This window comes from Macaca mulatta, chromosome 7, assembly GCF_049350105.2.
Source record: "Macaca mulatta isolate MMU2019108-1 chromosome 7, T2T-MMU8v2.0, whole genome shotgun sequence".
Lineage (NCBI taxonomy): Eukaryota > Metazoa > Chordata > Mammalia > Primates > Cercopithecidae > Macaca > Macaca mulatta.
In genome coordinates, this window is record NC_133412.1 from 125,168,746 (window position 1) to 125,312,924 (window position 144,179).

At 41.5% G+C, this 144,179-nt stretch overlaps 2 protein-coding genes across 5 annotated transcripts; one reads left to right on the forward strand and one right to left on the reverse strand.

Moving 5' to 3' along the window:
• The first annotated feature begins 16,361 nt into the window (after nt 1-16,361).
• Nucleotides 16,362-31,324, forward strand: RTRAF (RNA transcription, translation and transport factor). The gene is given in 8 exon segments (NM_001266427.1): nt 16,362-16,504; nt 18,122-18,246; nt 20,375-20,474; nt 25,142-25,228; nt 26,344-26,432; nt 28,451-28,519; nt 30,845-30,893; nt 31,009-31,324. Coding segments are annotated over 8 exon segments (735 nt in total). The 5' UTR covers nt 16,362-16,443; the 3' UTR covers nt 31,164-31,324.
• Nucleotides 31,325-31,449: 125 nt separating this feature from the next.
• On the reverse strand, nt 31,450-95,197 carry NID2 (nidogen 2). 4 transcript variants are annotated; one of them, XM_015143693.3, is made up of 22 exons: nt 94,224-95,197; nt 93,305-93,610; nt 86,169-86,401; nt 80,044-80,348; nt 79,603-79,962; nt 69,263-69,412; nt 68,587-68,832; nt 67,167-67,367; nt 65,305-65,535; nt 56,239-56,382; nt 55,418-55,546; nt 53,777-53,920; nt 46,564-46,683; nt 45,573-45,806; nt 41,592-41,813; nt 40,815-40,984; nt 38,148-38,277; nt 37,486-37,657; nt 34,506-34,663; nt 33,171-33,294; nt 32,358-32,470; nt 31,450-32,114 (listed from the first exon to the last, which is right to left on the reverse strand). In XM_015143693.3, the coding sequence occupies exons 1-22, from the start codon at nt 94,449-94,451 to the stop codon at nt 32,104-32,106; spliced, it is 4,131 nt and encodes a 1,376-aa protein (XP_014999179.3). In that variant the 5' UTR covers nt 94,452-95,197; the 3' UTR covers nt 31,450-32,103. The 4 variants fall into 4 exon arrangements, with proteins under 4 accessions (XP_014999179.3, XP_014999178.3, XP_014999177.3 ...); XM_015143692.3 differs by having other exon boundaries at nt 56,239-56,385; XM_015143691.3 differs by having other exon boundaries at nt 79,603-80,348.
• Between the last annotated feature and the right edge of the window lie 48,982 nt (nt 95,198-144,179).

Here is a 144,179-nt window from a genome sequence, read left to right on the forward strand (position 1 = left end):
CCCTGTGTGTGCATTTGGCTATTTGCATTTGGATATAAATTAACTAGAACTTTCAATAAAATTAAAAATTCAGTTCCTCAGCTGAACTAGCCATGTTTTAAGTGCCCAATAGCCACATGCAGCTAGTGGCTATTGTCTTGGACAGCACAGATATAGAACAGTTCCATCACTGTGGAAGGTTCTATTGGACAGTGCTGCTCTAGGATAATAGCAACCTTTTTTCCATTACAAACAACTAACAGAATATGTCTTCTCCTTGAGCCCAAATTTTGACAAAACATCAAAAAGAGGGTGAGAAAGTAAAAGTAGTGTAACGACCCCTAATAATCACAACGATTGGCCACTGGTCATGGTAAATCATTGGTCATGGTAAATCATACAGGCTGTGGCATAGAAGAGATAAACTGAGGACTATATGTCATTCTTGGAACCCTCTAAGTCATATATTCACCTGTCAGTCTCACTCATGAACATACAATGATAATAATCATAATGATCACAACAGCAGCCGCAACAATCAAATGAACGCTTACTTAGTACTTACCTTTGAGCAAGGCACAATGCTAGACATTTTATAGACAGCACTTCATCTAATTTTCACAATAGCTCTAGGACACGGGTATTATTTATCTCCTGTAGCAGATAGCTTTGTGCCTCATGACACATCCATGATCCACTGCTGATTTCAGCCACAGCTGCAGTGGAGAGTTCTCTGCAAGCTCATTCTTCCCAGTGAAAATTGGCGCCCCTGGGGCAATCCCCAGCCAATGAGAGATGAGTCTGGAGAAATGCCTCAGGCTCCCACCCTTTCAGAGGGGCATCTCTGGATGCATTTTATATGATTTCTCTGAGCATCCATAAGACAATGCTCAATCCTCAATCAGCCACAACAGTAACCAGCCCAATAATAGGCCATATTGCTTTTTCTCACTTAAATCTGCCTCATTTTCTCTCTTCCTACATTTCTTCTTTCTGGGATCACCCTCAACACTACCTTTCATAAACTACCTGCATCCAGGTCCTTGACTCAGGCTCTGCTTTGGGAGGATCTCAAAATAACTTCACCCCTACTTTACAGATGAGGAATTTAGCGTTTAGAATGGTTGACATTTCTCTAAATTCCCATTACTGTGAAGTGGCAGACCAAAGATATAAACCTAGGTTTGTCCTGATTCCAAAGATTTAACTCTTAACTAGGATCTTATAGTGTAAACTGGAATGTAAGTACATAAGAGGGAGGTGATAATAAAAGCTCTGAGTCAGTTCTTATTTATAGAATAAGTGGATTATTTATAAACTTCAAACCTCTGAGTTACTTCTCTAAAATGAAGAAGTCAGTGAGCTCATGTCAATATTTACCGTTTCTTCACGGTGGTCATTTGGTACCTAGAAAGTATCGGCAGTAGCTTCCAGGTTCATCTTGCACTGAAAATATTTCCTGGTATCAAGGAGCCTGTGCAAGGAAGAACAAGAAGAGTGATTCTAACAAGGAAGGCACATAGAGTGTTTATGTTTTTCTTCAGGACTTTCAGGAAGGAAAACTCTCTTCCTTTACAGACTGCTCTTCCAATACCTGCTTCTGTGTCATCTCAGAGCCCAGTGACCCTCCAAGGGTCAGAAGCAGGATCATCTGAGTAAGAGTGAAAGCTTCCAGAGGCTTCACTCTCCAAGCCATGATTTGAGTAAAGGATCAAGAAAGAATTTTAGGACAAAGGCCATTGCAAATGCAGTTTCAAGGACTCACTCAGAGCTTCTTTGGGAAAAAAGAATGGAGCTTATCTCCTTCCCCCACCATCGCTCCATTTCCTGTCCCTACTCCAGAGACATGTTATGTCCCACTCAAGCTTGTAACACAGAATCCCAGCACAGATCAACAGATGCTGCTACACATGCACACACTTGCATATGTGCATGCACAAGGAAAGGCTGTTCCAGAATGCTTGGGAAAGCCAACTGTCACTCTCAGAAGGGACCAGCATGATATGCTGGCATGCCCATCATCAAAAAATCACTACTCCCACCGCTAGGTAATCTGGGTTTACTTTATAACAGCAGTTCTCAAAGAGCATTCCAATAACTCTTGAGGGGCCTTGAGCCCTTTTCAGGGAATCTACAAGGTCAAAACTATTTTCATAATGTTATTATGATGTTATTTGCCTTTTTTACTTGCCTTCTTTCATGAACATAATTGGATATTTTAGAGGCTACATATTGACGTCACAACAGATTGAATGCAAACGCACATACAAGAGTCTGTCTTCTATTAAGCCAGACAATAAAGAAATTTACAGAAATGTAAAACAATGCCACTGTTCCCACTGTATATTTTCTTGTTTTGAAAAATATAGTTATTCGTCACAAGAATATGTTATTTATATTACCATGTAATGGGCTTGTTATTGTTATTTTCAATGAATTAATAAATACTTTTTTTTTTTTGAGACGGAGTCTTGCTCTGTTGGCCAGGCTGGAGTGCAGTGGCACGATCTCAGCTCACTGCAACCTCTGCCTCCCAGGTTCAAGCAATTCTGCCTCAGCCTCCTGAGTAACTGGGATTACAGGCGCGGGCTACCATGCCCAGCTTATTTTGTATTTTTTTAGTAGAGACAGGGTTTCACCATATTGGCCAACTTGGTCTCAAACTTCCGACCTTGTGATCCACCCACTCCAGCCTCCCAAAGTGCTGGGATTATAGGCGTGAGCCACCACGCCCAGCCTCATAAATACATATTTAAAAAAATTTTCTCACTTTTAATTTCTAATATGGCAAATAACAAGAGCTATAACCCACATAAGCCAAAGCCCTAATAATTTTAGGAGGTCCTCAATAATTTTCAAAAGTGTAGAAGTTCCTAGACCATAAAGTTTGAGAACTGCTGTCTTGTAGAATGCCTTTTAGTTCCACTCCCTATTTTGCAGATGGGAAAGTTGAAGTGCCATTCAAAATTATATGAAATGTAGTGGTAGAGTCATGAGCAGAACATAAATGGAAAGAGGAGATGATTCAAAAGGGCAACATAGAAGTGTTTTAGGTCATTCCCTAGGATCGTGTTGGAATGTTTTCTAGGAAAACATTCCTGAATTCAATTTCATAATTAAACAACATATTGAAAGACAATTTTCCACAAAAGCAAAAGTCAAATCATGACTCTCACATAGGTGTTAAATGAACACATGTCAAAGATTTTACCTAACTCATTATTAATAAGGAAACAAGGCAGATGTTACAATTGGCCAAAGCAAAACTAAATAAAAGAGATTTAAAGATCAGGAATACTGAAATGAATTTGCAAATGGGTGCAAAATTGGCCTCTTTCACCAAGGAGCAGACAAGTCAGGCCTCCACTAGACATGATTCAGTTGGGTGTGTAAAACAAGGATTCTTTTGCATTGCTATCGGTTATCTACAATTTACAGTTACAAAATAGCTCAAAGGCAAGGAAAGGCACTGAGCTCCCACAGAATCAGAATTAGATAACTTCGAGCCAAGTGCTGAGGCTCATGCCTGTAGTCCCAACTACTCAGGAGGCTGAGGCAGGAAGATCAGGCTGAGGCGGGAGGATCGGGAGGATGGTTTGAGTCCAGTCCAGCCCAGGAAACATAGCAAGACCCTGTTTTTAAAACCAAAAAACAGAGAAAGAAAAAAAAGAATTAGATAACTTGGAAGAGTAATACTGTAAACAATGCATTGTTTTCTACTGAAGTACAGGTTTTTCCTTACAATTGAGACCCCTTCAGGTGCCAGACACTGAGTTAAGCTAAGTAACTCAGAAAAAAGAAGAATTTAGTTTGGATCCTGTTCTCTAAGATCTTACAATCCATTCCTATTACGTCCCATCACTAACACTGAAGAGCACCTCTTTTCTCACAGAAAGACGTGGCATTTCTTAGGGTTTGTCTCTATCTGTCGGGTAATAAAAGCTAACATCAATTTAGTGCCTCCTGTGTTTTGGCTCTTAACACCCTCCCAAAAGCCCTATCAGATAATGATATCCTCTCATATTACAGAAGAAGAAACAGAAGCTAGAGAGTTAAGTCACATGTCCAAAATCTCAACCGGTAAGGTTCTTTTGGGGACCCAAACCTCAGTAGATCCAGTTCCACCTTCACGCTCTCCCTTAATCTGGTGCCAGTTCAACAAAGAGACTCCTCCTTGGCAAGAAATGCATGATGCAGTTAGTATTCACATTTCACACCAGAAAGAGCAGTCGTTTTGACCCTTGAGAATCATGTGTTTTTATTAACCCCCTTAACTCAGTCAGAATTTTTAACAGCACTTTGCTTAGTAATAGACATGGTAGAACCTGAAGGATGTTTTGGTTCCTTCATCTTTCTTGGTGGACAACTATTTCTAGATGGTCTAGGAAGAAGAATTTGTAAAGATATTCTCTCTGAGAGACATGGGCATTACAGACGGAGTTGAGAAGTTGGGCTGAGGGTTGGCTCAGAGCAGGAACTGGCAAACCACAGCCTATGGGCCAAATCTGGCTGGTTTTTAGATGGCCTATGAGCTAACAATGGTTTTACTGTTTTAATCATGGAAGAATGTTCTAAAATAATTTGTGACATGAAAATTATATGAAATTCAAATTTCAGTGTCTATAAATTTTCATTAGAATACAGTCACACCCATTAATTTCATGTTTTCTGTGCCTGCTTTTAAGCTACAAGGTTCATGCCCTAAGATAGCTTTCTCGGCCGGGCGCGGTGGCTCAAGCCTGTAATCCCAGCACTTTGGGAGGCCGAGACGGGCGGATCACGAGGTCAGGAGATCGAGACCATCCTGGCTAACACGGTGAAACCCTGTCTCTACTAAAAAATACAAAAAACTAGCTGGGTGAGGTGGCGGGCGCCTGTAGTCCAAGCTACTCGGGAGGCTGAGGCAGGAGAATGGTGTAAACCCGGGAGGTGGAGCTTGCAGTGAGCTGAGATCCGGCCACTGCACTCCAGCCTGGGCGACAGAGCGAGACTCCGTCTCAAAAAAAAAAAAAATAGCTTTCTAAAACAGATTTGGAAACCAGGGTGATGTTACAATTGGTCAAAGCAAAAATTTAAAAAGAGACATTTAAAGATCAGGAATACTGAAATGAATTTGCAAATGGATGCAAAATTGGTTTCTTTACCAAAGGGCAGACAAGTCAGTTGAGCTTCCACTAGACAGAAGTCAGTTGCATGTCTAAAACAAGAATTCTGTTGCATTGCTATCAGTTATCTACAATTTACAGTTACAAAATAGCTCAAAGGCAAGGAAAGTCACTGAGCTCCCACAGAATCAGAATATGATAACTCTGAACCAAGTGCAATGGCACATGCCTGTAGTTCCAGCTACTCAGCCAAATAGTTCTTCTATTTGCAAGATTGTCATAGATACCGTATGGCCTACAAAAGTGAAAATATCTATTATCTGGCCCTCTACAGAAAAAGTTTGCCAATTCTGGCTTAGAGTGACCTTCTGTGTCAAAATAATTTCTCAGAAACCCCAGAGTGAGTAGTTCAGAAGGACTTCAAGATGGCGTGTCCTAAATGCCACAGGGCTCAGAATTACTGGGGGAATTTCTGTTATTTCAGGAGACTTGGTAAAAAGGCCAAACCCCACCAGAGGCTTGAAATCCTAGCCTGAATACCACTTTGGGAAGGTTCTCCGCTGGGTTTCCCGCAGTTGGCACCGCTATCACTCCATGGCTGTTCTGGTTCATGTCCTGTGGAAGTCCACTTGCCTTTACCATTCATTACAATAATTACAGCTAAGTGGTGCCTCCCGTGTGGGAATTTGCCATCCCTGACAGGAGCAATCTTGCACATCGTTCTTCTTTCTCAAGAGCGCCCTCTGCTGGTCAGTTCTCAGAAGGCGCCACATCATCGCGTCTTTCGTCTGCAGATGCTCTTGGCAGCCAGAAGCCGAAGGTTATTTTGATCTAGAGACGAAAGCATTTTGGCTATTGTCTCCATGGCTGTTCGAGTTTTCGAGTACATAGGCATTACTACCTCAAGGTGTAGAACTTCTTCACTGTAGAAGACGCTGATAGAACAAAACTCCCTTTGAATGCAAACCTTTGAATGCAAAGTAATAATTCCCTAGGTAAGCTGGAAAGGCCTAGGTAAGCAATGCCCTGTTGCATGCTGGCTCCCCAAATTACTTGATAATAAGGCAAAGCTGAGTGCATAGTTGCCACCATAGGGAAGTCTCAATACACGAAGAACAAGGTCTTATTTATGAAGACTGACGTCTGGTTTAAGGGAGATCTTGTAATATTGGAGAGGGAGGCCTGATTAGAATTGGGTAAGGATTGTGACATAATAGTTTAGGATTGGTGGACACAGCAAGGGAATGTGAATCTAGGAATGTAAACTGTCTGTTGATGACTTGAGACTTTCCAGAAAGTTCTCCCATGAAGCATAAAGATTTGCAACTTGGATCTTCCAGGGCAAGAGTCTCTGGGCTAGTAAAGTTATGGTCCTGAAGGTGATGAAATTGTAAATAGCTGGTTAGGGTTCTCAGCCTCATAAGAAAGTGAATACCATCTAGGAGGCCCAGTGTGAATACCATGTGAATGTAGCCATTGCCCTGGTGACTTAGTACAAAATGTTGGGCCCACTCTGGGCTTCCAGCTTTGTTAGGGGTGACTGGAAGTGTGTTTCTACCTCTTTCAGTGTATTTGGACATGGCAACTCTGCAGCTATAAGGTAGCCCACTAGGAAAAGAGATGATCTTTCTAGGCTGCTATGATACTGGTTTGACATGAGCATCTGTGTTAGGCTGGAAGGTGCCAAGGTTAATGAGAGACAGACTCTTGGGATCCTGCCCCTACTGGAGAGGCCCACATTAAAAAGCTACAGAAGGTGCACAGTGGACAGTGCCTAGGCTTGGTTGGATGTGGGGAAAAGTCAGGGAAACCTGCACATGGTTGATGTCAAAACTGAGTTTTGAAGGGTGATGGGAACTCACTAGGCTGGGAAAGGATCAAGGGAAATGCAAACTGTCTCTTGATGACTTGAGACTTTCCAGAAATTTCTCCCATGAAGCATAAAGATTTGCAACTTGGATCTTCCAGGGCAAGAGTCTCTGGACCAGTAAAGTTATGGTCCTGAAGGTGATGAAATGGTAAATAGCTGGTTAGGGTTCTCAGCCTCATAAGAAAGTGAATGTCATCTAGGAGGCCCAGTGTGAATACAATGTGAGCATAGCCATTGCCCTGGTGAGTTAGTACAAAATGTTGGGCCCACTCTTGGCTTCCAGCTTTGTTGTTGTGGAGGGTAAAATATTGAGTTTTAATTGGGGAGCTTCTCTGAGAGGTGGAGATTGAACAAGTGGGTGTACGCTTATGTTTAGGCAGACAGAAAGAGGAAGGCATGGAAAATCCCTGGAAAAGCTAAAATCACCAAAGGAAAGAGCATAAATCAAGAGTAGAGATAGACACCCCCTGGGGAAAACTATGATACTTATGCTGCAGCATCAGTGGTTGGTGAAAGCTGGCCAGCTTCAGTGTTCCTATGCTTCTCCCTCCAGGGCCAGAGGTTGTCAGAGGAGCCAGAAATCTATCTAGGGACATGAGCCTGCCCCAACATCTCGGGGCCACCTGCCCAGTGGAGAGGGCCACAGACAACACAGAGGAATGTGCTTGGGAAAGGAAGGAAAAGAACTCCCCCACCTCACAGGGTAGGACCGAGGAGGACAGAGAAGGTAATTAGTTTTTGTGGAACAGAGGATTTGGCCTATTTCTTACTCCAAATTTAGTTAACTCAATGCCTGAAAGGTTGGGAAACAGGAGTGGGAAAGAAGTTGTTCCAAATGAAGGCTGCCGCTCGGGGGATCCTGCTGTGCAGGCTGCAGGAGAAGCACGGGTGTGCCTGGGCTGCTGCTAAGGTCTCAGGGGTTGAGCAGAAACAAATGAACAGTCCTGAAGGGAGGCAAGGCAGAGCAGTGGCCCAGGAACGGGCCCAAGTTAGAAATTCATGTGTAGAAGAAGTCAGCAAAAGGAAACCCACAACGTTCTCTGTGACAGCTGTTCTTATCTTGAGCACATCAGAGTTACCTGTAGGGCTTGTTAAAACACAGATTGCTGGCCCAACCCTAGGGTTTCAGATTCAGTAAGCCTGGGCTAGGGCTGGAGAATGTGCGGTTCTAACAAGTTCCCAGGTGATGCTGTTGCTGCCAATCCGGGGACCAGCATTGAGGACCATTGGTCTATGAGATCCCCCAAAAGGAGCTGCTATGGTTTGAACATCCTCCAGAAGTTCATGCGTTGAAAATGGTCTCCAATGCTGCAGTGCACAGAGGTGTGTCCATGTTTGCCATCTTTTAGGTAAGCAGATGAGGCTGAGCTGCCTAGCTTCACAGGCCACACTGTGGCAGAGGATCAGTGTCCCCCGGGCTTCTGAGGCCATGGAGCTCTTGTCACTTGGATGGTATGGGAGCAGTGGGACTTTCCTGTATGACTAAGAGCAGCACAGCCCTGACACAGAGCACCTGTAAACCTGTGCACCAAGAACCAAAGAGTGGATAGAGATGAGAATGGTCCAGGGGACACCAGTATGGGTCTACAAGGACATGGAAGTGATCTGCTAACTACCACTCATTCCTTGGCATGTCAGAAGTACCCCCAAATTTAGGTGCAACCCCTGAAAAAGGAGATCATAATGGATTCATCACAAATTGACAGTGATTTAACTTCTAAATTGCATGGAAAAGAAGTCCAAAGCAGAAATGAGGTTCACATGTGTCGTCTGTTTTGCATCACTTCCTTTAGCAACGCCTGGAATGAATGAACAGCCTAGGACAGACTTGACTTCCCAGGGCGCTATCAAAGACTGCCCATCTCCAGGAGATCCATACTTTTTAAAAAATAAACAAATTCCAACTATTTACCAACTGTGAGGAAAGGGTGTGAAAATGGCAGCAGCTTTAGAAACATACTCCACTGAGGTCTAAAGTCTAAGGCTGCCAGAAAGTTGGGCTCATTGGGGAAATAGCTCAAACCCTCATTAACAATCTAAATTATTTATTCCTACCTAGTCATTAGTGGGACCAATGAGGTCAGGTCTCAGGTTCCACCAATGCCACTAGGGAAACTCTACATGATTACAGCTGGAAAGGGAAGGATGACAGAGATTTTTTTTCCCTAGCATTTGCTAACACCCACACCCAGCACTGAATATTAGATACTGAGCACTAAATTCCCACGAGGCTGCTGCTCTTACTCACCAATGCTAAAGTAGGAACGACCCAGCAAACATGAGAAATAAAGAGAAACAAAGGGTTCAATTAGAAACGAGTATAAAGAGCAAACATTTTCTCTTTATTATCAAACCTCAATATAGTAGCATATTTACAATATTTTCCAGGGAGCTTTTTAAAAGAAAAGACATATAAAGAAACTATTATGCTTTTTCTGAGCCTAGGGCAGGAATTGAGACCAGAATCTCACTGGAAAATTGAAAAATCTCTTTGAATTAGAAGAGTCACAGTGATGGAGCTGGGAAGTATATGTCTTGTCTGCTAGCAGCTATATTCCTCCCTTTCTTTCTCATGCTCTCTTTCTCTCAGGCTTAGAATTTATTTTTCTATAATTGAAAAATGATCCAAGTGGCTGTTCAGCTCTTCCAGCAATGCTGAGTTGTAAAGGGGAGGTATGAAGGTGAATAGTTCATACGGGTGAGTCTCAATCACCCACGTTAATGGCTGAAAAGAAAGTAAAGTGTAATTTGCAACAGATAATCCCACCATCCATTATGCTACACCAGACAATGCAGCAGCTTCTGACATTCACCGTTCCCACTCACTTCACCACTGCAAGGGCTTCCTAAACTGGTCTCCCAGCTTCTCACTCTCCACCAGCTCCCATTCTATTCTCCACATAGTAGCCAAAAGGATCCTACAACCCAAGCCACAGCTTGTCACTCCTGCTTAAAACCTTCAGTGGCTTTCTGGTGCACGTGAAATAACGTCCATACTCCACACCATGGCCTCCCTCCTCACTTAACACCAGTACACCCAACCCCTGGCTTACCGCCCTCCTACTGCCCTGATCTTCATTCAGTTTCACAGAAGCAAACCATTCCCCACAAGGGGGACTTTTTGTTCATGCTTTTGTTCATGCTCTGCCGTTTCCCCCATTGGGAAATCCAGTAATAGTTCATATTTGATAGCTGGCTTAGACGTCACCTCCTCGATGAGACTTCCTCTGACCACCCTATCTAATGTAGGTCCCTTTCTGTTGACCTTCATCTCCTTTGTCTTGCTGTTTCCTGCCTTCCTTTTGGGCTGTAACCTCCATGAAGGGGAGGATCATGTCTGTCTTCATCATTATATTACAAGTGTCCATCATGCTGAAAGAATGAATGAATGTTCTCCACCCTCGCTCTTTACCCAGCTCTGACATCCTCCTTAACTAACTCATTGTGAGCTACCTAGGCCTTTAGATGTTGATATAGTTTGGGTGTTGTCACTGCCCAAGTTTCACATTGAATTGTAATCCTCAATGTTGGAGGTGGGGTCTGATGGGAGGCCACTGAATCATGGGGGCAAATTTATCATGGGTGGTTTAGCACCATCCCCTTGGTACCGTCCTCATGATAGTGGAGTGAGTTCTCATGAGATCGGGTCATTTAAAAGTGTGTGTCACCTCCCCGCTCGCTCTCTCTCTCTCTCTCTCTCTCTTCTATACTGGCCATATGACATGCCTGCTCCCACTTCCCCTTCTGCCATGATTATAAGTTTCCTGAGGCCTTTCCAATAGCCTAGCAGATGCCAGCATCATAATTCCTGTACCTGCAGAACCATGAGCTAATTAAACCTTCTTTCTTCATAAATTACCCAATCTCAACTATTTTTTATAGCTATGTGAGAGTGGCCTAATACATATGTCATGAACACACAATAGTTGTGTCAGACTTTGAAGTAGAAGGTAGAATATCTTGTATTCTCCATCAAAAGAGACTTTTACTTAAAATGTTCACAGGTGTGAGAGCTATGGCATGATCAGGGCAAATCTGTAGGAGTTCTTCAGCTGGCAGGCTGAACTCAGCGCTGTGGTTTTGGAACCCTGGCAAGTCTGAACCTAAAGTAAAGCTTACTGTTTGGCACTCAGCTGTCAAGACAATGCCTTCTACAAGTTGGTCAAAGGATTTTTGAGGAACGAGATTTCCCAGCCCTCTAAGGTCCCTGCAACAGCAGCCCCTGTCTAATTCCTAGTATCTTGGAGAAAGACCAGTTCTCAAGAATTCGAAACAAAGGGAAAGGTCAGGCCTTTGCGGACATCTCAGCAACTATGCCTGGCAAGAGGTTGGGGGGGTGGTAGGGGGTCACTGAGGTACTAGGGAAAGGGAAGAGAGAACAGGAATATGCATGGGAGATCTGTAAAGCAGATGATCTAAATTTGACTGTATGCTGGTCAATATCATATGATACCATAACCTTTGCCTTATTCATTACCTGCTTTCAAGCATTCAGAGGTGGCTTTTCTGTAACTTTTGGGGGAAGAATCCACATAATCCTATCACCCAAATGTTGATCCCTGTTACTCTGCCCCCAACCCTGCCTCTTTAAACCCCTTCCTCTCCACGTTTTAGGACACTGCATATTCCTTGTTCTCTTAGTCCTTCCAACCACTTTTCCTGTATTCCAAGACTCTTCCTCCTACTCCTTCTTGAATATGAATACTAGGTTTTCCTAGGATGAAGTCTTCCGTCCTCTTTTCTTTCCCTGTCTTCTCATGAAGTTCACTGTAACAGTTTCCAACTACAACTTTATGCTGACGACTCCTCAATGGACATCTCATCCACTCACTCACATCCATTCCTGACATTTCAGCAGTGATTATGGGCTATATCTACAGGACTTCGAATTCAACAGGTGCAAAACTTAATTCTTCAGCTTCCCCAGACTGGTTCCCTTCTACCGGTGCTCCTGTTTCTGTGCAAGAATTCACTGCTCATCACATCTCTGATACGTGACCTTCCAGAAATCTCCTTTAAGCCATCCACCTCCTTCTCATCCTATGTTAAGTCCCATCAAGTCCTTGGATCTTTCGTTCTTTTCTCTCTGGGATCTGTTCTTATGTTAGAATATTCAGTTGTAAGTTACAAAACCCCAACCAAATCTGGCTCAAGTATAAAATAGAATTTATTGGATCACATCTCAGAAAAGTTGCATCTAGCTCCCTACCAGACATTTTCGGGAATGGCCTGTCTGTGCTTCTTGGCTGTATTTTCCTCTATGTTGTTTTCACTGTTCAGCAAGCATTTCCTCTGCAGTATTAGATGTGGAAGGTGAATGCTTTATGCTGTTTGTATGACTACATAAATTCCTATTCATTCCTATTCCTTTTCTACCAATAAAATTGAGTTCTACTGCCCTGCCATTTTGCTTTTAATGCTAAATCATGAAATTCCAGAGCCTGACCTTAAAAAGAAGCAAGTTTTCATATTTACCATAAAGAGTCTTAGAAAGAGATGAAGGAGATGTTCTCTCATCGGGAGGCTCCCCCAGGGAGAGAGCCCTTTCTGCATTATACAACTTGTTTCAAAAATTCTGATTTCATGGGGTGTTCAACTGATAACATTCATTAGAATATAAAACCTGTTTTTCTGTGCACTGTAGAGACTTTTGTGGCTATTCCTGATTATTACCAACTTGTTCTGTTCACTGTTTTTGGAAGACCAATTTGAACAAAGGCTTCTAGTAAAACTGCTAAGACTTTAAAAGATGTTACAAGTTGTGAAACTGTCCTTCAAAGAGCAACTTGTACCTCTGACTGGTTGCCTTTCTTGATAATGTGTTGCCCTGGCAATACCATTGAAATGGCCACCTCTATATTTCTGAAACCATATATTTCCTTGCAAATATTTTAGGTTTTCTGAGTCATGTGGTCTATGTTGCATTTATTTAACTCTGCCCTGTAGCACCAAAGCAGTCAGTTAGCAAATGGGCATAGCTGTGTTCCAGTACAACTTTATTTATGGACACTGAAATTTGAATTTTATGTAGCTTTCACATGTCATAAAATGTTATTCTTCTTTTGATGTTTCAACCATTTAAAAATATAAAAACCATTCTTATCTTGCTTTTTTTTTTGAGTACTCTATCTAGAAATCTCTTTCCCCATATATTTGTGTGGCTAATTTCCTTACCTCCTTTTAGCACTTCCTTACACTTTGCTGTCTCAATGAGGCCCAACCTGACCATCTTGTCTAAAACTGCAACACCTATTATATCCTACTTTCTCCACTATCCCTACCCCTATTTCTTACCCCCCTTACCTTGTTGTAATTTTCCTACAGTACTTTGAACCTTCTGAATAGTAAATAATGTATTTATTTATTATTGTACTGTTTGTCTTCCCTTGCCCAATGATAAGCTCCCTGAGGTCAGGGATTGGTGTGTTTAAGTTCTCAGATGCCTCCAAAATGCCTACAAGATTGCCTGGCATATAACTGACACTCTAAACACTTTATTGAACAATTCAACAGATGAATTAATGGCCTGTCAAACCTATGATCAACCATTAGATTGGAGTTCAGGTCATTTGATAATAAAAGTTGGTTTCCAAATCCTTCTACCAAAAAGACACGTGCATTCTCATGTTCATCGAGACATGGAGTCAACCTACATGCCCATCAAAGGCTGACTGGATAAAGAAAATATGGTACCTATACCCCATGGAATACTATGCAGCCATAAAAAGAACAAATATTATGTCCAAATTTGCAGCAATATGGATGCAGCTGGAGGCCATTATCCTAAGCAAGTTAACACAGGAACAGACTACCAAATACCACAAGTTCTCACTTATAAGTAGGAGCTAAACACTGGGTACTCATGAAAACACACACACACAAAAGTTGCTTTCCTTTTCTTGAAGTATACAGAGGGCTTGGTCTTCAGAAATGGAATTATGTAAGATTCACTTACTGTTGGACACTCCATTCAGCATAGGCCAAAGAACTCCTTCAAATTCAGGGGGAAAAAAAGATAACTGGGTTTTAACATAAAAAATGGATTAATATTTGTAATATGTTATACTTCTTTTCCAAAATTTGCTTTATTCCCTGTTCAAGTCTGATGGGTCCCTTTGGCATTCTGCATTGTCAGAATCTTCCTCTGACCTCCCCATTCCTTGTGGTGGCCAGGGCTGATGACCAGGGACAGTCTTAAGTTGCTGACAATGGGGACCCTGAAGTAGAAAGACTAGGCCAGGAGTAAACAACTTCATTTTTTGCATTGAAAGGTCAATTTCAGAAAACAAATGGTAAGAGACTTTTTCCTTATTTTTTTTTAAAGAAATTCATTGTCTGCAATTGTGTTTCTCCCCCTTTTTAATTTATTATTTGTATGTAAGTACTTACTATTTTCCCTTCCTTGATTGGTTCATTTTTTTGATTTTTTGGTTAGTATTTCATTAATTATACAATTAGCATGCACCACAATATGAGACCTGCATCGTTGATCAAATTTTGTTGGAACTGAGACACCCTTGAACTGGTTTTCTTGATTCACTCTATAAGCATCTTAATTGAAAAATATAGATTATCTTACAATGCCCCCTTAAAACTAAAGCTGTATTCTGGCCTCTGTACTTCTTTTTATTACTATTATTTTTGAGATGGGGTCTTGCATGTTGCCCAGGTTGGCACGATCATGTCTCACTGCTGCCTCAACCTTGCAGGCTCAAGTGATCCTCCCACCTCAGCCTCCCGAGTAGCCGGGTCCACAGCATGCACTAGCATGCCCAGCTAATTTTTCCTTTTTTATTTCTTTCTTTCTTTTTTTTTTTTTTAAGTTTTAGTTTTAGTAGAGACAAAGTCTCACTATGTTGCCTAGGCTGGTCTCAAACTCCTGGGCTTGAACTATCCTCCCACCTCAGCCTCCCAAAGTGCTGGGACTACAGGCATGAGCCTCTGCACCCGGCCTGCACTTCTTTGTAGTACATTTTATACTTCTTGTAATTCACTTACCCTTTCTAACTCTAGATTATAAGTATTTATTTACACATCTATGTTTGTCATTATACTTAAATTTCCTGAAAATAGAGACTGTAGTTTACTCATTTGTATACTCCACAGATCCTAAGTGTTTAATTAAAATCTGTTGAAATGAAATGAAACATACATAGTTGGCTTACCCTCAAGAATTTCAATAGCTTCCCTTAGCTTGCCATGAGAGGCTTGTCCTAATCAGACCCCTGCCTTTGTCTATAGTCTTATCAGCTGTCATTCCCTCTCACCCTCAGCCGCTACAAGCTCTAGTCCCTCTGGGCCATGCTGTTGCTCATTTCCTGCTTTATACAGCCTCTTCCCTCAAACTAGGTTACCCTTTTGACTGCACGGTGAATGCCTCACCATCCTCAAGCCTTAGTTTATACTTATCTATTTATTGTTTCCCTCATTAGCCTTTTAAACTCCATGAAAGTAGGGGCCTGGTCTGTCTTGTTCACTGCTCTCTCTCCACTGTCTGAAAAGCAAGTAGAGACTGGATCAGGAAAGATCTTAAATACAATATAGAGTTTTGATTATTTCTAGGAGGTAACCAGGAATCACTAAAACATAAGCAGAGAAAGTTATGGACAGTTTTTTGCTTTAGAAAAATCTCTCTCATTGCTGTGTGGGGGAATGGTGTGGAGAAAGCAGGACTGGCCCTAAGAAATCAGTCAGATAATTAGAGTAAGCAAAAGTGATGAGGGTCTGATTTGTGGCTGTATCAGTGGGGTCCAGAAGGAGGTGAGGGATTTGAGAGTTAGGGGAGAATGGCAGGAATTGGTGACCTACTGGATGCTGTGACCGAGGGTGAAGGGGAGTGAGGGACGGGAGTGAGGGACGGGAGTGAGGGACGGGAGTGAGGGACGGGAGTGAGGGACGATCTCGGCTTCAGATTTCACTCTGGCTGAGGATATCTGGAACGATCGCATCGTATTAACAGTTGTATGTGTACCTGTGGATCACTCCCAACTAGTCTGAAAGCATCTTACTACAGGGACTTTGCTTTGTCGTCTTTGTATTAGAAGAGCACCTATTATGTAGGAGGAGTAATAAATGAACGAATAAATGAATGAATGCACTCAAAACACTAAACAGTAATTCTGTAATCCAACGGGAGGTACAGCGAATACTAAAAGCCTACATATACTATTCTCTGCATGTCATAGCAAGAAAGAAAGGAAAGTAGCTTCCCATTGGTTTTCTGCCTAGTGTACAACCAGGAAGCTGACAATAAAGTTTATTTGAGCGACGTCGTGCGCCGACGTGGCCCCGCCTCCCCAGTCGGAGCCTCGATTGGTGGGCATTTGCCGGCGGCCACCGCTTAAGCTACGATTGGCGGAGGCCGCCGTCATTTCGGAGCGTCCAAGCGCCAACCCGCCCTCTCGCCGCGTCGCCGGTGCCTGCGCCGCCCGCTCCACCTCGCTTCTCTCCCGGCCGAGGCCCGGGGGACCAGAGCGAGAAGCGGGGACCATGTTCCGACGCAAGTTGACGGCTCTCGACTACCACAACCCCGCCGGCTTCAACTGCAAAGGTGAGGCGACGGCCTTGGGCCGGCCGGGTGTCCCTGACCTGGGCGGCGGTCCCAGCCTCAGTGCCCCCACCCCACCTCCCCGTCGGGACCCTCGGCGGCCTGGTTTCCGCCGCCGGCCTTCGGGCCCCTCTCCTCTGGGTCGCCACGCACCTCGGCTCTTCGCCGCCCCTTCCCGGCTTCAAAGTCCTCTCACCTACTCCTGTCTCAGCATGTTACTTTCTGCACTTGCTTAACTCCAAACACCATGTAACTAGCTTCTCAGCACATAAAAGGAAGAGCATTCGTCTTTCTCACTCACTATTCAACTCCACGGTTCCCTGGGTAATTAGGCGATACCTTGAGCACCTGCTAATTATGGGCCAGCGCGGTGCTGGATGCTGAGGAAGGTGCTAACTTGAAGACTAGCTCACTGCCTGCCAGGAGCTAAAGGGTCGAGGGGTGCGAGGGGTGGAAGCAGTCAGAACCCACTGAGCGGTTTGAGACAGTACACAATGAAGTCAGGACCGATCACAGTGGGAGGGTAAGCGCGTGTAGTAACGGGCTAGTTGTGTTGTGTGGTCTTGCAAAAAAAAGTTAATAGCAGATGAATGGGAAGGTTGAATTGTAAATACAAAGGTATTTGGGATTTTACAGCATTAGAATTTTAAAAAGTAATAACGTTGCTACTCACTGTAACAAAACTACTGCCCACTACTACTCATTTCTTTTGTATAGTTCTGGCCTGTGATAGACTGGTAAGTTTGAAAGTGATCAAGTATAACTTGTGATACTCAGACCATTGTATAATTCTCAAGACCTTATAATGGAAGCTTGAATTTGACTCACAAATTGAAAATAATATCTAAGCAGGATGTCAGTGTTTTGTTGATCTCTTGTAGAAGCATATCAAATTATAATCTGTTGTTTTTCTGCTTTAACAAAGTAACGATGAAAATAGAGCCTTGTTCTGAATTGGAATCTTTGAGTCTCAATGTTCTTTTCTGTAAAACGGGATATTACCTACCTCAAAAGAGGTATGGGGAGGATTAAACAAAACAGTGTATGCATTTAATGTGCAGTTAACATTACATGACAACAGTAGTCACAGTTTTTTGTCATTTAATTTCTTTTACTTTTGTTATTTATTTTACTTTATTACTTTGCTATAAATTTAACTTTGCCCTGTCTCCCCTTTCTGTCTGCAAAGGAACTGGAATATTAATATTTAACACTTAAATAGCAAAACTATGTGCCAGGCACTGTTTTTATCCGTATTTATTTTATTTAAGAAACTTCTTAAATAAAACAACTTCTTTTAATCTTCATAATTCTATAGGTAAGTTCTGTTAGCAGCCTCATTTTGTAGCTGAAGAATCTGAGGCACAGAAAATGTGGGTGATTATCCCAAGTTCACACAACCAGTAAGTATCTGGACCCAGAATTTGAATTCAGGCCAGGATTTGAACAGATCATTGTTAATCTGTACTTTCAACTCCAGAGTCTGTACTTTCAACTCCCTCTTTTGGTTTAATTAATTTAGTATTTTGAAGTTAAGAAAATTCCACAAGAACATATACCTGAGAAGGAGGTATTTTATATAGTGCTTCTAGTTATTTTATGTGATGTTTTTTATTGCAGATGAAACAGAATTTAGAAACTTCATTGTTTGGCTTGAAGACCAGAAAATCAGACACTACAAGATTGAAGACAGAGGTAATTTAAGAAACATTCACAGCAGTGACTGGCCCAAGTTCTTTGAAAAGGTAATGAATTAGGAAGTAAAGTAAAAGTACAGAGACCTTGTCTGAAAATCATGTGAAGATGAGTGTAAAATTAATTTCTTCTTTTAAGATAAAACTGATAATGATCAGTGTTAGGAAAGCTGGATGTCAGGGATTTCGTTTTTTTGTTAGATGCATCTTTTGCTTTTAGAGCAAATCATTTTATGTCTTCCTACCAGGCTTTCATTATTAGATAGAAATAGTTTTCTCTAGAAACATGAAGTTTCTTAAATAAATAATGATGTAAATATTTCACTTTCCCTTTATGGCCCAAATCAGAATTTTTGTCAAACTGAAAACGTAGCAATAATACAGTGCTATTTCTTATATTAAAAGAAGACATTGGCCAGGTGTGGTGGCTAACACCTATAATTCCAGCACTTTGGGAGGCTGAGGTGGCAGATCATTGGAGCCCAGGAGTTCTGACACCAGCCTGGGCAACCTGACGAAACCCTGTCTCTACAGGAAAATAGAAAGTTAACTGGGTGTGCTGGCACACACTTTGTAATGTTAGATAATCGGGAGGCCGAGGCGCTCCACCACTGTGCTCCAGCCTGGGTGACAGAGTGACACCTTGTCTCAAAAAAAGATATCATTGACATGCTTGAAAACTAAGACTGTCATGTTTATGCTTATATTTAATGTAAACAGATATCCCTTGTTGTATACTAGAGAAATAGTCCTTAAAAGATCTCTGGTATATCATATTTTTGTTCCTAAATCATTTTCCCATTGATTTCGTTTTAGTAACACTTTTGCATAAAAAAGAATTCTCAGAATAAAAATCCGTTTACAGTGTCATTACTTACATTAAACATTTTTATCAGTTATATTTGATGAGTGAGATATTTTTCTTGAAAAAGGCTGTTTTTCATTTGTTAGAGCAGTGTGATTAGGTACTTTCTTCGTGGAATCAGTGATTTTATAAATTAGGGATTGTATAAATTACATCAGTGTTGTTAACCTTTCCGTGTCTCAATTTTCTCACCAATAAGTGAGGGTAACAATGGTACCTCCCTCACAAATGTGGCTTTGTTTTTAATGAGTAACTGTTCACAGAAGTCCCTGGCGCATAGCAAGTGTCATAAGCTTATTACTACCAAGCCTCTATACTGCTACTATTAATACTACTGTATTCCTTTGCTCTTAGGAAATATTTTTAAAATTTTCAGTAAACTTCTTAAAACTTCGAAATATATTTTTAGGATTTTATGTTTGTTTATATTACATTTTATGGTCTATTCATGTGTACAAGACAATACAGAATTCTACATGTAGAAAAGTATTTAGAGAATATAAAAAATTTTCCAGGCTGGGCATGGTGGCTCATGCCTATAATCCCAGCAGTTTGGGAAGCCAAGACGGGTGGATCACCTGAGGTCAGAAGTTCGAGACCAGCCTGGCCAACATGGCGAAACCCCGTCTCTACTAAAAACACAAAATTACCCAGGCGTGGTGGCGCATGTGTGTAATCCCAGCTGCTCAGGAGGCTGAGCCAGGAGAATCATTTGAACCCGCGAGGCAGAGGTTGCAGTGAGCCAAGATTGTGCCATTGCAATGTTGTATTACATATAATTAATGTTGCCTATAATACTATTATATGCAACATTTATTTGAATATACAGCTTCTGACATTTATTTAAATTACTTGGTTACACCCTACATGTATGTTACATGGCTACTCTTTTGAGTGGCATTTCCATAATATGAAAGTTAAGATTTAGATAATGATTTATTGCATATCCTTTTTAAAGTTATCTTTTTTAGTTAATTGCTGTATGTATATTGAGACTAGGAATCAGAAAGCTTTGATTCTAGTCCAGGGTGTAAGTTCTGTAACCCTTGGCAAGTGTCAATCTCTAGGCCTCAGCTTTCTCATCTATAAAATGAGGAAGTTCTCGTATTCTATTTTTTTTCTTTTTAAGATGGTACACTTAAATGTTCCCTTCTGTTGGGTTATATAATTGCATCAAAATGTAGTAATATAAATGTTATTTAAAAATTGTTAGGGATCCAAACTAAAGGTCTCTTTCAACTCTCCCATTCTTTTTTCTATGACTTTATGGTAATAATGAAACTGGTGATTTTTTTTTTTTCTTCTCCCTCACAGTATCTCAGAGATGTTAACTGTCCTTTCAAGATTCAAGATCGACAAGAAGCTATTGACTGGCTTCTTGGTTTAGCTGTTAGACTTGAATATGGAGATAATGGTACGTTTTGTGGGGAATGTGTCTTTTAAAGAGAGAGGAAGGATGGGAAAGGGAGTGTGAAAATGTAGGGAACTTAGCAGTTTGTTTTGTCTAATACTATTTTACCTTTGGATCATTCTTGTCACAAGTTAAAAGCACTTTTATTGTCTTTCATTGGTGTTTATATATTTCTTTTAGAATCTGGAAATTGTGCCCTCTGGAGAAGGCTAATTGTCTTCTCACAGAGTAACACTACTTTGATAATATGGTCTGCACCTTAGCCTTTCAAATTAAATTGTTGTTAGTGTCCCAGAATTGATGGGACTTTGAAGCATTGTTGCAGCAGGTAATTTCTCAAAAGTCTGAAACATGTCTAATGCCAATATACGTTAATACTCTATAGGCCAGAATATGTTACTTATGTTTACTGTCTTATCATAGATACTTCTATGGTTGGAAGCTTCTGAATATTAGTACCTGTAGTAAAAACAATTTTTCTTTACACTTGCCTTTTCTCTTATTAGACCATTTCATTTTGAAAGGCCTGCCAGCATCTGAATGCAAGATTTGATTATCTTATCTGCATCCTCTGCATTTTGTGTTTTTTGGTTAGTTATAGTCCTCTTAATTATTTACTTTGGAAGCCTTTTTATATCTTGGCTTATCCCTTTCCTTTCATCCCGCCTACACTGACCTTTTCTTATGTTTGTTGTATCTTCATTTCCATTGGCATAATCCTAATTCTGGCTCTTGTCACTTTCTGCCAGGAGTATTGTAATATCTCCCATTAGTGTCACCTTCTGTTCTTAACTGCATAGCCAACCAAGCTAACTTTCTGAAACGTAAATCTATTTTAGGATGCCACTTGCTCCTTGTTTCCAAAGAACAGTTCTAGTTACTTATTCATATTAATAAACATCATACATATTCATAAACACTAATTTCCCATTTTCTATAAAAAGAATTTTAAGCTCCTTAGCCTGGTAGTTATTGATGACTGATACCCAGCCAGTATTCACATCTTGATATCCCAGCTAAATTAGAATACTGTTTCCTGTTTATATCCCTTTTCCCCTTCCGTTTCTTTGTTCAAACTTATCACTTGGCTAATATACCGTTTCATTCTCTCTCTACACATCTAAATCCTACCCATCTTTTTAAGATCCCTCTCATATGCTGTTGTATGTCTTAGCAGCAGTATAATTTCCCTCTGAACTTCCATAGCTTTTAACTCTATACCTTTTAAGTCATTAACCACTTTCCATTTTGCTTCTATGTCTTATTCGTCCCAGTAATTTGTAAGCTGATATTCAGCTTTGATTCCTGCATGGTACCTCTGTTAGCTTCCAATTGATGCTATAGCAAATTACTACAAACTCAGTGACTAAAAACACAATTTATTTTAGAATGAGAAGGCTAACATTAGTCCCACTTGGTTCATGTCAAGTTGTCAGCAAGGTGGGTTCCTTTTGGAGGCTCTTGGGGGAATCTGTTTCTTTGCTTTTTTACCTTCTAGAGGCTGCCCGAATTCCTTGACTCTGGCCTCTTCTTCCATCTTCAAGTCTAGCAGCATAGCATTTTCCAGTCTCTATCTGACTCTGCTTCCATTTTCATAACTTTGTCTCTGACTCTGATCCTCCTGAGCCTACCTGGATAATCCAGGATGATCCCCCATCTCAAGATTCTTAATTTTATCATATTTGCAAATCTTGCCATGTAAGGTAACACATACACAGGTTCTGGATAGGGACATGGACATCTTGGGGGGTACAGGTCAATATTGTGTCTGTCACAGTACCTGACATAGTTTCTTGCACACAACAAGTGCTTATCAATTTCAGTAATTATGTGGCAAATGCAATATATGTGAGTGTTTACATACACTGATTTGGAGCGTCAGCCAGTTTTTTGCTGGTGCCTCATACTTAAATTTCAGAAGCCTTATGGCAAAAATCTTAAGGAAAGCTCAATTTGAGACTTCATTTACTTTTCCATTTAGTAACAAGTTTTCCATTAAAAAAAACTTGTTTTTCTTATTTTGGAAAATACATGTATTCATAAGCCTTGTGGCTTTAGTGTAGTATACATTTTAGGGCGTTTAACAAGGTCTTTTTATCTACCCTGCTCTGGATTGGTAGGAACTGTATATGAGCCAATTTGTAGCTTATCAAAAGTGTTTTTCAGTTATTCCCAAGTTCTTACATCTGAGATTATGTTTTAGTCTATTTGTTCCATTTTTATAACCTGTTAACCTTCAATGGTAGATGCATATGGTCATGTATACCTACAGTTGACTTAAGTACATGTATTTCTCAGTAATAGCATGTTCTTTTAGTGAATAAAAGAAGCTTGTGTGTGAAATGTAAATTTTTCAATATTGAAAAAGTCAACATATAGTTGAAGGTGAATGGTATCAAAAGTGTATTAAAAGTCTAAGCTAGAAAACAAGTTTCATTTATTAAAATTCAGAATTGCAAAAACAGACATGAAAATTGGTCATATAATACTGTCTCCAATCAGTAGGAGGCACTGATGTTCTTTTGTGGTTTTACATTGATATGTTGCCTCCTTGACTTTCAAGTTACTTATTTTAAAATTTGCTGAAACCATTGTGAGTTTTTATTGTTTGTGCTCTACTACTTTTTGAAGCCTTCTGGTAGCTTGTCAACATGATTAATAACTGAAATTTTTTAAATATATAATTTCAGATGTGTAGAAAAATTACAAAATAGTACAAAGATTTTCATATACCTCAAGTCCACAAATGTAACATTTACCTCATTTGCTTCATCCTTCTGTCTACACAAATACACACACATCATTTTTTTCTAAACGATTTGATAGTAAGTTGTAGATGATTCCTTTTTACTCTTAAACACTTTAAAACACATTTCCTAAAAACAACTTTGTCTTATATAACCACAGTACAGTGATCAAAATCAGGAAGCTATACTACTATTATTTATTCACGTTTTATCAAACCCCCAATTCTCTCAACAGAAAAAAACAACCCAGAACAATCCTGGATTATGCACTGCATTTAGTTTTTACATCTCTCTTAGTATATTAAAATCTGGAACAGTTCCTGTCTTTATTTGTGCTTCATGACCCTGACATTTATTTTGTAGAGTGTCCCTCATTTGGATTTATATGATGTTTCCTCATTAGATCTGGGGTTTATACTTTTGTTAGGAATAATACAGAAGTGATGTGTTCTTTTTAGTGCATCATATTAGGAGATATGTGGTAGTGATATGTGCCTTTACTAGTTATGTTGCTTTGATCTCTGGGTTACGGTTTCTCCAGTGTAAAGTTACTGTTTTCCTCTTTGTAATAAATACATCTTGTGGGGAGGTACTTTGAGACTATATCAATTATGTTTTTGCTCCTCAAATTTCCCCCACTAGTTTTAGCAACCATATGATGATTCTTGCCTGCATCATTTATTATGTTGATCATCGACAAAGAGGTGTTTTTCTAATTTCATCATTTTTTTCTACATTTATTTGTTGGCTTTCTCTTGTAAGTTTTCCCATCTCTAATTTACTTGTTTGTTTAAATCAGTGTAGATACATAGATTCTTATTTTACTCAATGGATTATAATCCTTTCTGTCATCATGTACTTTGCTGTTTATATACTGCTCCAGATTTGGCCAGTGGAAGCCTTTTTAACTCTCACTTAAATTTTATGCTTTTATTTTTTCCTCGTTTCATTAACAGATCATGTAAGCACTCTATAGCCTAAGATGCCATTTTGAACATTAAGTTTAGTGAATTATTAATAAGTGTTATTTTTGAATTCCTTTTAAGTATTTTTTCAAATGAAAATAATAAAATCTACCTTTGGAATTCTGAATATCAAGTTTCCATGAAATAAGTTGGAGGAATAAGTTTGTATATGATGGTGTATTTGATGTATTTGTTTTTGGAAAGCAAGGTTTTTGGATTTTATATACAGCATTCAAAAGAAGATGGGGGGAAGCGTACTTTTTAATGAGTTTGTATTTAATCTTACATAACCTATACTTAACCCTTCTCCCATTCTTCTACCCCAGATTTCAGAGGAAGCTGTAAAAGCAGATTTTTACCTTCCTAAAATTTACATGTTTGAAATGATTGCCTTTAGGAATGTTAATGAAAAGATATTTGTGTCACATAGTCCAGTAATTGCTTTAGCTTAATCACAAAGATAGTTACATTGTCTTTTTACATTTTCTATAGCAAAAATTAAGTTTGATTGAATGAGTTGTTTTATACTTATACAGGTTAAGCATCCCTAATCCGAAAATCTGAAATCCTAAATGCTCCAAAATCTAAAACTTTTTGAGCACCGACATGAGGACACAAGTAGAAATTTCCACACATAAGCACTTAACACAAACTTTGTTTCATGCACAAAATTATTAAAAATATTGTATGAAATTACCTTCAGGCTATGTGTATAGGTTGCACATTGAACATAAAAATGAATTTTGTGTTTAGACTTTGGTCCTATCCCCAGGATAACCCACTTTATGTATGCAGATAATCCAAAGTCTGAAAAAATTAAAAATTGGAAATTATTGGCATTTCCAATAAGGGATACTCAACCTGTAATCAGTTTGGCTCAGTTAAATTTGGTAAATAGCAGTAGTCATTTTACCTTGAGTTGCAGTTCTACAAGTTATATTTTTGCCTATTTTTATAGCTGAAAAATACAAGGATTTAGTACCTGATAATTCAAAAACTGCTGACAATGCAACTAAAAATGCAGAACCATTGATCAATTTGGATGGTGAGTATATAAATGCATAACATTGAACATCAACATTTTTGGTTTCTTAAATGTCTTTTACTTTGAAGAATGAAGTCCACGTTTACCTGGTTTTAGTAAATTAAGAAGGATCCATGCAGACAGCATTTATGTTGACATTTTATTCTCTATAATGTTTTTATAATGTGCTTTCTCCTTCCCCTTGCATTTGAATATCTGAATGTTAATTTGATTTGCTTCTAGTAATTTGGAGTTTTGATTTGTATAATCATGGGGGTCATTGTTTGCCTTTTTGAATGTATAAATTTCTTTTAATCCAATGACTATGAGACAAGTGGTAAAATTTTCCATTGTTTTAAGTCCCGGATGTCTTAGTAATTTCCCTTTTTAAAAGTATGAAGAATCTAATTACCTAAATTAGGATATGTAAAATATTCGTTCACTGCCTTATTCATTGTGACCTATAATTTAAGAGGTAACCCTTTTGAATGAGTGAGCCTCTTGGACACTCCAGAGCCGCTGCTTAGAGAGAAGGTTTTGGGAAAACTATCCATTGAGGGGATCTATGTACTAAAATTAATGGCCTTGGGAATAAATGTTAATTAAAAATGCTGCATAATTTAGCCTTGCAGAAAAAGTTACAGGACAAATATAATGTGAGTTAAATTACTCATTTATTGGATTATTCAGTTTGGCTGATGAAATACAGATACTTCTTGACTTAGGATGAGATCATGTTGTAAAGTCGAAAATACCGTAAGTCAAAAATGCATTTAATACCCCAAAAGACCCATTGTAAAGTTGAAAAATTGTAGCTGGAACCACTGTAAGTTCAGATTTTCCTCATCTTGCACTAGGGTTACATCCCACTGAACTCATTGTAAGGTCAAAAATTACAAGTCTAACCATCCTAAGTTGGGGACCGTCTCATATGGTAATAGGAAAACCGTTTTATCCTACCAATTTAATTGTTGATAGTCTACAGGGCTTTGTTTTTTCTCTTGTGAGTAGCAGTTTTAAAAACTAAGAGATTTGTTGTTACCAAAAAGTTAAAACTGTTTTTGTATGTTCACAAATACATCTTAATTATACGTTTGCTGAGTTGTAAGTTTTTGTTTGTTTTTAATCTTTTATAGTAAATAATCCTGATTTTAAGGCTGGTGTGATGGCTTTGGCTAACCTGCTTCAGATTCAGCGTCATGATGATTACCTGGTAATGCTTAAGGTCAGCTTCATGTTCTTGATTCTTGATAGAAACTGTGCACATAGAAAAATGTATTTTCTAAATATTAATTCTTGTTATTAAAATTATGGTTGAATGACTAAAATACACAGAAGAATATGAGACATAAAGCAGATTTCATGGTTTTATCTGATTTGGATTGTCTGTTTTCTGCCTGCACTATGCTAAATCCTTTGCAAAGATGTTCTCATTCAATCCTGCCAGCAATCCTAGAGACAGCTGCTAATATCTTTTTAAAAATGTATATCATATGAAGAAACTGAGACTCAATGTCTAAGATGACACAAAAAATGACAGAGCCAGGATTTTAAGCACTGTAACCCTGTGTTCCATTGTTTTTCCCACAGTATCCTACTTCTGTTTAGTCTTTTTAATGATTCATGGTCCACATTTGTTAAGATGGTAGAAAATGCCAAATGAGTAATGGTGAATTTGGTCAAAAATATATAACCCCCAAATCTCTTTGAGAAATGAATCTTTCTGTCCCCAGTGCTAGATAGGCCACTCAGTTCATAACTATACTTCAGGGATCCCAGTAATCTGAAAGAGGTCTCTTGTTTCTGAGAGAAATCATAAACTTCAGAAGATTTATTCCTAGTAATCGTGAAAGTACAGTGGTGTGGATCAAGGGAGTGGTACTTAAGATACCAGACTTGGAAATTATTTTAGAAATTATTACTGATTTTACAAGAGATTAAAAGCTTTTAACTAGACCTTGTGCATGTAAACTACTTTGTGATAAGTTGAATAATTACATTTCACTCTACCCAAGAGATTAAGCCATAACTTACCATGCTTTTTAGATTTTTAGGTATTAAATGTCAGTTTTAACAAGACTATTGTATTCCTAAGTTATTACAATTTTCTATACTGAATCTGAATGTTAACTTGGATTTTCTCAATCCAGATTGCATGCCAAAAGACAAAAATGTTTTTAGTGAAATTTAGCTATTTCAAAGGCTTGTTCTTTATTCTGACAATTATGTAAATTGCCTTGGAACTGTTCTATAGTGATCATGTCAGTTTTAATCGTAAAGTGAGAGGAGAGTCAGACAATGCATAGCTTATTTGGGGTGCTTTTGTTAGACTTCAAAACCCAAGGGGATAAAGTATAAATCAACTACAATAAAGTGCTATAAAATTCTAGTCCTAGCTGCACATTTGTCCCTTTTGAGTTATTTTAAGAGGCACTGAAACAGTAACATAATATAGAAAACATCTTAGTACATTTGCCAAGTACAAGAATCAGTATATTAACTGGCCTCAAACTATTTAATAACGTCTGCAATCACTGTTAAACATTGTTTGAATTCTCTTTTTCAAAGATAACATTTGGTTTTTTATTTAAAAATTATAGTTTAAGTTTTCACACTGATTTTTGAGTTGTAATTGTCATCTCCCTAATTAAAATTCCATTTTTTTAAAATTTGATTTTTAAGTGTGTATGGATGCTTGCATGCATGCCTACCATAATGAAGTGCCTTGGTGATGAAAACCACCAATGGTGTCCTTTGAAAGGTATGAAAATATTTTACTAGAGTGAAGTGATGAAAGCAAAGTGTAAGACAGTACGTATGATTTGCTACCCTTTGTGCCAAAAATGTGTATTCATGCTAAGCATACTTGTCATTTCACACTTTTAGTGAGGGTAAGGAATCTGTAGGGGATCGCAAGGCTCAGGGGTAGGAAGGAGACCTACTTTTTACCATGTTTCTTGCTGTATTTAAAGTTGTTTTTTACCAGGCACGTGAATTACCTATTCAAAAAATGGTTTTAATTGTTGCAGGCACCACTCGACATTATTAAAATACTAGAAGCGTGAAAGGTTACATTATATTAGTGGTTTTTTTTTTTAATTTTTAATTTATTGGAGAGTTTATTAATAAACTTAGGTAATTCTAACTTCATGAAACTTAGCATCCTTATTCTCTGGGCTCATAGAAATAAAGGATGACAGGCACACAGCCTATAAAAAGTAAAAATATTTTTGGGTTTCTTAGGCAATTCGAATTTTGGTTCAGGAGCGCCTGACACAGGATGCAGTTGCTAAGGCAAATCAAACAAAAGAGGTATGTTTCTATAAATCCTAAATAAGTTGTTAATGAACATTTCTTCTGGTATTGTCATGATTTAAACTTTGCATGTATCTGTTTAAGATATCCATTCTACATTGGAACAACTTAAAGGATAGCTTACTTCAGTGCTTCCTAAAGCAAATTGAATGTATTCAGTGCCTAGGGGGTCCTTTTTGAGTGAAAAATCAAACTTCACTGAAGTTCCTCTCACTTTGTAACTTAAAAAAGCTACAAGTAGCTCATTCACAGTCCACAAATTATGTCTGTGGCCTGTTGAAGTTTAATTAAAAGGATTTACCCTTACAAAACTTACTGGATTATTTTGACTCATGCTGGAGAAGAAGGAACACACCTCACCACAAATTACTTTTCTTTTTCCATATAAATTCTATCCTTGCTTTTATTTCTTCAGAGTAAATTGTTTTATTCAATTTCCTGGCATAAAACATGAGAAAGTAATTTGGCTAAGGTCATCTAGTTGGTAAGTGATTGAGCTCAGGCAGTCTGATGTGAGAGCCTGTGCTCTTATGATAGGTGGGGAGAAGGGTCCATGTGTGGATGTCTGCATGAGCTTGTCAATCTGCCCAAGTGAAGGGACAGGGGGTTCTGTTGGAGTGTAAGGTTCAAGGTACAGGAGACTGAAATTGTATCTTTCAGTCCTACGTTGTAGGCTGAGAAAGCTATATCCCATGACTACCTTCCCGTTCAAGAGAAAATATGGAATATTTTTATATTATATCAGAAATCCCTATATGCCTAAAGTTTCATTCGCTGTGCAGCGGTAGAGAGACTGTCCTCAGGTCAGCAGCAGCATCTGATAACACCTCCCTCCTGCAGCAATGACTGTAGTTGTAGTGAATGCCTTGGGCACAACTATGTTGTTTGTCCTCCCTGCACCCCTCCCCCATCTCCCAATGTCTTTTGTCCTCCAGCCCCTTTAGGCAGGCCCAGCAGTGTTAAAAGGTAGGGCAGCATCTCTGAAAGACACAATTTTCTTTTAAAAGTTCTTATTAGCTCGTTATATGTGAATCGGGCCACTGGAAGTTGGATTAAAGATCAGCTTATTTCACCACATTATAGAACACACAGTAAATTGTTCTGGCGTAATAAAGTCATTCATTCATTCATTCATTCAACTAAACTATGTCTGATTTGGAAAGCAGCGTAAGGCTTAGCCAAATCTCTTTGCTCTTGTTTGTAAAGTAAAATTTAGTTTTATTTTTAATGCTCCACATTTTAATTTTGGTGTCATCTCAAAAGATACCAACCTATAACAATTTAGTGGAGTTCTTATAGTTTAGTGTACTTGTAACCATTTATAACTAGTATTTGAGGCATCTGGTAGTTTTCAGGGGTAGCTTGGTGGCCTGTTGGCAGACAAAGGAAAAAAAAATGGAGCCTCTGGTACTAGATGAACATATAAAGCCACTCAGTATAATTCTGCTGTTTAATTTTGTTCACTTGTGCTTTCATACCCATTGGTTTCTTCACAGTTAATCTGTTAGCTGTTTTAAAGCAGATAGAGCCTAGGTAGATTTACATTACTAGATAAGGCAAGAATTGAGCAGCAGCTAAAGCATTTGAATAGTAACAGGTTGTAACATTGAAAGAATAGGTAGTGTGTGTTTTTCTTGGCAATGATATTATATAATCAGCAGGAAGTACAGACTGCCTGTCCTCATTTTAGAGATTTGTTTCTGTGAAGTTTGGCACCACAGAATGGCATCATCATAGTCACCATATTTAGTATGTCCACAGGTGCTGAGTGGTTTAGTTTTTCATTTTCCTAGACTGTTTCAAAGTAACTTTCAAGTCAATTCTTGAAAGTTAAATTATACCTAAATCTTGGTAAACACCATGCTGGCTGAAAAAATACATATTTTAGATAGGTTTGTACAATTCATAAAGGCAAATTAATGTGCTCAGAAATGGAATATAAGGTACTATTTTTGCCCTTTATACTGTTGCTTACAGTTACCAAAATAAGACAGTAACAGCCCCGCTCAACTCGCCTTCCACAGCAGTAATGACAAGGCACTGCTGCAATAAGGATATATTGTTTTGTATGCCTGGTCTAAAGGATTGGATGAGCTGTAGAGCTTCCTGATACATTTAAAGCTAACTTTTATCCCCTAACCGGTTGAAATAGGGAAAACTCGCTAATCACAAGGCAAATATAAACAAAATTCTTAGTTCCCTTATCCATGCAGCTAAGAGAGTTAAGACACCAGAATAGCTAGGTGGTTTTCAGTTTCAGATGAGAAAAGGATGCTGTTCTTAACCATAAATACTTTTTGTCTTTTTTTTTTTTTTTTAAAGGGCTTGCCTGTTGCTTTAGACAAACATATTCTTGGTTTTGATACAGGAGGTAAGTGATTTTAAATTCAAACTATATTTTAGAGACTGAATACTTGGGGGGGGAAGTAAATGGCCTTAAATATAAAAATTATGTATTGAAGCAGTGTTCTTTTCTCATAAAACAGATGCAGTTCTTAATGAAGCTGCTCAAATTCTGCGATTGCTGCACATAGAAGAGCTCAGAGAGCTACAGACAAAAATCAATGAAGCCATAGTAGCTGTTCAGGCAATTATTGCTGATCCAAAGACAGACCACAGACTGGGAAAAGTTGGAAGATGAACACTTTAGGACTTTAGCTTCTCACCTGCTTAGTACAATTGGGAACCATACACTTCCGGCATGTTTGGAAATCAAAATGTCACATTCTCGGGGGAGGAAGCCCAGAAAATTGGGTATGTTCTAGAGATTTACCACCATTGCTTTTTTCTTTAATAAAGTTTAGGAAAGTAGAATTTTTATTATGTGCTGTATGTTTGCATAAATCACCTTTCTCCTTTGTGGTTAAGGGCATATATGCCAACCCCCAGCTTTGTCCTAGAGACAATATAGATCCTTAAGTCATAGGAAAACTTAAAACACTTTATTGGAGTAATCTAGAAAATTTTAAAACTGTTACATCTTTGGTATTTATAAATGTGATACTTTCTGTGGGTACTTCTATAGAGGCACTACAGGATCAGAAAATGCAAACTGAATCATTTTAGCACCTTTTGATATAAATAGAAATGCACTGATGCAGAGGTAAAAAAATTTTAGAACTTTTGTTGGGAAACTATAATTGGTCCTTTCCCATCAGTTCTGCATTGGCTTCTCCAACTGTCAAGGTTTAGGATTGTATTTTTATATTGATCACATGTGCTTTAATTTCTTGGCCAGAAGGAATCCATAGCAAAAATCACATTTAGAGTCTTAAACTCTTAGTTGAATGAATTTGACCTTTTAAATATTAATGATAAGTGTTTACAAGAAGTTGCTTTAAAGCAACAGTTAAAATTCTATTACCTTTTTAAACTTGCAATAACCTTCATTTTTAAAAATACAGTAGTAAAGATTGAGGTATCAACTTTTCACAAAAGTCTTTTTGCACTAAATAATGTTCATCTTGTATGTTCAGGAACGTCTAATGGCCAATTCCTTTTTTACTTTGCCTTTGCAGTCACTGTTCTTCAGGGTCCAGGTTCTGATTGTAAACTCCAAGTCTTCCTTTACATTACTGTATTTACTTTCTTCCTGTGAGAGAAGAGCAGGGGTGGGAGTGTGGTGGGTGAGTATATTGTAGCCAAGTTGCAACAGCAAGTCTTTGCATTTTGTGTATAAACTAGGTAGATTTAAGGTAGTAAAGACTGGCCCTCAGGGCAGGAAGAAAGCAATGGTGGCAGTGTCACAGGCAGCAGGGGTAATCAAATACCATATATATCTCCCCCCTTCTCTACCCTGCTAATTTAAAGGAGCATCCTAAAGCATATTTTTTACCTGTTGGGCAGTAGGGGTAGACTGCAGTTATCCCGTAGAGGTGAGATCGTTGTTCTGGGAGATACTCATCAGTAAACTGGCCACTATGTTTATTTACTGATACAACACCATCTCTGGTGACAGAAAGGAAGAGTGAATTCAGGGAGAGTCATTTACAAGATTAAGAAGTTAGCTACAAAAAGTGAGTTGCAATAGAGGAAAATTTCTGGCAGCTTTCTCTGTCCAAGGGCTGATGCTAAAGCCACACTAAAGTTTGAGGGACCATTGCTCTAAATCTGTTGGTCATCTCTAGCTGCATGTTACAATCACATGATGAGCTATCAAATCAGATTTGTAGGGCATGGGGTAAAGGGCCTAGACTTTAATGTTCCACAGTTCCTCATTTGAGAGCTCGTCTAAATAGTATTTTTCGCTCTCTCAGACAATATGTCCACAGTGTTAGTCAAAAACCAACTTAAGCTCTATATTCAATATAGTTCATGGTATCAAGGGTAGTCTTACTCTCTAAAGAACATATTTAGATTAATATGCTTCCTTTTGAGATAGTTCATTATCAAATAGCTTTGCTACTTTTTAAGCTATATGTGATCAATACCATTCAATTTCTGGGTGAAGTAAAAGGATGATTTCAAAAACATGAAAGGATGAAAAGAAACATCCTTGAAGGATCTTATCTGCCAATGAGGAGGTGACAAAACAAAAGCCTCAGAGGTCTTACTGAGTAAAGTCACGTACTGACTTTTCGTAAAACAAGTGGCGTGTCCTCTGGAACAGTTGGCCTTTTCAGGCTTGTCCAGAATGTGTGGGGCTCACCTCCTCCAGTCTGTGTGGTAGAAGTGATCTGCATAGCTTACGATGCTGAAGGGGTACTTGAGGTTGTTGTGAATGACACGCCGTCCAGTTCCATCAGGTAGTGTGCACTCCAGTTTTTTGGTTCCTTTTAAAACAAAGGGGGAAAATGAGGTCCTTTTACACCACGGAGTAATAAGTTGCTTTGCCAAAAATGAATGACAGATTCCTTCTCCAAGAAAACAATGGAAGAACGGGGAAATAAGGTATTTTACTTCCATTGCAGTCATAGATTAACAACTGTAATATTACCTGTCCTATTACTCATCTCCAGTTTGTTGGATAGCATTCCAGTTTTTAGTAGAGATTCAAACTTTCAATCCTTTTTTGGAAGACAGGATTGCATTTACTGAAATCTGGTAAGTTTCTGCCTAAGTAGGGCATTAGACGTAATTATTTTTGTAATTTGTGTGATTTCAAGCCTTAGCTTATAAATTATAACATCTGGGTAAATACTTGCCCTTTGTAAGCTATGTGTATAATTACGGAGGCAGCCTTTTAACCAAAATCCTTAGTATTTTAAAAATATTTTCTAGGTAGGAAGGAGGGAAAAAGTGACTAAAATGGTAACATATTTCAGTGTAAAGGAATCAGTCTTAAAAATTTTTATAATAACTAAACCAAGAATTTCCAAGTTTCACATTTCTCATGGAGCCCTGATTTAAATTTCAAATACTTTTAAGAAATGTAACTTGTTTTAAGCAACTGGGTTATAAAAGTGACCTATGTGCATTATAGGCCCTTTTATTAGATTACAAATTCAAGAACAGTCTTTTTCATATTCTTTAGTATAGAGCTAGACACATAGCATTTTTTCAATTGTGCTGATGAAAGCAAACAAATTTGGGTTGCTAATACCCATGCTATTACTGAAGGAAGCCACCCTGCTACAACACTTTTCAAAGAATGTCTTTAGCATTATAACAGATGTTTATAGATAAGTTATAGTGACCCACTCTCCCCGCACCAGAAGAATAACTTCAATTCAGTTTGTCAGTTCAACAGTGGCTAATATTTCTTTTAACCATTAAAAATATGCCAAGCACTCATGGTCAGGCAAGCAGTACAAATTAGCTTGATATAGCCTTCCCTCCACCCAAACCCCAGAAAGTTCATTTTAAGACTCATTTAATAGTATTTAAAAGTTTACAGAACAAAGAAAGGAGATTATGTGCTGTACTGTTAGAAATGTGTTTAAACCAAAAGATCTAAGTGATGGGATTTGATTTTGTAGTACAGTCTATTAGTGCTCACACTCACTATAATGAGGGGTTATCTGCATTCCATCAGTAGTATTACCTGCATCTGCCCAGCAGAGCAGTTTAGAGAAAGGGTCAAAGGTTAAGCCATTGGGCAATCCAATGTCTGTATTGATCAGAATTCTTCTGTTTTCTCCATCTAATGATGATGTTTCAATTTTAGGAGCTTCTCTATTCCAGTCTGTCCAGTACAAGTTGCTGTAAGTTAAAAATCAAGATTGTAAAAGAATAGCTATGTAGCCTGTGGTAGTCAGCATCTAAGCAGCCCGCAGTGATCTCCATCTCCTCATGTATTAATAGTCTTAAGCAATCCCTTTGAGTCTGGGCTGCATTATTTAGTATCTTGCTGCTTCTAGTGAGTAGAGTATAGCAGAAGTGATAGGCCAATATTAGGTCTCAAAAACTGGTTTCTGCCTTAGGTGCTCTCTCTCGCTCCCTTTGAGGGAAGTTGGATGCCATGTTGCAACCTACCCTATAAAGAGGAACATGTGCCAAGGAACTGGTGTTCTTGAGGGCTGTTGGCCAGAGACATTAGTCCTGCCTACAACCCATGTGAGCATGCTTGGACTGTGTCTTCCCCAAGCTGAGCCTTGAGATCACTGCAATTTGGCCATTACCTGATTGCAGCCTTGTGAGAGACTCCATCCCTGAGGAGCTCAGTGAAGACTCCTGACTCACAGAAACTGTGAGACTAAATGTTGTCTTAAACTGCTGAGGGTTTGGGCCATTTGTTACACAGCTCTAGAGGTAACACAGCCATATTCCACTTTTACCTGTGTCACACGGTTTTCTGATTATTGTAACTATGCGGAAGAAGTCATTACTAAACTACTATCAGAATCCCTGCCTCCAAGATACCCCCCTTGACTCAACTGCCCCAAAACCCTCTGTTGAAATCTTGAATTGAATCTTGGGTTTAGAATAGAAGCAAAGACAGCTGTTAGGAATGGCTTCAATATAAACTGTGGAACTTGAAGAGACGTGGACCAGGGATTTTTAGAGGGAAACTTCTTTTTCTGCCAAAAATACGATTTGGTACTTGAAGGGGAATCTCGGTTATCCTGTACCTGGCACCCAGGGATGGAAGCCTTTTAAGTTAAGCACTTTACCTTTTAAATGCCACGTTAAAAATGAAAGATATTCATAACAGATACTAACTAGGAAATAATATGGTCCTATTAAGTGGAAATAGATTATTATAAGGAAACAGGTTTATAGAGCAGAAATAATGTTGAAAGCACTTTTTATAAAATACTGTTTTATAAAAGCTATAGAAGCTTTGAATAAAGCAGTTGAGCTATAGAGAACCTCAGAGAGAGAAGAAACCATAGGTTACACCCCTGTTGTGAATTTCATCCCTTATGCCCAATAGATGAAGCAGAGAGAAGCTGAGAGCAAAAGCCAGAAAGCAGTTTCCACTTTGTGCTAAGGTAGAAGTGGCCAGAAGGTAAAGCATGCATTATCATTCCTTCATCCCTTCTGATCAGTCTCCTCCCCAAAATGATTTAATATCATCAAAAACGTCTGAAATAAGCTCACACAGGTATTTGGTATAGATTATTTGGGGGATTGCCAGAGGAAGAAAGTTGTCAAGGTGAAATCTGTAGAAAGCAAATGAGAAATATGCAGGAAGGCTTGACAACCATTCTGTTAAGCAGTTCAGGGAGATGTAATACATGTGTTTTATTGAAACCTGGTTCAAGGTGGGTTTTCTTTTCATTAAAAATTAAGTCCTTTAGCATTTCTATTTGCATTCTGGATAAGAAAATTCTACTTTCATCTTGGCTGTGTTGTGGATTTCAGCTTAAAAGTATGCTTTTTACCCAGACTCCAGAGACATGGCCAAGGTATCATTGCTTACAAGATGGCAGCTCTCCCCAGTTTTCAGGTCAAGTACCAAGAAGGAATGAGGGGCCAGACACAGTGTCTCATGCCTGTAATCCCAGCCACTTTGGGAACCCAAGGCGGGTGGATCACCCAGGGTCAGGAGTTGGAGACCAAAATGGCAAAACCCTGTCTCGACTAAAAATACAAAAATTAGCTGGACATGGTGGCACATGCCTGTAATCCCAGTTACTCAGGAGGCAGAGTTTGCAGTTAGCCGAGATTGTGCCACTGCACTCCAGCCTCCGCAACAAAGCAAGACCTTGTTTAAAAAAAAAAAAAAAAAACTTCCAAATGTCAGAAAGGCAAGCCTATGGAAAGAGTTTTTAAGAGGGCTATTAATTCATGTTGTTAAGTCAACTGGAATAGAGATACACCTTTTCCTTTGTGTAGAACCCAAAGTTTGAAACCACCTTTGAGGCTCTGCACTAAGTATTTCATAGTCAAAAAGCACTTACCTGAAAATTAAAGCTGAAGGTTTTCTTTACTGATTTGAAGGGCATCAGGGAATTTCATTTCACAGAAACTCCACTTAAACATGGCAAGAGTTTCTCAAGATATAAAAATTCACCCTGGTTCTAACAAGTACTGAGACACTGAACAAATCCTGTATGTCACATTTGATGACCTTAGCAATTATCACAGACAGGGAAAATGTTTATCTTGATTTCTGCTACAGCAACACTGAGGCCAGAGGTGCTGCCTGAGCTTTGGTTAATGTCACTTGATGTAGGTCAGCCCTACCGTGGGCTTCAACCCTGGTTTCTAAATGTGCTGCTGGAGGAGTCCCACTTCACTTCCAGTTTAAGTGTCATCTGAGACCTTGCCTGATCATTTGATTCAGAGTAGCCCTAATTCTCACAACACGATCTGAATTTTCTACATATCACATCACAGACTAATACTGTTTATACAGTCTTGTTTCCTACTAATAGAATATAAGGCCATGAAAGAACAGACCTTGTCTTTTCCTAGAGCAAGTCCTGACGCCTAGTAGATCCTCAGTAAATCTTTGTTACAGGAATGCATTTGAGCTTTCACACACTCTTGTTCTGACCTTCCTCACACTATTTAAAACCCAAGGGCTTCACATCAGGATCTACAGGTAAGAGGAGAATTAGGGAAGCCCAGCTGACCCTCGGATTGGATCCACAGCGATGGCGCGGGGATTCACCAGATCTGTGTGGAAGAGGACCTTGCGCTCAGAGCCATCCAGCAGGGCGCTCTCTATCTTATCCATGACACTGTCCGTCCAGTACATTGTTCTGCGGATGTGGTCGATGGCAAGTCCTTCAGGGCTTATCAGACCTGGAAATAAAGCAAAGTCAGGACTGGAAATGGAGGGCAAACCTGAAGCCCTCCAGGAGTGGGGTGGGGCAGGGGGTCAGCAGGGGAAAACAAAGCCCAAGTGGCTCTAAGTCCCCAAGAACCAGGTTAATAGAGAAACGAGTACTTTTGTTACATATTCTACTACCTCTAGCTTCTAGACCAGACCTACCAGTTTGATGACAGCCGGCATCCACAGTGCCAGAGCCAGACTGAATAAGGCCTCATCCCGAATTCTTACCATGAGTTCTTTTCTTTTGAGAATCGCTCACAGTAGGAATCACCTATTTCATTCCTTATGTATGAAGGTGTTTGCTTACAGAGGGGCTAGTCTTATACAGCTCAATAAAATTACTTGCCTAAAACTTAACCTCCCCTAGGAGAGAAAAATCGACGGGAGACTTCAGCATATAGTAGACAAGTGACTGTAGAATCAAATGAAATGCAGACTCTGCTGAGTGAAGCTGCTGACCTGAATTCACGATCGTCTCAGGCTCTGCTCCCAGTTCCAGACTGGCACGGCTGATTGTCCGTCCAGCGACATCTGTCCAGTACACCATCCTCTCCCGGCAGTCGTAATCAATCCCCACGATTATGGAGCCCTTTGTGCACCAAATCATAGAAGAATTAGGTTACATTTCCCCTTTGTTCACACTCAGCTGCCTTGCTCATGCACAGCTGCACTGAGCAACACTGCACTGTGATCCTGCAGGCAGCAGAGCAGAGTAGCTGGACATGTGGGCACTCTGGGGTGATATCCAGGCTCAGCCACTTACTAGCCTTGCGGCTTTGGGCATTTAACCTCTCTATGCCTTTGTCTCATTTGCAAAATGAGGCCAATAGTGTACCTGCTTCATATGGTTTCTATAAAAATACTGTAAATGCTTGTAAAGTCTCCTAATTAGTAATTGTTATACAGTAAGCCCTTCAATAAGTGCTATTATGACTGATTTAAAAAAAGAAAACCAGCTCCTTCAGTAATTAGAGGACATGGCCTTAAGCGAAATAAGTTTTTAATATTTTACTGGGTAAAAACTGAATTCCGATGTCATCAGCACTTTTCCAAGAGCCTTAATAAAATTTGCCACTATATGCCAACAAAATCTACTCTCCCCTCCTCTGTGAATATGAGATCTTTCCTCTACCTGAAGTGCAATCACCTATACTCTTGCCCCAGACTCTTAGAAGGAGACAAGACATTGGTTATATCCTGTATTGAAGTATAGCCAGGCACAGTGACACGCCTGTAATTCCTGTCCGTTGGGAGGCCAAAGCAGGAGGATTGCTTGAGCCCAGGAGTTTGAGACAACAACATAGTGAGACCCCGTCTAAAAAAAAAAAAAATTGACTGGGCATGGTGGCACGCACCTGTAGTCCCAGCTACTCAGGAGGCTGAGGTGGGAGGATCGCTTGAGCCCAGGAGGGTCAAGGCTGCAGCAAGCTGAGATGGTGCCACTGAACTCCAGCCTGGGCAACAGAGCTACATCCTGTCTCAAAAGAAGGAAAAAGTCTATAATTTGTTGGGTTAAGGAACTAGGGAGTAGTGGTCATCCAACCTCTGGCTAGTGAGGTCTCTCCTCATTGCTAAATAAATGAGTCTTTAAAAAATGCTGAGTCTGACATTTTTCTACAACTCCATGCAGAACTTGCTTTGTTCAATGTTCAATCCAGGCTCCTGCTCTGAGAAGCCAACACTCAGGGATTATCTGGCTGTCCCTGAGGTCATACAAGTTCCTGCCTTGCCTAACAGCCTCCTGGGGCTTGGCTTCACTTACGCCCCCTGGGAGCATAGCACAAGAAAGATTGTACAAAACGGGATTTGGCTCCAGTGGGGGGGTGGGAGGGGAGGGCTAAGGTCAACTACACTTTTATTTGAAAATTAAAAGGTCATTTGTCCCAGGCAAGAGTACACGTTGAAATGAGCTTCCATTAACCCAGGGAATCATGGGATTCATAAACCCATGTCATAACCTCAGGTTAGAGAAAACGTCCCAGTTTTTTCCTTTAAGTAAATTTCCCTAAAATGTGCAAATAACCCATGTCCCATTTCTTTCAGTTCCACTACCACTACCATCACCACCCTGTCCCGGTCAGGGGCATGTTCAGAAAGGCAATCAAGCTCTATGACTTGACTAGAATAAAAGAAGGTTAGCTTAAAGTGATGTCAACTTCTTAGTCTCTGCCTCTTCCAGAGAAAGTTTTACAAAACAATGTGAGAGTTTTCTTGGGGGAGGGGATAGGACCCAAAAACTCGAATCTTAAAAAGAACACATCTCTTCCTAAAACACTGGCTGTTTCTAAGCTTTTCTGGAACCAAATAAGTCGTTCATTTACAGAAGTAAATGTAAACATGAATGCCATACTATTCTTTCTTATGGATGAGCAAGTGCCTGGAGTGTGAAGTTCAACAATGGAATTAGATTATTTTCCACTGTGTCGATGCTGTTTTAGAGAGCTACCCTTGTTTTTCCCCCATTTTAGAGAAAACCCTCTCCCCAGAATGGGGTGCCTTGCATTAGGGAGGCTGCTGGCTCAGGAAGCATCAAGCATCCCCTGGGGAAGGCGCCATCCACTCCTCTCCCAGCGTCACACACACACCTCAAGTTTTCATCTAGAGTCAGGGAAGCTTAGGAAAGAAGTGGGTCAAAGGGACAGAACCAAAGTGAAAGGGAAGGGGCTGCAGCGGTGAGACAGTCATTGACTGACTTCCAACTTGGGAGTCCCCAACAAATCGCAGACACCACACCTTGTGGCTAGTCCTCCTGTCACTGATTTCCAGGATTTCTATGGAGATGTTATGACATACAGAGAACCCTGAGGACTTAGGGTAAGAGTCTGTCCATTTTCCCTTGGATCACCCTACAGCCTCCATATGCTGACAAGTCTACAGTTCCCTTTCCATATATCTGAAACCCCATGAACAAACCAGAGCACAGCCTTAGTCAGTGACAGGTGACCCCCAGCAACGGAGAGCCCTGGTTCTGTGGTGGTGGCATCGGGCCCATGCCAATGGGCTGCAGCTCAGAAACCCTCCAGGACTTCCCTGCCCCAGTCCACTGCACCGCAACAGGGCCTGTGAGGTGGTTCCCACTGGGAAAGCCACGCAGCCCCCGCCCCCCACAGCAGAAATCCACTTTACATGCAGAGACAGCAGGGTCTTGGCTGCATCCTTCTGAAGCCTGGTGCCATTGAGGGGCAAGTAGCCAATCTGCTGGCCCTGGGTATAGAGCAGGAAGGTGCCCACAGATGGAGGGGTCACATCTGGCCGGGGCGTGGGCCGGACCATGGGTGGAGCGACGGTGGGTATACCTGTGGGAGAGAGGGTGGGAGAGGAGGAAGGGGAACAAGGGCAGGCAGGGAGATGGGAAGAAAAGTTACTTTACCACATACCAGAGCCTCCAAAAATATCAAAAGTTCTTTGCCCAATGCAGATGTGCTCCAGATGTTCTTCAAAAGAAATTTTAATTTCTAGGGTTTTTTTAAGGATCAATTATGTAAATCTGCCATTTACTAGGGAAGAAGGCAGCAAAACACTTCCCTCAGAACAAAGCAGAACAGGTTTTTTGTTTTTCAAGAAAGAAAGAAAAAAAACATAGAGCCAGCACTGTGTCAGCTTCCTTTTAGGACTCCAGAGTGACACGTGTCCCCTGTCGCCCTGGGCTTGGGAGGGGGAGTAACTGCCTGCTGAACCGAGTTGCAGATGTTCCAATTATGGAAACTGTTAATGACAAAAACCAGACACCAAACACAAATTGGGATCTTGCGTGGACCAGATTATAAATCAACATAGCACGTAGTGACTTCTTTCATTAGACCTGGTGACCCCAACACGTCCCCCTACTTCACCACAGCAGATAGCATCCCTAGCAAAGGCCTTAAGTTCAGCTGAGGGGAGCGGGGGCGGCCCGGTGCTTACACGCAGGGGTGGTGCCTGGCTGGGAGCGGGTGCCCTGCACCTCTCTGCCATCTTTGTCCACACACCAGCAGAAGTCGCTCTTTCCATGGCACTGCAGGGGCGTGAAGTGGCCCAGGTCATCGCACTGGGGCACGTACTGGTCATCCCGGGGGGTGCCGCCGTAGTGCTCCAGTAGGTTTTCCCTCCAGCGCTCACAGATGGTCGGGGGCCTCTGGGTGGGCTCTGAGCAGATGGGGAAGAGGGAAGAAGAAAAGCCTTTGATTGTGAGCCAAGGACAGAATGCAAAATGTAGCTTGAGACCCCATGCCTGGCCTCCTGGCCTTCCTTCTCCTACTGTCCAGGTCTCAGCCAAGCCCGTGGACACCAAACTTGGGAAGCAAATGTGTTCTAAGTACTCTACCATGGGAATCAGAAAGAGATCGTCTGATGCTGCTTTCTTGCCAGGAGGGTCTGTCATCAAGGCCCAGCCACATCAAGAAAGAATAAGAGGAGGTAAGGTCAGCAGTGCAGCTCACTCAGCCTGGGAAGGGGCATGATCTCCCTCTGGCCAGGAGAGGCCCACAAGGCCCATCCTGCCTGCACCTCGGGCACCTCTGCTGACGGAGCATTTGTGCAGGTGATCCTTGGGGACTCAGTGGCCGAGGTGATGCTTAAAGCCAATTTGTATTCATTCCCCACTTGTTTCAAGCTTCAAGCTCCAGGACCTGCTGAGGAGAGGGCCATCTTGCGCCTGGCCAGTGTGCGTCTTAGAAAGTATTACCAAAAGCCCAACTATGCCACGGCGCCCTCTGTCTACCCACTGGAAAACTACATGGAATAAAGGTAAAACTGAGTGGAATTAGTAGTGAAGTATCGCAGAGGTGGTGGCAAACAGCTTAAAAATGGTTCTTACAGAGCCCAGTTTCCAGAAGTGCTTTACCCACCCTGCGCCTGGGATTATCTCAAAGCTGAATCTTTTCCTGCAGGCTCTAGCTTCCTGCCATGTTGCCCTTTCCCCCCCTTTCTCCAGCATCCTCCTCTCATCCCCTCCCTCACAGCTCTCTCTGTGGTTAAAGTCCTTCTGGCTTCGGTTGCGAAGCAGTTTCCTCCCAGGCTGCTTCCACAGTGCCACTGAGGCTTCGTTCAAAATACAGGTGGTTCTGAGCAGACTCTGCTGCAGCAGGTTATTGAGATAACTTATTCATTTATGTTAGGACTACCCAAAGGAACTTAAACAAGAGGAGGTACTTCTCCTTCCTTTTTAATTCCTGCAACTTAAAGCGTACGGTCTGCAGAATCACATAGCCAATAATCCTACTTGCTACCACCATTTAGATGTATAATAGAACTCAGAAACTGATAGAAACTGAGCCCCCTGCCTTCACCATCAAACCAGATGCTCCCCTAGTCTTTCCCATAGGAGTAAATGGCACCTCCATTTTTCCACTGCTCAGACCTGATTATCCTTGACCCTCCTTTCTTCCACCATCCACATCTGATTCGTCAAAAACTCTTTTTAGCGGTACCTTCAGAATCCACTTAGAATATCTTTACTTCTCGCTACTGTACCCCCTTCACCCTGGTCCAAAAGCCTCATCCTCTCCCTGGGATTTCTGCAGCAGCCTTCCCACTGGTTTTCCTGCTTCCACCCTTCTATGCCCTCACTCTCTGCAAAACCAGTGTAAACTCAATTAGCAGCAGCCAGAATGGTCCATTTAAAATATAAAGGCATTTCATGGCACTCTGCTCAAAACCCTCCAATGACTCCAAAGAACAAAGTTGGGAACATTATGATCAGGCTCCAGCACCTACAGTTCCTCTTGGAACACAAAAGACTGTGAATGAACTTGTCAGAGCTCAAACCCAACTAGCTCGACTGCACGACTCACCAGAGTTGGGGGAAGCGAATGCCATTTAGTTGTCACTGTAGCTTATGACCCATGGGAGGCAAAGCTCTTTTTGAGACCCCGTGGAGAAGGTTAAGACTCTGACTTCTTCACCCAAATGTGTCTCAATGGAACACAGAGAGGGAAATGCTACTTCCTCAAACACTGCAGGATTCCCTGGAGAAGTTCCCAACTCCACCCCTGCTCCACATTCAGACCTCCAAGGATCCTTTTTTGCTTTAAGGGACCACCCTGTGCTGTGTGTTTGCCTTCCAAAGAGATGCACCTAACTCCTGGGAAATGGGTGTCTCAAATCACTCATACATAGGCATCCCTTTCATTCGTTACTATTTGCTACTTTTCAACCCAACCATGAATGTCTTTCTCTTGTGCTTCTGGTTGGCAGGAGTTTAAGTATTTTGAAATCGGGGGCACAGAGCATCCTTACCCTCCCTGAAGCTGACCCCATCAAAGATGAGACCAGTCAGAGATAGCAGCCGGGTCCAAACCAGTGCCAAGAGAGTGTGTAGGCAGGAGAAAGTCCGCACAAGGGAACACGGCCCTATTTTCATCATTCACTTCTCAGTCTCTTGGTTCCCCCTTTAAAATCATTGTCCTGAACATATGCTTGTCTTAATAAATTTAATCGAATTCTGAACCATTCCCCAAAGGCACCTCCCAACCATCTGATTTCTTCAAATCCCAGATGGAGTTAGAACATTTTCAAAGAGAAGGCACGAGGGAAATAGAATTTCTCTGTACCTTTTTTGGACCTTTAAAATCTTTTCCTAAAAATAGAAACAAAGAGGGACTATGGATGAAGCCATTACCAATTTTTACCTATATGAATCTGGGAACCACCAAGACCTGGCTTTTTAAATTTTTTTTATTTTTAAACAGTCTTACTCTGTTACCAGGCTGGAGTGCAGTGGACGATCTCAGCCTACTGCAACCTCCCGCCTCCTGGGTTCAAGTGATTCTCCTGCCTCAGCCTCTCGAGTAGCTGGGACTATACAGGTGCATGTCACGACGCCCAGCTAATTTTTGTATTTTTAGTAGAGACAGGGTTTCACCATGTTGGCCAGGATGGTCTCAATCTCTTGACCTCGTGATCCATCCACCTCAGCCTCCCAAAGTGCTGGGATTACAGGCATGATCCACCGTACCCGGGCAACCATTAACACCATTAAAAGGGGAAAAAACTATTGGGGTAATGCTCCAGTTCTTTTTACTTTCACACATTAAAAGCCAAGACTAGTATTTATGGAACCCTTCTCGATAGTAAAAATGGATCCTTGGATAGCAAGCTGTATAGGAATCATTTTGGCTAAAACGGTATCAAGCCAATCCTATGCTCTTCATTAAATAAAGTTTTTCTGTAATGATTAAGGAAAAAAGTTTTACCCATCCCTGAATAATTCAGCGAGGAACAGAAAGTTGCCTTATCTGCCTGCTGTTGGAATCGACTGTGAACACTTGATCACCGTGCCCCACAGAGATGCAGAATGCTCAGATGGTAGCAGGCATGTTCTCAGATTGTATATGGGCTAACCGAAACCAGATGCCTGTGCCTCCTCTGAGATGTTGGGCTACGTTACAGAGGGCTGGGATTGTCAGTTTAGAGAAAACTAGCTGGATCCACCAGCAGGTGTCATTTTTCTTATTTTTCCTATTGATATTAACACAGCCTTCATACTGTTTCCTGTCATTCAGAAGGCAGAGGTAAGCGAGATAGTTACATAGGAAGGCAGTTTTCCTTCTTATCAAAATGCCAGTCTGGCCCGATCTTCTAACTATCAGATCTCTCTAAGATGCTGTAACAGGTCTAAGGTAGTGGGTCTCAGTCTGACCTACATACACAATCTCAACTTCCAGTTTGTACTGGACAAGGGTCTAAGAGGCCAATGTATAACAGATCATGTGTCATGTATTGTATATCTCTATGTCCTTATGACACAAACACGAATATATGTACGCACTATTATTCAAGTCTTCTCAGGAGGAAAGAGGCTATGAAGGATGGTGACTGGCCCTGTGCCTGCATGGTCTGGGCAGGAATTATGATCTACCTGCCACCAGTGCCATTCTGCTTCTTTAGCCCCAGGCCTAAGCTCACCTGGTGGTGGTCCACAGTGAGGCGGTGTGGAGCCAGGTGGAGTCTGGGTACCAGGAACTTCATGACCATCAGGGTCTACGCACCAGCAGAAGCCAGTGCTGCCGTGACACTGCAGGGGCAGGAAGTTGCCCTGTTCGTCGCATTGGGGGATGTGGAACCGGGCCCCAGGGTGGGCATACTGGGCCTGGGCATGGCGCTGCTGTTCTTCACAAGGTGTCAGGCTTGAGGTGGAGTCTTCCAGGATCAAGGCAGAGGAAGACACAGAAGACAAATAGAAGGCATTGCAACCCATCCACTTCACCAGCCCACAGCATGGCATGGAAAGGCACTAGGATTTTGGAGCCCTAGATTCTTACGTTATAATACCTTGCCACTATTTTTCTCGTCTCTCCCCGGTTCTTCCAGTTCATCCCATAGGTCCCTAGCTGGCTCTAAGTGTAAAGCAGTCCAGCCCCTCCCTATTATCATCTGGGGAAAATGAGGGGCAGCCATGGCATCTGCCCAACATCCCAAGAGACTCTGGAGAAAACAAGCCAAAGCTCATTCATCCCAAGGCCCAGAGGTTAAGTCTGAGAAGCTGCAGGCCAACGGCAGTCACTAGACTGCACCAAGCTGGCCAAGCTCCTCTAACACGGTCGCCACAGGCTTAACCCTGGCTAGCGGCACATATGGCTCCTGTTTAATAAGCTTGATCTCAACACTTCATCCAAATTGCATTCGTCAAGGTCAAGCGGATCACTAGGGCAGTTAACCAGAGCTGCTATGAGATGGGACAATGGATGGGTCATCTCCTGCAGGCCTCCAGGAATGTCACGAATCAGTGAACTATCAGTAAACTAGGCAGCAGGAGGTAACCGAGGAAAAAGAATCTACAGCCTGGAAAATCCAGCAAGGCTTCAGATCAGGCTAAATCAAGAGCGGGCTGTCATAGAAAAATACCCTTGAAGGAGCTAAGAGATTCATGTGCCTAATCTGGCCCTCTAAAACTTACCAGGTATGCACTGAAATCCATCCCCATAATATCCGGGTTGACAACGGCAGGAGAAGGAACCAGGAGTATTGTAGCAGGTAGCTGCGGGGTGACATCTGTTTTCTGAGCATTCGTCTATATCTGCAGAGGTCAGAAACAGAAGAGAGAAGCAAAGAACACTATGACTTCACTCACACAATCTGTGCGACTGCATAGGCTTTGGACATGTGGATCATCATCCAGTGAGGTATCAGCTTCAGAAGACCTTTGAGCATGAGCAGAAAAATGCTGACACCTAAAGGTAGGCTTAATAGAAAGGAAAAAAAAAATCAAGGAACATATGAGTTAACACATCAGACTAAACATGTTCAGTGTAGAAATCAAATGGGTAGTCACTCAAAGGAAACAAAAAAAAAATACATCCTACAGCATATGTTTCATTGACAGTGAATTCAAGGAAGTTAATTACCTTTGAACTAACCTTTAGACTACAAGTCATTAACTTCCTTTCAGCAATGCTGCAACAAAGACAAATATATCCAACAATGTTTTTTTTTTCTTTGGTTGTTGGCACCATCTCCATGTAACTAACATTCGTCTCTAGATGCAAAGGAGCCAGATGAGGCCCCAAATATTTTTCAGCTAAGAAGCACATTCCATCTTGCCTAATCAGAATCTTACTATCTAGAACCACACCCCCATTAGCCAGGTATTTTCTTTACTTTCCACTTTTAGAAGAAATAAGAAAAGAATATTATCTAGGGTTTTAAAATAATACTTAGAAAATGGAAATCTAATTTTGCTGGGCATATCAGTACAAACAATTCAGGCCCCTACACTCTCCACATGGCACCACGAGGATTAATTTTCACCATCATATTTCTCAAAACTACAAAATCCTGACACTTCAAACAAAAGCCAACTTACATTCCTTTTATTTAATGAAATCCGCATATGCCAACAATGTCGATGTGACAAAGTCACCCCCCCACCCCCCATCCCCAGCAGAAAAAAAGCAGCTCTGAGAATTGAATGGTTAAAGGGATGAGATAAGCTATCTTAAGAGACAGGAAGTCTTTCAGAGTAAAAGGAGGATAAACAAAGGGTGTAGGTCCAATTAAGGCTTGGCTGAAAATAAAACAAAGCAGTGGTTCCATCCATCGTAATAACCAAAAGTTTCTTTAAAATGTGTGAATAGAAAAAAAAAATGTGGGATGGTGTGATCAGGGTAAAACCTAGAAAATGAGCGTGTGTTGCATCAGTATGGTGCAGCCCACGGTAGAGACACATCAGCCTGGGAAGACAGAGATTTGAAGCCCTAGATTTGATGTGAGTGGGTTGGGAACAGGGCTAGCTCCTCACCCAGCCTCCCATGACCCACATGGAACTTCTTCTAGGGTTACCTGCACCACCCTTTGTCCAGACCACGCTGTCACTGGCTTATCCTCTAGTAACTCATGTTCTTTCTCGAGTACCACTAAGTACACACACTGGGCATTAAGCATAAGGTATTCTGTTCACTGGAGAGGAATCTTTTAAGTTATAATTAGAAAGTAAGCATTCTGCCTATCTTCTGTCTCTGGGGAGTTTAGTCAGCATATATCAGTTCCTTGGAGTCCTCCCCCAAAAAGTTCTGAATACTCAATGCAACCCACAGAGTCTTTACCCAGGTGAGTGGTTGGCCTCCCTGGATACCATCATTTCACCTACAAAGGCAAGAAAGCAGATATTAATTCATCTGCAAGGGTAGAAACAAACCAAGTGTTCTGGTTGGCTCCTCAGTTGCCCAAAAATCAACCAATGTTGTCATAATTATCCTTGAGCTTGGCTCTGTCTCTTCAACAGGGCAACTCAAATGCCTAGCTGGGCAAAACCGATGACCTGACCATCCAACACCTTGGACCTGGAAGAGGTTGTAAAACTAAAGCTGTAAAAATTAACATCCAGCCAAATGCAGGAAATTAAAGCTATTCACAATACACATGCTAAAAGGACTTCTAATGGTAACAGGAACCCCAAGAAATGACAGGAAGCAGGAATTCCTGAGACACAGGGCCTATTTCTGGAGCCCATGGAGCAGTTTCTTATTGTTATTTTTGAACTAAAGAGAGAGGGGATTCCCCAGAGCTACCAAATAAATCACTGATGTGCTTAGAACCTTCAGCCTAAGAATTCTGACTAAATCTGAAAAACCAGCCTTCCTCCCCAAAGATACTGTTGGCATCATCAAAGATACTAAAGTTTTAGGTAGATAGAAGCTATTAGAAATGACCAACAAGGAGGAGAAAGTCCCCAAAGAGACTGAAGATATCACAAGTGAGAAATTCCTGCCCCAAAGATCTAGACTCCCTGAATTGCAGTCCTGACTCCTCCTTGGAGGGCCTCTCACACCATGATAGAGACGAGAGTCCAGCTAGTCCCTCCAGGCCCTGAGCATGCATGCACACGACTTCAGATATCAACAGAGAAAACATGGAAAGACTTTCAGCCCCCTGGCAAGGGAGGAACTTTATTGCACCATTGGAGAAGGAGGCCACTGCTTATGCTTAGTCATTACTATCAGAGGTCTGTAGGGACTGCTATAAAGACAAAAATATTCAAGAAGTAGTAGAGCCCCTTTCTCACTCAGGTAATGAAAGGTAGCTTAATCTCAATGCAATCCTCCACTCTATCATCTATTAAGCTGGTAAAGAAACTGTTTGGAAGATGTGTTAAAAATCCTTTGAGTTCATGCTTTTGTGCTTCAACATCCTTCTCACTGCCCCAATACTGAGCAAAACCACTAGGAACTGCTTGATGATAAACCTAACCACTGGCCTCGAGTTCCCCCAGGCTCCCGCCCCTTCACCACCACCCACTTGCCTTTGAGCCCAGTGAAATTTCCTGGCATCAATTAACCTCAAACCCACCCCAGATCCCAATAAAGGCTTCAGCCCACAGGTCCCACTCTCTTTCTACTCCATAATCTGTTCAGTTGGGCACCCTGCTGATTGCACCCCTGCGTGGCATGTGGTGAACCCACTGCAGACCTGTGAGTGTAATAAACTACTTCCTTTCAAGTTTCATCCTTGCCTCCTCCTATAACCACACTGATTTTACCATACCATACCCAACATCTACCTACATTGTTGGAACAGGAAACCTGGCCAGGCACATAATGAAGATAACGCTTTTGTTATCAAAAAAGAGAGAAGCTAGGCCGGGTGTGGTGGCTCACGCCTGCAATCCCAGCACTTTGGGAGGCTGAGGGGAGTAGATCGATTGAGCTCAGGAGTTTGAGACCAGCCTGGGCAACATGATGAAATCCCCTCTCTACAAGAGATACCAAAATTAGCTGGGCATGGTGGTATGCACCTGTAGTCCCAGCTACTTGGAGGGCTGAGGTGAGAGGATCACTTGAGCCTGGAAGGCTGAGGCTGCAGTAAGCTGTAATCACACCATTGCCCTCCAGCCTGGGTGATAAAGTAAGACCCTGCCTCAAAAAAAAAAAAAAAAAAAAAAAAAGAAAGAAAGAAAAGAAAAGAAAAGAAAAGAAAAAGAAAAACACCAGGAAACCCGAGAAAGAATAATGTCAGTATCTACCCTTAGGCCCCTCCTGAGTAATGATGACTCTGGGTAATGGGCCATCTGTAACCCAGCTTCCTCCACTCACACTTGCTCCTCCTGGGAAGGTCCCAACTCAAGACAATTTGCTTTTGCACCTGGCCAAGTCACAACAATCCAAAAGGACAAACATGTCTGAGAAATATCCAGCTCACACCAACACAAGTTTGAAATCACTCCAGATTGAGGGAAGCTGCAGAAGATTTAACTCTACTTGGATAAAAGCCTCCTGGCCAGTGACTCAGACCAGACTTGAGAACCCAAATCCAAGTGCAGCCTCTCCAGGGAGCCGGGTTTTTAACAAACTGTGGCTGGAGAAAAACTCCCACACCCCCTTATTGTTAGTTTGATGGAGTAAAAGAGCACATGTGCTTTAACAATGCATAGCTCCCACAAAATACAGCCTCTATTCTTTGTCACTGAGACACATGTGTACTATGGAATGCCTTTAAATATGCACACATACACCTATATTTCTATATTTATTCTTCAAGTTCCTTTCATGATTAGCCTAGCCTGATTTATGCACGGGTCTTTAGGAAAATGACCATTCATTCTCTACTACTCCACAATCTGGAAGTTTAGAAGGCAGCCACATAGTAAGTGGCTGTGGTAGGCAGCCTCTAAGATGGCCCCCAGCAATCCCTACCTAGTGGGATTCATGGTCTTGTGTAATCCCTGCCCTTTTAGTAACTTGCTTTTAATCAATAAAGCAACATTGAAGGGATGTCATTTTTGTGATTATGACTTCCATCTTGCTAGCAGACTTTCTCTGGCATTAATAAAGTAAGCTGTCATGTTAGAGAGGCCCAAGTGACAAAAAACTGAAGGCAACCAACAACCAGTAAGGAACCAAGGCTTTCAATCCAATGGTCCTTAAAGAACCGAATCCTGCCCATTACCATGAGTGGATCTTTCCCCAGTTAAGCCTGCAGATGAGACCACAGACCCACCAGACACTTTGACTGTGGCCTTGTGAGAGATCCTAAAGCACAGGACCCAGCTGGGCCATTCCCAGGTCCCTGGACAACTGATACTAAATGTCTATTGTTTGAAGCTGCTACACTTTAGGGTAATTTATTACACAGCAATAGATAACCTAAAGCAGAGAGCCTAAATAAAATCCTAAAAGCAGAGAGCCAGAAATAAAATAGGGACAATTGAAAATGGCAAAAATAGAGAGGGCAAATAAAAGACAATACTTAAATTCCCAATATGAAAAAGTAGCCAATTTCAGAGCCCTAACATGACCCCAGAAGGTAACCAAAGTCTTGCAGGACAAATAAAGGAAAAAAGGAGGGAGAGAAGAATCATTTTAGAAGTGATCAAAGCATGCAGCATCTAAATTAATATTCTGATTAACACTCATCATATCTAGGCTGAAATTAATTTCAACTTCTTTGCTTTAAACCAGAACACTAAGGAATTAAATATTTTAAAAGCACCATCTCTGCTGATCTGAGCAGCCAGATGTTTAAATAAGAAATTCTACAGACAAGATTTTTCTCAATGGATTCACATTTCTTAGAGCTGGTACTAGGGTTAAACCAAACCAAATGATGTGTTCCACAAGAAGGAAAAGCATCATTCCCACTGTCAGGCTTTGGCATCTCACCCTGAACTCCATACCTGTAGAGGGTATCTGTAAAGAGTATATCTATTACAGATATACTCAATGTTTTCTCACCAGTATATCTATGACAGATGGAGCTCCTGGCTGGTTAAGTGGGACAAACATCTGTGAATTACAAATCTACCTCATTCTAATTGGGAAATACTCTTTATCTAGAGCTAGGGGTGTTTATTCAAGAGGTCCATAGTCTTCTTACATGACTGGGCCTAATACCAAGACACACAGGAATCCCAACTGAGGGTTACCATCTGCATTAGTCAATTTCCTGTTGTTTATAACAGAATATCTGAAACTGAGTAATTGCTAAAGGAAAGGAATTTATTTCTTATAGTTCTAGAGGCTGAGAAGTCTAAGGTCAAGGGGCGAAATCTGGTGGCAGCCTTCCTGCTGGTGGGGACTCTCAGCAGAGGCCTGAGGTGGTGCAGGACATCACATAGTGAGGGGGCTGAGTGTGCTAACATGTTATTTTAGGCAGGTCTCTCTTCTTATCAAGCCTCTAGTTCCCTTCCCATGATAACTCATTAATCCACTGATAGGGGCAGAGCTCTCATGATCCAACCACCTCTGAAAGGCCCTACCTCTCAATACTGCCACATTGGAATGTAAGTTGCAACATGAGTTTTGGAGAGGCAAATATTCAAGCCATAGCCTCAACTTTCAATACTACCACCAAAAATATCTATTTAGGAAAAAAAAAAAAAAGGGCGGGGGGCTGAACTGAGTCACGGCTTTGGGTTAGTTCAGCATAAATTGCTCAAGAAAACCATGCAGCAGAGCTTCTGTACAGCACAAGTAGAAAGAGTAAGGATGAGGCTCAGAAACCACCATGTGCACCTGCCCCATCCAGGGAGAAGTGGAGAGCTGAGCTGCTGTCACAGTGACCTTTGTTCTGTCAGTGACGCATGCCCTCAGCCTGCTGTCCACTCAGCCCATCCTGCTGAAACCAAAGGGAAAAAGGAATGGCAGAAGGATGAGAATCAAACATCTGGTGAAGAGGAAGGAGGCCCGTGCTATTTGGATCTAGTATAAAGCTCCCAGGAATTGCAAAGCTGTTCTTAGCACATCAGCTCAGTGGGCCTGGGTGGATGGCAGCAGATGCAGACAGCAACACCAGGAGCAGGGGAAAGCCTGCCTTTTAAGGTTCATGTTCCCCAGCAGGCCCGTTCCCATTCCAAACACTTCTCCCACCATTCTCTCATCCCCAGTGTGTTGTTTTACACCCTGTGTGTGTGACTCACATGAAACCGAGTTTCAATCTCATCACATAGCACAGGGTATGTTTGGAAAACCTTTTGTGATTTAAGTAGATTTATTGAATGATTTCTATTTTAAAGTACTCCTAATCCTAGTTTCATGGACATTTTATACTCAGAGAGTTACGTCTAACCTTTAAATAACAACCTCACACGTTCTTTCCAAGTTAAATTGCAATGGCTAGCCTTGCAAATGATTTGGTGCTTTTATAAAATACTGCATTAAGTCTTAAAGATAGATTTCTGGGAGAAAAGTTTCGATATGTGTGTCTTTTTATATGTGTGGAGTTCTCTCTTTTGCAAGAGAAAAATTAGAAATTATATATGTGTTTAGAGATAGATTAAAATATCACTTAAAGCAGGAGAATGGCACAATCATAAGTGTTGAATTAAGCCATTAACCAAAGAGATTGAAAGGTGGAGACTGCCTAACAGGAAGGTATGCAATTTTCCCTAAATTCCTCCAGTCTGCACTGGCTCCAAGGAACCAATGTTAGAAGCTCCTGAGTGCTACAGGAATGTCTCCGCCAAGGAAGCCATATATGCTCGTCCATCTAGTCCACAGGAAATCACCCTTGGCTCCCCTTTCTAATTCAAAGGATGCTTTTTTCCTCGCTATTTTGGCAGCCACAAGGCTGTTAGAATCAAAGGAAGTCCTTTGTCTTTTCTGGGAGATCTCCATCTATGTGGGGATGTGCATCCAAGGCGACTTTCCACTCACTGAAGCTGACCCGCAGTTACTCACCAGTGCACTGGTGCCCGTCGCCAGCATAACCAGGCAGGCAGGCACAGCTGAACGCGCTGCCTCCGTGGTGAACACACCGGGCCTGTCCAGCAGGAGCACAGGTATGACTGCCATCCTCACAGGGGTTGGGAGGTGGGGTGATCACTGAAAAGAGAAGAAGGCAAGGGCGTCCAAGAGTTTAGGCCTGCAAAGGGTGAGCCTTGCTCCTCATGGCATGATCCACAGACCAACAGCAACAGACCAGGGAATGCAGGTTCTCAGACCCTACTCCAGGGGCAGTGATTCAGAATCTGGGATTTTAACAAGATTCCTAGATGGTTCGTATGCTATTAAAGTTCAAGTACTGGTATGAATTTGTGGTTAAAATATTAAGCACAAAAACCCATCACCTAAGCAGTCCTCAATTAAAGTTTATAACACTCCAGAGCAATTGCTACACACACACACACACACACACACACACACACACACACGGTTTCTCTTATCATTTCTACCCCTCCTTATCCCAGTGAATTAAAGTGCATTTTCTTTTCTTTTTGAGATGGAGTCTCACTGTGTCACCCAGACTGGAGTACAGTGGTGCGATCTCGGCTCACTGCAACCTCCAGCTGCAGAGTTCAAGTGATTCTCCTGCCCCAGCCTCGTGAGTAGCTGGGATTACAGGCGCAAGCCACCACGCCCAGCTAATTTTTCTATTTTTAATAGAGATAGGGTTTCACCATGTTGGTCAGGCTGGTCTCGAACTCCTGACCTCATGATCCGCCCACCTCGGCCTCCCAAAGTGCTGGGATTACAGGCGTGAGCCACCATGCCTGGCTAAAGAGTGCATTTTCTTTACTCTCATCCAGCTTTATCAATGGGATGAATTAGGATAGTTCTTTTGATCCATTCTTAGGTCTGTAGTATTTTTTGGAAATATAGAAGGGGTAATTTGGTTACAGAAGGAGCTCTTTAGCCAGTCAAGCAGGACATGCATCAGTGAATGATGAATCCATCTCTTCTAATTTGAAAAATACTTTAGGCTCTATCTAAAGAGCTGGAGGTGTTTACTAGAGAGGTTCATCATCTTATTTCATGATTGGGCCAGAAATCCCAACTGCGGTGGGCATCCTTCAATAACTCAACACCAAAAATATCAATTTAGGGAAAAACAGTGAAAATAAACAGGGCTGAAACTGAGCGATAGCTTCGAGAGATTTTGTTTTGTTTGTTTGTTTGAGACAGTCTCACTCTATTACCTAGGGTGGAGTGTACTGGCATGCTCTCAGTTCACTGCAACCTCTGCCTCCTGCGTTCAAGCAATCCTCCTGTCTCAGCCTCCTGAGTAGCTGGGACTACAGGCTTGTGCCACCACACCTGGCTAATGTTCTGTATTGTTTGTAGAGATGGGGTTCTGCCATGCTGCTCAGGGTGGTCTTGAACTTCTGAACTCAAGCGATCCACCTGCCTCAGCCTTCCAAAGTGCTGGTATTACAGGCGTGAGCCACTACGTCCAGCCAGCTTTGGGTTATTTTAATGTAAACTGTCTTCTAAAGAAAACCATATAGCAGAGCCTCTGAATAGCAGAAGTCAAAACATTGATAAAAGGCAAGATTAAAGAGCACCATTGTGGCCACACAAGAAAATGATTTTGGAACTCACAGATGCAAGTATGCCGGTCATCTGCAAACTCATACCCACTCCGGCACTCACACCTGTAGGTTCCAGGCAAGTTGATACACACGGAGTTGGGGCCACAGCGATGAAAGCCAGTTGCACATTCATTTTCATCTAAGAAGAAATGAGAACAGAAAAATTCTGCTTAATTCAAGGGTCCCGGAAGTGGAGGGTCTAAAAACTCAATGTTTTCTGACCAGTATGATGCTTCAATGGGACAAATGGTTGGCAGATGTAGAATTCTTAAAAATCAGATATGAATGCATGTTGCAGATAACCAGAAATAGTAAAAATTTCATGCCATTCAAGTAAACACCACAGGAAGATACATTTTTAAGTGAATATTCTAAGACTTCTTTAACTGTTTTAAAAATAATGGATACTTGGAAGAAAACCAATTTTTTTTTTAATATCAAAAAATTTCTACCGTTGCCTTTTGGGGATATAAGAAACACAATGTCTGTCTAAAATTTAAAGAAAACCAGAAAATGAGATTTTTAGTAAGTCTAAGAACTACTTATTACAGGCTCAAAATTACAAAACTTAACTCAAAACATCCAGGAATTGCAACAGATGTTTTCTTTTCACAGCCCCAGTGCAAAATCCACTCCACTCCAAACCATCTTTTCAAACCTAAACAGCTATGCTTTAATTTTTAAATAACTATATTCAGATTAATAGCTGCTAAAATCATTGGCAATGGAGGTTGTAAAGGTGACAGATACTTGTCTTCTACAGATATAATGCTGGGAGGGCAGAGGAAGAACAAGGGCTACAAGAAGGAGACACGAGAACATAGCTCTTACCCACACAGCTCCGTCCATCTCCCTGGTACCCAGAGGCGCACTCACAGGTGTAATCTACACCTGTCCCCGGATGGCACCGTGCTGTTGTGTCACACATGTGGCTCCCATCATAGCAAGGATTCACCGGAGTGGGGTCTGAATCCTCTGCTTGAGTAGAGGGGACATAAAAGTACAATCTGGCGATTGGTAAGAGAATGTCACAGATAGAGATAGAAGAGTCCTCAGAACTGACTGCATGTCTGTTTTGTGACACACCTGGAGACCTTACTCAATTATCCATATCCGAAGCTAGGGATTTTCTGCACTTCAGTTTTAAACTCCAGCATGGCTTCCTATTGCCTACCCTACAGACAACTAGTACCTTTACTTGCTTTCAGTAGGTTTGCATCCAGGGAATAAAAACGCCCAACACATCTGTTTTAAAAGTGCTTTTGCTCTATTATTTCCTGTGATTCTTGGGATAATTCTGTGTGGTGAGCTGTTATCCCCATTATGGGTCATTTTCACAGATGAGGAAATTGAGACATGGGAAAATTGCCCAAGCTCACAAAGTCAGGAAGTGGCACAGCAAGGACTCAGACTCCAACTTCCTGGTTCTAAATCTCTCAATCTCTTACTAAAATTCCCAATTTTTATGGGCAAATCCAATTAATTAAAAACATCTTGCTGTTTAAAGATTCCTAAGACTAAACGGGAATGACTTACCCAGTATTTACTCTTCAGGAGTAGCCTGACCGAGGATCCATCTACTCACTAGGTAGCGATTACTTAACAACTGAAACCTTCCCTAGAGAAGTCTATTTTGGCTGAGCATGGTGGCTCATGCCTGTAATCCCAGAACTTTGGGAGGCTGAGGTAGGAGGATCATTTGAGGCCGGGAGTTCAAGACCAGCCTGGGCAATATGCCAAGACCTTATCTCTACTAAAAAAAAGAAAGAAAGAAAATTAGCCGAGCATGGTGGCCCATGCTTGCAGTCTCAGCTACTCCAGAGGGTGAGGCAGGAGGATGACTTGAGCCCAGGAGCTTAAGCTTGCAGTGAGCCACGATTGTGCCACTGCACTCCAGCCTAGGTCACAGAACAAGACCACGTCTTAAAAAGATGTATTTATTTCTACATAATAGTCAATGCTCATTGAGCATTTACGTGTGAGGCACTGTTCTAAACAGACAGAAGAATGCCTGATTACATCCTCTTAACTACATGGTGAGGAAAATATTATCTCCACTTCTGCATCACAGAGAGGCCAAATAACCTGCCCAGAGTAACACCGTCAGAAGAGGTGGATGGAGCTGGAATAAAAGCCTAGCAATCTGGCTCCATAGCCCATGCTTTCCACCGCTTTGCTGCAACCCTTGCCGAAGGAACTTCATCAAGTTATCTCGTCTACCAATGGCATAGAGGTATTGGAAGGAGTGTCAGATGCTCAGGTAGAATGAATCTATCAACTCGAGCACTTCTGTGTACTCCCAATTCTGCCATGTCAAATGGAAATAAGAATATGCACATTTGCCAATCCTGCTAAAGAAAATTAAGAAAACCCAACAGAATATATTTGAAAGGCAGTTCCCCGTTGGCAGGTCTACCCAGTCTCTACTGACTGCATTCCTTCTGCCTTCTCAGTGGGGCCACTGTTCATCATTATTTGAGGTTCTAGCTCAATCTCAGTCCCTAGAATTAACTCTAATCTTAGACTCAAAAAATTTCCAGAGCCCCGGCTAAGCCTGTCAGGTTCTACATTGAGCCATCTCTGCTACGAAGGGGGCTCCATCTAAGTTGTAATAACTCAGGCTTCTGCCTCATACTTCTGTGCCTGAGGCCCTGGTCTTGATAGCCAGCTTAGTATCCTCTGAGTCCCGTGCTGCTTGCCAGTTCTCACTACCCCCAGACACCAGCATCATGGCATCTGTAGGCAGACTCTGGCAGTACTACCCGTTTTACCACCTCCTCCTGGATTCTCTATCATTTCACTCTGACCCATGTCCCCCACTCTGCTTTGTACAGAATCTTCTATTAAAATGGAGAAACAACAACAGGAGAGAATCAGGTTCTTGTCTTATACTGAGCCTTCAGTGAGGACATGACCCTGATGTTCTCCGTTGTAACAGATGCTGACTCAGGAACCTGGTCTATGCTCTCAACTCGGCAACCACAACCCTACTGCTATCGGGGGAGACTTGCCCAAAGTGACTCCTAGTCTAGATCCCAAGTGCTGACTGCTGCAGCCAACCTCTTAGACTGGACTCACTCCCAGTCCTTCAGAGTGTCTGGCATTCTTCCCAGTGCCTGCCCTACTGCCCATGCTATGGCTCTTCCAAGTGCCCTCTCATAGCCTGCTGTGAGCTGCGATGCCTTGGCTGAGACAACCTTGTTTTCTGGCAAACCCCTTCCAACCCACTTTATAAGAAACACCACAGTGCATTCTTGGAGTGGAATATTCCCATATTATTGATTCCCGTATTATTGGCTGAAAATAAGGAGGGCTATGGGGTTTATCCTCAGTTCACCATAATGTTGTTGGCCGGAGTAACAGAATCTTTGCCAAAACAAAGGACCAACAAAAAATTCTAGCACTTTTTAAACCTGATGAACTATGTAAGCATAAGCCTAGCTCCCTGAAGCATGCAGACATCCTTGGAAGTCTGTTCCTCTGGATCTCTTGGCTGACAGGAAGGAGGCACTACGCTGGGGTTGTGGTTGCCAAGTTAACTTGAGCCTAGACCAGGTTCCTGAGTCAGTCCCTCAACAGGTTATAACTGAGGACAAGGTCATGTCCCCATCCATGAGGACCCAATGTAAGACAAGAATATGATTCTCCCCCATCATTGTTTTTCCATTTTAGGCAGATTCTGTACAAAATGCCTGACATAACCCACCAAAGCAGGAAGTAATCGTCAACATGTTTTAATTTATAGATACTAATGCTTAGCCTTCTTATTCAGTACTTTCCAGCATCAAAATTTCACCATGGCACATTCCAGCAAAGATTAGTGAGTTCACATGGACATCAAGAGCTTACCACCCTGTTAGGCATTACAAGAAAAAAACAATAACAAAAACTCAGCTCAAAAGTTGACTTGCAAACTTGGATGGGCTATATTATCCTATCTAAAATTGAGAAGAAAGTATCCCTAATTACTCAATACTGATTTAAAACGTATGTCACTTACAGGATTAGTTCCATAATTTGCAATCCCTAGTGCAGAATGAAAATGTGGAGCCCATGGTTCAAAGTAAAGCATTAAACCAAGCATGGCGCTCTTCTGAGCACTGGGCCCCATTCGCTGAACTTGGCTTCCCAAAACATTTTAAAAATACATTTCTAAAACCATTTCACGACTCCTTCTCTATGACTTGTAAGCTTTTCTCCTATTATAGTAAGTAAAGAACAGCAGTATCCTTCTTAAGACATTTTCTATTTCACCCTCTTAAACTGCTCAACTCTCCAGCAGAGGATCTGGAACTAATTTACTCATTTAATCAAGGGGAAGAGCGGTTTTCCTTAAAGGAACAGTCCGTTCAGCTTCACTGCACGGCCCTCTGCCCAGAGCCTCCTCAACTTGCCAAAACGACCATTGAAGTGGAAGGACAGGAAGGATTTTTGGATCCTGTTTTATGACCCCCACAAAACGACGAGAAAAAAAAAAAACGGCTAGCTCACACTTAAAACTTAAAGCTCAAACAATTGGTGGGGGGTGGCACTGCTGGTTGGGAAGTCAACGAGGGACAGAGGCTTCGATTACTCACTGGGAAAGACACCCCAGTTCTGCAGCCTTGCCCTGGGAAATTGTGCCACAGCCACATCAGGTGTGGACAGCTGTGCTGTTTCCCATGAATTCCAACCAGATGATAGCTCCCTCCGGAAAAAGTGAGCAGTTCTTAGGAAGATACTGCTATGCACCAAGAGGGGAAAGAAAAAACTTGTCTGTTGGTGTTTCTTTTTTGTTGTCTTTTTTTTCCTCCTATTCAGGTAGAACGAACAGTACTGCTGTGGGTGGATGAAGTAGGGTTCAAACACAAAGGGTTTAAAAGACACACATTGCCTCTTTTAAAGTTTGGTCTAAATTATGAGGCAGTCATGAGGCCAGCGTGGAATATCAGAGCCATGAGGGGTAAGGGTGTGCATACTGGAGCCAGTGCCCTTGAGTCCCAGCTCACCACTTACTATGACCAGGCAAATTACTTCATTTCTATACCTCAGTCTCATTATCTGTAAAATGGGATAACAACCCCACCCCTACCCCACCATTGGGTAGAGGTCGCTGTGGGGATTAAATGAGTTAATTCATGTAAGGTGCTTAGAACAGTACTTGGCACCAAGTAAATCATCCTTTGACATTACTTGACTGGGGTGATAGGGAAAATCATAAAATTCTAAAGAAAACAAGCAACTTGGTACCTGCCAGTTTGCTTTCTCTGATCCTTTCTTACTCTCATTTGGTATGTTTTCTAGGAAAAATATACCCAGAGATACATCTTTTTCCTAAATGGTTCCAGAATCTGAATGGGACTCCGTAGCCTAGGAGATTATTTCACGAACGGTTGCTTTTACAGATCAGATGCCTACACCCAACACAGGGCTGACCCGGACATTTAAAGGTAAAGACCATTCTCCCCAGTAGTTTTAAATCTCTCATTGAGAAATCTAGTACAGCAATCTTTCCCTTTCTAATTTACATGTTCCCCTAAAATCAACTCATATTTTCATGTGTTCATTTGCTACCTTACAATCCCATCTCTGGGCACCCAGTGCCTACATTCCCAACCAAGTTTCTTAAAACCAATCAACCAAACCACCTCGGGATTCTCATTACAAGTCACTTCCACATCCTAGAAAAGAGTCCCGTCTTGATACCTTAATCTTGTCCTATTGCTGAAGCAACACTTCTTTATTGAGCCTGCTGAGGCTTAAGGAGCCCTCAGCTCCAGTAACAAAGCACAGAACTGTGTATTACTTACAGATTCACCTCGCTGAGGAGCTAACTCTGGGCTCAACAGTTTCAATACAGTGGCTGTGAATGAAGATGGTTTTTTTCTCCTTGTGTGGCTCTCACATTCCAGGGGAAAACATGACCTGGTTTTCAGAACTAAATGTCCCCTTGATCTGACAAAGCCACTCCCCATCTGTAGAGTTCCCTGACTTCACAAGCTCATCCTCTGGCTTGCTTGAAACATTTTTTAATAATTAAGACCTTGGTTTTTAGGATGGTTTTACATTTAGAGAAAAATGGAGCAGGAAGTACAGAGCTCCCATATCCCCCCCGCCCGCAATGTGCAGTTTCCCCTATTAACATTGTGCATTAGTGTGGTGCATTTGTTATCCCCGATCAATATTGATACATTATTAACTAATGCCCATAGTCTGCAGTAGGGCTCTCTTGGTGTTGGACAGTTCTATAGACTGACAAACACATAATGGCCTATTACAGTATCGTACAGAATAATTTCACTGCCCTAAAAATCCCGTGTTCCACCCATGCATCCTTCTCCTCCTTCCTCCCGAACCACTGGCACTGATCTTTTTACTGTCTCTAGAGTGTAACCTTTTCCAGAATGTCACAGTTAGAATGATTCTGTATGTAGCCTTTATCAGACTAGCTGCTTTCACAGAGCAACATGCTTTTAAGTTTCCTGCATGTCTTTCTGTGGTATGATATGCTTAGAACATTTTAAAATCAGTCTTCACAGGTGAGGCTAATGGTCATTGAAATTTGAGAACCACTGCTTATTTTGAGACAGGTCTTGTTATGTGGCCAACACTGGTCTCAAACTCCTGGGCTCAGGTGATCCTCCCATCTCAGCCTCCAGAGTATCTGAGATTACAGGTACAAGCCACTGTGCCCGATGAGAATGGTTTTAGAGTTTTGTTTCTAATACTGTTTGCTTCTATTTTTATTTTTTGAAGCAGAGTCTCTCTCTCTCGCACAGGCTGGAATGCAGTGGCACAATCCCGGCTCACTGCAACCTCCGCCTCCTGGGTTCAAGCAATTCTCCTGTTTCAGCCTCCTGAGTAGCTGGGACTACAGGCACAAGCCACAACACCTGGCTAATTTTTGTGTGTGTATATATTTATATATTTTTTATTTTCTTTTGTAGAGACAGGGTTTCGCCATGTTGGCCAGGCTGGTCTTGAATGCCTGACCTCAGGTGATCCACCCACCTCAGTCTCCCAAAGTGCTGGGATTACAGGCATAAGCCACCATGCCCGGTCTTCAATTGAGATGTAATTCATATACCATACAATTCATCCATTTAAAGTACATAATTAAACAATTTAGTATATTCAGTGTTATACAACCATCACCACAATCAATTTCAAAACATTTTCATCACCCCCAAAATTAACCCTGTACCCTGTAGCTATTAACTCCCTATTCCCTCATTATCTCTTAGCCCTGGGCAACCACAATATGCTTTCTATGTATATGGATTTGCCTATTTTGGATATTTTATATAAATGTAACCATTTAGTGTGCTGTCCTTTGTCACTGGCTACCTTCACTTAAAGTTTTCAGAGTTCATCCATGTTGTTGCACATATCCGTACTTCATTCCTTTTTATGGTTGAATAATATTCCAGTATATGAATATATTTTTTGGTGTCCATTCATCAACTGATGGACATGTGTGTTGCTTCTACCTTTTGGCTATTATGAATAATGCCACTATGAATATACACAAATCAGTTTTTATAGGGACCTACGTTATTTCTTTTGGGTATATAGGGTGGAGTAGAATTGCTCCATTAAATGGCAACATCGTGTTTCACTTTGAGAAACTGCTATTTTCTGTTTTTCACAGTAGCCACGTCATTTTATAATCACATCAGCAACGTATGAGGGTTCCGAGTTTTCCACGTTCTAGCCAACACTTATTACCCGTTTTTTGATTATACTCAACCACATGAGGTAAAGTAGTATCTCATTGTGGTTTTGATTTGCATTTCCCTGATGACTAATGATGCTGAGCATCTTCACACATGCCCATTGGGTGGGTATCTGTATATCTTTCTGGAGAAAGGTCATTGCAGATCCTTTGCCCATCTTTTAGTTAGCTTGTTTCTGAGTTGTAAGAATGCTTCATATACTCTAGAACAAGTCTTATTAAATACATGATTTACAATACTGTCTTCCCATTCTATGGGTTGTGTTTTCACTTTCTTAATAATGTCCTTTGAAGCATAATTTTTTTTTGAGACGGAGTCTTGCTCTGTCTCCCAGGCTAGAGTGCAGTGGTGCGATCTCCACTCACTGCAAGCTCCGCCTCCCAGGTTCACGCCATTCTGCTGCCTCAGCCTCCAGAGTAGCTGGGACTACAGACACCCACCACCATGCCCAGCTAATTTTTTGTATTTTTAGTAGAGACGAGGTTTCACTGTGTTAGCCGGGATGGTCCCCATCTCCTGACCTTGTGATCCGCCCACCTCGGCCTCCCAAAGTGCTGGGATTACAGGCGTGAGCCACCAAACCTGGCCTGAAGCATAAACTTTTAAAATGTTGATGACACCCAGTTTATTTTGCTGTTGCTTGTGCTTTTAGTGTCGTACCTAACAAACCGTTACCAAATTCAAAGTCACAAAAATTTACCCCCAATGTTTTTTCTAAAAGTTTTAGCTCTTACACTTAGGTCTGTTGGTCCATTTTGAGTTGATTTTTGGATATGCTGTGAGGTAAAGGGTTCAACTTCATTCTTTTGTATGTGGTCACTCAGTGGTCCCAGCACCATAGTTAACAGTTTAAAAGACTATTCTTTCTCCATTGAATTGTTATGGCACTGTTGTTGAAAAAGCAATCGACTTTTAACGTGAGTGTCTATTTCTGGGTTCCCACTTCTATTCCCTTGATCTGTACGTGTATTCTTATACCAGGACCACATTGTCTTGATTACTCTACACTTCGAGTTTGAGAAATATGAGTCTGACTTTATGCTTCTTTTCCAAGATTGTTTTGGCTATTCTGGGTTCTTTGAATTTCCATATAAATTCTAGAATCAGCTTGCCAATTTCTGCAAAGAGCCAGCTGAGATTCTCATAGGGTTTATGTTGAATTAATAAATCAATTCAGGAAGTATTCACATCTTAACCATATTAAGTCTTCCAATCCATGAATATGGAACGGTCTTCCCATTTATCTGGGTCTTAACTTTTTTCCAAAAAATGTTTTGTGGGATGCAATGTACAAGTACTGCACTTCTTTTTAAAAATTTCTCTCTTTTTGAAACAATTTCTTAATCTTCGGTTTGCTTATTGCTACTATAAATGCAATTAATTTGGTGTACTGATCTTGCATATCCTGTAACATTGCTGAACTTGTTCTTTAGTTCTAATAGTTTTTTAGTGAATTCCTGAGATTTTCTACATAAAATGTCATCTGAAACTAATTTTACTTTGTCCTTTCCAATTTAGATGGCTTTTATTTCGTGTTCTTGCCTAATCACCCTGGCTAGCACTTCAAGTACTGAATTGAATAAAAAAGGCAAGAGCAGACACCCCTCTCTTGTTCCTGAGCTTCAGGGAAAAGCATCCAGTCTTTCACCAGTAACTCTAATGTTCTGGGGATCGTGGAGGGGGAGGTTAGACATCAAGTTCCATGTTTTGTTTTTCCAGGTACTAGCTCTTTGCCCCACCTTGGTTTTGGATGAAATTCTCCTCATCTGTTTTAGCTAAAATGTCACTTTCGTGGTGATATCTCTCCTCAATCTTCAAACTAGACTCATAGTTCCCTGCACTTATCACACTTGTAACAAATACTTGTCAGCATTGCTCTCCCTAATTCCAGTCCACCTTGTTCACAGGTATATTCCCGATTGGCACACACAGTTGGGTATTGCTCTAAACCAGCCTCACATACCATGCTCTATTTCCTGACTTTGGCAGGGACACTGTTCCCTGCCCTAAAACTCTTTTCTGCCTGTTTCCAACTCAAGGGCAAGGATCTGTTCTATTCATCCTTATACCTAGCACCTAACACAGCCTGGCACTAGGTAACCCTTAGTAACCTCTGTGAATCATTTTAACTCTACTTAAAAGGATGTCATTTTTACCCAACAACAAAAAAAGGAAACCTTACCTTCAACCGGGCCAATCTGATTGGTCACAGCAAATCTAAGCACTCTTTCTTCATCATTATACAAGGCAAAGACCCGGTCCACACTCAGCTGCTGGGTGGTAGGGAAGGCCGGGCGTCTGGGGGCGTGCCTGCACACCTGGTAAGTGATGTTCTGGTGGATGCGGTAGGACCATGTTTGGTTGATTGCACCAAAAGTCAGAGAGTAGTCTCTGGAACTTGTAGAGGTCACAGCTGCAATAAACACATTGGTAGTTTTTAAAAAATATATTAAATAAAGAGATTTTCATGTGGGGTGGATTTTTCTGCAGAGGTTTTCATCTAATTCTTGGAGTGTGTTCCCTTGGGAACTTCCTGAGTTTATATGAAAAAATTTGCAAGGAAATCCCAAAAACCTGAGTGGATGCAAAGCCACAGTGCTGAGGGGGAGAAGGCACTACAGTTGTCCGTGTTATTATATGCAAATAAGTGTTACTGAGTGCCAGTCATGCCAAGGGTGCTCTATACATACTGCCTCGTTTCTTCCTCACAACAGCCTGGTGAGATGGGCACTGAATTGTGTGATCAGAGGCTCACAGAGGTTAAGTAGCCTAAGATGTAACGCTGCTTCATGGTAGAACTGAAAATGAAACTCACACTGGTTTAACTCTACACCCTAAATTTTAAACCAATCCATCCTCTACATTGCACAGAAGTGACGACTTCCAACACCTCGCACTTCAGTAAATCTGAAGGATTCCAGAGCAAGGAAAGGGTTGTCTCTCACAATCTGAGTCTAGGAGTCAAGCCCAGGTCAGTGATCTGGACACTGACCATTTTGTTCACAGCCCAGGTCGCTGCTTCCCATTGTCTTCCCTACATCTCCTGCCAGGCTGCCAGCTCTCAGCATAGGAGCAGCAGGGGTTAGAGGAAAGGCACAACTCAGTCCGGATTGCTGTGCTGCACAACAGCAACTGTGATAGAGGCCGCATCCTGTATGCAGGTAGTATTTTCACAGAACACATCACGCTTCACACACATTATTGACCATGTAACATAGAAAAAACATTTTTAGTTCCATGCTAAAGATGAGAAAATACATTCTCAGATATTAAGAGGCCTTTCCCTACAGATATTAAATGGCAAATCCAGGATATGTTATCTTTTGACTCCAAATCTAGCATTAGTTTTATAATAAAATACAGCATCTCTGTGTTTTTGGTTTTGTTTTTGAGATGGAGTCTCGCTCTGTCACCCAGGCTGGAGTACAGTGGTATAAACTCGGCTTATTGCAACCTCAACTTCCTGGGTTCAGGCAATTCTCCTGACCCAGCCTCCCAAGTAGCTGGGATCACAGGAGCATGCCACCACACCCGGCTAATTTTGTATTTTTAGTAGAGACAGGTTTCGCCATGTTGGCCAGGCTGGTCTCAAACTCCTGACCTCAGGTGATCAACCTGCCTCAGCCTCCCAAAGTGCTGGGATTACAGGCGTGAGCCACTGCACCGGGCCTCTGATTTTTAAAGCAACCTGAACTCATCAGCTGAAACAAGCTGAGACAAATTCCAGTAATCAATATTTTTCCATGTTGCAGAAAGTAGGATGGTTAAAAACTGTATATACCATCCCTACCCACCCCATGGACAATGTTGCTATTGATTTTATTATTTGAAAGTACTAGGTAGGGATATAGATATTGTGTATAGCAGCCAGCATTCTGCTCACTTACACATTTTCTTATAACAATAAGAGTAATAACATAGAGCTCATTTTATGTTCCATGCACTGTTCTAGGACATGGCATATAAGTCATTTAAGCCTTGTATCTATCTTGTAAGATGGGCATAATCCCCATTTTACAGATGTGAAGACTGGGTTATACATACTGGAGTCTGAGTAGTGGTACAGCTCCTTGTAGGGAGAGATGTGGGCTGTGAAATTTGCTGGGATGTAAGGCACCTGGCCTTGAATGTTGGTCTTAATGCTCAGATAGTTCTCTGGGTCAAGTCCCTCAGCAGTTTGAGTGATATGAACCCTCTCCTCTCCTGGGTAGAATGTAACTTCCATGTCATGGGTAAAGGCAGCACCTGGAGATGAAAAACATTCAGCATAGGGATGAAAAGAGGTTGTGCTTAAACAGTTACCAATACATACCGCCCCCTCCCAATTTCTACTGCTGTTGGAGATCGTGCCTAAGGAGATTATCTGATACTGAGAGTAAACACTGTCAGCTGTTGATTCCATAAGTTCCCAAACTTTTCCATTGAAGAATATGGTTTCATCCTGCCTTACCTCACCCAGCTTCTCTTTAAACAAGCTTGTATTCTGTGAGAAATACTCTTGGGAACGCCCTTGACTTTTCTCTAAGGTTGCTAGACTTAGCAAAAAACATATAAGCCTAACAACAACAACAACAACAAAAAAAAAAACCACCCAAGACATTCAGGGTTTTTTGTTTGAATTTCAGATAAGTATGTCTCATGCAATTATACTAGAAAATTGTTTATCTGAAATAGAAATTTAACAAGGTGTGCCCTATTTTATCTACTTTTGACACAAGGGCTTTATTCAAATTTTGATTAAAGGCAAGAACCTATGAACAGCCACTGAGCTCTGCAGTTAAAGATGGGGGAAGAACTTCTCACAAAACTATTTTTCATGCAATAAAGATAAAACCACTAGGAAACAAGTTTTCAAGTGGGAAGGTGAGAATCCAAAAAATATCTTCTAAATCCTTGCTGTCAATGGGTGGCCTTTCCAGCAGCACTGGTACCTCCTAGGAGCTTGGTAGAAAAGCAAAATCACAGACCCCTTACCCCAGGCCTGCTGAACCATAATTCACATTTTGACAAGACCTCCAGGTGATGTGTGCAGGTGCAAGTCTGGGGCGCACCCCCCTATACTATTATAGGTTGCAGAGCTGGGAGAAGGGCACCCCTTCACCATGAAGTAAAATCATCCCCAGGTGCCCCAAGTACCATTTGACAGATCTGTGCATAATTTTAAAAGCCTGACAAATATGCTTCAATGAATTGGAGTAAGAGGACACAAATGTTCTGAATGGAATCATCCTGTTTCTCAGAACAGCTGGGAGAACATTTAGAAGAAATCACTGCCTTTCAAAAATCAGTGATGTGAGGTCAAACCATTCCCAGCAACCTCTGGCCAGAGAACTACACACATGTGGCTCTAGAACGTTAAACAAGTGATTCCTCTTTCACTGTGTAAAGGCCTAAAGACACTGCCCCAAGGAGCACCACTGCCAAAGCAACACTGACTACCGACTTTCTCAGAGACCCTACTCACCTGCGAGGCTGAAGCCATTCTCAGAGCCAGGTTTTTCTAAAGCAAAGAGCCAGCCAAACAGGCCTCCAATTGGTGTGAGCGGGAGGAGGGCCTGGGCTGCTGGCTGTGGGATGTGGCTGATGGCTGTGTAGGCTCTGCCGTCATTGCCCACGACATACGCATGCAGGTCCACGTCCGTGAAGTGCACAGGTGTATGGCCCACGCGGAGGTGGCCACTCACTTTCCCATTCACTCGGTGAGGTGCCCCTAAAAGACAGCAAATCCAGTTAAGCTTGGGCATCATCCTGGCTAGAGATAAGTGTACACAGGTATAATTATTCCATTGACAACTTCCAAAACTCACTCTTTAGCAAGTCGCTTTAATGATTTCCTAACCAACCAATTATCCATATATGAAACAGTCCTGCCTCCAGTCTGTTTTCTCCCCTCCTCCTTCTCTCCACTACAACTTTGGCTCTAATGAGCTGGTAGAAGGAAGCATTTCTGGATAATCCTCAAATTGAGAATCAGCCCAAACCAGTTCATTCCTCTAACATTTATTGAGCACCTCCAAGTTGATAGCACTCTGATTTAAGTAGTGGAGATGTTTGGTCCATAAAGCAGAGCTCACAGTGGTAGCTGGAAACAGGTAAGCAGCAGGAATAGACACACAGGAGTTCCCAGTCCCAGTAATTACCTTCAGGCAGACAGTGCTTCCCATTTCCATAAAACTTGGATTGGCAGTGGCAGCAGAAGCCAGTGGCATAGTCCGTGCAGAAGGCATGCCGGGAGCATTGTCTGTGGTTGTGTTCACAGGTTTCCTTGTTGGCAGCATTATATGTGAAGACTGAAAAATAAAACAAACTTGCCTTAAAAGGACTAAATGATTCCAATGTCATTGCTGCATCAGGGACACAGCATCCACTCCACAGAAGCAGTTTACATCATAACAAACAGTTTTTGATGTTTGAGAGACTGGGGTAACATTCAACCCAAGGGAATTAACCTGCTTTGTCTGCTGGCAAGAAGAATTGCTTACTGCTCCCAGCTGGGTCTCATTGCCGAGTTGGTGAACGAAGATGAGGCTGCACCCGTGGGTTTGAGCACAGTAAATGAAAGCGAACCAGTAAGTACGCGTTAGGTTAAACTTCATGAAACCACTATTTTTGTGGGTCAAAAAGGGCTAAATATCAGCACTTTTATATGGTTCAACCTAAAGACATCCTGAGAGGAGGACATAATAGAGAAGCTAACAAATGTCTTATGTCTAACCATCCTTCTTTCAGGTAACACTGAACTTAATAGCTGGTCTCACTACCAAGATTGTTTTGAGGGAAGGGTCTTAAAAAACACATGCACCTACCTCAAAGAAAGGGCATGAGGAGAAGGGGACAGAGGAGGGCAAAGCAACAGGGATTCAAGCTATTAAAATGCCCTATGCCCTCGGCAGGGTTTAACTATGATAGGTATGGTACAAGCATGATTTCCATGCAATAGCAGACAGCTTGGGCCCCACTCGCAGATCTTCCAGAAATTACGGAGGACCAAGATAAGCTCAGTGCTCCAGCAGCTGTTGCTTCCATCTCCTACTTATTCTACCCATTAAAAGAAGAGGGCCATCTGTGCTGCAAAGAAATGGGGAAACTGGAACAAACGCCATGGTTCATAAAGGAAATTGCCAAGAGGGTAGGGTGTGGCGGGGGTTGTGGATGGACAGGGGGGTGCTTTCTCAAGGACACTGGGGAATATGCCAATCCCAAGCATAGCCACCAGGAGGCCTAGTGGCTGCACACACCTCTGCCTCCGCATCTCCAGGAGGTGGAGTTGGCTGGAGACTCCAGGAGCATGCTGTTTAAGCAGGGATGGCATGGAATTCTAGCTTGAGACACTGATGCTAGTGTGAAGGAGGACACCCTACTCTTAGGGAAAACCAAGTGGTAGTTGTGTTTCAGGTCTATCTGGAAAGGAGACAGAAGTGGAAGGAAGAAATCCAAAGATCAATCTTTACCCAGTATTCCCAGGGAGAACAGAAAGCAAAGGAACTAATGAGACATAGCATCATATAGGTAACAATGTCACCAGGATCAAGACTTCCATCAGCAAATTAAAATGTAACAAAGTTAACACTTAAATAGCGCTTAACATATACAGGCTTTACGTTTATTAACTCTTAATTTACACAACAACCCTAGGTAGCAGGGACTCTGTTGTTGTTGAGACAGGGTTTTGCTCTGTCAGCCAGGCTGGAGAGCAGTGGTGCAATCTCGGCTCACTGCAACCTCGACTTCCCAGGCTCAAGCGATCATCCTACCTCAGCTTTTTGAGTAGCTGCAGCCACAAGCATGCACCACACCTGCCTACTTTGTTTTTCAGTAGGTGTGGGTTGGTTGGGGGGAGGGGTCTCCCTGCATTGCCCAGGCTGGTCTCTGTCTCGAACTCCTGGGCTCAAGTGATCTTCCCACCTAGGCCTCCCAAAGTGTTGGGATTACAGGTGTGAGCCACCACTCTGGTCAGGGACAATTTTTTAACCTGTTTGCAGTTAAAGCTGAGGCACAGTGGACTAAAGTGCCTGAAGTCACAAAGGCAGTGCGTAGCAAAGGTGGGATCTGAACCTAGGACATCTAGCTCGAGAATCTTAACTGCTGCTCTCCACCACCCCTTCACTGGGAGCCAAGTACGGAGATCATGAGCACTAGGTTAGGGATGCCCACTAGATTAGGGATGACCACGTGTCTGGGGTTCATCAGCACAGACTTCAAGTATAATTCGAGTCATACTTTATAAACCGGGTTTAATGATAGAAGCAAGCAGGGAAGATTATCTAGATGAATATTACAGCATGCTGAAAAACAGCACAGGTAAGAAATGAGAGTAGCAGCAGCGGCATTAACTTTTGGACAGTACTGGAGAGCTGCCTGCAGATCCTTGGGAAAGCAGCAAGCTGAGGGTTGGCAGGACAGTGTTGGTTCAAGTGGAAAATCTGATTGGAACATAGTAGGAATGAAGTTATGACTCAAGATTTAGTATAGGGCCTTGATGACTTGGCTAAGAAATTCCAGTTTGATAAAAATAGGAAATTAGGCATGACTCAACTTTATTTAAACAAGAAAATGACAAGCTTAACTTAAATAGAAAATGATATAAAACTCAAGGCAGAACAACAACAAAAAAAACCCAGGATGGATTATGGTAAAATAGATGGCTGTGAAGAAAACTATCACTATTAAGAAAGGGAAAAAAAAAAAAAATTTGGAGCGAAAAGAAATGAATGTAACTTGGATGTGTCAAAACCTCAGGTTTCTACAGCTCAGAAATTCACAACTAAGTGTAAGGAAGCAGCTCCTGGAGGGACTCGCACACTCACACTCACCAGTGTGCTCATGGCTTAAAGGCCATCAGGACTTTCTCCCAGAGCGCAAGGAATGGGGACTGCAGAAAGCGCCCAGCTCTGGGACTCAACCTCAGCCCTCCCTCAGGGGCTCTGTGGAGACTGCAAACTGTCTTTCAGCTTCCTCATCTCTAAAATAAGTAGAACACCTTTTCCTCACACCTGCATTGCCAGAAGTCGCATTTCTTCTTAATGCACTTCTGAACGCCAAGTAAAAAGGCAATCTGCTACAGGTCTAAAGAGCAGCCATTTGGTCGGGCGCGGTGGCTCACGCCTGTAATCCCAGCACTTTGGGAGGCCGAGGGGGGCTGAAATCAGGACCATCCTGCCTAACACGGTGAAACCCCGTCTCTACTAAAAATACAAAAAATTAGCCGGGCGTGGTGGCAGGCGCCTGTACGCAGGAGGCTGAGGCAGGAGAATGGCGTGAACCCGGGAGGCGGAGCTTGCAGGGAGCCAAGATCACGCCACTCACTGCACTCCAGCCTGGGCGAGAGTGCGAGACTCCGCCTCAAAAAAAAAAAAAAAAAAAGTGCAACCATTTTCAGAAAATTCAGATAGAAATCAATCCAAACTCTACACTCTGTTCCACCCACAAATTAAGGAAACAACAGGCACGGATTGTATCCTATTTCAGTTATTCTGTGAAGCCTTATTCTGCAACCCAATTCTTATTCTAAGGCTGAATTATGAAACAGGGAGAGTGAAGATGGAGGACAGACAGTATAGATATGGAGAGTTAAACTAGGTGGAGTCATAGCTTTTATCTAAGTAAAAAGAGACAGTGTGATGCAGCCAGCAACCGACAAGTGCAACTGTGCAAAGGTTTATAAATAGATTGGAAGCTGGACTACATTTTTCTATCATAGAAAAAGAAATTATAACAATGAGTAGGCTCCCATGACAGGCTATTATGAGACTTAAACTGTAATTACAATGGGTTAACTAGTTCCTGGTAAGCTAACCTGGGAGTCTTTTTAAACAGTTTTTTGTGGGATATTGTGTTTTTAGGATGATACTTACTGAGCCAAGAACACACACTCTCTCTTTCAGCTTCATAACAGCCACAGGAAGGAAAGACGACGGATCAGCCCCTAATCTGGGGGCAGGCAAGGCTCCATTTATAATCCCTCTGCCACGCCTGCCTTCATGCCCACGTGCACACACAGGTTTGCACACTTAGCATTTACAATGGCAGCTTGTTAGGTGAAAGGTAAATGCTTCTCACAATTTTTGTTCATTCATTCACTAATTCAACAAATATTTACTGAGTATTCACTATAGACTTGGCCTTAGTCTAGAAACTGGGGACATGGCAGGCAGCAAAAGAGACAAAAATTCACATCCCAGCAGTAGTCAATAAACAGGTGAATTACTTAGTGGGGTGGATGTGTAAGAGCTGTGCAAAGAAATACAGCAGAGAAAGACAAGAGGGTGGGAGGGGGCAGGTGTACATGGCTCTTTTAAATAGCACGGTCAGGGAAGACCCCGGGAGAAGGTGACTGAGCAGAGGCCAGGAGGTGTGGGAGTGAACCCCACAGATGAGGGGAGGCGGGGTGCTGTGTCAGGCAGGAGGGGTGTGTGGGCATGTGGGAGGGATGGTGAGAGGAGAGGTGGCCTGGGTCATTCAAGCAGGGTCTCAGAGGTCACAGGAAGGGTCTGGGCTTTCATCTGAGTGAGATGGGAAGCACTAGATGTTCTGAAGGTGGAACCAAGAAGGTTTGCTGGTGGATTGGATGTGGGATGATAGTCCTGATATGGGAAACCAAAAGGGTGGGGCTGCCAGTTACTGAGATAGGGAGACTGAGGAGGAGCAGGTTTGTGGGGTTCAGTTCTGACAACAGCATGAGGCATCAAGGAAATTCACCAAGGGGTGAATAACAACTTACACCCTCAGCACAGCACCATGCAGTCCTTCACATGGAGAGCTGCATTTCTCCCGGTGGATTCCAGGGACCATGGCATCAGGATCACCTGAGGTTTCTGTTAAAAATGCAAATTCTGAGGGCCCACCTTAGACCTACCAATTCCACTCTCTGGGTGCATCCTAGCAATCTACACTTTAGCCACCCCACAAGTGATTCTCACACCAATTGATGTTGATAGAAGGCTTGGGATACTCACAAGCCTTGGATTTCTGAGCTAGGTGTTGCTCATTAATGTCGTTAACAAATTTAATCTGAGCAATTAGCAGCGCCTGGGGTGGGTAGAATGTTAGGAAATGCTCTTGTGCTCATTCCTGGCCATCTGAGAAGCAGAGCTCGGCCCACTTGGGCATCCATCCACAAGAATACCACGTGAAGATTCTTTAGTGAAGGTAACAGATGCACAGCAGCCAGATAGCCCTTCCCTGAAGAAGGGGGAGACCTGGAGCTAGAACAGTGCTTGAGCCCATGTGCAGCTATTTATCCAGGGCAAGAAAAGCCAGACCTCCAGCCGACGTGACTGCTCAAATTTCTATGGGAATTGCAGTGAAACTCAAAGAGGCTGAACTTCTTGAAGGCTGGGAATCAAGATCTGGATACCAGCTAGATGAGATGTGCAATGAACACATCCAAGGAAAAGTGGCACTTTTTCTTTTCGGTGGTCATTTGTATGTCCCTTCCTATCGTGGCTTTGAGTGTATTTTCATGCACTTCTTCCTATTCTAGTAAGATATTATCTCCATTTTATCGATGAGAAAATTGAGGCCCACAGAGATTAATCTTCTGGCTCTAAATCCCATCAGATTGAGGGGGCATCAGAAACACTGAAGTGCAGAGGAATATGGCAGGGTCGGACAAGAGGGTGAGAGAGGGCAGGTGCACTTGGCTCTTTTAAATAGTATGATCAGGGAAGACCTTGGGAGAAGGAGACATTTGGGCAGAGGCCTGGAGGAGTCGAAGTAGTGAGCTGACTTAAAAATGCAGATTCTGGTTCAGAAGGTAGAGGAGGGGCTTGGAAATCAGTGTTTTTAACTATGTTCCCAGCTGAGTGAGAGGAGGGTAGATGAGACCCCACACTTTGAGAAATACAGTTTCTAGTCCATGGCCTCCTCTGGGACCCACACTCTTCTAGGAAGCTCCTGCCATGGAGAGTCAGACCATAAAGAGGTCTGCTGGCACCTCAGGGCACAGCGGGAAGGTGGAGGCCGGCCAGGTTTGAATGAGCTCATTTTGTCACGCATTTGTTAACTGAGGTTTGATAGTTGCTAAAGGATTCTTAACGTGAAGACTTTTTAAATCTCACTTTTTTTTTCCATTTAATGCTTTTTTTTTTTTTTTTTTTTTTAACTTTTCTCATGTCCTTAATAGAAAGAAAAATGGGGTGGGGATACATCAGAGGAAAGAAAGAAATGCCCTGCCAAAGGACTTGAGACTTGTCCTAACTGAGAGTTTGTAACAAAATTCTCCTCTGCACTTGTTCTGAGCCACCTTTCAATCTTCATTTTCCCAGAAACACTTAAGCACTTGTCTGCAGCCCTTGGCCAGCCTGCCCTTCTTCACGGAGGGCCCTGGCCCAGCCACAGGGGAGGTTCCATGGTGTGGACCGGGTTCACTGGGCCAACACAGAGGGACACGGGAGGCTTCGTGCACAGGGCTGCCTCAGGACAGCTGGAGCGACTATTAACAATTTTTGCCGCTACCTCAAACAAAAAGAATGGGCATTTTCACTGCAGGACAAATTCTTCTAAGTTTTTCCATCTCCCAGAATGACAGACTAGTTAGGAAAACCATATCCAACTTTATAATGAAAAAACAGTGGAAAGCTTTTTCATCTAGTTTTCATGTTTGTTTAATTTTGATGTATGTGTGTGGCATGTAATGATGCTGTTGGCAAACAGTGATCAGGTCCCTGGGGGTGGCCTTTTACAACTGCTGGCATGACACTAACAGGCTCTCTTCACTTCTGGTGAAGGGAGAGGGGCCCTACCAGGGAATCTCCTCATACAGGTGTCTTCACAGGTATTGGGGGCGGTGGGGACTCCTGGTCGCAGACCCTCTGCAACCTGGAGGTGCACCCAGCGGATGGTCTTTGGCACCTGGAGGGTTGCACTGGCAGCAGAACCTGCTTGAATTCTTCTCAGGGTGGAAGTCGAGCTTGCAACATGCTCCTGTAGCCTTTCCCAAGGCCAAAAGTGGAGTGGGACTACAAGAGGTTTCTGAAAGCCAGGTGTCCCTCCTCCTAACTCATCATGCAGACTGAGATTAAATTAAGCTGCATATAGCACCACCTCAGCAGGCTTAAGAATAACTAAGACCCCTATTGGTAAACCTCATTCCTTTCTACTCACAACACAGGCAGTCCCATGGTCCCAGGCAACTGAAGCCCTCACTGCCAACTCTCTCACCTCACTGCCTTCATCAACCTTTGTCTCTGTCTCTCTCACTCCCTTCCTCCCTCCTCATTCCCACCTCTGCACCTCCGCTCTTGTCACTTCTCTGTTCATGTTCTCACAAATTCTCCCTTTCATACTCCGACCCCAGGCCTGGCTCAAGCCCCTCCTTCCTCACAATGACTTCCCCAACAGCAGTGACGCTCCTGGACAGTGCCTTTGACTCTGTGTCACCCTACAGCTTTCTCTAATTTCTTCATGGCTTTGTTGCAGTCTTTGCCCTTGCTAGAAAAGTCGCTAAGTATTCCCAAGCTCAGTTTCCATCTCTGTAAAATGGGAAGGATGATAGTGCCTATCTTACAGGACAATTTTTTTTTCAGACAGTATCTCTCTCTGTTGCCCAGGCTATGCAGTGGCACGATCATGGCTCACTGTAGCCTGGAACCCTTGGGCTCAAGTGATCCTCCCACTTCAGCCTCCTGAGTAGCTAGGACCACAGGTGAGCACCACCACACCTGGCTAATTTTTTAAATTTTTTATAGAGACGAGATCTCCCTATGTTGTCCAGGCTGGTCTCAAACTCCCCACAGGACAATTCTGAGGACTAACCATAATAATGCAATCTAATGCCAAGTTCCCACTTTAGAGCAGCAGGCTGCACTCAGCAAATGCCAGCCAAAACTTCCACTAGCACCAAGTCAGAGACAGGTACATGGCAGGTGCTTGGGTAACTTTTTGACTTCACAACAAAACTACCAGAGCTCCCTGGAAACAAGACTCCTCAGACAAAGCATGCTTGCACATCCACCTATTCTGTGGCCTAGGAAGACAGAGCTCGAGTGTGGCCGGGACATTCCTGCCTGGTGTAGACATGATCTAAAAATCTAAATTTCTGAACAAAAAGAAAGGTCTGTAAAATGAGTCCCTAAGGGAAAAAAAAAATGTAAAAAGGAGTGATATTTTCTGGGCCTTTAACTAAATCTTGATTTCTTGGTTTAGCAAGATGACTACCCTGAAGCTTCAAGGGGAAACTAAAATGTATTGGGCAGGTGCTTCCCAGGCTCAGTTTCAATTCTCGCAAGTACATGACGAGGTCTTCATTAACTCTGTTTTAGGGCTGAGGAGAGCCAAGGGTCCAACAGACTCTATGTCTTGCCCCAAACCGCATAGCAGAGCTGGGAGTCAAGGTCAAGTCCACCCAGCACCAAAACGATGTGCTTTCTATTCCATCAGTAGAAAAAGCCAGATGTACGCCACATGGCTGGGTCCTTACTACCGTGCAATGTTCTATGTCCCTGCCACTGCCACCCCACAGCTTCCCAGAGGAAGTCCACACTTACCAGATAGACCTCTGAGCCTCCAATGTTTTATGTGAAAAAAATGGTCACTGCATCCCCTCAAAAGTATTTAACAATTGCATGCTTCTATACTTCACACATCCCCCTAAATTCCTTTAAAAAAAAAAAAAAACTGGATTTTTTTGTCTAAGTTTCAACTTCTAGTTAGATTTCTTCCCCCCAAATGTGTATTAACCAGCTTTTTCACAGGCATTTTTTGCCATTACCAAGATGTCTATAGTGGACTGCATCCAGCAGGTGATAAAATATCATAGTTCATGCCCCACAGCGGTTATAGCTGTGCCTCTGTTCTACTCTATGGCTGGTTCCTGAAGCCTCCTGCCCTTTACTCCAGTGATCTCGAGCTCTCAGAGCCCGAACCAGGGTGTGCAGTCCCTTCTTAACCCTTTAATACATGACTCCATAGATCTGCTTTTTAATATTCCCACGCTCTTCCCGGGGAAGGAAATCACAACCCACAAATGAGAAGGCCATTCAGGAATGCATCTTTACCTCAAATCCCTTTGTGAAAATCTTGGATACTTGGCTTTAAAATGTACTTACAGGAAACTCATACTTTAAATTCTGGAGATTCTCAGAAGGATCTGAAGGTTCTAAAGACTTCCAATAAAATTTACATCTTCAACTTCATGGAAATGTGGCCCCTTAGGCACAAATTAACGCGAAACTCTTTAATACGCACATTCTTCATTCTCTACCCATCCTCCACCCCATTCCCACTGTTTTAAATCTTCTAAAATTAGTAACAGCAGCCACTATTTATTAAGAACCAGTGAGTGCAGACATGAAGCCAAGAACTTCACATACCCTGTCTCACTGAATCCTCCCAAGAAAGTCATGAGAAATCAGAGGCTTATGGGTTACATAAGTTACTTCATCACCCAGCCAGCTTGGTAGCCCGGATTCAAACCCGAGGCTGACACCAATGTACTCCCTCGAATCCTTATACAACGCCACATTAGTCAGAAACTATTTTCTTCCCTCCTGAAGTTAGTACTTCTCCATGCAATATCCTGCAGATAATACCAGAGCAGAACCCAAAAGGCGCTCTCTGCTAGGTCAGCCATGTTTTAGCCACAACAGTGACAGGAAACAGAAAAGGTGGAAAAACATGGAGATTCAGAACAAAGCAGTCACCTCTGACCTCTTTCTTCCTATCAGGAGGTCAGATGAGCAGTCCCTGGAACAAATGGGAGTGAATCTGGGTCAGTTTCCCATTCACATCTTTCCATGCCTGATGGGGAAGAAACAGCCGGCATGACAAGTCTCGACGAGGACTAGAAGACTGACATAGGCCCCGTGTCCATGATAATTAACCACCGCCTGCTCTCGGCATCTCCCTCCTCGCCTCTCAGTCCGATCAGTGAGTCATGAAATGAGGACAGGGCTCCAGGGAGGTGCATGCCACAGCTGCACAGCCATGAACCAGAAATGACAACAGACACAGGTGTTTAGTCATTTTCTTTCCCTGCGGGCTCTCCTCTCCCACACATCACAAGCATATCTCCCCAACCAAGGGAAGTGCTAGGCTTGTCCCACAACAGAGTATGAATCTGGCCTGTTCATCTGAGCCAGCACAACTCACCACTTTAAAAAGCACAAACCCATCCCTCACTGGAATGTGTATGAAGCCGCAAAATGTTTTACCTTTGCTGAACTTTCAAACTGAAATAGTTCTTTACACTTGAGAGCGTAGCTGGCATAACAAACCCAGTTTTCCCCCACTCACTTCATGAGGCCCATATTTTTAAAAAAACATTATTAATGATCAAGAGATTCCAAACAGAATCTGCCTGCCAAGATTTATTTGGCAAAGGAAATTTACTCTATCTCTTGAAACACAGGGATTAAAAATTAGATCCAATCTTCTTTTTGCTAAACTTTTCACCTACCCACTTAAGAGAAAAATCACAACTCTATGCAAAACCAGCAAGGTTAAGATGAAACCTCAGCACCCAGTTTTCTAATGCACTCACCCTCAGTGTTGGAACCTATGTTGTCTTCCAGTCCCACCTCATACGTCCCTCGACTTAGGGGTGTAGTGTGACCTGAAGCGGGGTAATTTCGAAGAACAATTTCTTCTTCGGGATGAGCTGGGGGAACATCCATTTCTGAAGGCACTGGCCCTCCATCTGGGTAGGGCTGGATGCTTCTGTTTTCAGGGTACGGTGGTGGAGTTTCCCAGGAAGGAGCCAGTGAATCTCTGTCTACCTCGGGTGGAGCTGGGCTTCTGGTGCCTCTCTCGTCCCAGGACTCAACTTGGCCTTTTAAATCTGGGCCCTCTACCTCTCCCAGAGATGTTCCTTCTTTGGTGTGAGGGTCCAAGGTAGCAGATTCTGTTTCAGGATAGAATGGCCAATAAGTAGGTGTTGGATGCAAGGGGGAGGACAGATCAGAATCTGGAGGGGAGATCCTACCCTCTAAAGGCTTTGTATCTACTTTGGACTGGAAGGAAACATCAATGCTGCTGTGGCCATTCAATGCCTCCTCTGGTTCACCCGGAAGGTATTCAGCTTCCTCCTCATTCACATCATAGTAATCCAAATTGTCCTCATTATAGTCACTTTCCAGGGCTGTAGCATGGCTGAAGGAACGTCCCAGGGGAACAGAAGAGCGGGCAGTGGAAAGGTCTCCTCCAACTGCGGCTGGCCTGACGTTGTCCAACAGGGAAGTGCTGCCGATATGGAAAGCCCACACTCCAGGGATCCCCAGGTTGCTTAGTCTAAATAAAAAGGAAACAGTCGTTGTAACAAATGTAACAAAAGTGTCCATTCACCCACCTTCCTAGAAGGTGAACAACCAACTGAAAGACAGCTGGGCATGGTGGCTCACACTTATAATCCCAGCACTTTGCAAGGCCAAAGTAGGAGGATGACTTAAGCCCAGGCGTTTGAGACCAGTCTAGGCAACAGAGTGAGACCCTGCCTCTACAAAACACTTCTCTAAAAAAAATTAGCCAGGTATGTGCCACACGCCAGTGCTTCCAGCTACTCAGGAGGCTGAGGTGGGAGGGGCACTTGAGCCCAGCAGTTCCAGGTTACAGTGGGCTTTGGCTGCAACCACCGCACCCCAGCCTGTGTGGCAGAGTGAGACCCTGTCTCAAAAAAACAAAAACCAAACAACCTGAAAGGCTATTAAGATCAGGTTCAGTTTTCACTGGTATATAAAACCAAATAAAAGCAGACTTACATGGTAACTAAAAGGATCATACTGGACTTTTGATGTGAACTACCTTTTATTTAACATTATGTTTCAAAGCTGTACGCCACAGAATGCCAGACCATCAAATTAGCAATCTGCTCTACAATCCAAATGGTTTATCTAAAATCTGGCTATCTGAAAATAAACAAGGAATGTAGGAATGTTTCATCCTTCCTCCACTTGTCTGGAAACTTATAACACATTTTTTAAATGTATGCTTAAAACTCTACCAAATACTGACACTCGAATGACTACTACATACTTTCAAGAGTTGGTGATGCCCCTTCCCTGTGCCAAGTGTTTCACATTCTTCAATACAGTCTGCAAGTTACAGGTGATCATGTTCAACTTTATAGAGGAGAAAATAGGTTTTAAAAGGCTAACTGATCTTCTGAAAGTCAAGTAACAAACAACTGGCTCCGAATTCAGTTAACACCAAAGCCCACGCTCTACACATCTACGTTATATTATGACAGAAAACCATACCACACACTGCAGTCAATAAGCATCTGAATTATCATTACTCTACAGAATATTAAAGACATTTCATTGTTTATTCACTTGAACTGACCAATTCGCTAATCCACAAAGAACGGTGAGTCAACGTAAAAAAATTCAAAGAAATACAAATGCCAAAACCTAAAAAAAATTTTTTTGCACGGAAAAAGTTAAGGAGCAAATAAGAAAGTAGCTTAGAGGTCTTTTAAAGCTTCTGGAAACAGCTCTCTCATTTCCTCCATGAGAAAAGAACATGGACTCCATTCAGTTTCCAAATATCCCAATATTTAGTTATTTTAGTCAATGATATACCCTAAAGAGAACAACTACATAGGAGTTCTGAAAATATGGGAAAACTTGAGTGAACAAGGGTCTGGCTATGTTGAAAATGCCAGTTTGTATACTCCTCTGATATTTATACAAAACACTAGGCTCAAATTGTCCCAAGCAATGGAATTACCTCAAAAGTCAGTCAATGAGGAATGAGAGTCAACGGCTAATAAGATAATAAAAAATTCACTGAATTGTATAAGAACAAAATATCTTTCTTCATTTGGGTGGGTATTCATCACGTTCATGTGGATTTCTATAGTAACAATATTTTTCAGTATAATTTGAAAATGTCTTTCTCTTGTGTGTATGTGTGTGTGTACGTGTGTATGTATACGTATATGTTGTGGTCACTGTTGTGATAAATTTAGGGAAAGAGAAGCATAGAAAGAAAAACTGATTTTGTGTGCAATATGCTATACATATTTGTTAAGTTCATAAGAATTAATGTTGGTGTTTATTGGTAAGCAAATAAGGAAAACTAAAGACAGTAAGAGAAAATTCTGAAGTGCTGAGGATATTGAGTTTATTATCACATTAGAGGTGTTGCAACTATGAAATTTCCTCTTGAAGTTAGAAACAAACTATAAAATCTTCAATAAGTGGAAAAATACAGATTATGGCCAATAAAAGCTAAATTTAAAAAAACCTTCTAATTATATATAAATCACTATCCTGGGTTTTGTCACTATGCATAATGGAAAAGTAACCAATTTGAGTTTCTTTTAAAAACCCAAGGTCATCTGGAAACTTAGTAATAGGAAGAGTTTTATTTATTAATTTATTTCTAGATTTCTTAATTTATTTCTAGAAAGGAAAATTGGGTTACAAAATGGGATGACAATGCCTTCCTTCCTGGGTTGTTAGGAGAAGTAAGTGAGAAAACCACATTAAAATGCCTAGCACTGACCAGGCGTGGTGGTTCACGCCTGTAATCCTAGCACTTTGGGAAGTCAAAGTGGGTGGATCACCTGAGGTTAGGAGTTCAAGACCAGCCTGGCCAACATGGTGAAACCCCATCTCTACTAGAAATACAAAAAAATTAGCCATGTGTGATGTTGTGCGCCTGTAATCCCAGCTACTTGGGAGGCTAAGGCTGCAGAAAAGCTTGAACCCAGGAGGCAGAGGTTGCAGTGAGCCAAGGTCATGCCACTGCACTCCAGCCTGGATGACAGAACAAGACTCCATCTCAAAAAAGTAAATAAATAAAATGCCTATCACTGGCCCTACACATCATAAATACTTATTAACGACTGTCTTGTCTTCCAGAATATAGAAAAGTATGATTTCAAAATATACACGTGTGAATTCATATTTAAATTTGTAGAGGAAGAGTATGACAAACATTATGAACTATATAATTTATGACCTTTGAGCTCACAGTTGTGAGACAAATTCGAGGAAGAAAATAATTGACTAGGAAAATAACTTTACTCTTAATTACTTGTTTATTTAGAGGTAGGGTCTCACTCTGTCACCCAGGCTGGAGCATAGTGGTATGATCATGGCTCACTGTAGCCTCAACCGCCTGGGCTCAAGTGGTCCTCCCACTTCAGCCTCCCAAGTAGCTGGGTCTACAGGTGGACACAACCACACCCAGCTAATTTTGTTAATTTTTAGTAGAGATTAGGTCTCGCTATGCCGCCCAGGCTGGCCTTAAATGCCTGAGCTCAAGCAATCCTCCCACCTTGGCCTCCCAAAGCGCTGGGATTAAAACCACCTTGCCCAGCCTAACTTTACCCTTGAGAGATGCATACTAAGGCATGTAGCAATGAACTGGCATGATGTTTGTGACTTACTTTAAAACACTTAAACAAGCCGGGTGCGGTGGCTCACACCTGTAATCCTGCACTTTGGGAGGCTGAGGCAGGTGGATCACCTGAGGTCAGGAGTTTGAGACCAGCCTGGCCAACATGATGAAATACTGTCTCTACTAAAAATACAAAAATTAACCGGGTGTGGTGGTGGGCGCCTGTAATCCCAGCTACTGGGAGGCTGAGTCAGAAGAATCGCTTGAACCCAGGAGGCGGAGGTTGCAGTGAGCACAAGATCACGCCACTGCACTCCAGCCTGGGTAACAAGAGCGAAACTCTTCTCAAAAAAAAAAAAAAAGAAAAGAAAAGAAAAAAAATTAAACAAACAAAGAAATGAATATGGCAAAATGTTTACAATGTGTAAATCTAGGTGATGGGCATTTGGGTGTTCATTTAGTTATTCTCTCCACTTTTCTGTATATTTTTGAAAATTTAAATAATGAAAAGTAGAATAGAAGATTATATTGAAGGACATTTCTAAAATTTTGATATACAGAAGTTCCTCCTAAGAATAACTCCAAGATCCAAAATCAGAAAGGAAAAGAGACCGGTAACTTTGACAGTCTGAAATGTACGACTTCTAAATCATATACCCTTTCTCAGCAATTCCACTTTTAAGAATTTATTTTAGGGAGAAATGAGAATGTGAGCAATGTTTACTATGCTGTTTACTGCAATGATATTTATAACAAGAAAAATCAGAAATATGTGAAATGTTCATTAATAAGCTGTCTTTATACATATATGACACAATGTTTTATAACCTTAAAATGGTAATACAGACAGACATCTGACTGAAAGACCCCTACGAGAAGATATTCATGTGAGAACACCACTTACATAGCAAAAGAATCATTTTGGTTTTAAAAGTTTTGTATATACCTGAATGCTATAGAAGGACCGTTAATACTCGTTATCACTTGAAGCAGTGATTATGGGTAACTTTTTCTTTTATTTCACATTATTCTGCATTGCTTGTGCTTTACTGTTTGTATTAAGCATGGATTACACTAAAGAAAAATATATGAGTCATTTGGCCCCATATCTTACTCTGCTTTCGCCAAGCAATTCAGAGATTTCTGGGAAGTATCAAAGATAAAAATGAAGGAAGGCATGAAAGGGGTTAGATGGAAATGCTGTCTGTGTGTTTGTGTGTCACACATGATTGTGAGTGTTAGTTCCAAGAGACCTTTACGGCTCTGCTCAGGGAACACAACTGCTTTTTCCCACAGGTCTTTTGGCCCCACTGTCTCTTGTCTCCTGTGTAGATGCCAGCACTTACCCAGGGCTCTGTAATTGTTGATCTATTTGTCTATCAACCCTAATAGGGTACAAGCTGCTGGTGTGCAGGACCAGTGTTTTAGAAATCTTTGTATTCCATGTGCTTGGCCATTGTCACCTCTCTATAATGCCTGAGGAATAATAAATCTATGAGCTCCCAAGTAGAAGAGGAGGGTGGAACCAGAGGAGGAAAAGTAAGGAACTGAATTTGCTCCAGAATCCAGACTAAGTGGCAGCCTAGATGGAGCCCTAAAGATGCCCAATGTGGGTCATAAGGATGGGAAAGGAAACAAGGACTCAGCATAAGAGAAAATAAGTAGTTCAGCACTCCAGACTTGAGCTTGGATTTTGGCTTCATCACTTAACCTTGAGATCATAGGCAATTTACTTAACTTCCCTAAGTTCCTCTGTAAAATTGGGAAAATAGTAGTACTAACCTACAATTCTTGTGAGTTTTAATTAAGATAACATCTGGAAAGTATTTAGCACGATGCTTGGCAAATAGTAAGTTTTCAATAAATGTCAGCTCTGAGTAACCAAATCTGGCTATAGTGGTCTCTTTCTGGTAGCCGAGCAGAGCAGATGGCATGCAAAAGTATAAGGTGTTTCTATACCTACCCAGAACTGATTAAATGAAGCCGAGAAGCAGTTAATGGAGGCCAGGAAGTAACCAATGTATTCTGTCTGGCTTCTGTATTCAAGAAATGAAGAAAAGCAAGGGCACCCCTATCCCCCTCATACGCCCCCCCCCAAAAAACCTGAAGTCAATAAATATCCTACTGGCACTATCTGTACTGGCAAAATGCAGAAGAGCTTATTATGACACTAGCTAAGTAAGCCCTCTGGATCATTCATTCATTCATCCATCTATTTGTTAAATGCCCATTGTGGGCAGACACTGATGAATCTAAGGAATGGGTTCAATTCACTTTAGGTAATGAAGCCAGAGAGACATCCTCAGACTTCCGGAAACCTATAAATCTTAGTTATTTCTTTTGCAAATTACATTACTCAATTTAATGTTTAACAGTATCTGTCCAAAAGACTAAATCACAGTGTTTCCTCCTGTGAAATGATTAATCTGGAAAACCTCAAACAGGGCGGTTTATGACTGGGTATTTTTATGTGGTTCCAAGAGCAATGTTTTTCATATCAAGCCTCAGTGGCTCTACAAATATACACACATACTGTTCTGTTTCCAGTATCTATACCCAATAGTGCAGGAAAAATAAAGGACCTTTTATGTTTTGGTGAACTTGATCCTTCCAGGGTTTAATCTAGTTTCTCGGTTTTGACTTGATGCCTTGCTTAGAAGCCACCAAGATATTATTTAATGGTCTTATGGTCACTTGTGTTCAGGTACCTCCTAAAAGTCCTTCTATTCAAATAGGAAAGGGCTTCAGCTCAATGTTACTTACTGATAGAGATTTTTCACAGACTGTTCAGTGCTAGTCAAGCTGAAATACGGTCCTTCTGACTTCAGATCATCAGCCTCCCCTCGGCAGAAGCCCACCCGAGCTGGAAGCTGAAGCTGGACATTGTAAGACTCTTTGGGGCGGGTTCCAAGGAACTGCAGGCCGTTGGCAGGATAAAGAAAGAGGGCGTAGCTATCAGACCCATCAGATGCCAACACTGCCTGGAAAGTGTTCAGCTGTAAGAAAAAAAAAGAGAGAGAGAGAAACGTCCTGTAAAAAAACAAATAAACGAAGAAAGAAACAGAATGCAAGCAAAGCACCATAAAGTGCAAAGAATTTTCCCCTTTCTCAGGATTCCTCCAAACTGTTTTTAAATGTCATCTTCTTTAAAATTTCCTCAAGTTACTAATATAATTTCATAAGTGATATTATTTATTATTGCAAATACCATTTGTCAATTTAGATTAATACTTGAAATATGCATAGGTAAAAACGTAGGTTAAAAATATATACACTTTTAAGTTTTCAAACTTCTCTCACCCAAACCTCTTTCAGCGCTAAGAGCAATCAGCAAAATTAACTTGTCCATCCTGCAGTCACTGCCCTAGTTTATAACCCTAGGCGCTCGGCATCTCTCATTGGTGTCATTCATTCATTCATTCATTCATTCATTCATTTATCCATTCATCCATTTATGCCCACTATGGGCAGGCACTGTGTTAGGCCTAGTTGGTCAAAAGGCCTCCTTACTGTCTCACAGCCTCACTTTCTCTCCTGTTCCATCTACACTTTCATACGAGTATCAGGGTTATCCTCATTTCATAGATGAGAAAAAGACACAGGGGCTAACAGGTCTTCCTCAGGTCAGGTGGCAAGTATGTGGTGGTGGGCCAGCCAGCTCTACAGCCCGCACCCTAGGACACCCTAACACCTCCTCAACGTGTCATTCAAGGTGAGTTGTAACCTGGCTGCATACGTCCCTCCCAGGCTCAGTTCCACTGCATCTTTGTCAGACTATTTAATAGTCCCCATTTGCACCATGTCCTTGGATGCTTCTACACTTTGCTCATGGTTCCCTGTACCTAGAAACCCTCCTAACCTTCAAATGCTGCCACTCAGAGGTGTTTGTGATTATAGAATAATTTCTGTTCTCTGAACCTCTGTAACGCCTTTATGAGCATCTCCAGTGAGCATTCACCTCATTATGCTTGGTTAGTTGTTTATATGTTTGTAAACACTATTAATTTATTCATTTGTACACTAATTCAAACAGCCAAGTTTACTTAAGCACCAGACATTATGCTGATGCTGAGGATGCGAAGGAGCAAAGGACAGACTTTGCCCAGGAGAGTCTCATGGTGTAGGACAGGGAAACAGTCATGGTTGAAATTGTAGGAGAGTCACTGGAGAAGGTGGTAGAGGCCACAGAAGGGGGTGTGTGTGTCCAGGACCTCAGGATGGGGGTTGGGAGGTGTCACAGAGGCAGCCGGTGAATGTTATAAACACTGCAGGAGCCAACACAGACCAGAGAGAGACCAGGAGCCTGAATCCGCTGCCAATTCAACACCCAGGTCCTTATAGGATCACTCCTTAACATTCCGTCTACCCTCATGTTTTCAACAAGATGAGATTTTTGCCTTTACCTTCATTCAGCGACCACTCCTCCTAAAGATCTGTTAACAGTGCTTGATTCTCTAAAAAGGTGTTATGTTTAGGCCTCTGAAACTCTCTCTCTCACTAAATCACACTACTTTTACAATTTAGTAAGGAACTGGAAAGGTATTTTTAAAACACAACTTACTTCATAAATAATGTGACTCTTAGAAATATTATTTACTGGTAAGTATCATTACCTCTCCATTCTGCTAGACAGACAAACTCGGGCACAGAGAAGAACATCACATTTCACTGAAGGAAACAGCAAGGAAGGAATGGGCTCTTCCCTTTGTTCTAAGCCTACTCCCACAGTTGTGCTAGCTCTTTTCTAATGTTAATTTTTCCTTTCAATGTTTAATTTCAAGGTAGGGTTTTGAGGTTTTGCTAATAGGACAAAGAAACATAGATGTAACACACTCTTCAAGAGCAAATAAAATACAATCAGCCATTCTTTTAGTTCTCTAACCCAGAAAAAACAACATCTTGCTTTGCTTCTTTCATTCATTCAATTCACAAAGTAACAGGGTGCCTAGTATATTTGTTATTGTTCCAGTTGTTCATTGTTCATCAGCAAAGCTTGACTTTTCCAGAAACAAAAAGCAAGAAATGTTTTTAGAGCTTCTCAGTGCTAGGAAGCCACAACTACTGCCAAATATAAACAAAGGCTGTTCTGCCTCATGTCTATCCGTAAGATAGTCTACATCATCAACTAATGTGGACTCAATAACTTCAGAGTTGTACATTAGTCAGAATAAAGAAAAATCTACTAGGGAAAGAAAAGTACTCGAAAAAGGAGAAAAAAAAAAACCCATTGTAAAAAGCTAAGTTTTCAAAGCTCCTGGCACCGATCTCCCATAATAAATGTGAAACAGGAGAGAATCCTGTTCTAAATTTAGAGAAATTCTGTAAGATAAGGAGGTTGTAGAGACTGTGAAGAATTGAAGGGGATGGGGAAGAGGGGACGAGAGAAGTAAACAGAGCTGTGAAGAGGAGAGTCTGGCTTTTTGCTGTGCACTGTGGGCATTTAGCACTTTATTTTATTCATTCATTCAGCCAACCAGCCAACAAATTCATTTCAATTAAAATTTACTCAACATCTTCTATATACTATCCTTGAGATGAGCACTCATTATGGGTGGCAAGTATTTAATTGCTTTGTCTCCACCAAAATAGGCAAATATCAGAGGAAGGAAGTAACTTTCTTTTAAGTAGAATTTATGATCCCAAAGTACATGCCAAAGGAGTTTGGCTGTTTAAAAGCCACCCACACACTAAATGATCACTTGTAAAGTTCTCAGTTGGTTCTACAAAATTCTACATCTAATTGCTAAAGAGCCCACTTCATGAAGTCTTGAAGGGCTCCCCCTCTCAAAAAACTCCTTGACTGGCTTCCAAACAGGAAAGGTCCTCGCATTCCTAGATACAAGCCTCTGCAAGAGCCGCACAGGCTCTGTCTGCAAAGAGAAGCCCTCAGATGGGCTGCCAAACCCGACATACGAGTCACTGGTTCCCAGCTCCCCCAGGATCCCAGAGAGGAGAGAGGGGCCTCCATGGGGAGAGGAGCAGCACAGAGAGGATCAGGGTGAGTGGCTGCAGGCCCTGTTATCAGAAAGAGAGAAAAGCCAGAGCCCTCTGCAGAAACCAGAGCCTGACTCTTCCTCCCAGGTACAGGACATCCCAATCAATGTTGAAGTGACACTCATCAGAGTCAGGCTGATGCATACAACACGCACCCCTCTAAGAATTTCTAAATTTTGCAATTCATTTAATTAACTGCAGCTATCTGGCCAAAAATCAGAATAGTGACATCCTTTTCTTCAAGGGGCTTGCCTATAGAGGCTTATCAAAATGAAAATGAAAATGAAGCATTAGAGTGACTATTATAGGGGTCACAAAGTTCTCTTTGTCATCTTCCTCAGGAACACATGTCCTCTAGAGCTGTAGGATCATTGGGTCTGGCCTCCAGTGTTTGCTGTGAACACTAACCTCCATTCCTTAGCATAGTTCTTCATCTCCCACTGCCTGTAGGACACTGTCACATGCAGGACTGTCTCTCATTTATTTTACTGCACTAAATCCTATAGATCCTGCCAAAAATTCAAAGACAAATGCTGAGTACTATCACATCCCTAATACTATTTCCTTCCTGATACTCTTCAGCAAAATGTCAGCATTTCTAATTTCCATATATGGTTCAGCATTAACCAATTTCCATATATGTCTCTATTCTCTTCATCTTCACAGTGATATCTCAGACTCAGGCTGAACTCTCTTGCATAGGCTGTAGACCTCCCCTCTTCTAAACCTTGTCTCCAGAAGTCAAAAAGCTACAAAAAGTCCTGCTTTTACCTCTCATTTTCTCTGTGAAATCCAACAACCTCCATCAATGACTATCAACCTTTGAACCAAGTCAACATGTCTCAGTCCCCAACCACGTGGAGGCCTCCATTGGGCAATGTCTTAATTTGTGTTCTGTTGCTTACAACAAAATATTTGAAATTGGGTAATCTACAAAGAAAAGGAATTTATTTCTTACAGTTATGGAGGCTGAGAAGTCCAAAGTTGAGAGGTCACATCTGGTGAGGGCCTTCTGGTCAGTGGTGACTGCAGAGTGCCAGGCACTTAGGGCATCACATGGCGACAAAGCTCAGTGTGCTAATATGCTAGCTCAGGTCTCAATTCCTCTTCTTATAAAGCAACCAGTCCCACTCCATGATAATCCAGTAATCCATGAATGAATAAATTAATCCATTCATGAGGGCAAAGCCCTTATGACCCAGTCACCTTTCAAAGGCTCTACCTCTCAATACTGCCACATTGAGGATTAAGTTTCAACACGGTTTTCAGAGGGGACAGATATTCAACCATAGCAGGCAACCTTCCACTCACCTGTCTTCTGTTATGGCCTGTGACTCCTTCATCCACTTCTCTGGGCCCAGCTCTCTCAATCTTCTCCCAGGTCATGTTCTAGCTCAGAACAATCTCTCTTGCTACCTCATTCTCAATATCCATTCTTTTTATCCCTTTCAACCCAACTGAAATTCCAGATAAACAAAACATTCCCCACACCACAGAGATCTATACAACTCAGTTGTCTCTAAACCCATCCCTAAAATGACAAAAACAAAACACTCCTCTTTCCCCCAAAAAAGCACAGCTAAAGTAAACACTAGTCCTCCACGTCTTCCATTGGTAAGTATTTCAAAGGTCTACACCATAACATTTTTGCTCTGTGAACTACCTATGACAGTTTAAGAAATCTCAGATTTACTGAGTTGACAAACACTATTTGTTCACATTTTTTTTCAGATACAATTACACCTTGATATTCCTGCAATATCAGGTGCAACATCTGGTCACACCTGACAGGAATATCCACGGAGAAAACGGGCACCAACTGCGATTGTTTTTAATGGCAAAGATGCCATTGCTTTGAATCTTCCAGTTTCCAGTAACTTTGCAATATAAGGTTAGTAAGCCAAAATTTAAGAAGGCCAAGTAGAACTCAGTCCTTCAAGCAAATTACATCATTGTTTGCCAAAATCTATCTCCAAAGAACTATTAAAACAAGAACTCAAGTTCCAGAGCTCTTTAAAATACCAGACAAACCTTCAACACGCGTAACTGAAAGAACATCCCCTATCCAAACAGAATCCTCCTTTCTTCATGAAACATTCTGAAGCCAACTAGCACATGGCAATGTCTGCAAGTGGATTTTAATTAGAAAAGTAAAAGAGAGTTGGAATTTACAAATCTTTTCTACCCTAAACCTCCCCCACCCCCAAAAAAGGACCAGACAAAAGTTTTAATTCCAAAAACCTTGCATTTAAAGAGTCCTTATGCAACAAAGAGAGTAAGCAGATGGTTACCAGAGGCTGGGAAGGGTAGTAGGCGTCAGCGGAAGGTGGGGACAGTTAACGGGCACCAAAAAAAAAAAAAAAAAAAATAGAGAATGAATGAGACCTACCATTTGATAGCACAACAGGATGACTATAACCTGTGATAACAGGTTATTATAGTCAATAATAACTTAATTGTACATTTTAAATAACTAAGAGTGTAATTAGATTGTGTGTAATACAAAGGATAAATGTTTGGGGGGATGGATACCCCATTCTCCAAAATGTGATTATTACATATTGCATGCCTGTACCAAAACATTCCATGTACCCCATAAATATATACACCTACTATGTACCCTCAAAAATTAAAAAAAAAAAAGGAGTCCTCATACAAAAGATATATATCACAGCATCCTTACAAGATAGAGATCAGTGACATGGGCACGTAACCTCACCTCTTACAGTGGGCATGTACCATCCTTCTGTAGTGAAGAAACATTTCCGTAAGTTAAAATTGAGATGAATCATATGGTTTCAGCCCTTGGAGTATGGCATTTTAGATTCAGGTCTAATTTCATAGAAGCAAGCCCTTACTTTCTTCAGGAATGAGGCAGTTCACCATTTACCAAGCCGCCCTGGCCCCACTCATATCCATTTGGAGGACTTCAAATGTTGATGACAAGACTAAAGACCGGGAGCCTGGGATTTTTTACTTTCCGCAGCTAGAGACTGTAAAGCACATTGAGGGCAGACTCCTATAAACTAAGGAACATGTGAACTGGTACCTGGAAGGCAATTAGGCAGAAGTTATCAAGAACTTTACCAAAAGTGCATCCTCTCTGACTTACCAATTGCACTTCCTGGAATGTCAACTAAGAACATGTGCAAAGATTTAGCTTTTTAAAAAGTAATTCATGCTATTATTTATAACAATGAAAAATCAGAAAAAGCCTTAATGGCCCCTGGGAACACTGGTTGAGTAAACTGTGGTAAATCTTCTGTATTATACAGGATAATAGCAGGATACAGTAGTATGCATCATCATAAATGATGTTGTACAAATACATTTATTGACATTGAAACATATTCACAATACACTATTCTGTGAAAAAAGCAAGTTATAAAACAATACGTGTAGTGTAAACTCATCATTGTTAATGGACAGCAATAAAGATATACAGAAGAAAAAACTCTGAAAATGTACACAGAAAAATGTTTATCAGTGGTAGGAAAATGAGTGGTTGTTTTCTTTTTAAAAATTCTCTGTATTTTCTGATTTTTTTCCCTTCAATGAACATATAATTAGACATACTTGTTGTATACTTAGAGATGGTTCTAAAAATAAGCAACCAAACAGTAAATTGCCTTATGTTCAAAGGGGCTCCCACATCTGCACTCCCGCTCTCACATCCGCTAAGCAATTTTTTTCGCAATGGAGTGACCACCTGCCAGGGTCTCAGAAGATGCTTAGAGACAGCATCTTTCCTCACTTCCAAGCCACTCCAGCCCTGCTACCTCCAACGTCAGGTTCAGTGCAAGAGTAGGCTCAGAAACAACTCCGAGCCAGTCCCTGGGTTGCAGCCCCAGAATTCAAGCCCATCCTTCAATTTCCTCAGCAGTCAAATATTCCTGGTCACTTACCTCTCCCGAGGGCAACGCTCCGCGCTTGACCTCCTCGTAAGCGCCCACCTGCTCCCAGGTGGCCAGGAAGGCGTGGGTGGGGGTAAAGTGCGCAGAGCGCGGGAAGCCAGCGCGCACATAGCGGGCGGCCAGGCCCAGCACTGCCGGGGAGGTGTCCTCTCGGTACAGGACTCGGCCCCTGCCGTGGCTCGTGTCGATGTCGGCCAGGAAAGGGGCGATGGCCGGGAAGTCGGTGGGGAAATCATAGTCCACATACTGCGTTTCCCTGGGGAAGTCCTGAGTGGAGATGATGCCATTGGTGCCCACCTGGGAGAGGACAGGGACAAAAAGGTGACGGTCGCTCAAGCCCAAGGACGCTACCCTGTCGCGCAGGGAGGGAAGGGAACTGACTTAGGCAAAAAGCCTCCCCTTCCCCACCGGCTGGGGGGAGTCTGGATTCAGAGAAACAAGCGCAACTTTTGCAACTGTCCCAGCTCCCCTTACCCCAACCGCGGTGCAGTAGGTCCAGGCGCCCTACAACTCGTTTACCTATCTGCTCACTCCTCTCAAAACCCCGGAGCCCCATGTCCCCGGAGAGGAAGCCTCCAGGTCTGAGGAGGGAACACCCCAGCTCCGCAGACGGGCACAGCCTTCTCGCGGTCCTAACTGCAAAGCCCGCTGGCCGCCCTTAGCAACGCCACCTTTTCTGCCTGGGGCGCGTACGTGGCTGCGAACAATTCTTGCTCTCCCCTGCAGGTCATTCTTGTTCCCCTTCAGCAGCGGGGCAGGCAGCGGCATCGCTCTGGCCGGGTCCCACCGCAAGGGTGCTGGGGGGCTCCGGGCGTGGGGGATGTTTCCTCCCCTCTGGAGGCAGGGTTTCCGTGAGAGCGACCCCTGGGAAGAAGCTGCGGGAAAAGTGCCAGGAGGGGGCTGAACTTACGTAGAGATTGCTGAATCGGGCTTCGTAGAAGTGCAGGGGGTTCGCCAGCTTCACCACGGCTGAGCTTTCGTCGTCGCCTTCCTGCAGAAGCTGGTCTCCCCACGACTCCCCGTATGGGAAGAGCTCGTCTGGGTGCAGCGCCGCGGCCCGCGACAGCAGCAACGGCAGCAGCAGCAGCACTGGTAACGGCGACAGCACCGGCCGCCCGGCCACCCGGTCTCCCTCCATGCTCGCTCGGCCGTGCGCTTCCCCGCTACACAGCGCGTCCCGCCCCGGCCTCCAGCCCACTCTCCGCGCCGCGCCAGCCTCGAACCTGGATCTACGCGGGCGACTGGGCGGGGCGGGACTCCAGGCCCACCCAGCACGCTAATTGGCTGAGGCCCTCGGCTGGGGACCAATCACCGGCTCTGAGAAAGTTCGGCAGTGGCCACCACATCTGGTTCTCGTTAAGTTTTCTAAGGCAGCGGCAGCCGCAGCAGCGCGGCTGGCGGGGTAAAAGCTCCTGGCCAGGATTGCCCGGAGCTGCTCCTTCCACTCCTCCCCTAGGGAGCTCCCGGGTCATCCTCTCATCCGGGCTGCCCCGCGGCCCCGACGAGCCCCATCCCCGGGACCAAATGGCCCGCAAGGTCTGGGGCAGCGGCGTTGCAGGAGATGAGCTCAGCGCAAAGGGGACCCCGCGGGGGCGAGCGCGGCTGCTGGCCTGCGAGGTCTGGCCCCAACAGGCTGGCAGGGCGCGGGCGGGTGGCGGGGTTGCGGTATGAACTTTGCGCCCCGCCCTGGGGTCCCGGGTGCCCCTGGCCCTGGAGGCCCGGTCATCGGTCCGAGAAGCAAAGGGACATTGTCGTGGTCCCCTCGGCCGCTTCGCTCCACCCAGATATGCCCTGAGGAGAAGCGAGTCTTTGTACGAAGTCAGAGGGCTGACTCCTAAGTTCTGTCCCCTTGCCGAAGGCCGGCCGCTGGAAATACCTGCCCCCGGGAAAACCGCAGCAGGAAAGACCATGAAACGCGACTGTGTGTGATCCGCTCCGTTTGGGGAGTAGGATGAGGCATCCCGTTTGGGCACCAGGCAGAAACGGGCGAGGCGCGGGGATGGGAAGACCCTGATCTCTTGCCCATTGCTGCGGCCGTCGGAGCTGCCCTCCCCCGCCGTGGCCACGGAGGCGGTAACCTGAGCTGCTCCGCAGGACTGGAAACCGCACAACCTCGTAACCAGCTGCGCAGGAGAAGGGGAACCCCATCCACCATAAACATCCCCTCTGCGAAGCCTCAGGAGCCGGAGGAGATTTTATTACCATTTTTATTATCAAGAGCTTGAAATTTCCCAGATAGTCTGTTTTCTCTCCCAGGCCCCCCATGGGGTCCTTAAAAGCAAAAATATTTAAAAAGAAAGAAAGAAAGAAACCAAAAAGCAAATCCTTGGAAATGCCTTAAAGGACTTTCCAAAGACACACTACTCTTCGTAGGTGTTTATTCCTATGGGCCCACTGGACCAAACGCTAAAAACTGTGAAGACATCAGACTGTGAGACTCATAGAGCAGACACAAAATGGAAAACTGGCCCAAAGCAGTTTGCTTCCTCAGAGTGGAGAATTGTATATTTGATGTTCCAAAAATATATTTATGCTTGCACATATATTTTCTCATTCTTTCTGGGGTCAGAAATTAAAAAACAATTTTTATTTTACTGAGGATGAAATGAAGGTTCAAAGATATTACATGACTTGACTTGCCCAACATCATCTGAAGTTACTCCCTGATATAAAACTACTGACCCTCTGTAGTTTTACTTTATCTCTCAATTCAGCATAATAATAATAACTAACATTTATTTAGTGGTACTAAGCTATAAGCTTTGGAACAAGCAGACTCTGAGATGGTCTCCAATGATCCCCATTTCCTAGTGTTCATTCCCCTGTATAAATCCTGCCCTGGGAGTGTGGACTGGCCTTGTGACTTCTAACAAATATTGTGTGGCAACAGTGATGAGAAGAAAGCTAAATAAGATTGTGGCTTCTGCCTTGTTAGCTGACTCTCTCTCTCTCTCTCATTGATTTTGATGAAGCAAGCTGTTATGTCAGGGAGGTCCACATAGCAAGGAACTGAGGAGGGCAGCCTCTGGCCAACAGTCAGCAAGGAACTGAATTCTGCCAACAACCATGTCAGTGAGCTTGGAAATGGATCCTTCCCCAGTTGGGTCTTGAGATGATACCTCAGCGCTGGCTGACATTTGATTGTAGCCTTACCAGAGACCCTGAAGCAGAAGACCCAGCTAAGCCAGGTGCAGATTCCAGGCCCACCAAAACTGAGAATTATAGTTTTGGTTAGATTATAATTATAGTTTTGGTGGGATTCCAAACCCACCAAAACTGAGAATTAAAGCTTCAGCTTCAGAAGCTGAAGAAGCTGTGTGTTGCTTTAAGCTATTATGTTTTGGGATAATTTGTTATGCAGCAATAGACAACTGATAACAGGTAGTCATTGTGTTAAGGAAACTAAAGCTTAGATGGGATTTTAAAAAATCGGTTATTATCACATGGCTGGTAAGTACCAGAGCTGAGATATGAACCCAGTTCTGTCTGATCTCTAAACCTGCACTCCTAACCACTAAATTATATTGTAGCAAGACCCTTTGGAAAGTAGCTCTAGTCTATGTCTCTAAATTTATCTCCCATCACAGCCAATCTGAAGTCTCACCTGAAGCTGAGACTTTAATTCTCAAATACAGCATCCTTACAGGTAAGTCCTTTTACCTACAGTGAGATTTCTTGGTCAATTTCAAGCCAACACCTTCTCATCTCTAAGACTTGAATCAAAACCCTCCTCCTTCAGGAATCTGGGAAAAGAAAAGAACTCCCCACATCTTTTGCAAAAATCTCATTAATAATCCACCCCTATTTAGCATATAATCAATAAATAACCATAAGTATAATCAGTCAAGCAGCCCATGCCACTGCTCTGCCTATGGAGGAGCCATTCTTTTGTTTCTTTACTTATCTAATACAGTCACTTTCACTTTACTTTGTAGACTCACCCCAAATTCTTTCTTGCAACAGATCCAAGAACCCTCTCTTAGGGTCTGGATCAGGAACCCTTTCCAGTAACTCTACTGCCCCCTTTTGAGCTATACATTCATCCTTGAAACTGCTTGCTATTGCCACATACATTAACCTAATAATGTCACACTGGACACTATAACTCATAGCCTATAGCTTAACAGTGCATAGCCAATCAGTGAGCAATGTTATTTCTGTAAACCAATGTGAATTCCTGTCAAACAATTTTGTATCAGCCTACTCCCTGTCCCCCTTTTCTGCCTGTAAAAAACCTGCTTGTAATAAAGGCAGCGTGAAGCTCATATCCAAGGTTACTTGGGTCTAAGTCTTCCAGGCAACTGTCCTCACTTTGACTCAAGTAAACGTTTTGTTATATTTTGTGCCTCTGTCTTTTCCTTTCAGGTGGACGAGGCTTTCCTGGAATCCACAGTCTGATTTAGAAGCCCTTTCTCCTGGCTTCCATGTGCCCTGTGCTTGCCGTGATCATACCCCCTATTACACATGTCTCCCATAATCCTGATCTCCACATGCTTCCCTCACCACCACCACCACCACACCTGGAGGGCAGGGATTCTGTCTTCTTCAGTGTCTGCCGCAATGCCTGCCTGGCTCATCAGAAGTGTAAGAAATGTTTGTTGAATTAGTGAAAACAAGCAAGCCAGCCTGGGAGGAGGACCCATGTCTGCTGGCTCAAAACGCAACATTCTTTCCCCTACACCACCTTTCCTGCTAATCTGACCTGACTCTTGTAATCCTCTTTACCAGGCTGCCTAGCAACTCACCTACCACTGCTCTCCCATTTTTGTCATTCTTTCATTCATTCATCCATTCAACAAAAATTTCCTGAAAGTTTAGCATGACAAACACAACTCTGCAAGAAATAAAGGAGTACAAAATGTGGCCCCTGACCTTAGAGAGCTCATGATCTGGTTGGGGAAACAGAGCATAAGAGGATGTCACTAGTTTTGAATCTGATGCGATCTGAGTACAGAGAAATAGTTCCAATAGAGAAGATGCTAAAACGAACAGTCTTGTTTTCCTGTCTGCATAAAGTGGCTGAATTCTCCCTGAAATAGGAGGCTTTGGACAGCTGTGCTTAAGAGGACATGCCTTTGAGCTTTTATTCTGATATTATTTTTAAAAGATGCTATGGCACCAAGGGTGGTTTCTCCTTTAAAATGTCATTTTGTGTCTTGGGGGAAAAGAAAAAAATCTGCCGTGGCTCTTTCACCAGTCAAAGTAAATACTGGAGAAATACTTTGCTTGTATCCACAGCTCTCTTTGCAAGAGTAGAATTTCCATGACTTGCCAGACTGGCTGAAGAGGCAGAGGCCCCTTTCAGACTGGAGGTTATAGAGGACTTCTGTAGCCTTCTTGGATTGGATCCTCAGGGTACATCAGAGCATTGCTTGAGAAATAAGATTATTTAGATGCAGAGCTTTTCATCAAGCCAAGGATGCTACCAGATGCCTTGCCAATAGACCTCAGCAAGAGTCTCCACAGTTATATATTTTTTGTGGTTATATTTTTGTTATAAATACCAAGACTTCAAGAATGATGATACTTCCTGTTATTTTAATCATTAGAATGGAAACACATTTGCTCCACAGTGTGGCAAATGGATCTTGGTATTTAAGAGCAAGTTCTATGTATAGCACCGATGGTTGTGTGTACATGTTTGTATTGGAGGTGGGCTTGGCAGAAAATGTCCCAGTTCTTGTTGCACACAATGTTTCTTTGCATAATTTTACTATCCATTAAATTCCAGGGTGTGTGTGCTAGCCTGTAGAGAAAATGGACTTGAACAAATTAGTATGTCTTCACAGACTCAGGTTTAATTGAAAGTAGGTTAGGCATAAGGAGAACCATGAAGTGAGAAAGTATTTAAATTAAAATGTGCAATATGAAAAGACCCTGTTCAAGCTTTTGATATGAATCACTGCAGATGCAGTTCTGCTGTAACATTTTTAAGCAGAGAGAGGGTTGGTGTGGCAGACACTATTGGAAGCTCTCCCAACAGCTGTCCCCTCTTTTTTTTTTTTTTTTTTTTTTTTTTTTGGTTTTAGAAACCCCATATTGTTCAGGTAAAGAGTGCAATAAGCCCGGGAATGATGGGTTGCTTCCTCAGCCCTGGCAGATGCCCTAAGATTGGTGGAAGCCAATCATGATAATGCCTTTCACCTTTATAGTGATACAGTCTCCTGTAACTTCAACCCTTCCCTCCCTGTTGGCCTTTTCCCCTCTGCCTCTAAATCCCCTCTGCCCAGTCTTACCCATAAAAATAAAAAACAAATTTCCCTACTTATTGGTTGCCTTAGTTTTATTTCTCTTACTTTCAAAAACTCTACTGGAAATGAATTTATACTTCCTGCCTCCTTCTTTCCATGGCAAAAATAATCTTCCCAACCCCATCACTGAACTGCTCAGGCAAAGACCAACAGTGAAATCATATTACCAAATGCTATAGGTAGTTTTTAGTTTTTATCTTACTGGGTCTTTTTGTTTCTGATCCTACTGACCACTCATTTCTAGAAATTCTCTACTTCCTTGACTTTTCCGGCCATTTTGTGGTAATATCGCCTGTGAGTTTCTCATTCTCTGCTTCCAATGTCTAAATATATGGCATGACCATGGCCTACTGCTCTTCTCATGTCATGCTATCCTTGAGTGTCTTGACTCCTCTGATGGCCCAGCTTCCCACCTATGCTCTAATGACTCTCAAATATATCCCCAGGCCTGAGCCTTCACTTAAGTTTAGAACTAACATCCAACTCCCTGCTGAACATCTCCCTGGAACAATACCTAAGCCTTCATCTAGCATAACTAGATTCAATACTCAGTATTTCTGAGTTTTCCATTTCAGTCCATGGCAACAATATTCACCCTTTCTCGATTACCATTGTCCTGTCTCAGGTCCTCACCAACGCTCACCTGCTAGCTTTTGTGGCAGAAATGATAGGTTCACTTCTTCAACCCTTACTTCCAACCTCCTTCTCCCTGGCCCCATCACTGTAGAAGCAAGATTATGACTTTCTCAGCCTTTCTTGCAGCCAAAGGTGGCTGTTTGTTATAGTCCTGATCTAACTTCCAGACATCCCTTGAAAGTCTGGGAATTTCTGGAAAGGTTTTGTGTTGGTGATTAAAGGAAATAGTTGTATCTTTCCCCATTCTTGCTACCTTAAACACAGAGGTGATGTTTTGAGCTTGGCCAGCCATTTTCTGACTGTGAGGTACAACGGTGAGAACAAAAGCATGGCCAAGCAAAAACACAGAGGGGAGCTGAGTATCTGAGTCAGTCAGTATCTGCCGTCACCAGACTCCTTGGCATGTGAGCAAACAGACCCCTATATGCTGAGTCCACTGATGCATGCAGTAGCACCCACTCCTCACGATCGAGTCTTTCCCCCAATTCTTTCTCTACATATGTATGTCTAAAACCACATCTGACCACCACATGTTCCTTTCATAGATCTCCCTTACCTTTGGGGAAAGCTAAAGCTGTGCAGCAGGGAAAGCCCTTTGTGGCTTGGCTTCTGTCTGTCACCTTCCGCCCTTGCCTGCCTGACATCTTAGCAATGATGAGCTACTTCTAGGTCACCACCCACACGAGCGGCTGGACCCTGGTCGTCCTCTGCATAGGCTGTTCCTTGCCTGGAACACCCTTCCCATCTTCTGATGATCTCTCATTCCCTTCAGTACTCAGTTCAGACATCACATCACATTGGCAGCCTCTCTCAGTTCCAGCTTCCACAGAGAACCTCTCCCCCAGCGCGTGCACAACACCCGGGCACACCCCTGTCCGAGCTCCTCACTTATGTGGCTAAAATGGTCTATTTATGTCTGTCCCCTCCACTCTCTTCAAGGGTAGTTTTCATGGAATGATACATTATTTACTGCTTTTTTCCTTATGCCCTCTTACCTCCTCAGTTTCTCGATTTCAGACTGTTTTTACCATGAGCACAGGAAAAGAAAAGGGCCTTAGAAATGTCCTGAGACCCGACAGTCCCACATAGTCACTGGAATATGAGCCAGCCCTTGAGGATAGGACTGTATCTTCCTCATTCTCCATCTCATGGGTCTAGCACAGTGCCTATCTGTTACAGAAGGGCTGTTCAGTAAACTCTTGGTGATTTGAACTAGGAAAAACGTCCTCTAAAAAAATCTTTCATAACTCCTGTACTTATTTCCTGAATAATCCACTCCCTGATTCTTCACATATTTGTTACATTTTGCATTGTTGCTGAAAAGTGGAGATTAAATGGTTTGGCTTTTATGTTAGCAAAGAGATACCTTCCCTGATAATTATGTTTGAAAATGTTACTGCTAATGGCATCATTATCCTCCAGAAAGAATAGTGCAGAAAGGCCAGTATTGCTGTCTCCCCTCTTGTAACTCCTACTGAAAAAACAGGCTGAACCACACAATTTAGCACTTAATAATATAACATGAATATCCATCTTCTTCATGAAGACTTCTCTTCCCACCCAGACTGTAGTTCCTCAAAGGTACTGCTTTTCACTTTCTTCAAGACTCTAATAGCTACCTTAGACAATGTTGAATAAATAAGGGCTGGTCAACTTCTACTGAGTTGGGTGACTGCCCAAGAGTGACGCCAGTATGTGCTGTCTCCATTTGGTAGTGACCACCGCTGAGTTTCCAGAGGCTGTTGTCCTTGGCTTCTTCTGTGCTTCTTTCCTAGACATGCTTTGCTTCTTATGAAATGGTGACACCTCACTTCTATTGCATGTGACCTGCTGGCCACGGTCACCTCCTCTGGAAATTGATGCATGAGTCAGAACAATGTGAATGAAGCCAATAATAATAATAGCAAGCCTTAATTGAAATTTTATAATGTAGTATGCTCTGGTTAAGCACTGTGCATGCAATATGTGCAATATTTCATTCATCCAAGGAACATGCCCAGTTTGCAGATAAGGAAACTAAGCTGAGAGGGATTAAGTAACTTGATCAAGAACCCAGCCAGTGAGAATGGAAGGCAGAATTCAAACCCAGGAGGTCAGCCAAGCATGGTGGCTCACTCCTATAAACCCAGCACTTGGGGAGGCCAATGCAGGAGGATTGCTTGAGCCTAGGAGTTCAAGGCTAGCTTGGGCAACACAGTGAGACCCCATCTCTATTCCATACACAAAAAAGCAAACCCACAAGATTTGATTCTAGAACTCAGGCTCTTAACCACTTAAAACTATAGAGCTGAGGTTCTGATTGACCAATTACCTTACTTAGTAACATGGTCCTAGACTATACGTCTAAATCTGCCAATCTGATGAAAGAATTCTATCTAGTATTCTCTATCATTTATAAAGCTGGAATTGTATTATCTGTATTGAATATCATCTCGTAAATGCCTAGAAAATTATAAATATCTAAAATTTGTATAGGAAACATGACCTCATACCCTTAAGAGCTTGCAATCTAGATTTGGAGATAATAATAGCTATAATTTATTGAGTATTTACTATGCAGTAGACACTATAACATATTATTTGCAATCCTTACAACAACCTACAGGATAAGGAAAATGAGATTCTGAGAATTTGAGTGGCTTGCTCAGGCTGTAACAACTAGTACTAGCTGAAGTAAGATATCAATGGCCCCAACGGGTCACACACACATAAACATAGTTATGCTTCAGTAATCTGGTACAGAAACCTGGTTCATTAGCCATTCAGAATGATTGTGATCCCCAAAATGAATCAGAAATACTCCATGTATGAACATTAGAAATTACAACGATAACAAATAAATGAAGAGAAATGTGAAGACTACAAAATCACCCCAGTCTTTGATTCCACTGATGTAGGTAGACCCCCAAAAAGTAGAATGTTCATATCAGACACAAAGATTAATAGACAAAGATACCCCCGGAGTTGCATAGGGTTCATTTCCACTGCCAAAGTAAGGTGGATAAAGAGCCCTTTTCTCTGTGTCTCTGTGCTGATGCCGTGGTTTTACTACCAAGAAGCCTGAGCAGACCTCAGAAACAGCTGGAGTTCTCAACCATAGCTGCAGATCAGAATCACCTGGGGAAGTTTTTAAACTCTCAAAGCCCAGACAATACCACAGACCAATTAATTCAGAATTCCAGGGGTGAGACTCAGGCATCAGTAGATTGTAAAATTCCCCAGGTGATTCAAAGTGTAGGGATAGCCAAGGGTGGGATCAACTGTTCTCTAGACACCTTAAAAATGGGTTTTTCTTTGGTACTGATTGGTTGAACCTACTTTCAATATTTTTTCAAGATAAAATGATCTGTATAGTTTATGTGGCAAAGCAGTGACATTTAAACAAGTTCCTTAAGAGACAGAATGATTCAGTACTTTTGTAGGGGGAAAAATATGATCTCACCATCTCTGTGGCCCACATCTGTGAGGAAGTACAATGATCCCTGGCTTGGCCCTACTTCTAGGGAAGTCGAAGGAAAAAGCAAGGCTCCTAAGTTTTCCCAATAACATGTCGACTCTGTTATTGCACATCTGTGGCCTACGGTGCTTCCTGTGAACCACACTAAATATTGCTATATCAGGCACCAGCCAGAGAATTTGGCCAGGAATTAATCACAACCCAGCCCTTAACAATGGTTTCCTGGACACACCTGATAGTTGAGACACAACCTAAGGGACATACCATTTCTCTACATTCCTGTATTAAGTGAAATCACGAGAAAATAATTTACTTGGATTGTGTTATTTTACCACTCCCAAAAATACCTTGACCGAGTTAGAATTTTATAGTTTCAACTTTTTCTTTTAGGAGATGGGGTCTCGCTATGTTGTCCAGCCTGTTCTGAACTCCTGGACTCAAGTAAATCTCCTACCTCAACCTCCTGAGTAGTGCTTTCAACTTTTATAGAAGGTCTTTATGAGAAAAATCAACTTGATATACATTTCAGTACATTTTTGTAAAGCTATATTCAAAGACATTGTCTACTATTTAAATAAATTTTCTCATGTAAGATTTGCAAGAAAAATGCCTCCTAAAATATGGGACCAGGACTAAGTGGATTTGCAGTCAAACTAGGTGCTACTTTAATTAGACTTTGAGTCACTGTATAACACCATGTAGGTCACTTAGTGCCAGCCACAAAACCTGAGTTTAATCCAGCACTCATTTCACTTTAGAAAAGTATTTTGAGATTAGTTCTTCAACTTTATTGTGCTGAACAGCAAATGTGTCAGTCTTCCCACAAACCCAGTCTTCCTCCTGCCTTCCAGTGCAGCCCAATGCACCACTATTTCCCCTGACAGCCAAGCTGGAATTAGCCATTTGACTTCCCACTTCCCCTCTCACTGACATCCAGTTACTTGACATCCACAGATCATAAATTCACAGAGATCAAGATTTTGTCTGTTTTACCCCCCCCCACCCCAATATATTTCCAGCCCCTAGCACAATACCTGACTCCCGGTAAATGTTCAATAAACATTTGTGGAAGAAATGAAGTTCATAGATTTACTTCCTGCAAAGTGTCTTGCCTGCTTCTCACTCTCACTGCCAAAATACAGGCAGAGGTCTCACCACCTTTGCTCTCATGATATGACACTCCCTCACCACTGCATTTGAATCCATCTCTGCTTAGTCCACACACTCTAGTCTCTCTGAGGTCAGCTGCTGCTCATTAAGCCTTCTAAAATTCCTGAATATGCCCCTTCCTTGCTCAAAGGCACCCTTTGACCTAGAATTCAAGATAAGTGTTTGATATTATTCTTATGTCTGTTTCCAATAATCACTACTTGGAAAGAAAAATGGGAGCAGAGGCCAGATCATGGCAGCTATGAAGGAAGAACTGGGAGAGGATCAGGATGGGGACAAATCCCCTCTGTACCTTTCAGGTCATGGGAATGAAAGGAGGTCATGTACATGAAAGCAAGTTAAAACAGCAGAGCACGATGAATAGGGACGTTCTATTTGTTAGTAATCGATGTCCATGAAGATAACCCCCAGTCATTCCAAAAAAAAAAAAAAATGCGAAGTATTTCAGCCTGTCAGACAAACAGCAGTCTCATTTTAGAAAGACTGCTGTTATTGGTTTTGGTTCGTAATCTTCCTAGATTAGAACAATCTTTACATTTGTAGAGGAGTTCACGGTTTACAATGCAGGACTCACAGGCATTATCTCATGTAACTCATTCCACCGCCCTTAAGAGATAGGCATTAATATCTTTGTGGGGCAGTACCTGATATAATTTTCATGATGGAATTTTGATTGTGAACACATTCTTTACTTCTGTGTTATCTTTACCTAAAACCTTGGACTTTGGATGTGAAGTTAGGTGCTTTGGTCTCTCCACCACAACTGTTTCTTCTCTTCAGCACCATCCATTGCTGTAAATACTTCTGGAGTAATCATTCACTGTGCACTATAAGCAGTAGTATTAGTAGTAATAGTAGTAGTAGTGGTGGTGGTAACATATAACTTTTATCAAATGTTTCATGGCCCAGGCATGCATCCATTATTTCATTTAATCCTCCTAGCAACTTCTTGGGGAGAATAGTAATATCCCACTTTATATGTATGAGCTCAGAGAAAGAAACTGGGCTGGATCACACAGCTACTAAGTAGTGAGACTGAGATTTGAACCTGAGTAGGCTGACCCAAAACCTGAGTACTTAACATCATTATGCCATATGCTCTAGAACCTTAGGAACATCTCCACCTTTCTAAATTGTCCTTTAAAGGTGTCATTTGCAAAAAATTAGCTCAGCATGGTGGTACGTGTCTGTAGTCCCAGCTACTTGGGAGGTGGAGAAGGGAGGATTGCTTGAGCCCAGGAGTTTTAGGCTACAGTTAGCTTTGATTGCACCACTGCATTCCAGCCCGGGCCACAGAGGGAGACCTTGTCTCAATAAAAGAAAAAAAAAAAGTGTTATTTGTCTCCCCTAGCCATTTCTTTAATTTTTATTCTGTATATTGAATAAACAGGTACATTTATCAGTTGACTCAGAAAGAATCCTGAGCATTAGGTATCCTTGGGCATCATTATGGATTCGGTCTACATGTGTTTCTTACATTTCCTCTCTTATTTCACAGACTCATAGCTTTGTAGTACTGGAAGGAGCCTGAGAAATCCTGTAATCTAATCTCCACATTTTTGTGTGACAAAACTCTGACTCAGTGACATTCAGTCACTCGTTCAAGCGTCACAGCACCAATAGGAAGAAAACCAGGTATCTGGTGTCACAGGCTAGTGGCCAGTGAGCCAGAGTTCCAGCCCTTTCTGCTGCACTTCAAGCCAGGAATGAACAGAGGAGAGGAAAGAAGAACACCTACTGTCAGATCCGCGCAAAGCACTTGTGATGCACTCTTTCGGAGCTCTCTGGCTATTATCTCCTCAAACATAAAGTATACAGGAAGGGCTTAATAGACCCTTGTTCCATTGACTTAGATGTGGGAGCATTAACTTGATAGCTGGGATTGGAAATACCTTCTTTTAGCTCCTACTTGAAGCATCTGGTGGCCACAGTAAACAGAATAACAGGTAGATTCATAAAAGCAGAAAGCCCGCTTCTCACTGTTCTCTTCTGGCAGGAGGGAAAAGGTGGTCTATTCCAAGAAGGAGAATAAAACAATAAAAAGGCACTTGGGGGAGGGCCCTCCCATCAGCTTAGACTCTCAGGGTGCTGATCTGTGAAGTGGTCACTTCATTAAAAACATCTGGTGTACCACAGCCGTTACTTACGGTGCGATTTTAAAGACTTATTTACACAGGACAGTCTGATTCAGCCTCTCCTATTTACAAACCCAGATTTGTCAGACCTAAATCATTAATAAGCCACATAAATAGAGTCAGTCTCTTTTTTAGGCTCAGCTGGAAAATGGACTCAACAAAGCAAAGCTCAGCTTTCCAGCCCCGGGCTTGGGAGATTCTGTTGTGTTGTTGTGTGTGTGTGTGTGTGTGTGTGTGTGTGTGTGTGTGTGTGTGTGTGTGTTTTCTTTCTCCTCCTCTTTTGTTTTGTTTTGTTTTTACTGCTACAAGGTAAAATGTAATTGGGAACAGTGCTGCTATTTTGCTAAATCCGATGCTAACTGCTAAAGAGGCGATTCTCATGCTGTCCATGAGCGTTGCAGTTTACCTTGTGGAGCCTAAGCATTAGGGACGCTAAACTGGAAGAGGAGTGAGCCCCTGGTTCTGCCCTTCAAGTGCCTTTTTAATTCATAGTTTCGATAGAAGGAAGAGGAACTTGAGGAATTTAAGAGAAACATGATCAATCCATCCTTTGGGTAGGGAAAGATAGCCCTCATGTGTGAAGGGGGAGCCGTCTGGTGTTCGAGCCTTGATGGACACTACCCACAACCCCTGTCATGCATGGTGAGTAACTGAGCCTGCCCTCCACTCCACACAGTTTGCATTTATATAGAGAGCTTCCAACCTATGGTTCCGAACTCCCAGTCTTTCTTCAAATAGCAAGAATATCAGAGTTAATTTACACTTGGCAACCACCCCTGTCAATTTAAAAGCAGTTTCTCCCAACTCTATCCAGAAAATTTACAGGATGAATCAAGACTTGTGGAGACATTTAAAAAAAAATAAAACATTAATTAAATTTTTCTTCCAATGGCATGTTTTTTAAAGTTGTTTTTAGATTTATATACAGTACAATTCAATTTTTTGGTGTACAATTCTATGAGTCTTTACAAATACTTAGAGATGCATAACCAACCCCCACAATCAAGATATAGAATGGCTCTTTGACCCCAAAACATTCACCAGTTCTTCCACTTTCCTCACTCCACCCTAATCCCTGGCTGCCACTAACCTATGTGGTCTCCAACCCTATAGTGGTGCATTTTTCAGAATGTCAAATACATAGAATCAAAAAGCTTTTTGAATTCCTTTTTTTTTTTTTTTGTTCTTCACTCTGACACCCACACTGGAGTGTGGTGGAGTGATCATGAGCTCAAGTGATCCTCCTGCCTCAGCCTCCCATACAGCTGGGACCACAGGCGTGTGCCACCACGCCCAGCTAGTTTTTATATTTTTTGTAGAGACAGGGCCTCCCTGTGTTGCCCAGATTGGTCTCGAACTCCTGGGCTCACGCTAGTCTCCTGCCTCAGCCTCCCCAAATGTTGGGATTACAGGAGTGAGCCATGGTGCCTGGACACTTGTTCCTTTTTAGTGTTGAGCAGTATTCCATTTTACGGGTGTACCACAGTTTGTTTATCCATTCACTGGTTGAAGGACATTGAACCGTTTGCCAGATGTTAGTTCTTATGAATATATCAGCTATAAACATTCATATACAGATTTTCATGTGAAGATAAGTTTTTCTTTCACTTTTTCTAGGATTGGGATTGCAGGGTCATATGCTAAGTGTATGTTAAACTTTTCAGGAAACTGCCAAGCTGTTTTCCAGAGTGGCTGTGCAATTTTACATTCCCATCAGCAATGTATAAATGATCTGGTTTCGCCACATCCTCTCCAGGATTTGGTTGTCACTATACTTTTAGACATTATGATCCATGTGTAGTGGTATCTCATTGTGGTTTTAATTTACATTTCTCTAATTATTAATGATTTTGAGCATCTTTTCATATGATTATTTGCTGTTTGTGTATTCAAAGTTTTTAAGTAGTCTTCAAACATGATATATGCTTATTAAAAATTGAAATACTACAGAAATATGTTATATAGAACACAAAAGTTTCCTATATTAGTTTCTAGATATAGCCACTGTTAACAACTACTTCTGTATATTCCTCCATATTTTTCCATGTATATGCTAATATTTATTATTTATAATAGTATTTGTTTTTGCAAAAATGGTGGTATTTTATATGTACTGCATGAGAACGTGCTTTTATCGCTTAACAATAATCATGTATAGCTTTCCATATCAGTATATTTAGATTAACACCCATTTTTTCTGATGACTTTATAGTATAAGCTATCTTGGAGATATTGTGGGTTTGGTTCCAGACCACTGCAATAGAGTGAATACTGCAATAAAGCAAGTTACACACTTTTTTTGGTTTCCTAGTACATACAAAAGTTATGTTTACACTATAATGCAGTGTATTAAGTGTACAATAACATTATGTCTAAAACACAATGTACATACCTTATCTTAAAAAGACTTTATTGCTAAAAAATACTAATAGCCATTAGAGACTTCAGTGAGTTGTATCTTTTTGCTGGGGGGAGGGTCTTACCTCCATGGGCTGCTGACTAATCAGGGTGATGGCTCCTGAAGTTAAGAGTCAGTGTGGCAATTTCTTAAAATATGACAACAATGAAGTTTGCCGCATTGATTGACTCTTCCTTTCACAAAAGGAAGCATACAATGCTGTTTGATAGCACTTTACCCACAGTAGAATGTCTTTCAAAATTGGAATCAGTCCTCTCAAACCCTGCTGCTGATTTATCAACTAAGTTAATAGACTATTATAATTCTTTTTTCAATGACATTCACAGCACTTTTACCAGGATTAGATTCCATCTCAAGAAACTACTTTCTTTGCTCATCCATAAGAAGTAACTCCTCATTCATTGAAGTTTTATTATGAGGTTGCAGCAATTCAGTCACATCTTCAGGATCCCCTTCTAATTCTAGTTCTCTTACTATTTCCACCACATCTGCAGCTCCTTCCTCCACTGAAGTCTTGAGCTCTTTAAAGTCATCCATGAGGGTTGGAATCAACTTCTTTCAAACTCCTACTAATGTTGATACTTTGACCTTCTTCCATGAATCATGAACATTCTTAATGGCATCTGAAATGGTGAATACTTTCCAGAAGGTTTTAAATTTACTTTCCCAGATCCATCAGAGGAATCACTATATATAGCAGCTTATAGCCTTAGGAAATGTATTTCTTAAATAATAAGGTTTGAAAGTCAAAATTTCTCCTTGATCTATGGGCTGTAGAATGGCTATTGTGTTAGCAGGCATGAAAACAACATTCACTTCCTTGTACATCTTCATCAGAGCTCTTGGGTTACTAGGTTTCTTGTCAATGAGCAGTAATATTTTGAAACAAATCTTTTTTTCTGAGCAGTAGGTCTCAACGGGGGGCTTAAAATATTCAGTAAACCATGTTGTAAACAGATGTGCTGTCACCTAGGCTTTGTTGTTCCACTTATAGAGCACAGGCAGAGTAAATTTAGCATAGCTCTTAAGAGCTCTTGGATTTGGAGAATGCTAAAGGAGCATTGGCTTCAACATAAAGTCACCAGCTGCACTGGCACCTAACAAGAGAATCAGCCTTCCCTTTGAAGCTTTGAAGTCAGGCATTGACTTCTCTTCACTAGCTAGAAAAGTCCTAGATGACATCTTCTTCCAATAGAAGGTTATTTTGTCTGCACTTAAAATGTATTGTTCAGTGTAGCCACCATCATCAATGATCTTAGCTAAATCTTTTGGATAACTTGCTGCAGCTTCCACATCAGTATTTGCTGCTTCACCTTGCACTTTTATGTTATGGGAACAGTTTCTTTCTTTAAACGTCATAAACTAATCTCTGCTAGCTTCCACCTTTTCTTTTGCAGCTTCCTCACCTCTCTCAGACTTCACAGAATTGAAGAGAGTTAGCATCTTGCTCTGGATTAGGTTTTGGCATAGGGGAATGTTGTAGCTGGTTTGACCTTATATTCAGATCACTATAACTTTCTCCATGTGGACAATAAAGTTGTTTTGCATCCTTATCATTCATGTGTTCACTGGGGTAGCCCTTTCAATTTCTTTCAAGAACAATTCTTTGCATTGACAATGTGGCTGTTTGGCACAAAACACCTGACATTCAGCCTATCTTGGCTTTTGACATGCCTTCCTTACTACACCATTTCTATCTTTTGATTTAAAGGGAGAGATACTTCCTTTCACCTGAACAATTAGAGGCCATTGTAGGGTTATTAATTGGCCTAATTACAATACACCTGTGCCCCAGGGAATAGGGAGGCCTGAGGAGAGGGAAACAGAGAAATGGCCTGTTGGTGGAGCAGTCAAAACATACACACATTTATCAATTAAGTTCGCCGTCTTATATGTATGCAGTTTGTGGAACCCCAAAACAATTATAGTAGTAACATCAAAGCTCACTGATCATAGACCACTATAACAGATACAACAAAAATGAAAACATTTGAAATATTGGTTGTTACCAAAATGTGACACAGAGACACAAAATGAACATATACTGTTGGAAAAAATGGCACCAATAGACTTGCCCGATGCAGGGTTGCCACAAACCTTCAACTTGTAAAAAACATAATATCTGCAGAGCTCAATGAAGTGAAATGTAATAGAATGAGTTATGCCTATATTCAGTTGTATGCTTTATTCAATAGTCTATTGTATTGTATTTTCTAGTAGAACATAAATTTGCTGTTTTTTAGGTCAAACGTCACATTTTGACAGTTCCATATGTTTCAGTGTAATAATAGTTGTGTTTCAAATATATTCCAGTAACATGTGAAGTTGTACAAACTTGATGATGAAATTATGCCTTGTACCTATCCCAGGTTTGAGCTGAAAATTGTGTTGCAGCAATAAGGACTATTTTAGAAGTGTGATCACTTGAATTATGTGGAATTATGTGGAATTTACTGGAAGTAAGTTCCAGTTAATTTTATGTGAATATCCTAAGAAACTTGGAATATGAGTAGCTGCTTTATCATAAGAAATAGCAAGAATACCCAAAATGTATGACACTGTATTTTTGTTCCACTGGGTTTTCCATATTAAACAAATTGATTCTGGTATATTTCATTTCAAGGCAATTTCTTTTTGCATCAATCACTCCTATTGACTCTCATAATATTCTCATGGGAGTCAAAGTACTATCAGTGTCCTCTTTTTTATTTATTTTATGTCTTTCTAGTGACTTAACCTTAGGTCCCTATGCTTACTTAAATTCAGAGATAAAGGGAAAATACTGACAATGTTCATTCTTAAGTAGAAGATTCTTTTGGTCTTTTTAGCCATAGATAAGCATATTTAATCCTAGAAGGCTATACAGAGTTAGAAAAGAAAAAGGAAATATCAGAGACCTTAGTGGGTATTTCCTCTCTCTCTTTTTTCTTAAGAGTATTTAATCTTTTGGTTTTCTAAGCAAATCTTTTGCAGCTGCTTAGTTCTCTGTTCATGTCAAGGACCCTTTGTTTATACTAACTGCACCCAAAGAATTCTTCTCACACAAGTTGTACTACTTAAGCTCTTTTGCAAGTCTCAAACTTTATCACATCTATGCAGAAACAGAACCATACTTTTCTTTCTCAACATTCCTTCTGGTCAAAGGAGAATGTAGAGGATTTAATTCCTTAAATGTCAAGTCTTAACCCAATAGTGCCTGTGATTTGCATGTGTCGATGTATGAGAAAACTTCCATAAGCCTGCAGCGAGATGCGCTTACCGTTTCCATGCAGAGTAAATTTTAGATGACAGTGCTAAGAAGGGACTTGGGGCAATATTTAGTTCATCTGGATTATTCAGGTAGTTATCCATCTTAACCTTAAAATCAGCAGGAACAAAAAAAATCTAAAAAACAATAAAACCACTGAAGCAAGTTCTCCTGGAGAAGACTGACTCCAGATACTTATCCAAAAGTTCACAATTTCTCAGTTCCGTGAAAAACAATTATTTGGGACACATTTGAAAAGCCCTTGAAAATTTCAAAAATCAGGTATAATTTTTAAAATCATAAACCCCCATAGTACACAGTAAATTGAGCTAATTCTGAACTCTTAATATTTTTTCAAAAGCTCAATGGCTGTGAAGAAAAGAAGTTCCTTTCATTCAGCTGTGTCTGTTCAATCCCAAAACCTAATATTATAAACATGTGGATCATAAACTCCATTCCCTTACATTGTCTCTGTTGGCACTTGTTCAACCAATTTTTTTTTTTTTTAAGAAACAGAGTCTCATTCTATTACCCAGGCTAGAGTGCAGTGGTGTGATCACGGCTCACTGCAGCCTCGACCTCCTGAACTCAAGCAATCTTCCCCATTTGGCCTTCCAAGTAGCTAGGACTACAAGTGTGCATCATCAGGCCCAGCTAATTTTTTTTTTTTAGTAGAGATGGGGCTCACTATGTTGACTAGGCTGGTCTCAAACTCTGAGCTCAGGCAATCCTCCTGCCTCAGCCTCCCACAGTGTTGGGATTACAGGCGTGAGCCACCATGCTCGGCCTGTTCAACCATTTTAGAGATGAGATAGTCAAAGCCAGGAGGGGTCAAGTGACACATCCAAGTGGCTGAGGATGCATATGCAGTGACTGAGGATGGGCTCAAATCGAGACCTTTGGAACCCTCCATATTCTTTCTACTGTACTATGATTGCTTTACCCAGAATATCCAGGTTAAAAAGTAAAAACACAGCTAATCCTCTGACATTTGCCATCTCCCAGGTACAGGCAACTGATGTATTATTTTCTGGCATTATGTAGATAAAATTTCATTTCTGTCCAGTCTTTCCAATCTTACTTGACTAACATTACTTCTCTCCAACTCCTATGCATTTCTCAGTCCCTCCGGAAAATTTCATCATCTACAGGGTTCATAGACTCAGGTCTAGCCTTAGTCTAGCCAGACCTTCCTCACTTGTGTGCTGTGTGACCTTCATCAAATCACTTATCCTCTCTGAGCCTGCGTTTCCTCATTTTTTGAAATCAGAAAAATATGAGCTGTCTCCTCAAAATGGCTGTAGGGAAAATCAAGCGAGGAAATGCCCGGGAAGCCTTTGAAGCTTTGCCTGACTGGATTAAGTGCTCAGCAGCAGTGTTCCAAAAAAATACCCGGCAAGAAAGAGCGTATGGAGACACAAATAGTAGAGGGACTGTGGACTTTCCACCAAGCAGTAGGTGACACCAGTGGTTCCAGGCTCCAAAGTGTATTTGATGACAATATGGAAGGTACAGTGTGGTTTGCTAGAAGCATCTGATACCAGCCAGAGTCAGTTTTGTGCATTTCTTTCCAATTCAGTGTTCAGTGAAGTCAAGTTGGTGGCTTGAATCAACCACGGTGGGAATATTTACACCATGGGAAACCTGCAAACACTGTAAAGCAGGTCTCCCCTTCCCTACCCAGAGAGCTGATTATTAAACATTCCCCAGAACACCACTGATAGAGATCAGGTCTAAAGTCAAACAAATCAAGGTTTGCGTCTAAGCTCTGACACTTGTAGTACCCGCTAGAGAAGCTCCTCCAGTCTTCTGAGTCTCTTATAGTTCCTCAACTTTAAGATGGGGCTCATGATACTTAGTTTAAAGGCCTGTTGGAAAAATTAAGTGGTGTAAGGTATTTGAAACACTTAGACCGGGACCTAGCAAATAGTAATGTCAAATAGTGGATGACAGTGGTTACTATCATTGTTGTTAGACAGTCTGGAGTAGTTTAAGTCTTAGGTGCATCCTATATATTTCACTTCTTTTGCATGGTACTAATGCAGACCTGAATATGATTGTACAGTGAGCTTGACTGCCTACGTTGGGAAAGAATTTGTTTTGTGGGGAAAAAAAATTCTATTCGGGTTCTTTTATTGTTTCTGTTTGAGAAAATATTTAAACAAATTTGAACATCTAAACAAATACAGTTTTAAAGCCAAAATCCAAGTGCTCTGGGAATCTCCTCTGAGCATTTTTCAACAATGTTGGGCCCAAAGCCAGAACATGCTACAAACTTTTTGAACCCACCCCACCCTCCCTCAACAGCAGTCTTCCCCCTAGGGAAAAGAGTCTGATACATTGCCAACAAGAGAATCTTCCTCCTTTGAATATCTTAAAACCTTCATCCTTTTTTTTCTTTTCTAATGTAGCTAAAACTACATTTCAAAATACCTTCAAAATACCCAAGGGCACAGAACACAGAGAAACAAACAATGCTCAAATATAAAAATTGGTGAATGAAGGACCTAGGCCTGAGGTCCCCCTCGCTGTATGGCAGAAATAGCCCAGAAAAACCACAGGGCTGAATTCTTTGTCCATTCCCAAGTTGCCCCTTCAGTTCCCTTGTCATTGAGGGAGTAGCTGGTCATCTCCTGTTGATGCCCTTGGCCCCTTGCAGTAGCTCAAGGCAATCCAACTAGGCAGTTAGGGAAAGGGGCAGCCATTTATTTCTCAGTCTGTTGCCAGGCCATGCAAAATATACAGCAGGAAAAAAAGAAAGCAGACATAATGGAGCCTGGAAGCCACACCCCATAGCTGATGAAGGAAGGATGTGGGAGGGATGGCCCCTGGAAGGTCCTTCAGTGTTGGGGAAATTCTACCACTTCCTCTTTATCCCCACCATCTGTCTCCTCCTTTTGCTGGAAGGACTGCCAAGAGCACATAATGTGTTTGATGTACCCTAGAGCAGGGTAAAATACAAGATTCTCTGTGGGCAGCTGCCCCTTCATTCATACATAGAATTTCCCTGGCGTACCATGCCATGAGCTGCACTGCCACTGTCCCATTACTGTGGAAGCAGAAAGACAGACCGGATGTTAGAATTGTGATTTGTTCCACTGATAGAACCCCAAGAAGTGAAATCCTTTTTCTGAGGTTGCATAGCCTATGTCTGCAGCTCAGATGTTTTTTTACTTCCTCCCAAATGTGATTTTTCCCAGTCCACACAATGACTGGAACCCTTCACTTCCAAGATCTTAAACCTGGAGTTTCCATCTCCGAACTGACTTTGCAATTCTACTTCTTTGGGCTAACTTGAACCAAATTCCCACACGGCAATACTGCTCCTCTCCTATTTTCCACCATCAACCTCATCTGGACTCACTTATCCCCATGCAGAGGCTGGACCCCAGGGTCTGGCTCCAGGTCTAATCTGCCTTGCCTGGGCTTATATGTCTATTCTAAACTCTGTGTAAATTTTCTCTTTACACATGATGAACCTCAACTTCTTAAACATCTATTTTCTACAAGGATCCAGTAGATTTTAGGTCTAGCCACTCCACTATCTCAGCAGAGAAAGCAGAGACTGAAGCTGTGTTCTATCTCACTACTCTGTTGGGAAGTGTAATCACAGGAGTGAGGGATACAGGGAAGGAAGGAAAGTCAATGGTTGGGTTCTCTATAGAGTTTTCTGCCACTGATTTCAACTGATGCCTTAATCTTGTGCCATCAGACCTTTACAAAAGTCATTATATAAACTGTGTCTAAGATGAGGACAGAGGGTAAAGAATTTGTCTATCAGTTGCCATCTTCCATTGGCCAAGTATACACCACGGGGCATTACTGCCTTCTGCACCTCCAGGCTGAGGACAGAGTAGGGGTTTGTTCATGCATCTGAAGCTGTGGTCAGGAAGCTGTGGGTCTGGGGTCAAGAGGGTATACCACGTAGAGAGGATAAGACCCTGTCAGGGTGTGCTTGGGCAAAGTCTGTTTGAGTCCACGCCAGTGCTGGTGCCTACAGTGGGACTTGAATAAGACCTGGCGAGACCAGCTGAAGGTGTCTGATAACACCTACCACTGCCACCTCCCCTGCCCTCCATTTCCTTCTGAAGACAGGAATGACAAAAATTGTTTACAGCTGTTATTGGCCTTTCTTTCATGTGTGATTCTATGGTCATGAGTCAGAGAGGTCTTTTCTATGGTCATGAGTCAGAGAGGGCTTATTTGGATGAGCTCAATACTAACCCTTTCCTCACCCCATGCAGGTAATCATATTCATACAAAACTTACATCTCAGTAGATCCTCGAAGGGCAGGGTTAATAGGACTGATCTTCTAATTGATCAGATAACCAACCATTTGAAGCACTGCAAAAGAGAGATGTTTTAGATTTCCTTCTTTTAAACTCAAATTTTAATGATTGAATTAAATGAGCCTGCCATCAAGAATGGAAACATATTCTCTATGCAAAGGGTATGATTTTACTGCGGTATCCTAGGAGTGGTCTTTATAGATTATTATAGATTATAGATTATTAGTCTGCTAATAAATTTTTTGCCAGAAAGAATGGTTTAAGAATGAATCTCAATGAAATTCATCATCTTTGGCACATGTTTTCAATATTCAATCTGTAATTCTGCAAAAAACATTGGAGGGAAGTTAGTACTATCTTCTTTAAAAATTTTTCAATTTAAATAATCTCTTCTGTGTCATAGAACTTTGGAATCCTAGAGTCTCGATTGCTCACATACCTATGCACTAGAGTAGACCCAGAAATGTCTCCTGAGGATGATTTTGGTTCTGCCATGCAGAGATACGGCAGCCATTCATCCAGGCAACTATTCTGGTCAGCCTCCTTAATTTCAGTCAGAGAATCATAATCTTACCTTTGACTCTATTGATTGCTAAAGCATTTGGATCTGGCTTTTATTAGCAACTCCAAATTTTTGCTAAATATTACAACTTTCAACTCTCTGTAGTCCAAGACTTATCCAAAGCTCAGTTGCAAGAATGGAGCTTGCCAAATGGCATATAATCCTTCACTCTATTGGAGATTAGCAACTTCGTCCTTGGCTCAAGCAACCTGTCTAGCAATCATGGCTGTAAAGTTATGCCTCCTTCTCCCTCCCAAGCCATCTCTCAACCACAAAATTACATTCTGAGGTTATATTTTCAATGGAAGAATGTTAAAGAAACAGCCATATAAATTCTGTATTAGAAGGTAACCCTACTGAAGCACTGTTCCAGAATCTGAGTGGAGTCCTAGTCAAAAAAACAAAGTTCAGCAACTAAAAAGTAATTTCAAAATAATGCAGACTTATAACTTGTGTTTCTTAAGCACAGTGAAGGAAATACACACTTCACAGCAATATTTCTTTTTCTCCTTTTCTTTTTTTAACAGGGTCTCACTGTGTCACCCAGGCATAATCATGGTTCACTGCAACCCTAACCTCCTGAGTTCAAGCACTTTTTCCACCTCAGGACCCTAGTAGCTGGGATTGCAGGCAAGCATCACCACACCCAGCTAATTTTTTTTTTTTAAATTATGTAGAGATGAGGGTCTCACTATATTGCCCAGGCTGGTCTTGAACTCGTGGGCTCACACCATCCTCCTACCTTGGCTTCCCAAAGTGCTGGGATTAGAGGCACGAGTCACCACGCCCAGCCACACAGTAATAGTTCTAAAAATATTATCTGTTGGCAACAATAAACATTGGAGACAACTAGAGAGGAAAGGGCAAGAAGGGCCAGGGGTTGAAAAACTTACTGATGGGTATGATAATACCTTGGTGAAGAGATCATTTGTACCCCCAAACCTCAGCATGTAATATACCTAAGTAACAAACCTGCACATATGCCCTCTGAATCTAAAATAAAAGTTTTTAAAAAAATCTCATCTGTAATTCATTATCTTGATTGTGGTGATAGCTTCATGAATCCCTACATATATAGAAGCTTATCAAATAATACACTTTAAATATGTGTGATTTATTGTATATCAATTATACCTCAATAACATTGTAAAAAGTAATAAATGAAACTACCAGAAAAAAATGTCACATGTGTTCAACCATCATACCCCACACTTCCTTCAGAGTCTCTCAACTCCCAAGTCTCTGGGATAATTCCTGACTTGTCCTAACCTGCTCACCCATTTTCTTTCACCACCTATATGAGCAGGGCTCTCCAGAGAAACAGAACTAATAGAATTATAGAATTTCCATATTTTTAGGTAGATATAGATAATCTATTGGTTCTGTTTCTACAGAGAGAGACCAGAGAGAGAGAGAGCTAGAGAGAGAGAGAAAGAGAGAGAAAGATTATGAGAATTGACTCAAGCAATTATGGAGGCTGAGAAGTCCCACATCTATTGTCTATAAGCCAGAGAACCAGAAAAGCCAGTGGTGTAATTCAGTCCAAGTCTGAAGGCCTGAGAAACAGGAGTGCTGATGTCCAAGGGAAGCAGAAGATAGATGTCTCAGTTTAGGCAGAGAGAGCAAATTCATCCTTCCTCTGCCTTTTTCTTCTCATCAGTCCCTCAGTGGATTGGATGATGGCTACCTACATTGGTAAGGGGACCTTCTTTATCCAGTCTGCTGATTTCAATGCCAATCTCTTCCAGAAACACCCTCACAGACACATGCAGAAACTACTCTTTATCAGTTTTGCGGGCATCCCTTAGCTAGTCATGCTGACATGTAAAATTACCACCCCGCCTCCTTTTGTACCAATTCTTCACCATAAAACCCAGAAGAAGTAGTCTGCTAACCTCAGAATCCTGCTTAGAAAACAAGGGAAGAGGAAAAACTAAACAGCTAAAGCCAGAATCTCCTTTGAGGAGGAGTGAAGGCAGGGGAAGGAGAGAATGAGAGCACTTATGTTTTAAAGCCCTCACAAAGAAATGTCCTATACTCGAAAAAACATCTTATCAATGAATGTGCTGCTGGGACAATACCAGCCATGCAGAGTGGGGATCTGGCCTGTGCCTCTTGGGGTTTTTTTGAGACAGTAGGCATTCATATATATTAACATGGAAACTAATTTCAAGTTAGCCATTTCTTGAGAGTTCTTATTTTGTTTTCTTTTCTTTCTAATGAAACAACCTCTATTTAGTGAACATGTGCCAGTGCATTATCCCTTAGCTTGCAACTCCAAGTGGATAAAGTCTTAAGTTTGACTGGCCCTTGTTCCAAAGTCTCAAGGCCAAGTGTGCTCTTGGCCTAACCATTAGAATAAAGCAGTGCCGTCTGGTCGTATCTGCAGTGATGGTTTAAGTCTAATACACAGTTAGACTATGGCACCATAGGTCTACTATTCAACCTGGCTATTCAGGCCCCTCATATATTCATCATGAGTCTAGGACCCACATCTTCCTGTCTTAGAGTGGTGCCTGTGTCCAAGAAAAAACTCAAGCAACCAGCTGAGATTTCAAAATAATGCAATCCCTGACTAGTATTTTCAAACACTGTGAGACAGACATATAGCCAATATTATAAATGTTTCTTAAAGTCATTTTATTCTCTTTGTACTTTTTTCATGCCTCCTGACTCTTCCAAACCAACTTCTTCTCCAAACACTCTTTAAAGGGCACCTCTCCCAGCCTTAGTTCAATCCCTTTCTCTTTCTTCCCAATTAGTCATCAACAAAATCCAGAAAAAAAAAAAAAAAAGCCCACAAAGGCAGACCTTTCTTCAAATTGTGGAGGAGGAGAAGAAACTGAGGGAGCAAAGCCAAAAAGCTCTTGAGGAGTACAGGGGTGGGAAAGGTTGGTGACATTCATATATTAAAAGTTATAAATTTGCTCCATCACAAATCCCTGTAGGATTTGTTAGACAAGAGAGCACGTCTTCTGTTACATCATTGTGTCCTCTTTCTGTGAGCAGAGGAAAATATATAGGCTTCAGGATCACGAAGAGCTATGCTCCTGCTTAACAGCAGATTCATTTTTATAGATACTGGCAATCCTCCACGGGTCGCGCTTCCGTGTCTGCACAGGTCATTAAGAAGTCTAAAGCCAAATTTACACCATAACTCCAGTAACATGCATAGAGAAACTACAGTGTGCAAAAATATGTGCTAATATCACATCTGGATTTGATATTTCCTATGTTTATCTTTCTCATCTACCAATTCCCTCATCTATTTATGTTCTATGTAATTTTATTAATGGTTTCAGATTTATTATGGAATGAGGTGGTATGGTGGATGAATGAATGAATGAATGAATGAGTAAAAACACACATATCTATCCTTCTATTTCCTCCTTTATAAGGTTATATCTGACTTGTCTCCTTAATTTTCCTACTTTAGCTCTACCATACTATATCCCTATTTCTGCTCAGGATTCCCCTCTTCCTCCCAATGACCTGGGATTGAAAAAGCCAGAAGTCATCTTTGGCTTCTCCTTTGCCTTCTCTCTCAGGAAGTCACTAAATCTTCATTGGCCAGTCCTCACTTCATTTGCTGCTGCCAATTTGCCCCTTCCTTTCTATTCTCAATGCCAGATTCTTGTTGAGGCCCTCATCACCTCATGCCTAGACCATTGCAATATTTTCCTAACTTCTTTCCTTGGCTGTAGACTTTCCCCATTACAAATCATCCATATAGATGCTGTATCATTATTCCTAAAGCACCACCAATGCATACGAACTCCCTTTTTTGGTCTTTCCTAAATTTAAGCCCAAAATGTAAGTGGTTTTTAAACGTTAAGATTCTTTTACATCTAAACTATCTTTGAGGCGTTCCAGATGGTCCCCAGGTAACCAATAAGATTTATCTCCTAACCTTATGAAAGGAGAGATATGAAAATAATAAGGTATGTTTCATGACATTCATACTTCAGTTAGCTTTATCAACTCTGCGAATGACTGAAATAAGTATGTCAATGTCTGATTTGGGGATCCAGAAGCCAAGTCAGCATTTTTCTTTCTTAAGTGAAAACTAGACCAACCCCTTACGTTGGCTGTTTCTAACTATGCTAACCTCTTTTCACAACTTGTACATTAAAGACAATGTTAATTTTAAGGGCACTTATTAAGAACGAGAAACTTACCATGAACCCATCACCTACCTCACAGTTCCTCTTGAGCCCTCATCTGAGGCTTATTGACCTTGTTTATCTGCTGCAGGAATCCTAGCAATGACAAGCACATACAGGCCAGTTGATTGTCACCTATAAAATTTTTGGTTGTCTGCTTCCTACACACTGATTAAATGCTGCTCCGATCTAAATCCAGAGACCCTAACTTCTCTTCCTAGTTTAGATGACTCTCACAATGTCCAACATCTGCTCTAATCATGCCCTGTTCTGTTTTGACTGACATTCAACCCTGATGACAACCCTAATATGAAATTATTTGGTGGTCGCTCATACCTTAAGAACAATCAATGTATACACTGTGCTGTCTAAACAATATACTCTAAATATTCTATTATCAATCACTTTTTCTTTTCACATATCTCTGACATGAGCATGCTACAATTAAGACAGGTCTAAGTTAATGTTTAAGATTTTGACATATTAGTTTAAAAAAAAACAAAGGATTTTTCTAAATTCTGCAGGCACCTCAATAAAAAATTTTTAAAGGAAATTGTTTACTTATTGGAAGCAATCTACCATCTAAAGAAAATCTCAATACTTAAGACTAAAGCTCATTCTAAAAGAAAATATACCAGCCAACTACAGTTGACCCTTGAATGACATGGTTTGAACGGCGTGGGTCCACTTATACATAGTTTCTTCTGCATCTGCCACCCCTGAGACATCAAAACCAACCTTTCTTCTTCCCTCTCTTAATCTGCATGCTCAACACGAAAATGATGAGGATAAAGACTTTTGTGATGGTCTACTTCCACTTAATAAATAGTAAATATGTTTTTTCTTTTGATTTTCTTAATATTTTCTTTAAATTATTGTAAGAATATGGTATATAATACATGTAACATACAAATTATATTTATATTATCGGTGAGTCTTCAGTCAACAATAGACTATTAGTAGTTAAGTTTTGGGGGAGTCCAAGGTTATACACAGACTTTCAACGGCATGGAGGGTCAGCACCCCCGCAACCCTACTGTTGTTCAAGGGTCAACTGCATTATACAAAATGTACAGTTGTTAATGGTGTTACTGCCATTAAAAGATAGTTCTTCAATGTGATTTCATAATAAAATAGATTTACTCAAGTATAACTATGTATATATTTACATTATATAAATATAATGACAATTGCAAAATTTTCTCAAACCATTTGATGTTTTTCCAAGCCCTGTCTCTAGGGCTTATGTTTTATACCTATATGCCAAAAAAGTGACAAAATCAGGGTGAAATTGGTTCAGACTTTATAAAACTATGGGTGGAAAAAAAATTAGCTGAGAGATTCAATAGGTGACCAAATCTTGCCTTATCTCTAATAATCATAAACAGAAAAAATTGTATTTTTTTAAAAAAATCTCACTTTACAGTTAAAATATTTCAAGAAGTGTCATTGACATATTATTCCTGATGCTCTAAAAATATAAAATGAGCTAATAGTATTTTATAATCAAAACTGTCCCCGTTTTCCATTTTAATGAGATCTGTCAAAATCTCTATAAATTCTCACTGTATAAAATGGTTACAAAAAGCCCCATGAGATACACTTGACTCTCCCTCTGACAGATATCAGATATCATTTGGAGCATTCTGGTCTTGTCAGATACGATAAGGAGGATATGTAGTCATAAATCCAACAGATGTGAGCTGCACCTCCAAAAGGTACCCTGCTGGATTCACTACATGATATAAATTTAGAAGACCAAATATATTCAAACAGACCCCATTTGTGAAATGCAATGACCCCAATGAAAATCACCCTTAAAAATACACTGAAAAGGGCCATTTCAGGTACTGTTAACCACAAATACTACTCTGAAGTTCCAGAACACACACTGTAGACACAAGCTTCACAGTAAACATGCTTAAGATCCTCAGTTCCTATCTGACAATCAGCACCATGGTACATCTGACCCAAAGGTTCACTGAAAACCCTCTAGAAGCAGACAACTTCTGGAAATCCTCAGCTTCCTTCCCAATCCTCTAGAGATGAAAAAGATGACATTAGGTGTAGACCGTTTCCTTTCAATACCTTTAGATCAACATCTATGTTTGTATCAAAGGACTTACAATTGGACTTAGGTTGTACTGTTTGTCTCTTTGTTCTTTAGCTCTTTCCTTTTGTGTTAATCCTTTTGCTCTCATTTTAACTGCTTCTTTTCCTATAAAATTCTCTGAACTAAATTTGTCTTTCTCAAGGCATTTCAGTGACTAACAATCTTGCTAAGTATTAAATTTGATATACATTCTCAAAACTCACTAAAATATGTATTTTAACTTTGACACATCCACATACTTTAATGGGATCATAGGTCCCCATCAATTAACTGCTGTTACTGACATTTCTCAGAGCCCCAAAGGAATCCAAGGACATCAGAAAATAAGAGGATAAGACTTATTATGCAAACTGTGCAAAGATTAATTATGCAAACTGTGGTCCAATTATTTTCCCATAAAGCTATGCAGGAATCACTGCATGATTTTTAAAACTCTCCCAGGGATTCTGTCACTCAAAATTAGACCTATTAAGATCAGACTGTTATTAGTACCTACCTCATTAAACAGTACCTCAGTGGATATTACCTGAGTCTATTCCTCTTGCATAATGACAGAGTTCTTGTCCTTACCATGCCAATATGTGATCTATCATTTAGACAGGGTAATCTAGTTTTCCCAAGTATTCAAAGCCTTTTTTTCCATGTGTTTACATTTTATTGAGAGTTTGACATGGTACCCTATCAAGAGTGGTTCAATACAGTGTATTTCATTGTTTTACATTAGGATTCTTGAATGTATAATGTATAATCCACAATTTATCTCTGACAATAGAAAAATCAAAAAAGCAACATATTAAAAAAAAACAAAAACAAAAACTCCACCTTGAGTCCAAGAGGCTAGTATAAATTTGGTGGCTAAAATTGTCCTAAGTAATAAAATTTCCCAAGACTATTTACTGGCTAGTGAAAATGGAGTCTATAATATTTAATGCATTCTATTGTTCCTAAGTAAATACATCAAAAACAATCAATAAAGGGGATAAAAGTCATTTGCTCAATTAAAACTGATCAAACCGATCCTTGAGCATATTCTTCTGATTAGGCCTAGGCTAACTAAAATTAATTTTTAGTTAGCCTAGGCCTAATCAGCACATCTATTATTCCAGTACATCTATTATTATGTATCCATAAAAATTAAAAATAGATAAATAAAAGAGCCATAGAGAAAAAAATTGGTTCCAATGTTCTTTTGGTATTTGTAATTATTGTCATACATGTTTGTATTTCTCTGCTTTTTACTGACGACACTGCACAAAAAGAGACTGAGGCGCTCATGGTAAATCTTGCTTAAGATTTTTTTTTTTTTTCCTTTTTTGAGACAGGGTCTCGGTCGGTCACCCAGGCTGGAGTGTAATGACATGACTCAACCTCCTGGGCTCAAGCAAGCTTTCCAGCTCAGTATCCCAAGTAACTGGAACTACAGGCACACGCCACCATGCCCAGCTACTTTTTAAAACAATTTTTGTAGAGACAGGGTTGCGCTGTGTTGCCCAGGCTGGTCTCAAACTTCTGGGCTCAAGCAGTCCTCCCACCTCTGCCTCCCAAAGGGCTGGGATTACAGGTGTGAGCCACCACACCTTGCCAAGATTTTGTTTTGACAGACTTGTGTGCTTATGTCTTGACTCTCTCCCCCATTAGAAATGTAAGTTTCATGAGAAGAGAAACTTTGCCTTGTTTGCCATTGAAACTTCAGTCTGCCTAAATGTATTATAATGGTGCCTGGCAGATAAGAAATGTTCAATAAGAATTTGTTGAATAAATAGGTTTCATTCACTTGCACAGATAAAGGACAACATAGAAGTATTCTCAGCAATTGGACAGAACAACTCAGCTGGCCTCTGGTAGTGGCCACATGTGTGGCTGTGGCAGTGGCCATGCAGGGCAAGCAGTGCCTCACAGTCCAAGCAGACACCTTTGTAGGGTGGTCAGAACCAGGAGCTCAGAACCCTGGCTTTGTCACTCACTGTTGCTTCAATAACCAAGACTGGATCTTGGACACAAGTGTGCATCTCTGGGAATTTCAAGATCTATTTAAGGAGAGAGGCTTTGGAAGAGATTGGACATCTTGCAGTCAATTGCCATCAAGACTAGATATGTGCATCGAAGGGACCATAGTCGTATTTACCAGGTTTAGACACTGGCATTACATTTGTATTTTCCATTTTGAATATGTAAAATCAGTCTTCCTGACTTAATTGTAAATTTCTCAATAGCAGACACTCAGTATGTTTGTGGGGGGTTATTTGGCTGATAATGGAATGAAAGCAACCTTTAGAGGTCTAAATCCAGGGAAACAAAGAACAATTGAAAGGAGGTCAAGGTCTTCCTATCTTTTCCTATACTGTACTCATGAGGACCCTGAAAATAATTTTTAAACCATGTGATATTAGGAAATGCAGCAGCAAGGAGATTGACAGAATTGATATAATTGAACATCTAATGTGATCTGATGGTGATATCCGCTTGTTTATCTTTTAGAATAGCCAAAAATAAGCCACTTTTTTTCTGTTATTCAGAGTAAGTAGCCCAAAAAGAACCTGACCAAGAGTAATGGGTCAAACCTAATTTAGTTACTGACTTATTGTGTGATCCTGAATTCATTATTTCACTTACTTTCAACTGTATTCCTTTATCTGTTAAACAGCGATCATATTTGTCTGTGTCTCTCAGAGTTATTACAAAGGTTAATAAAAATTATATAATACAGAAATGTACTTATAATGTAAACTATTCTATATTAAAAGTGTTTGATATCTCCATTAGACCTCACATGGATTTTAAGCAGTATTTAGTTTGTAGGCCATTTGCTTTTACTGAAAAACCAGACAATCCTCTATGGTGCAAAGTCAGACAGAAAACAAGGTCGTTGCTTTGCAAAAACGTGTTGAAAGCACAGTCCTCTGCATAAAGTATTCATGAGGGAAGCCATTATTTCAGCCCAGAAATATTCAGCTACAATTTTCACAGCCTTTCTGAAAGTGGAAGGGAAATTAACATGCGGGATCACTGAAAGTTACATCTGACTCAAGCCAATAGCTCACCTGTTTGCTTTTATTTCAACTCCTAGTTCAGAGCAGGCAGCGTTATCACTACTGATGCCTGCAGATTATATCACTCAGCCTCTTGCTAATGCAGGAAGCACTTCTTACGGACTAAGCTCAAAAGCTGAATAGATTAATCAATAAATATTAGGAAAATTTTGTAAACAGGATATATGCACAGGACACAAAACATTTAAAAAGACTCCAAAAAGTTTAAAATATTCCCTATCTATTTTTCTTCTTACTTATCTTTACCATCCCATAGGTAATACAATGCAGCTTGATATTTGGATAAATACAAATTTAAGAAAAAGGAACTTTTATTTCCTTGTGAGTGAAGCACAGGGAAGCCATTTAGAAGGCTATGTGTCTTTTAATCTAGGGATAAATGTCAGAATCAGAGAACCAGGAGTATCAGGTAGACATTTAACTGGCAGACACTGAGAGAGTTTTCCATTTTGTCTTAAAAGATTTTGCAAAAGTGGACATTCTATTATCACTTTAAGTAGTCTAATGTTTGATTACCATTGAGATATATAACACTGCTGTATATTTATATATAAATGTGTAAAACCAATCCAGCCCCTTTATAAGGATGAATGAAGAAAGATACCTCCTCTAGGTGGGTACATGTTTTTACAAGCAGATGATGCCTCAGTAGGAGAAGAAAGTGCTCCCCTTCCTGAGGAATCCAGCCTGAGCCAGAGCCGTTTTGCAAGTCCGCATTGACCTTCCGGGCTGCAAACCCTTGTGCAGTGCACAAACTCCACAACTGAATGGGATAATTCTTCAGTACTCCAGGTATTCATTGTCACAGCGTGGCTTTCCAACAACAGTATCTCACATTTGCACAGTGCTTGAGAGTTTACAAAGCTCTTTTCATATTATCTCATTTAATTCCTTCAAGAATCATTTACAGAGATGTTATCTGTTTCATAGATAAGGAAGCCTAGAGAGGTTAAAGTGCATGGTTGGAAGATGGCAAGGCCAGGCATTAGAAAACAAGTCTTTTCACATCCAGTCCTTGTTCCACAACAGCTTCGATGTTTAAATACACCAGCACATTTGGCCGTTTTTCATACATCTGTTTCTCCTCATTTACATCTTTGTAGGACCCTCAGCTTCATGTTTCTTTAGAGCAAGGAGCTTCAAAATGCAAACACCAATGTGGAGATCAACTGATGAGTCAACACAAACCAAGAAGTGCAGCCCTGATGTTGAGCCAAGCCCTACAGCTTGCCCATGTTTCCTTCTCTTGAGGATGTGACATTGCTATCGAACACAATTTGACAACATTCATCAGAATATTAACGCCACACTTCTCTCAGGCTTTCCTCATTTTGTATCTGTAGCGTTTCATTTTAGATCCTAAATGCCCACTTAAACTTAATCATTTATCATCTTCATTTTTAATTCCTTTTCTGACACTCCATTAACAACTCCCTCTTCATCCTGCTTGATTTAACAGCATCTACAAATTTAACAAACATAAGCTCAATACTTGATTTCAAGTCATGTGGATGTCTTTCTCTTGTATCTTCCCGTCATGATAGAGCCCCTGGTAAGGGTGTTAAATTACATAAGGCTATGACTCTAAATATATTAGAGCAGGGCTCAGCAAGTTTTTTCTGTAAAGTACCAGAGAATAAATATTTTTGGTTTTTGTGGGCTGTATGGTCTCTTTTGCAACAATTCAACTCTACCATTGTAGCACAGAAGCAGCCACAGAGAATCCATAGGCAAAAAGTCATGGCTGTGTTCCAATACAGCTTGACTTAGGGACACTAACATTTGAACTTCATATCATTTTAAATGTAAAAAAATATTGTTTCCTTTTGATTTTTTTCAACCTTCCAAGCATCTAACAACTATTCTTAGTTCACAGACTGTACTAACACAGACTAGGACTTGGCTAGATTTGCTAACCCTGATGTAGAGCTCAATACTTATATTAACACATTGCAAGCAAGAGACAGCTATCGCTTTCATCCTCCCCTCCTATTTACCAGGCAATAAAAACACTACTATCAAATCCAAAAACCCAGAGGTAGAAAGGAATAAAAATGCCTCTAATGAAAAAGATTTCATATTCTATCCAGAAATAATCATTCTCTTCAAGTCTGATTACAGATTGCTGTAGCTACGTATACTCATTTATTCATATGAGGTTTCAGATACTCATACTTCTTTTGTCACTTCAAACATTGGCTTCATGAAGTGTTCACAAAAAAATATGAAGAGATTTTTCACTCCATGTTAATAACGAATAGCTCCAGGCCGTGAGCGCTGGCCACTCTTTGTGTTGCCCTTGGTGCCAATCGAATGGGCCACCTGGGCTTCTCCTTCCTGTCTTGGGTGGTTTTAATACAGGCCAGCAGTCCAGGTCTGTGATACTTGGTTTCTAGGTTGGTTATGTGCTTCTGTGAGTTGAATAAATGATTCTGATTCAAGACATTCAGTTCTGGACAAATCTTTTTTCAACAGGAATTTCAAGCTGATGGAATGAACTAGGGAGAAACAGCTGATAGCAAAATAAAGAAATTGCCTGTGGCAGAAATTTTAAAGTGACCTCCCAGACTGTGGGCCTCATTAGGACTATAAGACCTGAAAACATTATACATTAGAAGATGAAAAATCTGGATCCTGTGGATTTAGCTATTTTGGGTTTAGCTGTGAGGTCTGGATCCTAGACTGTGGTGTGAACCTTCCTGGTTTTCACAGGACTGACTTTCGTGGCCTCATCCTGTCCTCAGGTGTCTCTGCTCCAGCCTCTTCCTCCAGTTCTGCCTAATGTGGGGAATTCTGGGTTTCTGCCCCAACACTTGCCTCTACCTGCGTTGCTGAGGCCATCCTTTTGAATTAGTGAGTTCCATCCTTGCTGTTCTGGTCCTTTCAAAGGGCAAAGTTGGGTTTTTGGAGAGGAAAAGACTGCAAGTTAAACCCAGAAGGTACCATATTCTGTATCAAATCAGTAACACATATATACATATAGGTTTTCATTATATGCAATTATAACTATATATGTGTTTTTGTGTGTGTGTGTGTGTGTGTGTGTATATATATATATAGTTAATTCTGTCAATGTGTCCTGAAACATACTCTCACACAATGCGGGTAGGCATTCAAATCAGAACACTGGGTAACCTTTTAGGATACAATTTGACAACACACATCAAAAGCCTTAAAACTGTTTGTATTCTTCAATTGCATAGCCCATTTTTTTTGGAATATATATCCTAGAACAAGAATCTTTAATATAGAAAGAAAATCCTGCAGCACAGAAATATTCATCATAGCATAATTATGATAGAAAAAGGATAATCTAGGCCGGGAGCAGTGACTCCCACTTGTAATCCTGGCACTTTGGGAGGCTGAGGCGAACAGATCACTTGAGGTCAGGAGTTCGAGACCAGCATGGCCAACATGGTGAAACCCCGTCTCTACTAAAAATAAAAATAAAAAAAAAAATTAGCCAGGAGTGGGTGCATGCCTGTAATCCCAGCTACTCGGGAGGCCAAGGCAGGAGAATCACTCAAACCAAGCAGGTGGAGGCTGCAGTCTATCCAACCATAGGAAAAAGACTTAGCTACATTGCATATATTTTATGAGTAGCATGTTTATAATACAACAAAAAGTGAAAAAAGCTGGATACAGGATTGTGTGCTGTATGATTTCCACCGTTTAAAAAGATATTTGCATAGAAAAAATTGGAAGAAAATATTCCAAATAATAGTTACTTTCCTGTTTATACTTTTAAGCACTTGATATGTACTACTAGATACACTGGTATAATCAGGGGACAACATATGGCAAGATTAATAATATATTGCTCAGAGAAAGCATCTGAAGATAAAGTTGCATATAAAAATGAGTGCAAAGATTAAAAAAAACTCTACAGGGGCATCAAACATAAGTATCTACAAGAGCCAAACAATGAGACAATGGCAAATTGGCAAGCATGTTCCTCTCTGAGAGTGGCCACCTTTCCTCAACTCCAGCCATTTAGGAATACAGGTTCAATTTTTCAAGAAAAACCCTGTATCTAAACTTAATGTGGCATCTCTTAATTTTTGCATGTTAAGATCTAATTTAGGTTAAAAATATATCGCCTAGGCCAAATAAAACACATCAAACTGTTTTTTCCCCCAAAGGCTGTTTGTTTATACCTTCTGCTATATTTGAATAAAGATATGCATGCATAAATAGTTATAAGACAGAATCAGATCAAAATGGAGACAGCCATTATGACTGGATAATGGGATTCTGGTGATTTCTATTCTTTTTTTAATGCTTCTGTATATTCTAAATTTTCTTTAATATGCATGGATACTTTTATAATGGAACCTTTAAAGCATTGCTTTTCACCAAAGTACAATTTCTTTTTTAAAAAATATCTTGCCCAAAACCTGGTGCTTCTTTTTCTTGTTTCTCCCTACATATGGTGGCCATTAAATTAAATATTTAATTGTTCTTTTTGAAAAATAATTTCGACTTTTATTTGCGATTCAGGAGGTACATGTTCAGGTTTGTTACCTGGGGATATTGTGTGACGCTGAGGTTCAGGGTGTGATGAATCCCCTCACCAAGGTGCTGAGCATAGTACCCAACAGTTAGTTTTTCAACCCTTCCCCTCTTCCTCCCTTCAGTTGTTCTTAAAAGTAGATGTTAAACAGATACCACTGACAGAGTCATACAGAGATACAAGATTTACAGACACCAGCATAAAACATGAGAACCATGTCAAGTGGACAGTAAAACAGGGTGTTATTTATTGATTTATTTTGAGACGGAGTCTCACACTGTCGCCAGGCTGGAGAGCAGTGGTGCAAACTGTTATTTTACTGTAGCTGCCTACTCACTCTCTCTGCCCCCACCCTCTTTCCCTCTTCCTACCAAAACCCAATCAGAAGAAGGAATCATTTGAACCTACTTTATAACGAGACTGCAGTCAAGACAGTGAGAGAAGTAGGTCAAGTTATAGAATTTATGGTAATACAGGAAGAGTTGATGTCTTGGAAAAAGTGAAAGATTCTACACTCTAACTGGAATTATTTTAGTAATTCTGCTTTGAAAGCTGAGCTGTTTTTCCAGATATTCAAAAGAAAAAAAAAGTAACAAGAGAACATCTGCAATTCTACTCAAGATAGAGCTACTAATGTTAGAGAAAAAATATAAAGGAAGTTAGATGTACTCTTCTACAAGTGCAAGTGCCATTAGGGGCATTTTAAATTCTTTTTATATTTTCCTTGTAAGTTCAAAGAGATGGAGAGTTCAAGTTTCATTTTGTGCTGAGAGGTGGCGTGGCCCGTGCATGGAAGAAGTCATTTTTTATTCATTTGTTTGCTTCTCCTTGAGAACATACCCTATTTTCAGGCCTGACTCAGATCCCCTGAGGAGCTTCCACTGGGGCATAAAGAGCAGGGTTTGGGGAGGTGGGCTTGGTGGGAGTCCTGGGGCGCCGTGGTGGGCAGGGGTTAGTGAGGAGAAGCCATTGGGGAAGGTGTTTGTGTAACTTTGAATTTTTGCCAGGATTCTGATGGTTCCTGGATTTTTCCCTGGAAGGTTATATGGTTTGTCTCAGGTAAATGTTTAACAACCAATTCTCCAGGGAAAAGAGAGCCCTGATTTGTAGCATTTGCTGATTTTTACGGTGTCGGTAGTCCCATCGTAGCTGATTTTAAGCTACTAGCCTGATGTCACTGAATACAGAACCAGGAAGAGATCCAGAGCCTTTCCAACATTCCACTCGTTTACGTGTTCTGATCTGCAACAGTCAAGCCTACTTAAGGGATTGTTGCTTTCCAGAGTGACTCAGCCCTGTTAGGAAGTTCCCGCTATGAAGAAGTCCAGCTCTCTTCTCTACTGCGGCCTTAACCACCTTCGTTTAGTCAAACAGCGCAGTCTTACTCTGTGATCTTTTAAAACTTAGATTGTTTAACCATTTTATCTCAAGTTATTTACACTATTATAGTTATTTGCCTATATTTTAGCTGTTCGTTTTACTGGTTTTCTTTCTTTTCTTTCTTTTTTTTTTTTTTTTGAGACCGAGTCTTGCTCTGTCACCCAGGCTGGAATACAGTGGTGCAATCACAGCTCACCGCAACCTCTGCCTTCTGGGCTCAAGCAATCCTCCCACTTCAGCCCTCCAGAGTAGCTGGGACCACAGGCACATGCTACCATGCCCAGCTAAGTTTTTCTTTTTTTTGTAGGGATGAGGTTTCATCATGTTGCCCAGGCTGGTCTCAAACTCCTGAGCTCAGGTGGTCAGTCCTCCCACCTTAGCCTCCCCAAGTGCTAGGGTTACAGGGGAGAGGCGCGGAGCCTGGCCTGATTTTATTTCCTTACTGTGGTTTATTTCAGATGGGGAACACTGGATTTGAAATGATTTCTTCTCCAAAAAAGTAGACAGCTTCATAATAAGAAGGCCTCTTTACTCATCTAAAACAGTTGTGAGGGGCAAAAATAACAATACATTTTACTGTTTACTTTTTATTACACAGGTTAAACATGTGTGGCATTTAGAAAATATGATTTTAAAAGAAGAAAAAAACATAAGCAAAATGAAATAAATAAACATTACCCATAATTCTAACAACCAGATATAACAACTGTACATAATCAACATATATCCTTCTAAATATATAAATATACACTTTTTTATTCACCAAATGAATTTATACTGTGCATTCCTCTTGATAACCCTCTCCTTTCTGTGTCAAGGAAAAACACATTTTTACTGTATCCCTCGTAATGATGTAGTGTGAGTATTCCATTACACCTTAATTTATTTAATGAATTGCCTATAGTTGGACATATAGATTGTTTCCTGTATTTTGTATCCTTCAGGCTAAATTTCTGAAAGTGTAACTGCTTGGTTAAAGAATCCTCCAGATATTTTTAGACTTTTGATTGGGTTGTCAAACTGAAGCTAAAGAGTAGAGCGTTTATGAGGCGAAGTGTAGTGGTCTGTACCTGGAAGGAGATGAACTGCAGTGACAAAAATGCGATTATAGAGAGTGGAAACCATGAACTCACATTTATAATTATGGCTGAAGGAGGGAGGGAAAGGAGACAGCACCTTTTCCCAGACACAGTTTTCCTTGTAAGGTGGAAGCAGGCTAAAGCGGGAACCTGGAAAGGTGCTGTATTGGGAGCTGCTGTCAGAGATCTTGGAAGTTTGAGCTTTGGGTCCAAGCTTAGCTGCCTCCTGGGAGGTAAGTGATATTAGCTCTGTCGTTCAGGTTAGGAATGTATAACTGTAGTGGTCAGCTCCTGCTACAATTCTGCTGGGTTTCAGATAACCCCCAGGTCTTGGTGGCTCAGAATAACAAATAATTATTTCTTACTCAAGGTCTGCAGGCCAGCAGCAGTGTCTCCTCTTTATGCTGAATATTGGATGCAAGATCTAGGTCTTTCCTGTGTATTTTCTTCCTGGACTCATAATAAAGGACCACCAGCTACTGGAGCATGAGTTCCCAATAGGTAGACAAGGGAAGACCCTGATGAGTGCTCAAAACTGTCACCATGTCTTCTCTGTCTAGTTTCCACTGGCCAAAGCGAGACACATGGCCAAGCCCAGTGTCAGAAGGATGAGGAAGCAGTCTCTACTCTGAAGGAAAGGGGAGTAGAGAGAGGGAGTTTTTGCTGAACAATATTCAACCAACCATAGCAATGCTGCAAGTACTGCACATTTAATGAAGGTGTTGCATGAGCTGGTTTCTCCTGAAAGTGCTCCAAGCTGAGAAAGAAAATGGTTTACAATAAAAGGATGGAAAGCAATGAAATGAGCAGCTTGCCATGTCATTCCCAAAGAGGAAGTCCCTCACACAGTATCTAAGTTCCTCTGACCACAAGGAAAGTGGGTTCAAACTGTTACCTGAAAGGAAAGTGGATCCTGGTTTTGAGGGGCTTTTATATACATGATTTGGGGGGAATTCTTAAAGAAAAGTAATGCAAAATTGCAAATATAAGTTAGATTAAGATTAGGAAGATAGGGCTGGGCGCGGTGGCTCATGCCTGTAATCCCAGCATTTTGGGAGGCCAAGGCGGGTGGATCATGAGATTAGGAGATGGAGACCATCCTGGCTAACACGGTGAAACCCCGTCTCTACTAAAAATACAAAAAAATTAGCCAGGCATAGTGGCAGACACCTGTAGTCCCAGCTACTTGGGAGGCTGAGGCAGGAGAATGGTGTGAACCTGGGAGGTGGAGTTTGCAGTGAGCAGAGATCACGCCGCTGCACTCCAGCCTGGACGACAGAGTAAGACTCCATCTCCATCTCCAAAAAAAAATAATAATAATAATAATAATTAATAAATAAAGGAAGGAAGATAAACCGTAAGTTACACGTTTTGAAAAAACTGATAATTACCAAAAATATATCAAAACCCAGAAAAATAAGATAACTATCTGACACCTCTATGTTTTTCTACATTTGGGAACTGTAAATATTTTGATAATCTCTTCACTTAACAACAATCTTGCAATCTCATTTTCTATAGAGAGAAAAGATAGATTTAGTCATTCTTCCATCATGGCAGCTTCTGACTCCGGGTATTTCAAACTTGTTGTTTCTCCACACCCCTCACACTTCTGACATCAGGCACCCTGGACCTTGTTCATAGTATGATACTCCCTCTGGCCCTAGACCTTCTCATTGGGTTAGTTAACACATTGGTCAGAGAGAATATTTCTGGAAACAACCCAAGTGTCCATCAACTGATGAATGGAGAAATGAAATGGAATATTATTCAACCATAAAAAGGAATAAAGTATTGACTCATGGTATAACATAAATGAATCTTGAAAATATGCTAAAAGAAAGAAGCCAGACACAAAAGGTCTTGCTCTGTCACGTAGGCTGGAGTGCAATGGCACAATCTGGGTTCACTATAACCTCCACCTCCTGGGTTCAAGCAATTCTCATGCCTCAGCCTCCCGAGTAGCTGGGATTACAGACGTGCACCACCCACACTTGGCTAATTTTTGCATTTTTAGTGGAGATGGGGTTTCACCATATTGCCCAAGGTGGTCTCGAACTCCTGGCCTCGTGTGATCTGCCTGTCTCAGTCTCCCAAAGTGCTGGGATTACAGGCATGAGCCACCACATCTGGCTGGTTCTATTTATATGAAAAGTCCAGGATAGGCACATACATAGAGACAAAAAATAGGAGGAGATTAAGAGATAGAAGCTGGCAGTAGGGGAAGGAAGAATGGGAAGTGACTACTGACGGAATTCTTTGTAGGGGGTAATGACAATGTTCTAGAATTAGCTGTGATAGTTGCACAACCTTGTGAATATACTAAAACCACTGGATTGTATACTTTAAAAGTCAATTTTACGGTATGTGAGTTATCTCTCATTTTTTTAAAAAAGTGAGAGGCATTCTTGGAAGCATTTCCTGCATTCAAATAGCTAGAAATAGCTATACCCAGAAATGCCTGAAAACTATGTAAATATTATAAAGATGGAAAAAAATGAAGTGTGTTTCCTACTTTCACATACCGCTCAATACAATACTTCTAAAACCAGATTCCACACACCAAGCAGTTCTCCAGCAGACATCAGTGGGTTGTCCTCTCTCAGTTCCACTCTGATGCTATCTACCTGGAGACAGTGTCAGGTCCCACATGCCAAGCGCTAAGTTCCACAAGGCTTCCCCTCACCTCAGATGCCAGTTGCAAGCCCCCAGTTGTTTTACCTGTGCTTCTGACCGACCAGCTGTAAATCAGGGATTTCCCAAGACCCCTTCTGCAGGTTCAACTAATTTGCCAGAACAGCTCACAGAACTCAGGGAAACACTTACACGTACTTGTTTATTATAAAGAATGTTACAGAGCATACAGACAAAAGAAAAGTGGAAGAGATGTAGAGGTTGAAGTATAGGAGAAGGGGCTATCTACAGGCCCCAACCTTCAGTCATCTCATTCACCTACAAAAGACACTGTTTTCACTCTGGAGATTCCAATGGTATTAGGAGCTATGTGCCAGAAACCAGGAGCTGAAAGCAAATATATCTCAGTCTAGGAAGAACTGCATAACAACATCTCAGTCTAGGAAGGATTGCATTCGCAACAGTGGTTCCATAAGATTGTAATGAAGCTGGCTGGGTGCAGTGTCTCATGCCTGCAATCCCAGCACTTTGGGAGGCTGAGGCAGGCAGATCACCTGAGGTCAGGACTTTGAGACTAGCCTGACCAACCATGGCCAACATGGTGAAAATACAAAAATTAGTTGGGTGTGGTGGCACATGCCTGCAATTCCAGCTACTTGGGAGGCTGAGGCTGAGGAGAATTGCTTGAACCCAGGAGGTGGAGTTTGCAGGGAGCCCAGATCATACCCACTGAACACCAGCCTGGGCAGCAGAGCAAGACTCTCAGAAAAAAAAAAAAAAAAAAAGATTGTAATGAAGCTGGAAAATTCCTATTGACGTCATAGCCATCATAATGTCATAGAACAACGCATTACTCACATGGGTGTGGTGATCCTGGTGTAAACAAACCTACTGCATTGCCAGTCATGCGAAAGTATAGCACTTGCAATCACATATAGTACGTAATACTTGATAATGATAATAAATGACTATATTACTATATTCTGTACTTGCTATATAATACTCTTTATCATAACTTTACAGTGTACTCCTTCTATTTGTTTAAAAACAAGTTAACTGTAAAACAGGCAGGTCCTTCTGAGGTATTCCAGAGAAAGTATTATTACCAGAGGAAATGACAGCTTCAAGCATGTATTGACCCTAAAGATTTTCCAGTTGGACAAGACGTGGAGGCAAAAAACAGTGGTTTTGATGCTCCTGACCATGCGTTGGCCTAGGCTAACATGTGTTTATGTCTTCATTTTTAACAAAAAAGTTTAAAAAGTAAAAAAAAAAAAAAAAAAAAAAAAAAGTACAAAAAATCAAATAGAATAAGGATATAAAGAAAATATTTTCATACAACTATACAATGTTTTATCTTTTGAGCTAAGTGTTGTTACAAAGACTCAAAAAGTTTTAAAAATTAAACAATTATAATGTAGAAAAGTTACAGTAAGCAAAGGTTAATTTATAATTGAAGAAAGAAAAGTATGATTTTATAAATTGAGTGCAGCCTATGTGTACAGTGTTTAGAAAGCCTACAGTGGTGTACAGTAATGCCCTAGGCCTTCACACTCACTCACCACTCACTGACTTCTAGTCCTGCACGCCCCATTCATGGTAAGTGTCCTATGAAGATACATCATTGTTTATCTGTTATACCACATTTTCACTGTACCTTTTCTGTTTGGATATGTTTACCTACACAAATACCATTTTGTTACAGTCACCTGGAGTATTCAGTACAGTAACATGCTGTACAGGTTTGTAGTCTAGGAGCAATAGACTCTACCATCTAGGTTTGTATAAGTACACCCTGTATAATGTTCATACAATGAAGAAATTGCCTACTGATGCATTTCTCAGAACATCATATCCTCATTAATCAATTTATGACTGTATTTTTTATTATATCATAAATATACTAAACCCAAACTAAATATATCCTTAATTTAAAATCCCTTTAGCCACATACCAAAATTCCCTGGGCCACTAAATGCCATAAGATATGGATGGATGCTGATGGAGGGGAAGTCAGTATAGAAAGGGATCCTGGTTTTACTTTTACAAATTTTACAAAAACATATGACAAGGTGAATACATTGTTTAAGCACCATAATTAATCTCTTCATGCCCAATTACCCACCCTGGTGTAGACCACACACATTTAAAAATGACTAAGTGGTCCTGAATCTTTTTATACAGCTTCTTGAAGGGAAACAAAGCAACAATTTCTTAAATCATTAATCCCTATTTAAAATGAACCTGAGTAGATTGACACATTTATCCAAAAGAAAAAGAAATAAAGAAGAAAAGAAAGAAAGAGCAGGGCATGGTGGCTCACGCCTGTAATCCCAGCACTTTGGGAGGCCGAGGCGGGTGGATCACCTGAGGTCGGGAGTTCGAGACCAGCCTGACCAACATGGAGAAACCCCATCTCTACTAAAAATACAAAATTAGCCGGGCGTGGTGGCTCGCGCCTGCAGTCCTAGCTACTTGGGAGGCTGAAGCAGGAGAATTGCTTGAACCCGGAGTAGGTAGAGGTTGCAGTGAGCCAAGATTGTGCCATTGCACTCCAGCCTGGGCAACAAGAGCAAAACTCCGTGAGAGAAACAGAGAGAGAGAGAGAGAGAGAGAGAGAGAAAGGAAGAAAGGAAGAAAGGGAAGGGGAGGGGAGGGGAGGAGAGGAGAGGAGAGGAGAGGAGAGGGGAAAAAAAGAGTTCTTAATTATTCAGGACTAACCTTTTTTTCCCCTCTCTAGAGATTCTCTCATTGGAATCTCTCTCAACAGAGCCTACCCCTCCCCAAAGGATCAAAGCCCACATTCCATTTCACCACCAAAGCCTAAGGAGAATCCCAGAGCCCTCCAAATTCTTTCTGCACTGATGACAGCCCCTCAGGCTGGGGCTTGCCCTGGAGGACTGCCCTCTGCCTAGCTGTGGCCTTAATCGTGCCATGCACCTGGCTACCTCCTTCTCAAGCTTTTCTCCTCCTCACTTGGATTGAACTCAGGTGCCCTTCAATCCTCCAGCTGCCTGGAACCAAACTGCTTCCCAGCCTAGAGAAGCAGCTCTGCCAAACCCAGGGGTCTGAAATGTAGTCATTTGGGGGATTATATAATTCCAAACTCCAAAATGCAACTAGAGGTACTTTTTTGACATTAAGTGTGTTTTATTTATTGACCCATTTCCCAATGGCCAAAACTATATTCATTTGGATGTAAACTTCTTACTTCCCACTTAGGCATTAATAAGAAATCAGCTTTAAGAAAATAAATTGTCCTTTCTTCCCTTTGCACATCTTCTTTTTATGTTGCTTAGAGCAAAGGTGGTGAATAAACACTAATCCCAATGGCCATCTAAGGGTTGGTTTCTGAGATATCTGGCTAGTCTAGCCAGAACTGAGACTTTTGTTTCAAAATGGTAGACCATGTACAAGCTGTAGTTTCCTCCAAATTTCTAGAAATAGTTTTGCTTAAAAACTAGATTAAGAATTTGGCTACAAATAATTTAAGGAGTAAAAGTTAAAGAGGTGGTTTTTTTTTTGTTTGTTTGTTTGTTTTTTTGAGACGGAGTCTCACTGTCACCCAGGCTGGAGTGCAGTGGTATGATCTCAGTTCACTGCACTGCAACCTCCACCTCCCAGGTTCAAGTGATTCTCCTGCCTCAGCCTCCTAGGTAGCTGGGACTACAGGCATGTGCCACCACACCCAGCTAATTTTTGTATTTTCAGTGGAGACGGGGTTTTACCATGTTGGCCAGGCTGGTCTTGAATTCCTGACCTCAATTGATCTGCCTGCCTCAGCTTCCCAAAGTGCTGGGATTACAGGCATAAGCCACAGCACCCAGACTTTTTCTTTCTCTTTCTTTCTTTCTTTCTTTCTTTCTTTCTTTCTTTCTTTCTTTCTTTCTTTCTTTCTTTCCTTCCTTCCTTCCTTCCTTCCTTCCTTCCTTCCTTCCTTCCTTCCTTCCTTCTTTCTTTCTTTCTTTCTTTCTTTCTTTCTTTCTTTCTTTCTTTCTTTCCTTTTTTTGTGACAGAGTCTTGCTCTGTCACCCAGTCTGGAGTGTAGTAGTGCTGTCATAGCTCACTGCAGCCTCAACCTTCCTGGGCTCAGATGATCCTCCCACCTCAGCCTCCCAAGTAACTGTGACCACAGGCGAGTGCTACCATGCCCAGCTAATCTTTTGTAGAGATGGGGTTTTACCATGTTGCCCAGGCTGGTCTCAAACTCCTGGCTCAAGTGACAGCCTGCCTTAGCCTTCCAAAGTGTTGGGATTACAGGCATGAGCCACTGCACCCAAGAAGGTTGGCCTGAAAAGGACATCTATAGTCCAAACTTATAGAAGACCAATGAGAAAGGTAGGCTATGCCTGGAGGCTGTATACACTTGGAGCAGAAAGGGGTCTGAGGCAACAGACAGGGTGTAGATGTGAAAGCAGTAGCCACCAGGCAGCAATGATGGGGAGTCTGCCTCCAGGCCACACTAGATCAGAGACAGGGTAACAGGTGGCCAGTGACCTTAGGAAGGAGTGGGCAGTACCAACACCCAACAGAGCAACCACTCAATGGCCTTGCCAGATGATACATCCTGTCCTCCCTCTTCCTGAAAGCAAGTCAGAATGCAAATCACAAGGGCATTCTTGTCTTTCCCAAAAAGACCATGAAAACAGGTGGGAAGAGTCTTAACAGGAAATATCAACCACAAAGATGAGCCCATAATCAAGAAACACAAAGTATTAGAGAAAATCAACCTCCATGAATGGAGACAATGAACTAAAGACGTGGAAGAACTTATGGATAATAATACAAAGTCAGTGGAGCTATCAGAACAGCACTTCAAGGCTGGATCCTGGTTTCCTCATTTCAGGCCACCATTCTTTTCCCTTCTCCACACTGCATCCTTCCCTAAGTCGGGCACTCCCTATATAGTAGAAGGATTTTAAAGACATTTCTTTATTTTCCCAAATAAAAGCTATTTAGGAAAAATAACTTAGAGTAAGACCCATACAAATAGATATCTATTTCATTTCTTCATTTCCTAATTTGAAAAAGGACCTTATTATCCATCCTAAAATTTCTGTATCCCATTCTATTCACAGGTCAATTTCCCCTCATCTCTCTAGAACCACTGCAACCGCTAACTCTTCTTGCTGTCTCCAGGCTCCGCTCCTCTCACCCACCCATCTATTCTTCACACTTCAGCCAGAGAGATCTTTCTAAAATGCAAAGATCGCTCCAGCTGCTCCAAAACTTTAAACATCCCCCTGCAGCTCTGTGAATACAGTCACATTTCTTAAAATGACCTACAAGACCCTGTAGCATCTGGCTCCTGCCTTTTTGTCTAATCCTATCTCTTGATACTTCAACAACCACCCCACCCCGTCCCCTTTGTTCAATAACCCACCCATAGCAAACTTCTTCCATTTGTTCATCTCCAAGCTGTTTTCTCTGCTTGGAATGGATTTCTCTCCCCTTTTCACAATGCCAACAGGTTTCAGCTGTGCTTTCATAGTTGGGGAAGCCTCTGCTGTCCTCCCACTGCACTAAGTATCTCACCCTGCATTTACCTCTTGGACAATAGGCTTTAACAATGGGTTTTCTTGTCTGTATCTCCACCAGTGTATAAGCCCCAGAAGGCAGAGGCTGCTTTGTTCTCTGCCTTATCCACCTGTAAAGCAAGGGATGCACACAATGATGACCTTTGGAATTGATGAGCTGTCTGATGTCTTTATCGATACTTCTGTGGCACACTGAGCAAATTTAGAGCCCAGTAGAAACATGGTCATTTCCCTCTTCTCCCACAGAACGGATGTGCAAGCTATTCTCAGACCTGCCTTGATTTGTAGATTCATCTATTCACTCAATAAATACTATGGAAGGCCAGAAATATTCCATATGCTGGGTGCAGCAATAAACAGAATGAAGGCAAAGCTTCACCCTTGTGGAATCCATTTTGTAGGAAATTACTTGGCCACCTCTTTCCCATCCCTCCTAAGACCAACTTGCCATTCTGCTGGGATCCTCCCCAGCTGCTGATGAGTCTGCTGGTATAGAGCATCCGGTTTCATAACCACACTCATAGCTTCTTTTCTTCATTAAAAAAACTTTTTATTGTGGAAGAGTTCAAGCAAATACCAAAGTAGAGATAATAGGATAATGAGCCCCCATATATCTAACACATCAACACATCGCTGAGGTTGTCTCATTTATAGCTCTCATGCTCTTTTCCATTGCCCACCAGATTACTTTAAAGCAAAACCAGACATCTAAGTCGTTTCATCCATAAATCCCTTCGGGAGGAAGACAGCTTTCATATGGACTAGGAGAATGGAAAGGTCATAGATAGGGTGGGAAGAAGGCAGAGTGGCATCCTACCAGGGAATGAAAGAACAAGAAGTTTGGACAGGAAATGAAAATTATGTATGCAGAGTCAGGAAGAAACCCTCCTGAATGGAGAGAAAGTTGGACAGATCAGGTGGAAGTGATTAAGAAAAGTTTCAACCCGCCAGCTCTGGAGCAGCCCACGAGCTCACACCCAGCCTCTCTCCAGCCTCAGCCTGCACGCCACCATCACCATCTTACTAGGCACACCTCTCTGGCCCTCCAGGCCTTCCTCACCCAGCCATGACCCCCGCCTGGCCATGGCTATCCAGTCAGTTCACTGCTATTCCCATGGGTCACATGAGACAGATAAGGAATTTGATGCTGTCTGGGTAACATACTTCAACAAGCCAGATATAGATGCCTGGGAATTGTGTAAAGGGGTGAACACACTTGTTGGCTATGATCTGGTTCCAGAGCCCAAATCACTCACGCTGCTTTGTGGGCATTCAGACAGTTAAATGATGTTGCTAGTGCAGTTCACATCCTAGAGGCTGTTAAGGACAAAGCAAGACCTCACAGGGAAATCTACCCCTATTTCACCCAGGAACTCAGACCAACTTTAAATGAATTGGGCATCTTCGCTCCAGAGAAACTGAGCCTTGACAATGTGTAAACCCCATGGAGGGGCTTTTCAAGGATTTTATTGATAATGCTACTTAAGTGTAAACAGTCACCTGGAAATACTGGTGATAATATATTACCTTGTTTGAACAAGTTTTCCTTTACTGAGAGCCAAACCATCTAATGATAACTTGGACTTTAATAAAAGGGAAATGAGTTTGAACTGAAAAAGAAAAAGCAAAGAAAATTTCAAATGGCAGCCTAAGGATATGGGTTCCTGCAGAGGAGGTTTAGTTAAATATTCACAGGTTTTAAGTGTATCAAGGCAAGTTAAGCAGTGTTCAAGTGAGAATCATCCAGGCTGAACATGGGCCCAGGAGACCCAAGAGAAAAAAATGTATAGAGGGCAGAAGAATGAAGGGGCGCATTATTATAATTCACATGACAAGGGCCTAGACCACCGTCGTACTGGCAAAAATGGAGGGAGGAATGGGCTAGGATGGGTTTTAAACGTTGAAGGGACAGAATTCATTGCCTAGCTCAAAAAAGTGGTTAAGGGAAGAATAAGAGATGACTACATGGCTCCAAGTCTGGAGAATGGAAGTCATCTGCCAAGTCAAAGAAAAGAGAGGGAAATATTTTTGGGAGATAAGTTTTATTAGGTTGATGCAAATTAATTAAAGAAATTGATGTGTCTTTCAATGGCAGAAACTGCAATTGCTTTTGCAACAACCTAATACTTTGGATTTAATAATGGGATATATAAGTATAAATATTTCACAGTCCATGGAAGGTATAGAATTGGAACTGGAGTAAAGTGGTATAGGTTTAAATTTATCCACT

Coding starts and splice junctions, on each gene's coding strand:
- NID2 (XM_015143690.3), bottom strand. CDS start 94,451: ATGGAGGGAGACCGGGTGGCCGGGCGGCCGGTGCTGTCGCCGTTACCA. Junction 67,368..68,586: donor GAATGGCTTCAGCCTCGCAG/GTGAGTAGGGTC, acceptor TTTCATCTCCAG/GTGCTGCCTTTACCCATGAC. Junction 46,684..53,776: donor CGACGGGCACCAGTGCACTG/GTGAGTAACTGC, acceptor TGACCTCTGCAG/ATATAGACGAATGCTCAGAA.